A 120590-nucleotide genomic window follows, 5' to 3' on the forward strand; every position below is an offset into this window, starting at 1 on the left:
TCTGGGAATTCTGTGAGCCCCTTGGAGTTTTAAGTTTTAACATGTTTTTGTGAAAGGAAGTGTTAAACTTTTCTTCCCTGTCTTTCTAGTTGTATTTATACTATAAAACTTGGCCAACTCTCTCCACCTGATCGCCACGTCAGCACTCGAAAGAGTGCCACTTGTCTCAAAAAAATTTATACTATAAAACTTGGCCAACTCTCTCCACCTGATCGCCACGTCAGCACTCGAAAGAGTGCCACTTGTCCCAAAAAATAGCTCAGTTTCTGTTGAGATATCAATCCAAATTACACATCGAAAGATTAGATCAAGAGTGTCTAGTATATATGTAAGATGTCCAATAGATTAGTATGAGGCCATTTGAAAAAAAATCCAAAAACAAATCCGTGCGGGCTTTGCCACTTGGCCTAAAACGGACAATATCGTACTAATAGGGAGTTGTACATGGGCTTGAAAAAACCTAACAATTAGTATCAGAACAAGTACTGAAAAGGTGGACCTGGACAAGTGGGTATGGACTATGTGTTCGGTGTGGTGAAGAGCCCTCAAGGTGACCTTGTGATTGGGGTGCTGGTGCCTTGTGTCGAAAGTATTCCTAATGGTGAACGGAGGGTTAGGTTGGACAATACAAAATGAGTGCCAAGTTTCGCAGAAGGTTGGGGGAGACCACAGATTTGTTTGGTTTTTGGTTTGAGGGAGGAATTGTTGAGATATCAATCCAAATCCCATATTGGAATATTAGACCAAGAGTGTCTAGTATATAAGTAAGATGTCCAATAGATATGAGACCTTTTGAAAAAAAATCCAAAAAAAATCCGTGCGAGCTTTGCCACTTGAACTCAAAGTGGACAACATCATACTAATAGGGAGTTGGACATGGGCTTGAAAAACCCAACAGTTTCCTATTCATCTGAAATCCTTATGTCGTTCAATTCATCTTCTCCAAGTCTCATTTAGTGACTAGACGTAAAAAAACGTATGAAGCTTTACATTCAAGTATTCAACTCAAGCGACAACTATCTTTTGTTTGAATCCAATTTATTTTGTAAAATTTAAGGGTTTATATGCTTTCGAGTTATTGAAAAAATAATATGGATCTTCTCTGTGCCAATTTGGTGGACCACTGACATGTTAAAGGAGACGAGCCTTAGAATTGGTGTTCTTCGGCCTCGAACTGACTGGTGAGATGCATTAACAAATCACGATGTCCAACAGATGAATGATGAACTGACTGGAAAACATAACAGATTTTAGATAGACTCCTTCTGTGGTTGAGCTTGGCTTATAATCCAGTGTAGGAATACAAATATTATTCTCTCTACAATTGATTGTCTTTTCATTTTTCAGAATTAGAATAGATGGCAGGAGCTTTACTGGGATTACCCTGTTTCAGAACGCCCCAGATTCGAAACACATGCTTAATGGTGTTTTAGTTTCTCATGTTTCTTGTCCAATTCAATAGGATTAAATGTTGGTTGTGTGTTAGAATGGTTTAACTGGTTTTCAGCCCAAGCATGGGAATTAGTTAGGAGTTGCGGTGATTGATTACGGGATGTTTCTTTTGAGCTTTTAGTGCTCCTCTGGTTCTGGTCATTCTTATTAATTTCATTTTCTTTTCTGCTACGCTATTTGCAAGTTCTAAACGATCTTCGCCATGAACTTCAGGTAAAACCTCAAAACTTTGTAATTTGAAATCCAAAAATGATAGATATTTCTTGTGGGGAGATTAAATATGATAAGGTGTTTTTATAATTTTATTTCATGGGTGTGAATTAGTAATCATGGATTTGCTCTTAATACTACTCGACTACGTTTGCCTATATAAATTGCCCGTGGTCATACTAGGCTAAGATAATATCAGCAAGAGTGTTCTAGATGTGATAAGTATTTAAAATGGAGACGCACAATGAAGTTTTCAGTGTGCTCTGTTTTGCTATCACTTGTTTACATTTTCATGTGATCATATCAGAATTGATGCATGAAGCAACTTTCTTCCCAGCGAATCATATCTTATCGGTCCGTTAAGTTCACATATTTATGTCTCTATATGTCACGAGGAACTCAAATATAGATACATAGAGACGCACATCTGTGTCTTGATTCTTGTTTAATTTATAGTGAATCTTCTTTTGTGTTTTCTTTATATTTTTATTTAAAATTTCAGAACAGCTTCAAAAGTGTTTAAAGCTTAAGGGTAGATGTACAAAGTATATATATATATATACTGTTGTAAAAAAAATTATATATATACATCAAATTATTTGTACATCTAGATTCACATTTGTATTTTTTATACATGTGTCTTTGTTGGTCCATAAATTTTCTTGGGAAAGATGTAAGACGGAAAGATGTAAGACCTTTGAATTTAAAGGGGTTAGAACGGCTCTAGGGTCAACTAGATAGTTCTATGGAGCAAGTTGGCTAAGGTCATATTATAAGTGTAAATATATATATATATATACACACGTATGGAATTATTCAATGAGATTGATGAGTGAAAATATTTGTCACATAATTATATTGTGATTATTATGGTGACATAATTATTTAGTTGCTGAGAGATTACTATAAGAGATTACTAGAGTTATTAAAAAAAATTATAGAAAAAAATTGATAGTTTTACTAAAATTTTAAAATATATTCACTTACAAAACAAAATAAAACAAAACTCATGCGTAGCATGGTTTTCTCCTAGTATAATTAATACTGGTTGAGGTAAAAATCTGTGTATTTTTTAAAACATTTTTATGAAATAATTAGAGTTTTTAGCATTTTGTTTAATGTACATCCGTTTTTAACTAGGAACAATACGCGTTTTCATGTATTATATGTAGACCAATTAGATCTGAAAGTAAAATCGTCATTCTTTATGCTAGAGGACCAAAAATGAAATTGACAAAAACATAATAAACTTCAAAATTTGCTTTTCTCTGCCAAAATTTTGTTTTAAACTTGTAAATAACTTGGAATTTTGATGAAGTGAACTACTTAGATTCTTTTGTTGTTGTGGATTAAAGTTTTGTTCAGTACTTTTCATGTAGAGTATCTAATGTATAACTCTATATTGTCCTCCAACGTAGAAATCGATTATACCCAAGTCACAAAAAGATAAAGTCCATTGGATACTATTTAGTGAGAAATCAAAACATGTTCACTGATGCATCTTCACAAAAAAGAGTTTATCTAGTTTTTGGTGGAGCCTCAAGTAAAGATTAGAAAGCATCAAGCTTGCATCCTATCATTTCGCTTAAGTAACTAAAATTCCCGTTAATTTCAATACAACTTGTCGATGATTTTACGAATAATAGAAGACATTTTGGCAACATTATTGTTATAGAAAGTGACAGGCGACTTTTGTATCGGACCATGCTTTTTCCATTCATCTTCGCACTCGCGCACAAAGACCGAGCCACCCGTTGCTAGTGAGCCAGCCTTGTATGCGTACACTTTATTTTTTTTTGCTAATTCTAAAGCGTCTTGGACGTGATTGGACGCATACCCGTAGTTTCTCTCACAGATAAGAGATTCGTTCTTTCCCAATTGGACCACTAAACTTTGGGCGAACTCTGTTGAGTTCTTTGACTGCGTTGGTTATTTGGATTTTGCTTTGGTAAAGCTGATGATAAAAAGTCTCTATCAGAAATCAGAAAAAACATATATTTTTGTAAAGTGAAAGAATAATACCAATCAAAGTTTCTTAATCGCCGTCTTTGTTCTTTATATTAGTATTTAGATGCCCTTAATGAGGTTAGATTTTTCCATTAAACTACATCACTTAGATTTTAACTACATCACTTCAGTAGTTATTCTTTGTAAATATGTGGGACATTCAGAAACCTCTTGGAATTTTTAAGATTTGGTATTCGACATAAGAGGACCTGCTTTACAATTCTTTTTTTTTGGTAAAGACCTGCTTTACAAACTTATAAATTGATTAACGTTTATAGAAATATTAAGATGATATTAATTTGATGAATAATTTAAGATTAATATATGTCTATTTATCTATATTTTTATATGTATGTATATACAGTAGTATATACCAGCAACAGAGCAGATAATCCCTGTCTTAAAATTTAATATTTACGATTTGTTCCCTTCTTGACTGCTTTTAGTATTTTCTGTGTTCTCTCGATCTAGTTATTCAAATTTATTTTATCAAATGTAAACTAATGATGAATGTTACGATTACTTTTCCAATACTAGCTATATGTTTTATTAGAGAAGTAACTAATACACGATGATCAAAGTAATTACAATATAAATTAAGTAACGTTACCGCAATTAAAAGTACGTCGTAGAGGTCGCGTGCGGCTACTATACGTTTATCAGTTCCAATGTATTTCAAACAGAAATCTACATCAGCTGTTTCTTTGCAAAAAGTGTTTACATCGTTCATTTTCATTGCGTTTGCGGCTGGAAACACAAGAATCAAAAATAATAACAACGAAAAAAGAAAAGTTATGTGTTTTATGAACATTGTTGTGGCCATATTGAAAGGCAAAGGTGTTTTGTATTTGTTTTTTGGTGATACATGTTTCAAACATCTTATTTATAATGATATTGAAAGCTTTTTTTTTTTTTTGTGTGTGGACTAACGTCAGAAATTAGGGAAATTCATGGCTTTGAAATTGGAACATATTAAAGTAGTAATAATAGTAAATAAAAAAATTAATGGCAATAAATGTTTGGAATAACGACAGAATAGTAAATACGAAAGAAAAAAACAAAACAAAACTAACGCTACATTTCTCACCGCACAAAATGGTCCAATCTACAATGCTGAGTAATGAATGCTCCATTTCTCATCGCACAAAATAGTAAGGAGAAAAAAATTTCAATAAATAATACGAGTCGATGTAACTTATATTTTACTTGGTCATGACTCATGAGCAATCTAAATCGGGATCACCCCAGCACTCAATAAACAATATAAATTAGGAGGGAATCCGCACTAAGTGCAGGGCATGCGATATATACAAAATTAATTACTTATAAAATTTGAATATTGGTAAGTATAATTTTGAAAAAGAATTCTTTTTTCATATCATGTCATGTGAAAAAGTTCTGTTTGAGAGAATTATTCATTGGGCGACACATCGAAAAGAAAATCCTGATCATAATATAATTATCTTCATAACTAAAAAAAAATGTATATTTATCAATGGCACACATAATCCATTAGACGGCACATTAAGAAGAACATTCTGATCAGAAGTATCATTATCTTCAACTTTTGGTTTTTTCTCCGACTTCTTCTTCTGAATTTTATTAATTAGATTTTTCAGTAGCTATTATCCAAATAGATCAATATTTTTCAAAAATTATTTTTCTCATCAAATTTTATTTCGATTCTAAAGTTAGTTAATTCATTCGCTAAAAATCAAATATATTATACGATAACATAAAAAATATCAAGAATTTCAATTACTCATTTCTCTCATAATATACTTATTGTTTTGAAATGAAATGTTTTCTGCCAACATTATTAATAAGACACCAAAAATGCTTCATGTTCATCAGCAATAACAAGATTTATCGCTTCTATGAAATTTTTTTTACACAACGCAATCCTTATCTTCATCTACATATGATTGTATACAGTATTTCTCATATGTGGTTGTATCATCGACAAATGATATTCATATTTCTCGATAATTTAGTAAATTATGTTTTGTTGTTTCAAACATTGTAATTACAAACAACTCTCTCTCTCCATAGTCGGAACTCTCTTTCCATTTCACTAGAATTGTATCTCCTTCTTGTCGGTTCTTAGATTTCTCATAAACAAGCACGAAATCACTTATTGCAATTATAGATCTAAATTTGAAAACAATAATGCATTAAAAATATAATTATTATATAGACTACAATATAGTTTTATTATATATATATAAATTATTATTCAATATATGTTATCCCCGATTAAGAATATTTAAGAATAAAGAATAGTTAAACTATTTTCTTTCTCACTTTTTTTTCCTTTTCTCTATCGTCTTTCACTTCTTTTTCTTATGATATTTGCCTTCTCTGACTTCTTATTTCTCTTTCTATTTTTTTTCTTCATCTTTTTCCCGTCGTATTCTTCTGCTTTTTTTTTTCATCTATTTCATGAATTTAACTTCTTCATCATTTACGTCTTCTCCGGCATCTTCTTATTTTTTTTCTTTCTGCTTTATATTTGTTCTTCATAGTTCTCTGTCTTCATTATTGTTGTCTTCTTCATATTCTATTACTTCTTTATGGTTTTTCTTTGTCTCATTCTTCATCTTTATCTTCTTCAACTTTCTATTTTTCATCTTCTGGTCTTCTTTGTACTTTTTTTTCATCCGTGTTTATTTTCTCTATCTTATCCTTTTCCAATTCGTGTTTTATCCAATTTTCTTCTACTTCTACTTCACCTTTTTCTACTTCAACATCTTTGTCTCATCTGTCTTCTTATTACTTTTCTGGTTATTTTATTTTTTTTTCCTTCATCATATCGTATTTTCCAACTTCTTCTTCATCTATTTTGGATTCTTCTTCTTTTTTTATTCCTCTTCTATATCTTTCAAATTTACTTATTCCTCTTCTTTGTCTTCTCCAGCTTATTATTCTTCCGGGTTCTCTTCTTCCTTTTCCTTCATTGTCTTCTTCTTCTTATGTTGTGTAACTTTCTCCTTCACCTTCCGATCTTTCATTTACTTCATCATCTTCGACTTCTTCTTTATCTTCCTTCATCTTCTTCTTCTTCTTTTCTTACGATTGTTTTTTTGGTCTTAGAGTTTTTGTTTGTCTTCTTATACTGGTTTTTATTCTTCTAATTCTCTCCCTCTCATTTTTTTTTTCATGATCATCTTTGTCTTTCCCATCTTTTTATCCTTCCATGTTTTTATTCTTCCACTGGATAAATCAATTAGCTTTTATTCTTCCATTAGAAAAATCAATTAGCTTTTCCATCCGAACATCAACCATCTTTACAATTCTAAACAAACATAGAAGGTATTTCTGAATAATGGAGACATATAAGCTTCAGGAAACACACAATTACACTCCAGCCAAAAAAAAAAATTGCTCGATCGATTCTGACTATCCAAATATATATGTATAGCCAGAAAACGAAACCAGCATTTAAAGAAGATGGTACAGCAGAACATGAAAACCCTATAAAAATGAAAGCAAATTAGTCGCATCAAAGAAAAGGAACCACATGCCATTACACATGTAACATTAAAACTACTAAATGGACCTTCACTATGTTCTTCTTCTTCTTCAGCTTCATGAAAGGTAAATGTAGCCAGATAAGTGAAACAAAGCAAGGACCATTTCGTAGATACATGTGTTTCACATACTTACTAATACTTTCATAGTTCGCTAATTACCCCCTTATAATATGATATCCATTTTTGTTTGCTACTGAAAACATCAGATTCTTTCATAATTGTGAACAATTAAAAAAAATAAAGTTATAAATATTACATTTTTGTTTTCCACAATAAGCCCATAGCTTCATATGAACAAAATGGAACTAAATTGTTTCATTTGAAGTTGAGCACTTTTATATATTTGCATCAAGTTCTAGTTTTAGTTAGTATTTGTTAGCGTATAAAGTACTCAGTGATAATACAATGTCATAAGAGATTACAAGATCCAATCCAACACATATGATTTACTCTCTTGGAATCAATTTAACTTTCCAAAGATCCAAGTCTACTTTAAATTGGCTTTTATAAAAATGGTCCTTCTGAAATACCATACAGAGAGACATTTTCTAAAAGGAGAGCCCTTCCATGTCACAATTCTCCGCTATATTATCTCAAAATTACGATATAAATATAGGATCCACCAAAGTATCCAAAATAGTTTTATAAAAAATGATTGATTCACATTCTGTTGCTTGGCTACTTCTAGTTTTTTTAAAGTCTCTCTAATTACTTCCAATGTCTCCTACATCAAAGAAAACACCGTACTCCTCTCTCTTCTCTTTTAAAGCTGTCATGACCTTTGCTTCTGGTCTCGCTAATACCAGCGTCAAACACAACAGGTTCATAGTTCAATCTGTAATGATTGCATCAAGATTCATATCTCAAGCTGTAAATTGACCTTTGATAGCATTAATCAAACTGTGTAGATCGAAGTTCAGACATTGAAGAGATAAAAAGATTGTGTCTGTTTTATATTCTTATCCTACACTTAAAAGCTTCTGTTTTTGTCCAGTTGGATTCTATCAAATGGCTAAGATCACGGTGACACCAACATATGCCCTTGCAGAGTTTGTTCTCTTAAAAAAAAAATAATTTCTTGCTGGCTTTTTGTGAAATTTCACCTGATTAATTAAAAACTCTCATTACATGTTTTTTTGTATTAACCTTGTTTTAGAGTTTGTTCTTTCAAAAATTGTGGCATTAGCCGTAGTATCCCTAGGTGTGGCCATCAAGAGAGTAACCGATCTAGAATTAATTTTTTTTTTCTGCACTGGTTGCTCTTAATTGGATTATACAAGTCTCATCAAAAAAAAATCCTCTGATCTAATCTTCAGCAACAATATAATTGGACTGCCCTAGTGTAGGAATCTCTCTCTCTTTACTTTAATTGAGGCATAAGCAATATAAGTATCTTAAGATAATACACTTTTTACTGAATGAAGATTGATGTGGAAGACGATGCCGTTTACTGTCTTCTTCTTGTTGTCTCTCATGTCATGACTTAACCCACCTGGAGTTGTGCTCTTCAAATGGGACTTGGTTAATACCTCTGCAATCTTCGTCTCAACTTTGCTTGGCTTTCTTCTCCAGCCTGCTCGGGACATGGCTCTAGAACAATATCAGGACCTACCTCTCATACGGGGTTTCCATTGTTGGATTCTAGGATGCCAAACCTATTTGGATGGAAACTCAGTATAAAATAGCAATGGTGCCTATTCGAGACACTTGATTGCATTCCATCCTAATCAAAAACTTGTTATGATTTTCCTTTTTTTGTCAGACCAAATAATTTGTGACGAAGAGAGATGGTAAGGTAAAACATGATTCCCTATCAAAAAGATCAATATAATAAATTAGAGAGATCAAAATAATAAATTAGAGAATTTGCACACTTAGAGTAGTATAATAAGTTAACTTTTTTTTGCACACTTTAATTTTGTCAAAAACTAATTAACAACAATTATTATTTACAAATACCTGTTAGATCCATTGGAATATATGATTCCAAAAGTTCGAGCCAATCAACTATAGTTTGCGGGATAAACTCTAGGTTTAAAGAAAAACAATAAAGAAGATCAGGTCAATCTATATTTACAAACAATAACTGATTACTCCTAAACATAATTACATACGAGATATGATAGTACATTTTCTAAACATCTATTTACGAACACGAATGTATAAAAAGACGTTTATGAACAAGAAAGAAGAGGAACATGACTTAAGAAGACAGTGGTGGTTGTTGTATAGTTAAAAAATATGTAGACGATACGGGTATATATAGAGTAGGATAAATGCTTTAGGGTTTAGGGTTTCTATGTTGGTGGCCCATTTAACAGATTCGGTGGGTATGACCAAAAACAAAATTGTTGGGTTATGAACAAACTTGATGGCTCATAATCGATGAAAAAAAGTCATGTCACATATATTGACACATAGGATTAATGATCGTCCTATCAGAACTAATTAAAATGCCACAACATTTTTTTAAATAATGACACGTAAGCGAATCGCTGTGGAGACGACACAGTATTTCTAACTTCTCAAATAATAGTATAGAATATTTCGTAGATATATGTGTTTCACATACTTACTAATATTTACATAGTTCGCTAATTACCCCCTTATAATATGATATTCATTTTTGTTTGCTGCTGAAAACATCAGATTCTTTCATAATTGTGAACAATTAAAAGTAAAATAAAGTTAACTCCAAAATGTGATCTACGTCACAAATACTCCATTTTCGTTTTCCACAATAAGCGTATAGCTCCATATGAACAAAATGGAACTAAATTATTTCATTTGAAGTTGAGCATTTTTAATGGAAGAAAAGTTTTGGACATGTAGAGCTACGCGCGGCGCGTGATGTTTTCGAAATGCTCTCAGGCACATTTCTCGATAGATCTCAACACCGAACTCGATTTCCGTGCTCCGCCATGAACTTCCTCGTACGGACGACTCTTTCAACCGCATCTGCATTTCACGACCAGGAAGCTTCTTCAATGCTAGCAATCTTTATCTAATTCCAACCGTTTCAAAGAGCCCGCAACAAAAGAGGAAAGCTTTGTGGGAGGAACTTACAATGATGGCGAGCACAACAGATTCACCCTGGTTCCTTACCGGGGACTTTAACGACATCCTCGACAACTCGGAAAAGTCTGGTGGACCTCAAAGAGCCGATGGCTCCTTTGGAGATTTTCGTGCTTTCATGTCTGAGAACGACCTCTTTGATCTACATTTTACCGGCAACTGCCTCTCCTGGAGAGGCACCAGACACACACACCTCGTCCATTGCCGCCTAGACAGAGCGCTCTCTAAGAGTTCCTGGGCTGAAATGTTTCCTTCTGGCAGATCCCATTACCTCCGGTTTGAAGGCTCTGATCACAAGCCCATTATCACCCTCTTCGAACATCCATCTCCTGCAAAAAAGGGTTATTCCATTATGACAGACGCACGAAGAACAACACAGAGATAAAAAAAAAGCTTATCGAAGAAGCTTGGAACTCCTCCCCTGAGTCTTCTGTAGAACATCGAATCTCCTTCTGCTGTAAAGCAATCTCCCTATGGAACAGATCTATGGCAGTTAATAATCAGAGGCTAAATTTCACTGCTCTATGGCAGTTAAATCTGATATGAGCAAGGCATATGACCGTTTGGAGTGGAACTTTATTGAGAATGTTCTCCTACGCTTGGGTTTTCATCATACATGGATCAAGTGGACAATGCACTGCATCACCTCTGTCTTGTATTCTTACCTGATTAATGGAGCAGCTCATGGCTTAGTCCAACCTCAAAGGGGTATCCGCCAAGGAGACCCCCTCTCTCCTTTCATCTTTATCCTCTACGGAGAAGTCTTATCCGGTCTCTGCAAGAAAGTTCAAAACAGTGGTCTAATGCCTGGTATACGCGCATCAAAAGGAAGGCCCCTCATTAATCATTTGCTTTTCATAAACGATACAATGTTTTTTAGTAAAACAAATGAACGATGCTGCAAAGCTCTAAAAGACAGTCTGACCAACTATGAGCTAGTGTCTGGACAGATGATCAACAAAGCCAAATCCTCGATAACCTTTTCCAGCAAAAATCCTCACAAAATCCGAGAAAGAGTTAAAACTTACATGGGGATAGCCAACGAAGGAGGCCAAGGTAAATACTTGGGCCTCCCTGAACACTTCGGAAGACGCAAAAATATTTGTTCACTGTTATAGTGGACCGCATCCGACAGAATTCCATCAACTGGTCTTCAAAACTTTTTTCAAGTGCAGGCAAAATGATCATGTTGAAATCAGTTTTCTCCGCCATGCCAACTTATACCATGTCCTGCTTCCGCCTACCTGACAGTCGCTACAAACGTATTCAGTCAGCCTTGACCCACTTCTGATGGGATTCAAAACCTGATAAGAAGAAAATGGCCTGGATATCATGGGACAAGCTGAAAAGATCAAAAAGAGTTGGGGGATTAGGCTTTCGTGATATTAAAAGTTTCAATGAGGCTCTCCTAGCTAAACTGAGCTGGTGTATTCTGAAGCACCATACTTGCCTTCTCTCCAGAGTTCTCAAAGGCAAATACTGTGGCCATGAATCTTTTCTCACAGTCAAGAACAGCGCTTCAGCTTCACATGGATGGCAGGGCATTCTCATCGGCCGAGACCTCCACCTAAAACACCTCGGAAAAGCTATTGACAACAGAAAGCAAACTAGGCTCTGGTCTGACCCATGGCTCTCCCTCTGCGATCCAACCTTTCCTATGGGATCCCCAACAGCCGCAACAAAAGACTTCACAGTTTCAGACATTATTCATGAGGATTCGGGTACGTGGGACATAAGGAAAATTGATGAGCTCATACCTTTTTCACAAGTCGAAAATTCTCAGCATCAAACTGTGCTCGTCGGACCTTGACGACACTTACATCTGGCTGCTTAACCCATCAGGTGACTATTCTGTCAAGACCGGTTACCATGCTGCAATGAATGCCACCAGCCACAATGCACCTACACAAGTGAACCCCCAACCTATTAATTGGAACACTGAAATCTGGAATGGCCCATTCTCCCAAAAAATAAGGATGTTTATCTGGAAAGCCATCCAAGGGGCTTTACCTCTGGGTGAAAACTTCTTAAAGAGGGGAATGCAAGCATCTTCGTCTTGTCCTCGATGCGGAGAGACTGAAACGGCACAACATCTTTTTCTGCACTGCCCTTTCACAAGAAGCTTATGGGAGATAGCACCCTTCACGGAACACTTTGATCCAGCCTTCTTCAATGACTTCACCTCAGGATTCATCCTGGGGAAAAAATTTAATCTATCTCCCACCCTTTAGTTTTGGCCCAAACCCCCTCTTCCCATGGATCTGTTGGCAGCTCTGGTGCTATCGCAATCTGCTCCTCTTTGAAAATCGTATCGCATCGGCCTTAGAAACTTTGACTGAATCACTAGTCATGGCACGAGAATGGTGGATGGTGCAAAGTACTAACTGGGAGAGCCGATCCAGTGCTCCGCCCTTGATACCACCTTCGGATCTAGGAGACAGGGTTAGCATCTTTATGGATACGGCCTGGAGGAATGACACCCAGATGTCGGGATCGGGATGGGTTTTCAAGAATCAGAACTGCCGCATCGGTCAAGGCACCGGAATCGAACCTTTTGTTGCCTCTCCTCTGATTGGAGAGACGCTTGCACTCTTATCGGTGATGAGAGATGTTCTCCGATCAGGATTCCGGAAAATTACTATCCACTCCGACTCGCAAACTCTCATAAATGCAATCAGAAACGACATGCAAATTATGGAGCTCTACGGACTACTCCATGAAATCAAAACTCTCTCATCTCAATTTAGATCTGTTTGTTTCTTCTATATTCCTCGATCTAGTAACTCTTTGGCTGATAGTCTAGCAAAGAAATCACTCCGTGATTTCTCCTCTGTACTACCTTGACCTTTGAGATCTAATATCTATTTGATGAAAAACAAAAAAAAAAAGTTGAGCACTTTTTATATATTTGCATCAAGTTCTAGTTTGAGTTAATAGTTGTTAGCGTATAAAGTACTAAGTGATAATACAATGTCATAAGAGATTACAAGATCCAATCCAACACATATGATTTACTCTCTTGGAATCAATGTAACTTTCCAAATATCCAAGTCTACTTTAAATTGGCTTTTATAAAAATGGTCCTTCTGAAATACCTTATAGAGAGACATCTTCTAAAAGGAGAGCCCTTCCATGTCACAATTCTCAACTATATTATCTCAAAATTACGAAATAAATATGGGAACCACCAAAGTATCCAAAATACATTTATAAAAAAGATGATTGATTCACATTCTGTTGCTTGGATACTTCTAGTTTTTTTAAAGTCTCTCTAATTACTTCTAATGTCTCCTACATCAAAGACAACAGCGTATTCCTCTCTCTTCTCTTTTAAAGCTGTCATGACCTTTGCTTCTGATCTCGCTAATACCAGCCTCAGACACAACAGGTTCATAGTTCAATCTGTAATGATTGCATCAAGATTCATAGCTCAAGCTGTAAATTGACCTTTGATAGCAGTAATCAAACTGTGTAGATCGAAGTTCAGACATTGAAGAGATAAAAAAGATTGTGCTCTGTTTTATATTTTTATCCTACACTTAAAAGCTTCTGTTTTTTTTCCAGTTGGATTCTATCAAATGGCTAAGATCACGGTGACACCAACATATGCCCTTGCAGAGTTTGTTTTCTTTAAAAAAAAACATTTCTTGCTGGTTTTTTTGTGAAATTTCACCTGATTAATGATAGTAGGAATTTTTCAATCCTTGATCAATTCCTCAACTACTCATGTCATTGTAGCACTTGAGGTATCAATCCAAATGGAAAGATTCTAGACACTAAGACTATGAGGATCAATTCTTAATCCAAATCTAACTAAACAGATGAGTTGGTAACCAAGATTATCTAAAAGCATATAATAAAACAAGCAAGAACAAACATTAATTAAGAATTAAACAAGCAAGAGAAACTAGACAATCACTCAAATTCAAATAAAGAGAAAGCTAAACCTCTAGACGTGATCATTGATCAGGGTGCTTTAAATGTGAATTCATGATGCTAAGCAAACAATGCAACACTTGCAAATCTTTAGTCTAGACTTCCAATTCAGATTAATTCATTCTCATGACAGAAATCCCTTTGTTAATTACCAATTCAAGACTAATTCCCATTAGATGAATAAACAATCAACAAGCATAAGGGTCCAAGTCTAAAATGACCAGACAGCCTCTTTGTGCATCAAAATAAGAGCTAAGAAAGGCTGAATCTTATACAGAAAGATAAAGCAAGCATCACATGATCTCAAATTCCAATTAACTTAGAACTCTAATCTAGATTAATCCTCTCATGAAGGCACTAACCTCTACTCTAATCCATTTTCAAACCAAATCATAATTTGTGAAATATGAATCAATGAGCATTAAGAAACAGTTCTAATTTGTCATTCATGCATTTAACAATCATTCCCATGATGAAAAAGGCATAAACCCTTAAGTTAGCTCATTCAGGCATTTCATCAAACACCTTGTAGGTGGAGAAATGCCTAAGTTCTAGATCAAGCTTATAATGAGAGATCTAGCATTAGGATCAGCTAACTAAGGAAAGGAGAAGAGAATCTAAGCTTAAACAATCATTAATCTACATCTAAGCACCGTAATCTACACACCTAGAAGCTTAAAAGAAGACTACTCACTAATCATGATGAACACATCATTTCCTTTGCAAGAGGTGATGTTAATCATGATTAGAAGCAAAGATAAGAAGATGATATGATAAGAAACAGACTTAGATTGATTAACTCTTTGAGATATCTCTTAACAAACTCGTTTTTTAACAAAAGGGGAAAGAGAAACAAGAGAGAACAAAGCTTCCCTCTTGGAAAAAACCCTAAAAAACATATATAGTGTCTCTTGCGGACCGGGTCAGCCCAGGAGAAACTGGGTACTGACCTGGCTTCAAATGGGTCATGACTCAAGTGTGAGGGTTGGTCCAGTGTCTCCCAGGTCGCATGCCCAAGTCGCACAGGTGAAGAACTTGTCTTGTGAGACTTAAATCGCTTGGTTTTAGCCGCACGCCCAAGTAGGTGTGTTTTACGAGTCTTTGTGCGGCTTAATCTTCTTCTTCTTCAACTCGCTGGACCAAGGCGGTTGGTCATCCCTTAGTCCCAAGCCGTATGCCCAAGTCGGAGTAGATTGCGAGTGATCGTGCGACTTAGTTTCAAGCGCGACCAACTCGCATGCCTAAGTCGCATGATTGTGGACTTAGCATTTTTCTTGCTCGGGAGCCTCAGACCTTATCCAGTGATAGCTTTCCCGCACTTCTCAACTCGCAGCATCAACTTTCAGGCTTGCGAGTTAACCAAGTCGCAAGACTATCTCGCAGCATTCAGAGCAGCTTGGACCACTTCGCATTCCGGGAGCTGTAACTTCCAGGATATTTGTCCGAATTGTGTGCTTCCGGTTTCAGAAGACAGAAGACTCATATATCTTCAACTTTAGTGAAGGAAGCTTCGGTGGTTGGGAGGTGGAAGGTTTCCTGGAGGGCTCATCTTCACAGTGCATTTACACGATCAGAGAGAGGCGTCTAGACATGTGTCCATACCGAAAACGTTATCTTATTGCTCGTAGCTCCGAATTGAATGATCTCGGACTTTCTGGAAAGAGGACTCAAATATCTCTGATTCTCATGAATGCCCCGTAAACTGATTCGGTCTGGAAGTGCACCGTCCTTCGCATTCTTCGGAGCTCATCGGGTCGGTCCAAAACGGTAGCGAGACAGGAGTTCCTTCCGACGAGCTTAACTTTCTGCTCACGTGTCCGAATTCTACCATTCCACTTGATCTGGAATCGTGATCCAATCTTCTCCAACTTTGATGAAGCACCCGACAGCTGAATCGGACCGGAAGGTTACCCGGACAGGCGATCATTCAAGAGTATCGGATTGCTCCGTAATGGATGCGAGAGAGGTCTGTCTTCCGGTGACCGTATCTTTCCGCTCAGTGCTCCAAATGCCCTGATTCAACTTCTCCTGGGTTCGTGACTCAATTATCTCCAACGTTTCGGAAGACTCTATAAGCTGAATCGGCCAGAAAGATCTTCCGGTGATGCGATTTCGGAAATCTATCTGCACTCGAGAATTTTGGCCGAGAGACTTGACCGCGGTACGTGTTTTTGGCCGAGAAAGCTACCCGCGGGATGGATTTTGGCCGAGAATCTTCGGCCATCAGTACATCATTTTGCCGAGAAACCCAAAATTGCTCCTTTTCACCATTTTTGATCATTTCAACTCCATTTCTTCATCTGAGTCACATCCTCCACTCCAAATAGGCTCCAAAAACACCTGTTTAACACTCCAAGCCATGCAAAACTCTCTTGGACCTAATGCAATCTCCTAAGTCCTAAAACAATGCCTAAAGACCTAAAATGCATGAGATAAGACATGATTTGGACTAAAATATGTACACTAAAAGATGTAATTTATGAATATATCAATTCCCCCACACTTATCCTTTGCTTGTCCTCAAGCAAAAAGAACTAATGAGAGAGAGAGGTTGAATGCATTGGGAGTTCATATTTCCTCTTTGAGAGAAGTGATCACAATGAAAATTCAAGTTCATGCTCAATTATGCAATGCAAAGCCATACTCAGATATATATCAACTCAACAAGGAATCTCCACAAGTTCTTCTCTCTCTCAACTCTTTCACATTCATTAAGCTTTTATCAGGTGAATCTAATGATGCAGTGTTTAAACAAGCTGGGTTGGCTAGGGAGAGGCTATGAGATTAAAATGATCTCATCAGTGTTCAAGCGGGTTTGATGCAGCAAAGGGATATCTCTATGAATGATCAAACTTTGGCAGAATGCTAAAGGTAAAAAGCAACCTATGCATACAAGGGCAAAGACTCATCACACCCCACACTCTACTCAAAGCTTTCTCACTTGCTCACTCTCTCAAGAACCTCACTTTTCACACTTATTTTCCTCTCACTAGGGGACTTACTTTTCATTTTCACTCTCTTGGAGTTCAAACTTTACACAGCTCTTTTTCTTTTGCAACCTCTAGCCTCTTTTTCTTTCTTTTCAAAATATTTGAGCTCTTTGGCTTCTTTTCTTTTCCTTTTACTTAGAGGCTAGACTCTTTCTTTTCAAGACACCAGAGCTCACTTTCTTTAACTCAAAACTCCAAGACTGATTTATTTTTCTTTCATTCCCCTAGCTATTTCCACTTTCTCTTTTCCACTCATCTCACCTTTTTCCACTCACCAACAAGTCTTTTCCCCCACACTTATTCCTCGCCAACACACTCAGTTCCTTGATGTTGGAACACAGCACTCAATGAGACCTGCCCTTGTTGCTCTAAACCTAACACTTTCTGCTAAGTTTGATCCAAGGTGGCCTTTCAATCACACACAAACATTTGGCTTGAAAGAAGGATGGGTTCAGGGTGAGGAAAACTGATCCAGATGTGGACTCAGCTATTTGAGCTAAGGAAAAGGGTAGTAAAAACAGGATTCTAGCTCAAATATGTATATAGGTATTTACAAGCTTATTCAAACAATGCATCACAAGATAATTTCAAGTCAAGTTCAAGGTTTTCACTTATTAGAGTTGAGTTCAATTCAAACTTGCTTCTCAGATTCAAATCATTTCAAGCCTTCCAAGCACAGAAATCATTTCACAAGCATATTTAATCCAAATTCTCAAAGTGATGTACTCTCAAGGAAAGAACCTATCATTACTCCCATGCACAATGAAACCTATATGATGCAACTAGACTCAATCTTAAAAATGTGAAATGCAACTAGAATGAACATTTTTTTGTGAAAATTTTTCAGATTTTTCCATTTTTTTGGTTTTTTTATATGCACTTAGATGAATGCAAAATGAGACTCAAAGTGAAAAGGAAAATAAGAGCAGAATAAACATGATTAGTAAACACAAAACCCCTCCCCCACACTTAAATAACACAGTCCCTTGTTTTATAAAAGCATGAGAAAGAGAAAAAATCAAACATGAAATGCAAAAGATAAAGAAAAATGCTAAATGCTCATTTACAAGTGTTTGGAGTAATACCTGGTGTGGTTCTTATGCAAAAGGGGAGTGAGTATCTGCACCAGATGAGGCTAGACATCACCGGAGATGGGTTTGGCTTGGCCTGAACTCCCTTGTGCGGCATGGACTTGTCTTGGACCAACTCGCAGACTTTGGGACATAGATACCTCGGCCTTTCTTCTTTTTGGTGCGGCCTGGTCTCCTTGCTCCCAGCCAGCACGCCCAACTCGGAGTGTATTGCGGATCATCGTGCGGCTTAGTCCATTGCTTACTGAGCCGCACTCCCAGGTCACAGACTTTGGGACTTAAACTCCTCAGGCTTCTTCTTGATCTTATGCGGCCTGGTCCCTTTTGTTTCTTTCTCGCACGCCCAGGCCGGTGTGAATTACGAGTCTTGCTGCGGCCTGGGCTCTTGGACACCAGCTAGCACAACCAACTCGCAGGACTCAGCACTTAGTCACCTTGGCCTTTCCTCTCTTTTGTGCGGCTTGATCCTCTTGCACCAGGTAGCACGACCAACTCGGTGTGTATTGCGGGTCCTGCTGCGAGTTAGTCTTTTCTTTATCCAAGCCGCACACCCAGGTAGCACTCAGGCGTCCTCCAAGTTTTCCAGACCTTAAACACTTCTCTCAGCCCTCTCACATGCTCCATTTCATTTATCACTGGGCTATGTCCTCCAAAAATTACCTAGAACCTGAGACCAACTAACAAAACCCATCAAAAGATCCTAAAACATAAAAAGAAATGAGAGAAAAGATTAAAAAGATTATATACAAGGATAAGCTTGGGGTGTCTCCCAAGAGCACTTTGTTTAAAGTCACTAAGTTTGACTTCTTACACTCTTTTTAGTGAGGGAGAGGAGGAGCTTTGATGCTCCAGGTCTTGTCCATGAATTCAAGCATGAGGTCCTTGTTCATCAGCTCTTGGACACCATCAGATCCTTTGTCTATGAACTCGGGTGTGAGGATAGCTCTGACTTTGGCAAATGGTCTTGATCTTCCATTGCCTTTAACCTTGTATTCAACAGCTCCACCAACAAACTTCCAAGGAGTGAGAGTTAAGACCTGAGAAGATGAATGGTCTGGTTCTTGGTGGGTTCTTGTCTTGAGACCTTGAGCCATTGCCTTTGTTGCTGCTAATCTCCTTCTCACTTGGTGTAGGAGATAGAGATTCCAAGCAAGCTTCATCATCACTAAAGAAATCCCCTTCAAACTCAAGATCAGGTCTTATTAGGGATTCTTTCTTTTTCTCAACAGATGCAAGGGGTTGAGCTTCTTCTATAGTTCCAATACTCCCCACATACATCATCCCATAGTGTTTCAACTCATCAGAATCATCAGATATAACTCCACAAAACCCAGCAAGAGGAGGCTTAAGAGGATAAGATACTTCATCATCTACCTTAGCAAGCACCACTCTTTGAATAACAAAGTCCATCCTTGCTCCTGTGGTGTTCAGAAATGGAGTTCCAAGCAAAAGAGGTAGCTCTTTTATCTTCTTCATCTTCATAACTACAAAATCTGTTGGAACTGTGCATTCACCAATTTTCAATGGGTAGTCTTCAAGGATTCCATATGGTTTCTTTGAGGATGAATCTCCAAAGGTGATTGACATGGGGTGATGCTTAAGACTCTTGATCCCTAGTCTCTCCACCATGTCTAAAGACATTACACTGATGCTTGATCCAGAATCACACAAAGCATTGTCCACTTTCAAATTTCCAAGAGAGCATGAGATGGAGAACTTTCCTGGGTTGCCTAGCTTGGGAATAGATTTGGGTTTCATCCTTGTTGAGCCAGTGCTAGAGACTCCATCAGATTTCCTTCCTTGAACCATTCTCTGATCCTTTCCTTCAGCAATCTCAGAATCATTCTTTTTCATAACAAAACAAGCTGCCTCCCCACCTTCTTTCTCAATGTCCTCATTGAGATCACAGAACAGGAAGTCAAACTCCTCTATGATGGCGTCCTCATCATCTTGTGTTAGGAACTTTGCACTTGAGACATTGCCATGGAGAAGATCCTCAATTTCTTTGACAGCAGCATGATTCCCATCATTTGAGAGGATGGCATTGCAGTATTCTGTTGGATGTGCAACTGATGTCCCTGGTAGAGATCTTTGAGCTTGAGAACTGCAGTGGCCCTTGTTGTTCTCTAGAGTCTTGACTTTGGAAGCCAAGGTTGAAAGCTGAGATAGAAGATCAGAATAACTGCAATCCACCTTGTTGTTAATCTCTGCCATTTTCTTGTTAAAGTCCATGGCACCACTTGCTTGACCTTTGAGGATTTCCTGGAGCAGGTTCTGCACTTCTTGATCCTTATTCTCTGAGTTCTGTTGGAGACTTTGTTGTTGGGGAAGGACAAAACCTTGTTGTTGAGTGTTTTGAGGATAGAAGTTCTGGTTTGGGGGATTCTTGTAGTAGGTAAAGCCCTTTTGGTAACCTTGTTGGCCACCTACAAAGTTCACCTCAGTTGTGATGTCTTCCCTTTGAAATGTGTCTTGAAACACATGATTCACATCTCTAACAAAGTTGGCTGACTGATGAGAAGCTAAGAGAAGTGTGTCTAGCTTCTCATTGAGAGACTTGATGTCTTTCCTTGTCCTTTCCTCTTCAGCACTCACAGCTCCTCTTGAATTCCTTTCAAAGTCTGATCCATAAAGCTCATCACTCTGAACTACATTCTCCAGTAGGGTCATGGCATCATTGACTTCCTTGGTCATGAAATTACCATTTGAAGCTGTGTCCAAGAGAAGTCTGACCTTTGGTAAAGTACATCTGTAGAAGGTACTTAGCAGCTGACAATCTGAGAATCCATGGTGAGGGCATTGCATGGTATACCCTCTAAATATTTCCCAAGCCTCACAAAATGATTCATGGTTCTTCTGAATGAAACTTGAGATTTCATTTCTTAACCTTGCTGTTCTTGATGAAGAGAAGAACTTGGTTAGAAATGCTCTTTTGCATTGCTCCCATGTTGTGACTGATCCTTGAGGTAGAGACTTTTCCCATTGATGAGCTTTGTCTCCTAGAGAAAAAGGGAATAGCCTCAACTTGAAACAGTCCTCACTCACTCCATTCATCTTAGTTAGATCACAGACTCTATCAAAGTTGTCAATGTGATCTAATGGGTCTTCTAATGCCAAGGCATGGAACTTGTTTGATTGCACCATGTTGATCAAGCCAGATTTGATCTCAAAATCGTTTTCAGGTGTAGGAGCCTCAATCCCATGTCTTTGACCCTGAGCATTGGCCTCATCACCAGCTCCCACAACTTGTCTTGGACGTGGAGGTGGTGGCTCTTCCTGATTCTGGTGGTTTCCATTACCACCATGAGCCTGTTGCCCTTGATCCATACCCAACCTCTCAATGTGCTCAGCTCTTTCTCTTTGTCTCCTTGCTTGACTTCTGGTGTTCATACACCTGAAAACAAAGACAGCACTTGAAAGGTAATCAGTAAAACAAAAGAAAATGACTTGATCTCAAGAAGATACAAAGTCCTAATGCTAGAATGAACTCTCCAATTGGAAACGGCGCCAAATTGATAGTAGGAATTTTTCAATCCTTGATCAATTCCTCAACTACTCATGTCATTGTAGCACTTGAGGTATCAATCCAAATGGAGAGATTCTAGACACTAAGACTATGAGGATCAATTCTTAATCCAAGTCTAACTAAACAGATGAGTTGGTAACCAAGATTATCTAAAAGCATATAATAAAACAACCAAGAACAAACAGTAATTAAGAATTAAACAAGCAAGAGAAACTAAACAATCACTCAAATTCAAATAAAGAGAAAGCTAAACCTCTAGATGTGATCATTGATCAGGGTGCTTTAAATGTGAATTCATGATGCTAAGCAAACAATGCAACACTTGCAAATCTTTAGTCTAGACTTCCAATTCAGATTAATTCATTCTCATGACAGAATCCCTTTGTTAATTACCAATTCAAGACTAATTCCCATTAGATGAATAAACAATCAACAAGCATAAGGGTCCAAGTCTAAAATGACCAGACAGCCTCTTTGTGCATCAAAATAAGAGCTAAGAAAGGCTGAATCTTATACAGAAAGATAAAGCAAGCATCACATGATCTCAAATTCCAATTAACTTAGAACTCTAATCTAGATTAATCCTCTCATGAAGACACTAACCTCTACACTAATCCATTTTCAAACCAAATTATCATTTGTGAAATATGAATCAATGAGCATTAAGAAACAGTTCTAATTTGTCATTCATGCATTTAACAATCATTCCCATGATGAAAAAGGCATAAACCCTTAAGTTAGCTTTCAGGCATTTCATCAAACACCTTGTAGGTGGAGAAATGCCTAAGTTCTAGATCAAGCTTCTAATGAGAGATCTAGCATTAGGATCAGCTAACTAAGGAAAGGAGAAGAGAATCTAAGCTTAAACAATCATAAATCTACATCTAAGCACCCTAATCTACACACCTAGAAGCTTAAAAGAAGACTACTCACTAATCATGATGAACACACCATTTCCTTTGCAAGAGGTGATGTTAATCATGATTAGAAGCAAAGATAAGAAGATGAGATGATAAGAAACAGACTTAGATTGATTAAATCTTTGAGATATCTCTTAACAAACTCGTTTTTTAACAAAAGGGGAAAGAGAAACAAGAGAGAACAAAGCTTCCCTCTTGGAAAAAAACCCTAAAAAGCATATATAGTGTCTCTTGCGGACCGGGTCAGCCCAGGAAAAACTGGGTACTGACCCGGCTTCAAATGGGTCATGACTCAAGTGTGAGGGTTGGTCAAGTGTCTCCCAGGTCGCATGCCCAAGTCGCACAGGTGAAGAACTTGTCTTGTGAGACTTAAATCGCTTGGTTTTAGCCGCACGCCCAAGTAGGTGTGTTTTACGAGTCTTTGTGCGGCTTAATCTTCTTCTTCTTCAACTCGCTGGACCAAGGCGGTTTCTGGGGGAATGTATATGTGCGACTTGGTCATCCCTTAGTCCCAAGCCGCAAGCCCAAGTCGGAGTAGATTGCGAGTGATCGTGCGGTTTAGTTTCAAGCGCGGCCAACTCGCATGCCTAAGTCGCATGATTGTTGACTTAGCATTTTCCTTGCTCGGGAGCCTCAGACCTTATCCAGTGATAGCTTACCCGCACTTCTCAACTCGCAGCATCAACTTCCAGGCATTCATCTTCAGGCTTGCGAGTTAACCAAGTCGCAAGACTATCTCGCATCATTCAGAGCAGCTTGGACCACTTCGCATTCCGGGAGGTGTAACTTCCAGGATATTTGTCCGAATTGTGTGCTTTCGGTTTCAGAGGACTGAAGACTCATATATCTTTAACTTTGGTGAAGGAAGCTTCAGTGCTTGGGAGGTGGAAGGTTTCCTGGAGGGCTCATCTTCGCAGTGCATTTACACGATCAGAGAGAGGCGTCTAGACATGTGTCCGTTCCGGAAACGTTATCTTCTTGCTCGTAGCTCCGAATTGAATGATCTCACACGTTCTAGAAAAAGGACTCAAATATCTCTGATTCTCATTAAGGCCCCGTAAACTGATTCGGTCTGGAAGTGCACCGTCCTTCGCATTCGTCGGAGCTCATCGGGTCGGTCAAAAACGGCAGCGAGACAGGAGTTCCTTCCGACGCGCTTAACTCTCTGCTCACGTGTCCGAATTCTATCATTCCACTTGCTCTGGAACCGTGATCCAATCTTCTCCAACTTTGATGAAGCACCCAACAGCTGAATCGGACCGGAAGGTTACCCGGACAGGCGATCATTCAGAGTATCGGATTGTTCCGGAATGGATGCGAGAGAGGTCTATCTTCCGGTGACCGTATCTTTCCGCTCAGTGCTCCAAATGCCCTGATTCAACCTCTCCTGGGTTCGTGACTCAATTATCTCCAACTTTTCGGAAAATTCTATAAGCTGAATCGTCCAGAAAGATCTTCCGGTGACGCGATTTCGGAAATCTATCTGCACCCGGGAATTTTGGCCGAGAGACTTGACCGCGGTACGTGTTTTTGGCCGAGAAAGCTACCCGCGGGATGGATTTTGGCCGAGAATCTTCGGCCATCAGTACATCATTTTGCCGAGAAACCCAAAATTGCTCCTTTTCACCATTTTTGATCATTTCAACTCCATTTCTTCATCTGAGTCACATCCTCCACTCCAAATAGGCTCCAAAAGCACCTGTTTAACACTCCAAACCATGCAAAACTCTCTTGGACCTAATGCAATCTCCTAAGTCCTAAAACAATGCCTAAAGACCTAAAATACATGAGATAAGACATGATTTGGACTAAAATATGTACACTAAAAGATGTAATTTATGAATATATCAATTAATTAAAAACTCCCATTACATGTTTTTTTTTTTTAACCTTGTTTTAGAGTTTGTTCTTTCACAAATTGTGGCATTAGCCGTAGTATGCCTAGGTGTGGCCATCACGAGAATAACCGATCTAGAATTAAATTTGTTTTCTGCATTGGTTGCTCTTGCTTGGATTATACAAGTGCCATCAAAAAATCCTCTGATCAAATCTGTAACAATATAATTGGACTGCCCTAGTGTAGGAATCTCTCTCTCTCTTTTTTTTTTATTGAGGCTTAAGCAATATAAGTATCTTAAGATAATACACTTTTTACTGAATGAAGATTGATGTTGAAGACGATGCCGTTTACTGTCTTCTTCTTGTTGTCTCTCATGTCATGACTTAACCCACCTGGAGTTGTGCTCTTCAAATGGGACTTGGTTAATACCTCTGAAATCTTCGTCTCGACTTTGCTCGGCTTTCTTCTCCAGCCTGCTCGGGACATGGCTCTAGAAAACAATATCAGGAGCTACCTCTCATACGGGGTTTCCATTGTTGGATTCTAGGATGCCAAACCCATTTGGATGGAAACTCGGTATAAAATAGCAATTGTGCCTTTTCGAGACACTTGATTGTATTCCATCCAAATCAAAAGATACTTGTTATGCTTTTCTTTTTTTGTCAGACCACATAATTTGTGATGAAGAGAGATGGTAAGGTAAAACGTGATTCTCTACCAAAAATATCAATATAATAAATTAGAGATATCATAATAATAAATTAGAGAATTTGCACACTTAGAGTAGGATAGTATAAAAAGTTAACTATTTTTTGCACACTTTAATTTTGTCAAAAACTAATTAACAACAATTATTAGTTACAATTACCTGATAGATCCATTGGAAGATATTATTCCAAAAGTTCGAGCCAATCAACTATAGTTTGCGGGATGAACTCTAGGTTTAAAGAAAAACAATAAAGAAGCTTAGGTCAATCTCTATTTACGAACAATAACTGATTACTCCTAAACGTAATTACATACGAGATATGATAGTATATTTCCTAAACATCTTTTTTACGAATACGAATATATAAAAAGGCGTTTACGAACAAGAAAGAAGAGGAACATGACTTAAGAAGACAGTGGCGGTTGTTGTATAGTTAAAAAAATATGTAGACGATACGGGTATATATAGAGTATGATAAATGTTTTAGGGTTTAGGGTTTCTATGTTGGTGGCCCATTTAACAGATTTGGTGGGTATGACCGAAAACAAAATTGTTGGGTCATGAACAAACTTGATGGCCCATAATCGATGAAAAAGACATGTCACATATATTGACACGTAGGATTAATGATCGTCCTATCAGAACTAATTAAAATGCCACATAATTTTTTTTGATATTGACATGTAAGCGAATCGCTGTGGAGACGACGCATAGGATTTATAACTTCGCAAATAATAATATAGATTATATATGTGTTTCATGTGTAAAGGTTAATCTAATAAAATTATTATACTGGACCAAGACATTCAAGTCACAACTCACAACTAAACACATGGAAAAAGAAAAATCACTACTATAACAAGCAAAATTTTACTTTATTTTTATCTTATAAGGTTACATATTGGTCCGATTGGTGATCTATTCACTACAAGAAAGAAGGGCTTTTCCAACGAATTATTTACAACGATTTGTGGTCGTCGTAAATTTATGACGGAATTACGTCGTATTTACGACGTCCAAAGATTTCGTCGTAAATTCGACGTAAAAAAGTACCCTCGTAAAATCGTCGTAAATTTACGAAGATATTACGACGAATAAAGAACGAATTTTATTTCGTCGTAATGTTGTCGTAAAATTTACATCGATAATACGACGAATTGTCCTATATCTTGTATTTGACGTAATATCGATGTAAATATAATGTAAATTTTATTTCGACGTAAATTTGATGTAAATATATAATGGTAATATGTTGGTAACCAAACAAAAAATCTATGTATACCCTTTCTTCTCTCATTATTCCATCAACCCAAAAAAACATATAAAGACACAAATTTTTTGAGTCTTTGAATGTTTAAGTAAAATTTTTAGTAGTTAAAATTTATATCAAATTTCAAAAACAAAAAGTCACTTATTTGTTTTTGAAATGTCCATATACGATCTACGAAAGTGGATGTATACACCCAAAAATGGTGATGGGTCGTTGACTGAAGACTTCAAAAACGGATTGGAAATATTCATGTACCAGGCCGGCCTTATGCAAACTGTAATTGAAAGCGGCAAAATGTATTGTCCTTGTGTGAAATGCAAAAATAGGAAACATATTCCTATTGACACTGTTTGGCAGCATTTATTGAATAGAGGGTTCATGCCCCAATACTTTATTTGGTATCAGCATGGAGAGGGATATGGTCAAAGTAGTGGTCAGATGGCTGCACGGAGTAGTAGTAATCATCAAGAACATGGAGATTTTGAAGCGTCAAATGATTATCAAAGTAGTCAAGTTCAGGGTGAAGATCATGATAGGATGCATGAAATGGTTACTGATGCATTTCATGAAACACATGCTAATACTGTTGAGGAGCCCAATGCAGATGCGAAACGCTTTTATGATATGTTAAACGCAGCAAAACAGCCTCTTTACGAGGGATGTAGGGAAGGTTTATCAAAATTATCATTGGCAGCTCGGATGATGACAATAAAAACTGATCACAATCTATCTGAAGTTTGCATGAACGATTGGGCAGATCTTATTAAAGAGTATTTGCCAGATGATAATTTGGCTGCTGAAATGTATTATGAAATTCAGAAGCTGGTTTTTAGTCTCGGATTGCCTTCTGAGATGATTGATGTTTGTGTTGATAATTGTATGCTTTTTTGGAGAGATGATGAGAAGCTTGAAGAATGTCGTTTCTGTCAAAAGCCAAGATATAGACCGCAAATTGCTGGGCGTAAGAAGATTCCTTACCAATGAATGTGGTATCTTCCTATCACTGATAGGTTAAAAAGACTATATCAATCTGAACGGACAGCTGCGTCGATGAGATGACATGCAGAACATTCACAAACAGATGGCAACATGACTCACCCGTCTGACGGGAAATCTTGGAAACATTTTAACACCGTACATCCAGACTTTGCTAGGTCTAAGCGAAATGTTTATCTTGGTCTTTGCACTGACGGGTTTAGTCTATTTGGTATGTCTGGTAGGCAATATTCATTATGGCCTGTGATTCTTACGCCATATAACCTTCCTCCAGATATGTGCAATCAAAGGAAGTTTTTGTTTCTAAGTATATTAGTCCCTGGTCCAAATCACCCGAAGCGGGCCCTTGATGTGTTTTTGCAACCACTCATACATGAGTTAAACCAGTTGTGGCATGTTGGAGTATGGACATATGACTGTTCGAGTGGTAAAAATTATACGATGCGAGCGGTTCTTATGTGGACAATAAGCGATTTCCCGGCATACGGAATGCTATCAGGTTGGACAACGCATGGGAGGTTATCATGTCCTTATTGTCTTCATAGGACTGATGCATTTCAGCTTAACACATGGTCGGAAAACCTGTTGGTTTGATTGCCACCGTCGGTTTTTACCACCAAACCATCAATATAGAAGAAACAGGCGTTTGTTTATAAAGAACAAATTGGTTCGTCTCCCTCCACCAGTGTACCTAACTGGGGTAGAGCTTAAAGCACAAATAGATCATTGGGGTGGACTTGAAACGGTCCCCCGAGAAGGAAATTGGCACACTCTAGTGAATATGCCTGAAGGATATGGGGTTCACCATAATTGGCACAAGAAAAGTATATTTTGGGATCTGCCATACTGGAAAGATCATTTGCTTAGACATAATCTTGATGTTATGCACATTGAGAAGAATTTTTTCGATAACATCATGCATACTGTTTTGAACGTCCAAGGAAGAACCAAAGACAGCGTTAAATCACGAATGGACTTGCCCGATATATGTAACATAATTGAGTTGCATATGGTGAGTAATGGGAAAGCACCAGTTCCTGTATTTCGGTTGGGTGCTGAACAAAAACAGCATTGTTTAATTGGGTATCATCAGACGTGAAATTTCCTGATGGGTATGTATCTAATCTGGCTAAATCTGTGGATAAAGGACAAAAGTTTTCAGGGATGAAAAGTCATGATTGTCATGTGTTTATGCAACGGTTACTTCCTTTTGCATTTGCTGAACTCCTACCGGGACATGTCCATGAGGCACTAGGAGGTATTGGAGCTTTCTTTCGTGCTAAGTACAAGGACATTATCAGCAGATGTAGTTGCATAACTGTCTACAAATATTCCAATATTGTTGTGAAATTTAGAGAAAATATTCCCACCTGCTTTCTTCGATGTTATGGAACATTTACCTATACACCTCCCTCATGAAGCAGAGTTGGGAGGACCTGTTCAGTTTAGGTGGATGTATCCGTTTGAACGCTTTATGAAGCATTTAAAGGGTAAGGCTAAAAACTTAGCAAAATTTGAAGGGTCTATCGTGGCGGGAAGTTTGAGAGAAGAAACTTCTCATTTCACGTCTTATTATTTTGCTCCGAAGGTTCGTACACGCAAACGGGCTCCAAGACGTTACGACGATGGGGGTGTAGGACAAAGTTACGCAGTAGAAGGTGTGCCTGATATATTCTCACCAATTGGACGTCTAAGTGGGAAACTAAAAGAAACTTGTTAGTCAAACGAACAGGACTACCACAGCGCACATACATATATACTTCTGAATTGCGAGGAATTGGCACCTTACGAGAGGTACATACAAATAAGCATGCATGATTATATTTTGATTGAATAGACGAAATGTCCTTAACAATGTTTTCAAATTTCAGCACTTTTGTCAGTCAAGTCCGAGAATGCATTGACGGTGTTTCAGAAGATGAAATTAACAAGCGGAAATACCAACATTATGCATTGTGGTTAAAAGGTCAGGTCGAGCATGATGACATGACATACGCAGTATGGTTTCATGAGTTGTTCCATGGTCCTATTTCGAAGATAACTACTGCAGCTATGTATTTCACACGTGGCTATGTTTTTCATACTTACAGTCATGGCACTCAACGGGCAACTACAAACTATGGAGTTTGTGTACGAGGTGAAGTAGACTTTTATGGGATCATAAAAGAGATAATTGAAGTAGAATACCCCGGATTAGTAAGAATGAAAACTGTTCTATTCAAATGTGATTGGTTTGATCCAACGGTGGGTCGTGGAGTGCGTATTAACAAATTCGGAGTGGTAGATATAAACGCATCTCGGCGATACAATAAGTTCGAGCCTTTTATACTTGCATCTCAAGCAGAACAAGTCACCTTTGTTCCATATCCTCGAGTTCGAAGTACGGGAATTTCATGGCTGGTGATTGTCAAAGTTGCTCCAAGGGGTATAATTGATGGTGTAGATCTCCCGCCAATGCAACAAGATGATTGTGTCGACATTACGGAACCTGAGGTTGAAGAACATGTTCTTTTAATTGATCCACGTAATCGACAAGTTGAAGATCTCCATGGGGACGAAACTGAAGAAGGTGCTGACGAATTTCAAACAAGTAGTGATGAAGATGATGAGGACAACGAGGAAAATGTTGAAGATTAAACACGATGACATTTGTTTGCATGCTTTGAACGTTTAAATGTAACATTTGTTAAATTTGATAATTTTTTAAAATTTAAATGTCTTAAAAAGGAAAGACAATCATTCAAAAGAAAATTTGTTTAAGTGTTGACTTGGACATATGTTGACTATTACGACAAATTTACGACGATTTCCAAATAATCATCGTAAATTCATCGTAAACTGCAAACCCTAAACCCTATAGGGTTTCGCTTTCCCAACTTATAGAATGGTTTTTTGGTGCATTTTCCTGAGTAAGCTGATGTATTATATAAGGTTTTGTAGTATAAGATTAAAGAACTTGTAGATATGTGGTTTATATTACGACGACTTTACGACGAATGGGTGTGATTCGTCGTAAATTCGTCATAAAATACCATCGAATTTACGACGAAATGTAATCCCTAAATCTTATAATCAATATTTTCTGAGGTTCATGGGGGATTTAGATGAAAAGAATGACATGGCTTACCATCTCATAAGGTCAAACACCTTTCTAAAAAAAAAAAAAAAAATTCAAATTTTGACATATATGTGTTTATCAAGTAATCTTAAGAAGTTATATACATTTAGGGAAAGATGTAAGGATTTATCTTAGATCTTACCAAATTCATCATTAAGTTATTTAAACATGCTAGAAGTTATACAGAACACATACATGATGTTTAGGGATGCTTGTAGGTGCTTATAGATGTATCAATTTTTGAATTTCATTAGTTTTAGTCTAATCTATCGTAAAATCGTCGTAATATTACGACGATTTTACGACGATATGTAGATACACAGCCGTTATAATTTTTATGATTTATATGGTTTCGTCGTAAAATCGTCGTAAAATTACATCGACTTTACGACGAATATAAATTCTATATATATGGACGCACCCCTTCCTCATTTCGTCGCTCATTCACCTCCTTCCTCTCTCTGCTTCCTCCTCACTTCGACCACCCCTCTAAACCCAAAAATCAGGTATTTTTTTTAATTATTTAATATTAAATTAATTTTAATTAGTTTAGAAATTCAAACGGTTTAGGTCGGAAATTAGTTTAGGCTCGGAATTTGTTAGATTTAGGATCGGAATTTGTTAGATTTAGGATCGGAATTAAATAATATGTTAATAAATTTTTACTCGTTTTGCAGACGATGACTCGACGGAGGACGCACTACATCAACTTCATGGCGGATGGGCACTCTTCTCGGGCGTCTGCCTCGTGAAATACCCCGACCGATATCCCATCATCTTCCGGAGCCTCCCAGGTTCCGAATACCATTGCGGTGCAGTCTCCACCACCGCCTCCACCACCACCTCCACCACCGGCTGCTGAACCCCACCCTCCTCAACCGTATGCCCAATTTACGGTTGAGGATTTACTAGCCCTACCGGGACGGAGGGCTTTACGACGTCTGGTTTCCGGAAAAGCGGAACCAGGCTCTTATTGGTAAGTAAATTTTTGTTTATTTTATATTTTTTTAATTAATGCTTTAATCTACTTAATTATTAATGTAATATGTTTTTTTTCTTTCATAGGTTTGACTTGGATAATTGTGTCGGTCGGAGCGTTTCCGACACAATTAAGAGTCATTTTGTGGAGCCGCACTACAACTGGAGCAAGGTGTCGCAAGAGACGTTCGACACCTGGTACAAATGCTTCGCGGTAATGTTTTTTATATCTTTTTTTAATCCTTTTGAAATTATTTTAAATTTAATTTTAGTTTATATTGTTTAATTTTTTGTTTTATTTTGCAGCAACGGTGGAACTGGGAAATCGGGATCAACGAGACGGTCCGGGAAGCATTCTGGCTGAAGGCGCAGAAACGCCTAGTCAACACCGTTTCCGATTGGAAGCGGAAGTGGGAGACCGACGGCGACGACGCAAAGTCGAGCCCGATGTCCACTTCCTGTTGGAAAGGGTTGAAGGCGTATTGGCTGGACCCGCATGCCCAAACCGTTGCTTCTAAGTGTTCGGCCGTCCGCAACCGGGTCGGTCCTGACGGTCAGAAGTTAGTGACCCCGCACACTTCTGTCCAAATATCATTTGCGGGCTGACGTCTAATGATGGTAAGTAAAAAGAAATTATTTAATTATTTCTATTTTCAATTATTTATATTTATTAAATATTTTTTTAAATATTTTTTACTAATGTTTATTATTTGGTAGGCCGAGGAGAACGGAGGAGAACTTCCTCCAATGACGAAGCTCTTCGAGACCACTCACCGGAAGAGGGACGGGACCTTCGTCGATGCTCGGTCAGAGGAGATTTACAATGCCGCTATTCATGATATGTCTATATTTTACATCATTTAGATTGCATTATAGAGTCCTCATCATGTGTTTTCTCATGTAAATTGAGTCTTTAGGCGTCAAAATAGGACTTAGGGCTTGCATTAGGTCCCAAAGAGTTTTGCATGTTTTGAAGTTTTTATCAGGAGCTTTGGAGACCAATTGGAGCCTAAGAAGAGGAACAGAAAAGAAAACGGTGAAGAAAAGGGTCAAAAATGGTGAAAACCGCTTGTAGGAATTTCTCGGCCAAATTTCGTACCGGCTGGTCGGAAACCTCGGCCAAAATGTTTACCGGATGCTCATTACCGGCCAAAAACCTTACCGATCGGCCAGAATCGAGTATCGAGTGCAAAAATACCACGGGACAAGTTTTTGACCGAGGCAAGGATTTTTACGACCAAAAAGCTTACCGCGGTACACAGCCCTCGCCCATTTTCCTTACCGCGGGAAGGTTTTTACGACCAAAAGTTGTCCCGTGGTATCGCAATTCAGAGATCAGCAATCCGGGGAACCTTCCGGTCCGAATCAGTTGGCGAGGTCTTTACCAAAGTTGGAGATAATCAAGCAAAGATTCCAAAACAGTTGGAATCATCCAATTCGGACCAGTGGAGAGAAAGATATGGCTTCCGGAGCATACACCAGCATTGCGCGTACCCGAGAACTGAACGGCGAACTTCAAAGATCATGGCGGACGGAGCTCCTCCTGTCCGAACCAGCTTACCCGGCCTTCACCAAAGTTCGAGCTTATTGAGTCATCTTGACTGTGGAACTGGTCCCAGAGCAATTGGAGTCGTGTGCGAAAAGTTACTGCTTCCGGAAGGTGACATGGTCGATACAAGCCTAAATGAGTTGCGATACGCGCTAAGTGTTTTCACAAGCCTCGGTATCTTTACCTTGGCATCACTCAAGTCGAGGCTCATATCTTGGAATTATTCTGGACTAGACCTCGTGCCAAAGCCTTGGCATGATTAGATCGAGGCTTGCATACATAAGAACTGAAGCTGGAAACGACTAAGTGTTGAAAGTACACCTCGATGTAATGACCTCGGCGTGCATGCCGGACTGTGTTATCCCAAGCACCTCGACATCATGACCCCTCGACATTTTATCCCGAGGTCCCTTGTCACGAACCCAGAATCAAGAACAGAATGGCTCAAGAACACACACGTGAGGATGGATCAAAGACTAGGGTTCATGCATGTTCTTGACGTGTTCTTCACGAGATCTTCATCTGGATCCTGACTCACGTGCACACCTCGGCATGAAGACCTCGGCTTCACTTTCCGACACACCGTGGCACTCACCCATCAACCCAAGGAAGCGGTTCAGTACCCGGTTTGTTCTGGGCTGACCCGCGACACTTTCCCTTTGCTATAAATACATTTTAGGACCAAAAACCTAATCATCTTATCTCTTATCTGTTTTAGCTCTAAGAACTTGCCTCTTTTATGAAAGTTGATTAATCTAATCCAATATCTCGTTTTTGCATCAGAAATCTTGTTCTTTCTTTATCTCTTTTATCATTCAGTATTAAACTCCTTATCATGACAAGCTACACGTCTTGCAAAGGACTTAGTGAGCTCGTTATGATCAGTGAGTAGTCGTTTAAGAGGCTTTAGATAGGTAGATTAGTGTGCTTTCAAGATAGATTAATGGGTTTAGGTGTCTAGTCTTGCATGTTTCATTCCTTAACCGACGAGATCTCTAGGCTGGACCCAAGCACATCACTTGAGGTTCAGATCTTAGACATATCTCGCATCAAAAGTGTTCGTAGAAATGTCTGAACCACTCGGTTAAGGGTTTAAGAGTCTTTCATCGCGAGAGTGATAGTTTGTTCTCTTAAATGGCATTTTTGAACTAAATCTTATTGCTGACTGATTCATGCTTCTCAAAAGGGATTTTGGTATGAAAGAGGATCAGGTTAGATGCTTAATACTTTCATGAGAAGATTAACATGCCTTGAGTTCAAAGTCAAATGAAATCGCTTGATAAAATGATTCATTAGCCCATTAGTTTAGCTTGGAAGCACCCGAGTCAAATATCCTGTCTAAAGCTTCTGCCTTTATCATTCATTGTCATCATCCGAATCGTTTATTTGTCATTGCATCTTAGCTTTGTTTAAATCTCATCATTTGCTTTACTTTTATGCTCATTTGCTTGTTACTTAGGTTAGTAAAAACCTTCATCGATCTGTCTTGACTTAAGTCAACAAATGACATAGATAGTGTCTCCACTACAAGCTTGGATTGATAACCCCTTGTACTACAAGGACAGGGGTATTGATAACCTCTATAAAGAGTGAAAACTCTAAGTTATCAATTGGCGTCGTTGCCAACTTGTAGGAGCATTATTCTCTTGTTTGTTCTTAAGATCAAGACTTTACTTTCTTTTATTTTACTAACTCTTTTGCAAGTTCTTGTTTTGTTTTCAGGTGCATGAATACCAGGTCTCGGAGCACAGGATCGCTTTTCCCATACGACGATAACATCGACAGATTAGAAAGGCGAGCTCGCGAGAGAGAACGGCACTTTGACAGACTTGGAATGGCAGAACAACAGCAAATGGAGCAACAGGCTCAGGCGGCCGAGCACCAGGCTCAGGCTAATCAGGCGCAGGCAGGAAGAAATGAACAACAAGCCTATGTTAATCAGCAACAGGCTCAAAGAAACGAACGGCTTGCTCAGCAAAACCAACACCAAGCGAACAGAAATGAGCAACAAGCCCATCATGTTCATCCGCCACCGCCACAAGTTCAGAGACAACATCCTCCAATCTGTGTTGGAGAGAATGACTGAGCTAATGCGCACCAATACCGAGCTGGGATTCAAGCTCCACCAGTTCAAAACAACAACTTTGAAGTTAAAGCTTCCCTGTTCAATATGGTGCAAAACTCCAAGTTCCACGGTCTGGCTGGAGAAGACCCTCTCGAGCATCTAGATCAATTTGATCGGGTTTGCGACTTAACCAAGATAAATGGCGTCTCCGAAGATAGCTTCAAGCTACGCTAGATCCCTTTCAGCCTCGGTGATAAAGCACACCAGTGGGAAAAGAATATACCGAGGGGCTCTATACAAATCTGGGAGCAGTGTAAACTGGCGTTCTTATCAAAGTTCTTTTCCACATCACGCACGGCTAAGCTCAGGAATCAGATCTCAAGTTTCACGCAGCACAACAACGAGAGCTTTAGTGAGGCTTGGGAACGGTTTAGGAGCTATACTAACCAATGCCCACACCACGGCTTCTCAGAGGCATCCCTCTTGAGTACTTTATACCGAGGTGCACTCCCCAAGATCAGAAACCAACTCGACACAGCTTCAAATGGAAATTTTCTTGGAAAAGAGATCAATGCGGCAATGGAACTAGTCGAGAACCTAGCCATGTCCAATGACACGTATGGAGAGGACTTTGATAGAGCAAACCGTACAGAGGGATCTTATGATGAACAGCGTATGAAAAAGGATATAAGAGAGCTTCAGAGCAAGCTTGACAAGGTTTTGATGGCGACTCAAAAGCCAATACACTTTGTAGGCGAGTTTGATGAGCAAGGGCCAAGTTTTGACAATGTTAATGAAGATGGTCTAACTCAGGAGGAGCTGAACTACATAGGGAATCAGCAGAGGTATCAGCGGTTTAACAACCATGGCAATAACCCCAACCTCTCTTATCGAAACCCGAATGTAGCTAACCCTCAAGACCAAGTGTACCCTGCTCAACAACACCAAAGCTATGCTCCAAAAACCCCTTTTCCGAATAACTTCCAGCCCAAGCAACAGTTCAGTGGGCAGCAGCACAGCTACACTCAGCAGAATCAAGCAGCTCAGGGTAACAACTTCAACAACCAACCGCAGCAACACAAGTTTCCACCAGGGTTCAATCCGCAGCCGATGGGTAATCAACAATGATGAGACATGATTCAAATGATTAAGAACTCTAATCTAAGTTAATCCTCTCATGAAGGTATTAACCCCTATACTAATCCATTTATAAACCAAATTCCCATTTGTGAAATATGAATCAATATGCATTAATAGACAGTTCTCAGTGATCATTCAAGCAAATAACAATACATCATCATGCAGAAAAATGCTTAAACCTCTAATACAACTCTTTCAGGAATTTCATCAAACACTTTTGGTGCATGAAATTCCCAGAATCTAGATCTCAAGTGATTATCAAGGATCTAGCATAGAGAACAGTTGTTTAGAGAAATGAATCAATGAATCTAGCCCTAAGCACTCCTAATCTAACACTTTAGCACCCTAACCTACACATCTAGAACCTCATTAAGGTGACTACTCAGTAATCATGATCAACACACTAAATCCTTTGCAAGATGTGTTGTTCATCATGATTAGAAGTTTGATTTGATGATAAGAAATGATGAATAAGATGGAAAGAAACTTCAAAATCGATCTTAAGCTCTCTAAAACAAAGTGTATTAAGTAGGTTTTCACCAAAGGGGAAAGAAAACTAAAAGTGGATAAAAAGTTCTCTACAAATTAGGTCTAAAAACCTTATAAAGGAGGCTTAGGCGAACTGGGTCAACCCGGAACAAACCGGGTACTGACCCGGCCTTGATGGGCAAGTATGGGGTTGCCACGGTCTGGTGTGTTCTTGGTGTGACCGTGGCAATCCTGACCATGTCAAAGCCTTCACTTGTGTTCTTGGTTCCTTTTGATGCCACGGTCTGATCAAGCTTCGTCTGAAACCCGTGGCAAGTCACCGTGTCAAACGCCGAAGATGTGTAAAAGTTGCCACGGTCAAGCCCCCAGACCGTGGCATTCAGACCGTGCCAATCGCCGAAGGTTGCAAGAAGTTGCCACGGTCAAGCCTCAGACCGTGGCATTTGGGCCGTGTCAATCGCCGAATGGTGTGCAAAAGTTCCTCTCAGCCAAGTGTGTGTTTGCCACGGTCAAGTGTAGACCGTGGCATGAAGATCGCGTCATTAACCGAGGGTGTGCAAAAGCTGCCCCGGCCAAGTGTGGACCGTGGCATTCCATCGCGGCATGTTTAACTTAGTCATTCTGGGCTATCTGGACCATCTCGCATTACGGAGAGTGTAACTTCCTGGAGACTTGTCCGAATTGAGTGATTCCGGTTGAAGATGACAGAGGACTCATTTGACTCCAACTTTTATGAAGGAAGCTTCGGTGCTTGTGAAGTTTAAAGCTTCCTGGAGGGGTCATCTTTGCAGTGCATTTACACTATCAGAGAAGGCCGTCTATACATATGTCCAGTCCGGAGACCGTATCTTTCTGCCCAAAGCTCCGAATTGACTGGTCTCGGATGTTCTGGAAAGAGGACTCAAGTGTATCTGATTCTCGTGAAGGCCCCGGAAACTGAATCGGCCTGGAAGTACTCCGTCCTTCGCATTTTTCAGAACTCGTCGGCTCGGTCCAAAACAACAGCGATACAGGGGTTCCTTCCGTCGAGCTTAACTTCCTGCTCAGGCGTCCGAATTCCGTGATTTCACTTGATATGAAACCGTGATCAAGTCCTCTCCAACTTCTATGAAGCACCCGCCATCCAAATCGGACCGGAAGGTTCCCCGGACAGGCGATTTCTGAGACATGTTTGCACCCGGAGATTTTGGCCGATACACTTTACTCGCGGTACATGAAAATGGCCGGTAAACTCTTCCCGCGGTACATAAAAATGGCCGAGAAAACCATCCTGGTCAGCGAGAATGGCCGATAACCTCCAAAGATCCAATTTTTGCCACTTTTCAAGCTTTGCTCACCATACCACCTCCTGGATTCATCTTTTCAGCTCCAAATTCACCTGATAAACACTCAAAACATGCAAAGACTCATTGGGACCTAATGCATCTCCTAAGTTCTAAAACAAACCCTAAGGACCTAAAATGCATGAAATAAAACATGATTTAGAATGATTTATGCAACCTAAATGATGCAAATTATGAACATATCAACTCCCCCACACTTGTCTTTTGCTTGTCCTCAAGCAAAAAGAGCAAATGAGAGAAAGAGGTTGTATGCAATGGGAGTTCACATTTTCTTTTTGAGAGAAGTGATCACAATGAGAATTCAAGTTCATCCTCAATTATGTAATGCAAAGTCATACTCAGATATATATCAACTCAGCAAGGAATCTCCACAAGTTCTTCTCTCTCTCAACTCTTTCACATTCATTAAGTTTTTATCAGGTGAACCTCATGATGCAATGTTTAAACAAGCTGGCTTGGCTAGGGAGAGGCTATGAGATTAAAATGATCTCATCAGTGTTCAAGTGGGTCAAATGCAGCAAAGGGATCTTTCTATGAATGATCAAACTTTGGCAGAATGCTAAAGGTAAAAAGCAACCTATGCATACAAGGGCAAAGACTCATCACTCCCCACCCTCTACTCAAAGCTTCCTCACTTGCTCAAAAACCCTCACTTTTCACTCTCATTTTCCTCACACTAGGGGATTTAATTTTCACTTTCACTCTCAAGTCTTGGAACACAAACTTTACATAGCTCTTTTCCTTTTGCAACCTCTAGCCTCTTCTTTCTTTCTTTTCAAAACATTTGAGCCTTTTGGTTTCTTTCCTTTTTACTTAGAGGCTAGACTCTTTCTTTTCAACAAACCAGAGCTCACTTTCTCAAAACACCAAGACTGATTTCTTTTTCTTTCATTCCCCTAGCTATTTCCACTCTCTCTTTCCCACTCATCTCACCTTTTTCCACTCACCAACAAGTCTTTTCCCCCACACTTATTTCTCGCCAAAACTCTCAGTTCCATGATGTTGGAACACAGCACTCAATGAGACCTGCCCTTGTCGCTCTAAACCTAACACTTTCTGCTAAGTTTGATCCAAGGTGGCCTTTCAATTCACACACAAACATTGGCTTGAAAGAAGGATGGGTTCAAGGTGAGGGAACTGATTCATGATGTGGATTCAGCTACTTGAGCTAAGGAAAAAGAGTGGTAAAAACAATGGTTCTAGCTCAAGTATGTATATCGGTATCCACAAGCTTTTTCAAACAATGCATCACAAGATATTTTCAAGTCAAGTTCAAGGTTCCCACTTAATCAGAGTTGAGTTCAATTCAAACTTGCTTCTCAGATTCAGATCATTTCAGACTTTGCAAGCACAGAAAAAGATTCACAAGCATATTCAATTCAAGTTCTCAAAGTGATGTACTCTCTAGAAAACCTATCATTACTCCCTGCAAGATGCAACCTACATGCATATGCAATCTAGACTCAATCCTAAAAATGTGAACGCAACTACATGATCATTTTTTTTTGTGTAAATTTTTCAGATTTATCCATTTTTTTGGTTTTTATATGCACTTAGATGAGACTACATGAATATGCAACTAGAATGCGACTCAAGACTCAAAGTGTAAGATAAGAAAAGAGAAAACATGATTAGTAAAGGATGAAACTCCTCCCCCACACTTAAATAACACAGTCCCTTGTGTTATAGAAGCATGAGAAAGGAGGTAAAACAAAGGAAACAAGTAAAATGCAAAAGAAAAAAAAAAGATCTACATGCTATTTACAAGGTTTTGAGTGTTTACCTCAATCGCTGAGGTCTGATCCCAAGTAGTGGGATGGGTTGGAGGTGGAACATGATGGAGTTGAGTATCTGGGTGGGCTGCTCTCAGGTGAGTCTGGTTGGAACGCTGTTGCCGGGTTCACCCAATCTTCTTTTCCTGGTGGTAGCACAAGGTCATGAACAGCTGAGCTTTCTCCCACCTCTTCTCTTGTATCTCGTTTGGGTGAGGTGGCTGGAGCTGTGAGCTTTTTAACCTTCTTCTTAAGCTGCCTAACACAGTCAACTAGCTTGGTGATGGTTTTGTCTTGCCATTTGCACCATTTCTGAAGGGTGTTAACTCTGGAATACAGCTTCCTTGTGTGATAATCAGGCTCACCCCAAAAGTAAGGGTCAAAGTGATACCTCCCTGCTCCCATCCTCCTCTCAAAATCTCTTGTCTATTCATACTCACAACCGGCGGTTGTGCTCTGCTCTTCAACTGGCCCTTTTCCCTTAGAATTAACGGGCTTCTTGCATTTGGGAATTGGAGGATGAATGGCTGAGTTGTAGAGCTGATCTTTTGGGACAATAAAAGAGACATTGTGCCTTGCTGTGAGAGTGGTGATGGCTGGGTTTGGCAACAGAATATGAACTTTTTCATCTTGCAAGAGCTTGAAGGTGTACAAGAAGTGTTCACCATTGCTTTCTTTCAGAAACCCAACCTTGGTGAGGGTAACTTCATCAATCAACTCAGGCCTGGCCTCAACATCATCAAAGACAAAACCTCTTGTTTTCAGAATCTTTGTCACTATCCATCCATTGTGCAACTTAGTGAGCTTCTTTCTTTTACCCTCACTCCAAGCAATGTCCTTGTAAATCAGCATTTGGCGTGCCAAGAATGCACCACTAGATGGGATGTAATGTGGGAGGCGAAATTCTCTCTTGCTCTTTAAGTGACTGATGAGAGGATGAAGACCCATACCCAATAGCTCCATGTCAGCTAGATGCACCACTCCATCATTGTGCTTGGTAAAGAACATTTGGCAAAGCACCTTGTGAGCATATCGGATTGCTGGGTTTCTTATCCATGAGCTCTTGCATCTTCCTCCTCTGAAGCTTCCAAAAGCAATTGTGTCCCACAAGTCAGTGATCATGTGATCAGGGTATGTGAACTTCACTGTCTCTTCTTGTGCAGGTCTTGGAAAAACAAAGATCTCATCAAGTTCTTTGAAGCTGACATGGTGTTGTGCACCATCTATTGTGAACTCTATGTGCCCAAGACCATTGCCCTCATTGATTCTTTCATCTCTTGGGCCATATCCACAAACTTGAAGGGATGCAAGAAACTCTTGTGTAACACCATCATGAGCCACATCTTTCATCTCAAAGAATGCACCAAATCCCATGTTGTTGAAAATGAGCTGAACCTCTTCAAGAATACCCATCTTCCTCAGCAGCTCCATATCAGGGAACTTGGTTTGCTGCAATTTTTCACCCCTGAACATAGCAAAATAGTCATCAAAAGTTGGTTCACTGTCCTCAGAACTTGTCTTTGCTTTCTTAACCCGTTTCAATGCTGTTTCAGGATCACTCTCTGTTCCTTCTTCATCCTCAACTACAGCCACCTCTTTTCCTGCCCTGTGAACGACCTCAACCAATGCCAACTCGTTACCAGAAGTTTTTGATGTAGAGGCCTTTGTCTTCTTTGGTGCAGCAACCTTCTTTGTTTTCTTTTCAGCTGGATCCTTTGGCTTTCTTTGCCTTTTCTGTTTCTTGAAAACCTTATACCCAAAAGGCAAAATCTGATCCTCTGAAGCTCCAGCTTTCTCCTTTCTGGCTTTGTCCACGGCTGCTTGTCTTTTTGTTCCTGCCATCCTGCATTTGCTCAAACCATTGTAAGCACCAAAGCAAGAGAACAGCAAAAGTTTTTCAAAAATTCACCAAGTTCATGAGCAGCACCAATCGATTTCCCTTTAAAAGAAGGTATTTCAAGCTGATTAAAAACTCATTAAACTCAAAGCAATGGCAAGAAGCAATGCACACAAAGAGTTCAGCTTGAAACACAATTTCTAAAAAAAATTGATTCACATGATGATTTTCAAGAAAATTTCTCAAAAATTCCAAGAACATGTTATTCTCAAGCAAGATTCATGAAATCCCTATCCATTCTACTTGCACAATACTCACAAAATGATTCCAAGGTATCAAGAAGCCCATTAAAATCGATTCCATTTGTTTTTTTTTTCTCTGTTCATGAACAGTACTCTAAAGCATGGAAAAGGTGAGTTTTAACAGACTAAATACCTTGGAATCTTCAAGTTTCGAGTGAAAATCGAATGTGCAGCAAGAAACTAGACAGGATTACGAGTTCAATGCAGTTGGAATCACCCAATTTGATGCAGTAACGAGAGAGATATGAAAGTTTAGAGTTCAAGAATGGAGAAGAGGGGAGCAAACTCTCGATGAAGAAAAAGGAGTGGTGGGGAACAGCTGGCTTGGCGCGTGTGTTGACCGGTCAACGTCCGTACGGTCAACCAAAATTCAAATTTTGGTCGCGCCTGGTTGACTGTGTCACGTGGTCGTGGCAAGAAGGCATTTGAATCTCTTCTTTGCCGCGGTCTTGGTGTGGCCGTGACAACTAGACCGTGGCAAACACCGAATGTGTGCTCGTTCCCCTTCTTTTGCCACGGTCTGGTTGTTTCCCCGTGGCATTCTTACCCGTGGCAGTGTCAAACCTCGGTCAAACCTTCTCGTTTCTTGCCACGGCCAATCCTTACGCCCGTGTCTTGTAGACCGTGTCATTCCATGAACATTGGCCGCTTCACCTTTGCTTTGCCACGGCCAGGTCTTTATCCCGTGGCAACCCCTAGTGTCAAACCCCGAGCCTTGGACATTTCATTTTCGTTTTGCCACAGCCACAGCTTCTTCCCGTGGCAACTCACTCGTGGCAATCCCCGAATCAAAGTTGTGCACCATTTCCTTTGCCACGGCCAAGACTTTTACTCGTGTCCGCCAGCCCGTGTCAATCACCGAACGTTGGCCATTCCACTTTACTTTGCCACGGTCTGGTTCCTTCCCGTGGCAATCCCAACCGTGGCAAACCCCGAGCCTTGGTCATTCCTCGTGTTCTCTTGCCACGGTCTCTTATGTTCCATGTCACAAGGCCGTGGCAATCACCGATCATGTGCTTCTTTTGCCACGGCCAGGCCTTGAGACCGTGATCATCTCCCCGTGGCAACACAAAGAGGCTTGCCACGCCTTGTTCTTGACCGTGGCCGGTGCCCATGTCAAAGGCCGAGCACAAGCTTGTCTCCATTCCTTCCTCTCTTTTCATTCTGCATTCACTTTCCAAAGGTTCGGACTCACACCTAACACCTGTAGACACTCAACAAACCCATCAAAACATCCTAAAACATAAAAAGAAAGGAATCAAAAGATCAAAAGCATATTTACAAAGGATAAGCTTGGGGTGTCTCCCAAGAGCACTTTGTTTAAAGTCTCTAAGTTTGACTTTGGAAACCTGATTAACAGGCTGGTGGATCAAGAAGGGGAACTGATGTAGCTTCCTCCTTCCCTTGTGAAACTAAGTAATGCTTGATTCTCTGTCCATTCACCACAAATTCCTGACCATTCTTCCCTTCTAAGACAATGGCACCATAAGGTCTCACTTCAAGAACTTTGAAAGGTCCAGACCACCTAGACTTAAGCTTTCCTGGAAACAACTTAAGTCTAGAGTTGAACAGCAACACCAAATCACCATCCTTGAACTCTCTCTTCAGAATCTTTTGATCATGCAGAACCTTGGTCTTCTCCTTATAGATCTTTGAGTTTTCAAAAGCCTCAAGCCTAATCTCCTCAAGTTCATGAAGTTGCATGATCCTTTTCTCTTGAGCTGACTTGATATCAAAGTTCAGCAACTTCACAGCCCACATGGCCTTGTATTCCAGCTCAACAGGAAGGTGGCAGCTCTTCCCATATAGCAGACTGAATGGTGATGTCCCAATTGGAGTTTTAAAGGCAGTCCTATAAGCCCACAATGCATCATCTAGCCTTTTGCTCCAATCTTTTCTGCTTGAGCTAACAGTCCTCTCAAGAATGGCTTTGATTTGTCTATTGGATACTTCAACCTGGACACTAGTTTGAGGATGATAAGGAGTAGCTATCTTGTGTTTCACCCCATGCTTTCTCAATAAACCTTCCAGAGTCTTGTTCACAAAATGAGATCCTCCATCAGAGATAACAACCCTTGGGACTCCAAACCTTGGGAAGATAATGCTCTTGAACAGCTTCACAACAACCTTGGAATCATTGGTAGGGGAAGCAATGGCTTCAACCCATTTGGACACATAGTCCACAGCAACAAGAATGTACTGATTCCCATAGGATGAAATGAAAGGTCCCATAAAGTCAATCCCCCAGCAATCAAAGATCTCAACTTCTAGAATGGGGTTTTGAGGCATTTCACTCCTCTTTGATATGTTCCCATGCCTCTGACAGGCATCACATGCTGAAACCACCAACTGAGCATCTTTGAACATTGTAGGCCACCAAAACCCACTCTGAAGAACCTTGGCCACAGTTTTGAACGCCCCCATGTGACCTCTAAAAGCAGAACCATGACATTCTTGCAACACAGGTTGCATCTCCTCTTCAGCAAGACACCTTCTATACAGCTGATCCTTGTTCAGAACATAGAGGTAGGGCTCATCCCAATGGTATCTCTGGACATCTCTGAAGAACTTCTTCCTCTTGTAAGCATCTAATTCAGGAGGCTCCACCTGATTGTTTCCTTTGATTGTTTACAACATATAGATGAAATCACTAACTCTCATTGTTCACTAGATCTTTTTATTCAACACCCAATGTTTCCTCTTACATTATACAGTAAAACTTCTATAAATTAATAATGTTGGGACCATGAAATTTTATTAATTTATCGTGATATTAATTTATCTATAAATTAATAATTAATTTATAGAGATAATCTGTTTTTTGCATATAATCTTCTAAAAATTTATTTTGAATAATGTTGTATTTAATAATTTAAGCGAATATCTTATTAAAAATTATGATTAATAAACATATTTATTATAATAAAATAGTTTTTAATAACATATTAATTTATCTATTAAAAATATACATGTTTACAAGTTCAAATTTTATAACAAACCGTGGCTATTATCAAAAAATGAAACTGAAGACAATACTATAATACATTTGTAAACATTTATGTGTAAGAAAATCAATTATCACATCAAAAAATCTTCACAAATTTGAATGTATATCGAAAAACAACAACAAAAGATAGATATGCAATAAGTAAAAAGATGAACACCAATGAAATTTCAACTTTAAGTAAAAACAAATACTATTAGTCATATTTTAGTATAGTATATTACATATATTTGCATAAATTTATACAATTATTAATTTATGTTTTTGTTGGGACCATATATTTACATAAGGGTTTCAAAAAAAATTATTATCTTATTATCATATTGACCCGACTTGAGACTGACAAAATTTATTATTTTATAGTGATTATTAATTTATAGAGGTTTTACTGTATAAGTTGAAAACATTTCTTCACATACAAGGATGATAGAAAAACGAATCATTTCAGGTTAAACGAGTTCTCACATACATTTTCTCCTAAAATCTCAATTCTCGAAAATCCCCAATTCTCTAAATCCTTAATTTTGAAAATCCCCAACTCAGTTTCTTATCTTTACCCAAATCGATTTCTTATGTGTAGTTCTCTCTCTCCAAGTTCCTCTTTATCCTACACCTTAAACTCTTGATCTTCTTAATTAATTCTCTAAAATTTGTTTCCCTTATTAAGCAAACTATAGTCGAGACATAACAACTCATCAATCCTTTTCAAAGATGATGCTTCAGCGAAGATTTCATATGCCAGATAATGATGAGATAATTCAATGTCTTGATTTGATGATCCATTGTCTTGATCTGATTATCTTTTGTTTTGATGTGATGTTTTTTAACCCGTCACCTATTTTTTTGTTAATTGTTTTCTATAGTTTGTATGTATTCTCAAACTCAAGTTGGTTATCAGTGACATTAACTTCACGAAATCTCATATCTTGATGAGAAATGACCTCTTCTGCTTTTTATGAGTCAATGAATTCATTGTCACAATTATTCTTGGTTAGTACCTCTGTTCACCAAATTTAAAATTGACTCAAGATCATTATCTTTCTCATCGAGCAGGGAAACTGAGTCTTCCACATTATTATCTTTTTTTTTTGAAAGAATGTTAAATTTATTCAAACAAAAAAAAAACGTTTTTACATCAATGATGTTTGCATGATTGGAAGGAAATTAAAATCGCACAAAGTATTACTAGCTATTCTTCAATTTGGTGATCTTGAGGCTATCCAAAACTGGCAGCCGTCTTCATATTTGTTGTCCCCCAGCAGTCGAATGGAGTTGAATCTGTTCTTCATGCCTTTGTCTATCCTCTTTATCAGCTCCTGTGGCGTTGACGGGTGCTCACCATGACGTCTACCATTCCGCTCACCCCAAACGTGGTAAAGAGTGATGTGGAACAAGTATTTGACTGTGAATCTCGAATAAGATTCTGGTTTTGGTGAGTTAAGTAAGCTAGAATGTCTTCCCAGCTACTTGTAAAGTCGTCTCCAAGAAGATCCTTCCCTAGGGTATTCCATACGTGTGATGTGTATGGACAATCAAAGAACAAGTGCTCTTTGCTTTCCAATGGATGAAGACAGAAGACACAAGAGGTGTGTAGCTGTGTGCTCCAATGTAACATGCGGTCTCCAGTTGGTAATCGATTGAGGATTGTGATCCACACATGAAACGCAAGTTGAGATTTGCTATATTATTAAATATCGAAACTTCTAAAGATGCATATAACTATGAGATTTGCTGATGATTAAATATGGTGAATCTTATTAAAGGAGGGTGCATCTCTTTAAGAATATCTCATGTATATGAACTCATTGGAAGGGCTATCAAACCACCCAAATGGCATAGATGCCAAAACCCACAATTGCAAAGCCATTAAAAATCCATTTACTTCATACTTACCATTCACCAAAATAGAAGTATAAAGCTTTCTACAGATGTGACTAGAAGCTCAAACGCATATCTTTCCCAAGCATAAGGTATCATACCTTGTGTGCGCTCCCAAATTTTTGGGACTTAGGAGTGTTTATGAAGCTCAGCCAACTCCATGATCCACTTAGTGGGTATCTGGTGGAAGATAGTGTGGTCATTGAAGCTCGCATCAACTACTCAGAGGAAACATGTACAACTGATGAAGAAAATTCTACATCTAGTTAAATTTATAATTCTTGGAAAACAAAAACTAATCTCTCTTGTGGAACATAACATGACCAGCTCAAGATTGATGGAGAATTCAAGCAACGAGTATTTTTGAAGATAAAACTCAAGATATATATATATATATATATATATATATATATATATATATCTCTTATGGTCTTCCCTTGTACCCAGCAAACTCAAAGTTTTAAGACTCGTCTAAGAAAATTTAGGAATCAAACACAATTCATTGCTCCAGCTAATTCCTTCGTAGTCATACTCCTCAAATATAGATCTTGAGAGTAACCAAAAACAAAAAGAAAGATAGTTAATATTACATACTTTTTATTATTATTCGTTGTTCCTCGGCCTTATGAGGTTTAAAAGAAAAAAAAAAAGGAGGTATAACTAATTCTTGACTATAATGGAATTAATTGAACTGACTCGTTGATGGACTAATCAGTCTTCCAAACTAATCGACTTTTCCTAATTCTTGTAGTTTCTGCATTAAGTTAATGGCATCCAGTCGAATTTATACAGTCAATTATGAGACAATTTTGTTTGAATTGAGTAACACATATTAAATGTATCTTGATGATAAAAATGAGTAAAAGAAACCACAAAAGAAAAAAACAACGAACACAATAAGATTATAGTTGTGAAGTGATGAAATATATCGTAAAACTTACAAAGACATCTTTTGTAGACCATCAACCTTGTGTAATGAGAATCTCCCTCGGTTTGATGAGCTTGAAGGTATATATCTTACCAATTAATAATGGGTATTCCATTAGCAATGCTACCCATTGCCAATAATGGGCTATCCATGTCCATTTTAACCTGTCCAATACTGACCATTTGGATTATGAACAAACAGTGACCATGCCCATTAACAACCATGATCATTAAGGATCATGTCTAAATGGGCTGTCTATTGGTGTCCACTGGTCACAGAGTATAACAGATTTTTTGTTTTTGTTTTTTCTTAGTTCTATAGACAATATTTTGTTTGATAATAATATGAAATATGATTCATAATCAAAGCAGTGTAATTTCACATTATTCAAGTCTAGATCATTGTAAGATGAGAACAGATGAAATAATCATAATAAACATAAATACTTAAGTCCAAAAGTCTAGAGAACAACGTTTTCAAAGTTTCATAATACCAAAATCCAAAAGTCTAGATAACAAAGTCTGATTAGAACAAACATAAATACAAAATCCAAAAGTTTAGAGAATTAATTAGTAGAGAATAAACATAAACACAAAAGTCTAGAGAATAAAGTTTTCAATTAAAGTTTCATAATACCAAATCCAAAGACACAAATGTCTTAAACTTCTTCATCTCCTTTCTTGTCTTCTTCTCCTTCCTTTTCTTCCTCCATGAACTCAAACTGATCACCTAAGCACAACAAAACAACAAAAAACTGTCTATTCTCTTGAAATTTGATTCCAATTGAATTCAAAGATGACAAAAGAACATAAGCAAAAAAACTTACCAATCTCTTCAAATCCGTGTAACCAATTCCTTGCGCAAATTAAGGCTTGCACATTTGAAGGCAGAAGGGAACTCTTATATTTGTTTAACATACGACTTCCTATGCTGAATGACGATTCTGAAACAACGGTTGTAATAGGGATACTCAAGACATCACAAGCAATAGTAGACAACTCCTTAAAGCAATTTGCATTATCTCTCCAAAATCCCAAAACATCGAAGCTCCTAAATGCAACCATATCTAAAACAGGCTCATCCAAATACTTGTCTAACGCTGATGTACCATTCGTACCAGCAGTTTGGGAAAAGAAAGCATAAAACCCCTGAAAAATGTAAATTTGATAGAATAATAAATAAAATAAAGCTTCCTAGACAGAACAGCAAGATTCAAAATTGAATACAAAAATGACAACATAAGAATGAACATAAAACTTACATCGTAGCGTGGAAGAATGTTTTGTTCCAAGGTGTTTGTTTCTGAAGTTCTTGATGCAATTTTCTTTGGGTTTTTCTTTTAAACATCAAAAAGCTTCTTTATACTCTTACGTACATGGTTTATTCTCACTTTACTAGTAGATGCATCTAATGTAGTGAATCAATACTCTAGAACACTAAACTTCATCCTAGAATCAAAAACTGCAGCAATCGCAAGGATGTCACTGTATTCCTCCCAGTACTTGTAAAACTTCTCCTTCATATTTTCCACCATCACACAAATAACATCATCATCAGATTCCTCATGAGTTCTAAACCACATTTCAAGATTCCAAACTTGAAAATTAGCAGTTGGATAAGATGAACCAGAAATCAAATGAGTCATTTCTGCAAATGGTGTTAATAACTTGCAAATCAACTCTGCTCTTATCCACTCTAAATCAGATGGATAGCATTGATAACTTGTGTATACCTCTGCAAGATGTCAAAATGTTTCTTTATACATGACGGCTCTAGAGAGCATCAGATGAGTGGAATTCCATCTTGTTGTTACATCTAAAACCAGCCTTTCCTTAGCTTCAATTCCTACGGTCTCCACACAGGTTTAAAACGATTGTTCTCTAGACTCACTCACATCCGCATATTGGATGTGCATGCATTGTGCGATGATTTAGCATAATGTATTTTTGCATCATCTTCAAATGATTAGGGTTAATGAATTGTTATAGGCTGATAAAATTTAAGATGATTAGTGCTAACGAGTTGTTATGTGATGAGAATATGTAAGATGACGTGCTCAGATTTTGAATCCAATAATGAATCAAGGATTGGATCCAGCCGATGGTCTTTTGGAAAATATTAGAGACAAGGAAAAACTCATTTGAAGCATGCAGTGAGGTGTAGGAACTAAGGGTGGAGCTGGATTTTTCCTAGATATGTCTACATAATTGAATTCAACTTATGATATGTTTGGTAGAGCTCTAAAATTCTATAAGGCATTTGTTAGTCTGAAAAAAATATGATAAAAGTTATAAATCATTGCCTTGAGAGGATGAGTGGAATTTTTGAGAAAATATTTGTTCCATAACTACAAATAAAATGCCTTAAATATCCCAAAACCACAATGTGTATTTTCTACAAATGTGGAAAACTAAGTGTCTGTTGAAGACATATGGCAATTGTGGTGATAGTATAGTGGAAGAACTTGTTAAGACTACGCAATCCTTCCAAAAAGTGTCTATGGTTTGCACTCGTCATTGGTTGCATGGTTTTGCAACATTTGAAGGTAACTTATTTAGAATAATTCTTATGTCTTGTATTTAATTTGTTTTGTTTGACTAATTTATAACTCCGTTTCTTATGTGATATTGAAGATTATTTTGAAGATGAAAATGAAGATGTTTTAAGAATGTAAGTAGTTCAGGAGTTTGAAGCTAAATGCTTAATCATATTTTGTAGTTTCTAACTATATTATCTAGGTGAAATTGACTATCTCAGGTTTGTCTTTTCTCTGTTGTGAAATATGTTTTAGTCTAGGAGTGGAATCAATGCTCATTTTGGAATTATGCTAATTTGTTTGAATAATTAACAATTTAAATGCACATGCCTTCACAATTATTTAACGAGCCAAAGATAATTCATTCTAAAAGAAAAATAGTACATTTGAATTAACTTAGAATTGGAAGAAAATTTAATTAATAAATGTATTAGTTATGTTACAAAATATAGTAACAGTAGTGGATGTTTTGGTAAAAAAAATTGAAAATAATTAAGAATAAAATTTATCACAAACATAACAAAAGCAATATGTTACATATATATTTAAAATAAATTAATCAAAAAGATATTTAAAGTAATTATGTATAAACAAAAAAATATATATATATAAACAGTTAAGTATCCGCAGATAATCCTAAAACCTTTAGGGTTTTTAAAGACTACCCTAATAATATTGGGTATCTTCAGGATTTTTCAAAAAAATAATTTTTAGTATACGGTCTTTTAGAGTGATGATAGAGTATGAATTTTTACCACCACAATATTTTTAATTTTGTTAAGTGTTTGTAAGTTCTTTCGATGATTAATATACTTTTTTTTTGTTACTTCAATTTTTTTTTAACTATATTATTTCACTATTTGAGTTCTTTTTTTAGGGGGAATTGCTAAAAATAGGCCACAATTTGAATCCAAATACAAAAGTATACCCCAAATTTAACCTATTGCAAAAATAGGTCAGAGGGGTAGATAAATTATTATTATCTCTTACATGAGTAAACAATAAAACGGATGGCTCAATTACGATTATAACCCTGCGAAGTCTGCAAATATTAATGAAGTCTACAGAGAAGACTTATAAAGAAGTCTGCTATATTATTAAATCTTATATTTAAATTTTAAAATTATATTAAAAAAAATTAAACTGAAATATGTTTCTATAAATCAAATGTCAACAGGTATGATCTGTATAAATTAGAATTTATTAAAAATAAATCATTTTTAACCATCTAGGATAAACATAAAAAGTGAATAATTATAAACTAGGGTTGCAGACTACTTTATCAGTCTGCTGAGCAGACTGTAAAGAAGTCTACTATAAATATAAACTGTATATTTTAATTTTAAAATTATATAAAAAATTGTGAGCGGAAATTTGTTTTCAAAAATCATATATAAGCAATTATGAGGTTTATAAATAACGATATAACATAACCGAATCAATTTAGAACAACAAATATAAAATTATTCAAAATGGGGTTTAAATTTGGGTTTGCAGATTACGAATCGAAGTCTTGTCAAACCGGAACCAAAATCAAAATTAAATATTGATATAAATCGGGAATAATTAACCTAACCGGAATTTTTTTAACTTAGTATATAAAGAAACTTACCAGTTGTTACCATAAATAAAAAACCCTAGATCACTGTAAAACGGCGCTGCACTCTGGTCTCTCTCGCCGCGACTCTTTCTCGCAGTACTTCGGGCAATGTGGTTATGGCGTTGCAAAACCTCTTAAGGTTATCTTCAACTCTTCCTGGAAGAACTCCACTTTGCCTCTTCATAGAGTCGGCTGTTTGGGCAACTTGCACGTCTTAGCTTTTTGACGTGCGAAGATAAAGCTTCAAACTTTCCGTTCAGGTCATTGTACATGCAATCAACCTTCACGTTCAAGTCTTTAGATGCTTTTTCGTTCTTCATAACAAGTTGTTGGATGGACTGTTCAAGTCTACCGATTTGTGAAGCTAGCTGGTTCGTCGTGACTCCTTGCTGTTGTACAAATTGATTGTTAAAACCCGTACCTTGGTAGTTATATGGCTGTCGCAGTTGATAAGCTCCTGTCCCTCCGAAGTTTCCACCTTGGAACTTGTTTTGGAAGGATTTTTGCTGTGGTGGGTAGTACTGATCTTGAGGATTCTCCACATTTGGATTGCGGTAAGAGAGATTGTTGTAATTTGCATTCCAGAAGTTTTTTTTGAAACCATTGTTGAAGCGGTTTGATTATGGTGCTTGTGCTCCTACATTGTTCACCTCTTCTTCTTGAAAGGTTTGATTAATGTGATCGATATCACTTGGTCCTTCATCTTCTGCGCCATTGTTGGTCTCACAAGCATGGTTTGGGCGATTGTTGCTCTTCAAAAGCTGGCTCATCATGTTCTTCAACTTGGTTATCTCCTTGTTGTTTGTTCCGGTTTGCTTCGTCGAGCGATCGTATTCAGGACAATCATTGCTATTGGCTTGAGCCACATTCTCGATGAGGGCTCTTCCTTGTGCTATTGTCTTTTTTCCAAAATCTCCATTGCTAGCTGTATCAAGTGAAAGTTTGTATTTTGGTTGCAAACCTCGGTAAAATGTGCTCAGCAGGCTTGATCCAGGAAATCCATGGTGAGGGCAATCACGTTCATACTCCTTAAAACGTTCCCAGGCTTCATAGAAAGATTCAGTCGGTCCTTGCTGAAAGCTTGTGATCTTTGTTCTCAACAAGTTCGACCTTGACTTAGTATAGAAGTGATTCAGGAAAGCAGTTTTACATTCTTCCCAATTAGTAATCGATCCTGCAGGCAAAGATTTCAACCAACGGTGAGCTTTATCTGCTAATGAAAAAGGGAACAACTTACACTTTAAATAGTCTGCTGGAACTTGGTTTGTTCTTATCATGCTGAGATTTCTTCAAAGAGCTCGATATGGGCCATTGGGTGTTCAGAAGGAACTCCATGGAATTGGTTTTGCTTCACCAATGAGATGATTTGAGGCTTGACTTCAAACTCATTCCGGTTCGGAAATGGAACTTGGATTGCAGATCGGTTCTGAAAATTTTGAGTAGGTTCATCAAAATCAGCTATACGGTGGTTTCTGGCTTGTCTTCGGTGTTGATTTGCTGGCTGGACAGGGCGGTTAGCGCGCCCATTCGGCTGCATTCCTTGGTGGTCACCATCGGCTGCATTGATGGGTGCATCAACGTCTTCACGTTCTTCTCTTTTGCGGTTCTGGTGGTTTCTTAGAGGAACCTCATCCTCCTCTCCATCTTGTCGAGCATGATCACCTCCTCTGTGATCATTCTCTTCATTTTCTCCATGTTCGGACCCGTCTTGGTCCATATTTAAAGCTCGGTTAATAGGATCTCCAGGCTGGTCGTCGTTGGCCATTCCTTGCGTTCGTCTAAGTCTTCGAAGTTCTGTTTCGTGTCTATCTATCTCGTCTAGAATTGGAATGTTTTCTACAGGTCTGCGCCTGGTATTCATGCAATTCAGAGAAAAACAAAAGAAGGGAAAGATAATTCAGCAAACCTTTAAGAAAGAACTAGAGATCAGGTGTCTAGAGCAGAAGTTAAAACAAGAAAAATAGCAAAAGGCAGCGAAACAAATCCCCGGTAACGGCGCCAAAAACTTGATGCGTGTCAACTGCATCAGGGAACAAGTTTTACCCTTAACAAAAACAAATGAAAGCCGCAAGTGCACAACTAATCAGTTGTAGTATTTAGGGATCGAATCCACAGAGATTTGTGTGCCTGGTATTCTTCTACGGTTTTTAACTTTATGTCTAGACTAGATTGGTTTAAAAGGTTGGTTGTTTTTCACGGATTAAACTAAAACAAAAGAAAGCAAATAAATCTATCCTAAGGAACAAGTAGAATAATCGAATGAAAAGGAAGTAAAGCAAGCAAAATATCGAACTAAAGTAATTGAAATGCAGATCTAAATTAGCAAGTGAAAATCGATTGGTTTGTAAATTATGGCTAAAAACGCTGAGCTTTTGGGAACTCTACAGGGATCATAATCAGTTTTAACACTAGGGTAGATAGATTGGGATTGAGGGATATCAATTTATAGGGTTCTAGAGCTAGAGTACGGCGGTATGATTACGTCACTGTCGTGATCATAACCAACTGTTTCTCGCAACCCTGACCAGTAGGTTTCCACTCTGGCCCTGGAAGGGAGAGAACGCAAGAGCTGCACAAGACTCGTCAATACTCACGATCTTGCCGCAGGTGGGTTTCCACTCCTACGGAAAAATCACTTGTTTCATTCTAGGGCTGATACTTAATGAAAACTTTCGCAACACTAACTATCTAGATCAGATACTAGGTGATCAATCAAGCATACATGTAATAAGAACAAGAATAAACATAGAACAAAGTTGAAATCCCAGATCTATAAACCTAGATGTCTTAATCGATTATGAGAGCCCCTTTCGGGAACCCTAAGCCCAACTCGGGATCTACTCAGACATGGCTGAGGTCGACATCATCATTGGTTTTAATAAAAGTAATCAAAAACAGTAAAGAAAAGAGATGAAGAAAGCTTCTCTATTGAAGAACTCGGACTTGAACAATCTTCTACAAAAATCGCATAAAAACGGCTAAAGGAAAATGATTTCTGTAAAGTATGAAGGGTGGTGTCTAAAAACGACCTAAATGACAAGTATTTATAGTCTTCAATACTCCATGGTCTCTAGGTTCCGAAATTGAGGCTGAGAATGACTTTGGGCTTCAGAAATATGGGCTTTAGTTCGGAGTTAGCCGGCCGTGGTCAGGAATGACGTGACCGCGGGAAATAGGTGGCTGGCCACGGTCGGGAGGCTTGTGACCGCGGGGAATGAGCTGTTGGCTGCGGTCGCGTGACTTGATGACCGTCTTTGAGTGGCTCCGGGGCTAATAGAATATTTTGAGATCCAACCGTTGGAATGTCTCCAAACCAAGTGCATTTGAAAGTTGGTTGATTCTTCTATAAGTTGTCCAATTTTGAGGGTGATCGGATGGTGAGAAGGTCTTTGTCTCTCCATGAGAGTTCTGACGGTCTGCATTTATCCAAAAGAGTATTTTTGTTCCAGTTTGTGCCTCTTTATCCCAAATTACCTGAAAAGTCTTTTAAAATCCGAAAATATAGAAATCCTTTGAAAACCTTTGAAAATGGAGTAAAAACACATGTAAAAGACATTAAAGTGATCCATAAAAATGGTCAAAATCCGGTGTTATCAGTTTTTACTGTACATCTGTTTACCGTTTAAGGTAAGTCGAAAATAATGCCGACTTCTCTTTTGGATCGAAGTCTGTGTTATGCACAAACCTTAATCCCCTTCGCTTCCTATTCCAGATCTGGTGTCACCGCCGTCCGTAACTGTTCATTTCCGCCGTTGGTCGTAAAAAGGTATTTGGCTGCACTAATTTCTTATAATTTGTTCATAAATATCTTTACGGGTTCCAAGTTCCTAGTCGTTTGGGTTTCTACACCGGTTTTTCTAAAAATCGGACAACAATGAGTAGATATATGTTCCAAAGTCAGACAAAAATCGAACACCCGTTTTCCAAGTTTATAGTTGCTATGTTATAGATATTTGTACTTCTTTTTATTTATTAACCGGATTTGTATAGTGTTAGGCAAACTATTTTGGAAGTATTATCTGGTAAAACGGAGTTAAAAACGGGTTGTGTTTTTTTAGAGAACTTTGTCGGCGGCTAGTTTTTTGGAAACTGTCTTAATTACGCTATTAGGGCTACAGACTTCAATTGCAGACTTAGTTGGTTGACTTCATGTGTAGACTTCTTCGTGAGACTTCATAAGTAGACTTCTTTTAAGGCTGTTATTTTGAATATTTGAATTCGTTTTGCAGACGTCAGAATAGCCAATGGAAAACCCAGAATTCCCCCCACGTCTCTTCACAAAAGGCGATGAGCGTATCCGCTGAAAAGCATAGGATACTATAGCGGTGAGACAAAGCTGATGACTGCACTCGAGGAAGCACTCACACAAGATGAGTGGGAAGAGATAATGAACTCTAAACTGGGAGTGTTCTTGAAGTTCAGTCAGCTGGATTTCGGTTGGGCATCTAGACTGGTGCATTACATTCTCGGCATGCAGCTAGTTTGCAAGAAAAAATTTGAGATTTGGAGCCTCGTAGGTCTAATCCCGATCCGCTTTTCTTTGAATGAGTTCGAACATATTACTGGCTTGAATTATGAGGACAACCTCGATGATCCGGTGGTTGAGATAACTGAGGAGCGATTGGGAGTCAATCAGGATTTAGGCCCGAACACTGAAAATTTGATAGAAGCTTGTAAGGAATGCAGGTCGTGGTCTTCCGAGGATCGGTTGAGGCTGGGATACCTTAGCATTTATGCTAGTTACATTGATGCACGAAAGCCATCTTCGCCTATTCGGGTTAGGTTGGCAAGGCTTGTGATGGATTTATATGCATTTGAAAACTACCTTTGGGGAAGAGTGGCCTTTAAACACCTGATGCGGTCGGTGAAGGAGAAAGAAATTTGGAAGTCGTCTTACACCATTGAAGGGTTTGTTCAAGTACTACAAGTCTAGGTTTACTTTGCTCTTCCCGACTTTGCTGCTAAATTTGGTGAACCACTTCCAAACGACACCAAGGTACCGCTGATAGCTTACAAGGGATCCAGGGGGAGGAAATTTATGAAAGAGAATATGCTCCGACAGGTAAGTAGTCTGAATTCATACTTGGTTGACTATTATATCGGCAGACTTCTTTAGTAAACTTCTAGTGCAGACGTCTGTAATATACTTCTACCGCAGACTTCCTTACTAGACTTCTAATGCAGAGTTCGTTGGTAGACTTCTACATTAGACGTTATATAACACAGTTTTTATTTTCATGTAGACACGCATTAACAACTACGTTGTTAAGGACTCCTTCGACATGTTTCCGCGCTGGGAAGTTGAAGACAATGATGAAGAAGACGCGAGGACTGACAACATCATCAAAGCGATGTATGGTCATTTTGGCCCTAAACAATGGAAATGTGATAGGAGTCATTGGCCTCCAACAGGTGTGACGAAGTATGTCAAGTCCGAAGTGTCTGTCGATCTGAAGAGGCGATCAGAATCAGTTGGTGATCTAGGAAGTCCGAAGGGTTCTGCCCAGTCTCTGGTGATGAAGAGGAGTCAATGGTCACGATTCTGAAGGACCACATAGACGACTGCTTCAATAAGATGATGGATGGGTTGAGTGATTGTGAATCTCAGATCGAACTACTCAACACAAAGCTGGGAATGGTGGAGCAGAAATTAGAGGCAGTGATCCTCCAAGCTGGGACCGGAGGTACAAAGGAGGATATGGCTCAGACTGGTGAAGCAGACGCCGATGGCGCAAAACCCGGTGGTGACGATCCAACGGACGCGGACGCCGATCCCAATATCGGAGTTAGTTCAAAACCTGCTCCAAAGAAAAGAGGAAGGAAATCGCGGAAAAAATAAAATTCCATATTTGTTTTCAAACTTCTCATCGAACTTTACCAATCTGTTTTAAAACCTTAGTAATCTGTTATCCGTGGAGTTGTCACCACTAAATATTTAATGCTTTTATATGTACTCTTTAATGTTGTTTGATGTTTGGTTTCGTATCATTGTTGTGTGTTTAAATCTTTATATTTGCATAGTAATTTTATGTCTAAGCAAAATGAACAAACTGATGTCCCGAGTGAGAGCGTGAACGATGGTAAGCAGGGAACTCCAGAGCCAAGCGTCGTTATGGTTGATCCAGCAAAATGCGACATCGACTTCGATCAGGTCCAGAGAGAGAAGTGCAAGAAAGGCAGGAAGGCGGCACAACTGGTTGCCCGTGCGAAGAGTGAACGACTGCGAAAGTTGGCTCTTACACAACAAAGCCCTTTCAAACCAAACAGCACAGCAAAGGAAATCATCCCAAAAAAAAATGTCCAAGGGTGCCGATATGATCCGTTTGATATGACAGACGTGAAGCAAAAGATCGGTGTACTCACTGATTGTCTGAAAAAAGATCTGTAAGTCTTTGTTTTGGAGTTATTATAGCAGACTTCCTTCTATTGTATATATAGTGGATGATATCAGACAAGTTAATGTTGGTGTTTTCAGGAACTATCCAAAGCGGATAAAATGGTCATCCACAGACTGGTACTACATTCTAAGAGTCCCTAAAAAATGGCTAGCAGACACTGTAAGTTACGCAAGTATATATATGATATGACCACAACATATTTTTCTCCTCTTGAATAATTGTTTTCATTGAATATGCAGTACATGGAAGCTGGGATTAACCTACTCAGGATGCGATTTACAAAGCATCCTGAGTGGTTTAGGTTGGACAAGATAACCTTCCTTGACTCTTACTTTGCTACAATGTGGAGGCACAAGTACCAGGATTTCGTGGACTCTCACGCCAACCCTGATGGTTCAGGCAAGCTCCTTCCCGCTGGCTCGTTCGAGTACTACACTGGCGCAGCGCCAACTTACTGCGTTAGTAACAAGACGTGGGGGTATGATGTGGATGACATGTACTCGATGTTACACATCACTGGTGATCACTGGGTGGCAATGTGGATTTCTATTCCGATGAAGCATATTGTCATTTGGGACAGCCATGCGAATACTCATGCATCGGATCTTCAGATTGAGGTTGCTGTGACTCCGATTACCGTCTTGGTTCTTACATACTCCATGAATGTGCCCCTACTGAAGACCGGATCAATCTGACTTATGATCCATTCACGTGGGAGCGAATCAAGGGCAATTTGATCCACAAAACAGACAAAGCGGTGACTGTGGCGTTTACTGCCTGAAGTACCTCGAATGCCATGCTCTTGGGATGCCATTTCCTAAGACCTTGTGTGATGCAAACATTAAAAACATCCGAGACACGATGGCAGCTGAGATATTTGATGAAACAAGAGTAAACGGCGAAGAGAAGTATGATTATCCATGGTTGGACGTATACGAAGGTAAGTGATATGTCCAACTATGTATATTTTGTACTGTAAGAGAAAGGACTCTCGCTGGGTGTGGTATGGTTGGAAGTTTTTGGTTAACCTGCCAGAATTGTTGTTCTCTTATTTAACTGTAATTTCTTAACTAATTTCGGTTTGTTTAGTAATATTTTAAACAATGATGTGGTTGTATCTTTTGTTAGCCTAAACGCTTGTAATAAACTAGTGTGGCTATTGTGATAATTCACGTACTCTAAGGTTAGCCTAATCATATCTTCTTATATCGCATAGTTTATAACAATAATTAAGAATGATCGTACATAGACATGAAACAGACATATTTCAATATGATTTACCTTACCTGGTCTACAGACTTCTTGGGCTGACTACGTTAGTAGACTTTTATGTGTAGTCTTCAGTGTAAGTCTGCTATTATAGGTAGCCCTCTGTTATCCTAACTTCCACGTCTGCAAAAAATAGAGGAAATTAACTTCAACCAATGTAACCCTTAAACGTATGAGGTAACATAACACTTACACAATCCGGTCTGGTATGTCCTGGTTGGTGACATTTCGAACAACTGTACTGCTTGTAGATCTTACAGGGTTTCTTTTGCTTATGCCTTGAAATTTCCAGCCAAGTTTGCCATCTTGACTTCTTATGCCTGCCTTTTTTACGTCGGACTTCCGGAGGTAGACATTGTGTTGTTTCATCGGTTTTCATTGCAATGCTTGGAGGATATATATTATGCGAGTACGCTGCATACAAGTAATCTTTGGAGTATGTCGGGCATACAAGAGTGGCCAGATGCATATGCATTGCATCTGAAACGGCTATAACATGAGAGCAAGGTATTTTCTCAATATCATACACGCCACACCTACACTTTCAAAGTTCCAAATCAACGACACAGTTATGTGATCCTCCTTTCACATTGAATCGCCAACCATCTATGCCTTCAACCGTCAAATTATCAGCATAATGTGAACGAATTGCCAACAAATATTCAACTCCCCGAGTATGGATGATTTGAAGACTCAAAGCATCTTCCCGCCTTTTAAAAAACCACTTTGTTAGCTTCTCCCGTAAGTACTCTAACAGGAATACTATGGGAAATCCCTGTGCCCATTTGAGAGTGGAGTTGATAGACTCTGCGATGTTGCTCGTCTTTATATTGTATCTATCACCCGGAAAGTGAACTCTTGACCACAACTGAATGCCTGCCTCCTCCAGGTACGTTGCAAGGTCAGGTTTTAAATGCCTTATCTTGTCCATATACCGGTTAAAATCATGTACCGTATATGCATACGCAACACGTTTGACCAAGTACATAAGATGCTTCCCCTTAAACTTAGTGACAATATTGTGTTACAGATGATAATAGCATATCCCGCGTGTTACCCATGGTAAAACAGTCTTACATGCCTTCTTAATGGAATGATGCCAGTCTGAAACTATCACCAACGGATACTCGTTTGTAAAACACTCCCGCAATTTTCTAAAAAACCATTCCCATGCGTAATTATTCTCAGAGTCCACTATTCCAAAATCTAGTGGAAATATCTGGAAGTTACCATCTTGTGCTGTCGCCACTAGCAGAGTCCCTTCATACTTTCCAGTCAGATGACACCCATCGACAACAATGACCCGTCTGAGATATTGAAAACCAGCTATGGAGGCTCTGAAGGCTAAGAATATGTATTTGAACCTATTCTGACTGTCGCGTTCAAGGGCAGTTATAGTACCCGGATTTCCTTCAGCAATCAGATGCAAATAAGAAGGCAGTCGACTATATCCATCCTCAGGGGTTTCCCTCACACATTCTTGTGCATACATCAAAGCTCTATACGAAGTTGTGTAGTCTATTTTCAGATCAAACATCACCTGCATTGAATCTTTGATGTGTTGCGCAGTAATCCCATCAATTATTCCCACACGCTCTATAAATAACTTCCCAATGTATCTTGGAGTCGTATGCTTTCGGTGAGCCAACTGATCTGAAACAGAACATGTATGAGTTTTGACATATTTTGTGATCCAAAACGTCTTTGCTTCGTTCTTTACAGCTGCTCTAACTCTCCATAGGCATCTTTTAACAGCACATTTAGCAACAAACAGACGTTGCTAAATGATCTCTGAAATCAGCTAATCTTTTGTAGCAAAACTTCCATTTACTTTTATTTTGTCAACCCAATTTCTTTCATATCCTCTTTGAGGAGCCTTAACCGGTTCTTCAATCCACTCACCCTCCGAATCAGAATTTGAATTCTCATCCTTCACTTTCCCATATTGGCTGTAGTCCTGATCCTCAGAGTCCTGATCCTCAGAGTCAGTACCGTCTTCCTCCTTTACTGGATCGTTTTTGATGTCCTCGTTTATCTCATCATCATCATACTCATCAACATTTTCATCTTCACCTTCCTCTGTAATTTGATTCCCACCTTCAACAGAATACCCATCAGCAGCATCAACACCACCAGTACATCCATCATGGTCCTTGCGACTAGATACACAAAGACGTATAACATGCATCTTACTCAACCGAATCAAGCTCTGTACTTGTCTATCATTTGTAATATGCATAGGAGGGGTATCTGGAGCCATGTTTGCTAACATTGAATCTGGCAATGCATAAGTGATAAATACGTTGTCCGTATTTCCATCCAGCATGTAATCATCTAGAGCCATAGCTACGAGTTCTCCATGTGTACAACCATCATTCAAGAAGAACAACCTCCCTCCTTTGCGATTATCCACCACAAAATGCCACGACTGAGCACCCATAACCCATTCTCCAAATACAACATGCAACTGAGCCGGCATCTGCAAAAAAGGTAAACCACATAAGTAACCGTGTTTTCCAAGTAACATAGAGCAGACTTCTTTATAATCGGCTAAAAGTCTAAACATTCAAGAAAATTCTTCACTTTCTAATTATAACACATATCAACGTGAAACTCACGTATATGTAACAAAAAAGGCAAATCAACATGTCCAAACAAGAAATTTATATACCATTAATTCGAAAACAATTTTTTTGTTAAAATAATTAGGCAGACTTCAAGTGTAGTCTACTGTGTTATTCTCCTTTGCCAAGCAGACTTCACTAGCATAATGCTGCTGATATGTGCTAATTACCTTTCAAATCTATAAAAATCATAACTATTAATGTATAACACATCAGCATACCAAAATAATACAGGTGAAGGAAAATATACCTAGACAACAAGAATAAAAATTAAAAAAAAAAATTCATCACACAAAAGTTTTTAAAAAATGCTTTTTAAAAATGAAAAAAATGCAGACTTCCAGCAAAACTCCACCAGGTATATTTCATGAAGAAGTCTGCCAAAAAGACAGGGTTAATTTTGCAATTGACCAAATGTTTGACTTTCGTAGCAGAATTCTATATAAAGTCTGCATATGAAAAATGTTATTTCTGCAGTTGACCAAACGTTTGACTTTTACAGCAGACTTCTTTTGAAGTCTGCTGTAAGAGGCAAGAAGTCTTTGCTGTTGTTGTGAAGTCAGCTGAAGAAGTCTACACTATAATCGAAGTCTGCTGCAGGTTTTTTCTGCAATTGACCAAATGTTTGACTTTCGTAGCAGACTTCTGAATTAAATTAATAGCAGACTTCGTTTGATTTTTGCATTTAGAAGTCCGCTATAAATTTAATTCGTAGCTGGAACAGTCAAAGGTGGTCAACATCTTGGTCAAATGCAAAAATAACCTTTCAGGTCAAACTTCTCTTTTTCAGACGTCTCAACGAAGTCTGCAGAAAAAGTCAAAGTATAATATTTTCCGGTCAAATGCAAAACTATCCTCGTTTTTCCGCAGACTGAAATAGAAGTCTACACGTTATTTTTTGTATTCAAATGAAAATTCGCAGACTTAGAAAGAAGTCTACTTTCAAAAAAAATACCAAAAGGTCAATTGCAAATCTAACCTTTTGCGTTGACTAGCAGACTGTAAAAAAAGTCTACTTTCGCGAAACATAGCCCAATGTTAAAGAAAAGAATTAGATGTTTACCTCCTTCCAATTTGAACTCGATTAACTTTGACAGAAGTTCAGAATTTTTGAAATGCACGGAAAACAAACCAGCCCAGAACTCGGTTATCCAAGAATCTCACAAAATATATGATTTGCGTACTCAAACATATCAATGTCGACCAAGAAAGAGATTTTTAGATGAAACTGGAGAAAAATTTGAAGATAGAATGAAGTTTTGAGCGGCCAAATAAGCATTTAGAGCTTCAATTTTGGTTGGTAATGGTAGTTGGCGAAATTGAAGATGATGGCATTTTCGTGAATACTTGATATATCTTAGGATGGTTATGTCTTTTTAAAATTTCCTTAAAAAATCGATAATTATAAACATAATGACATTTATGTTATTATATGTGGTTTTAGGGAGATAGTGGGGAGAAACTGGCTAATATTGAAGAGGGAGAAAAAAAAGATTAGATTTGCATTTGACTTCAATTTATGGATCATATCTGAAAGAACCCATTTTTCTTATGGTTGAGTCAATTGACATATAAATGTAATTTTTATGTACACCAAGTAATTCTCCATTCATATTCTCTAATACTGAACCACTCAAATTTCTCAGATTAGTTGCACAGTCGATTTGAAATAATGTTCTAATTTTGCCTTTACTCACCATTTTGAAATTATTGACTGACAATATCTATTGTTATTGTATCCCGAAGAAAACCATGAGAACCCACATCTATAACCTCTAGTCCCACCAAATTTAGCTGTTGGTAGTGAATGTTTTTAGTTGATTCTTAATAATGCTATATCGAATGTGTAATCTAATAAGATATCTCAAAAATAGAGGGAAAATAATTTAGCTACCTTCTGTATTCAGTACGTCCATGATTTCATCAATAACCTAGTCCCACCAAGTTTCGCTGTTGGTAGTGAATTTTTTTATTTGAAAGTTAAGAGTGCTATATCGAATGTGTAATCAACATCGACCAGCTCAGCCTTGAATATATTTCTATCTTTGCATAGTAACTTTAACAAGTTTTTCCTCAAGAATCAAGATCAAGTTGGTAAGAATTAATTATGGTACTAGAATCCATAGTCTTCTTAAAACCTTGTTACCATTCCTTAGTTGGACAGGTGATGGTCCTATAACTACAGTAGCATTGCTGCAATGGCAACAATATGTCTCTTCAGAAATAGACTGACTTTGACCATGCTGCGGCCGAAGCAACCATCGCCGACCTCTCTTATATTCATGTTACGATTAGTATTTTAAGTTGTATGTTCCTTTTTTAATAAATCTATTTTGATTATGAATTTAATTAATTTGCATTATGATTCTATTTTGAAATTTAATTTACTTATTTTTTAATTAATTATATTTTGTTTGATAGAACTTTCTAAATCATATATCATCATCATCATATATAGTATAAGTAAAGTGAATTTTAGCTTTCTAGGTCTCTCATTCAATCTCAGCCTGACTAATTACTCTTTGCCTCTTAATGAAAAAAAATCAATGACTTTGTTTTTTACTATTAACTAATTACCATTAAAAATCTAATTAGTTTGCTAATTAGATTTATAAATAGGAAAACATGTTTTAAAAGATTTGGGGCCGCAAGGCTCTTTCAGTTTAACCCTAATCGCCGATCAATCAAAACTTTTTCTTCAACATTGTGTTCATGGAATCATGGTTAATGAGGAAGATTAATTGCCAGCAAAGATTTCTATGACTTAAAGAGAAGCGTTCAACAATATATATGAAAAATGCTTGAAGAAAAGCTTTCAAGGACATACGATTAATCGATATTCCACCATCGTTACTTTGTCTCTTCCATATTTCTAATTTTACTTTTTACTTTGTCTTGACTTTAATCATAATAACTTTATTTGTCATTAAATGATGGAATTTATGATATATTTATACCCGCGTAAGGTGATGGATCTTTTCTTCAAATTAAAAGTTTGATATTTTGATGCGACACTGTATTAATATTTGTTTTTTTCTTTTTTCTTTTTTTTCTCTCAAATGTTGCAACTAGTTACCGATAACTAGATTCTCTGATAAGTATAAAAAATAAGCATAACCTAGCTTGTTCACAATGTTAGACGCAAATACAGAAAACTCAAAAACTTTTATTTTCTGATATCTCTTGGATTGTTCATCTCACAAGGATAATGAAGAGGGTAAATGATGTGGTCGTGTGGTGAGGGTGTCAAGTTTTACCCTAAATAAAATCAATAGCTGCAAGTGCACAGCTGATCGATCGACTGTAGTACTTAGGGATCGAATCCAAAGGGAAGGAGGATCTTTCCTGCAAAAGTCTTCGAAAGAAATATAAAGTAAGGAAGTCTAGAACCAGGCGAGTTTTGTGAGGGTTTTGGTGGTTTGTTTAAAACGTAAAAACGAATCTTAAAGAGAAAATACGGTAATTAAAATGACCTAATAACTAAACTTAGCGAAAATGAGAAAAACGAGAAAAACAGCTAGACCTAATTGCTTTAATAAAAATTGATTGAAAGAGGAAAGAAACTAGACTAAAGCTTGAATGAAAATCGGTGTAAATCTATAGAAAAGAAAGCGCTGGGGTTCAGGGAAGTTTTCTCAGGGGTATAAACGATTCAAAACATTGATAGAGAATAAATTTGATAAGATCTTAGCTTAAACTTTTCGAACTGGAGTCACGGACGTATTCATAAGCCACTGTCGTGATCATAGACAACTATCTCTCTTTACCCTGACTAGTAGGTTTCAACTCTAGCCCTGGAAAAGAAGAGGTGCATTATGTTTAAGACTCGTCAGCATTCACAAATCGCCCATAGGTAGGTTTCCACTCCTATCTTTGTTTTGCTCTCCCAAACTAGATCTGACACCGGATGAACACTTTCGTGTCACCAAGCATTTGGATCAGATTGTAGTTCATGACGCTACTCTCATGCAGTAAAAACGAATTCAGAAGAAAAAGTTCTAAGATTCGGCTCAATAGCTCATGGAATCTTCACCGAAGATATATATCTCCATCGAAAATCCCTTAGACCCAACAATAAAACTACTCAGACATGATAAACAAAATCAAAAACATAGTATTAAGAAGTAGTACAGAAACCAAAATTGAAAAAGAAAGAACAAGGGTTCAAGAGATAGATCTCTCTCTCCCTAAAACCTAAAAACAAAGCTTAAAGTAAAATTTCTGTAAAGTATTTCGTCTCTCTTCTTCTCTCCTTAAAAACGACCTAAATGATATGTATTTATAGTCTCCAATACTCTCTGGTGTCTAGGGTTCCGGAATTGAGGCTGGGAAAATGATTCAGGCTTCAGAAATGGGCCTTCAAACTTGGAGTTAGCTGGCCGCGGTCGGGAAGTACGTGACTGCGGGGAATGTGTGGCTGGCCGCGGTTGGGATGGTTGTGCCCGCGGGGAATGGCCTGTTGGCTGCGGGTGGAAACGCTTGCCGGCTGGTTTACGAGACATCTTGCTCTTCGCGTATCTTTTGATTGAACCGTTGGATTGCCAAGCTGTAAAGTGTGCTGGAAAGCTGATACTTACATCTTTAAGATCTCCAAATTTGAGTTGGATCAGACGGTGAGAAGGCCTTCAATCGGGGGTGAACTGCTGACGGTTTGACTCTAAGCTAAAATCTTGTTTTCTATCCATTTTGTTAAGTTTTTCCCTAAGTTACCTGAGAAGAGTCTTGGAACTACAAATACTAGAAAAACGTAATAAAATTACTTAAAAGCAATTAAAAACATAGAAAAAGTATTTCAAAACGATCCATAAAAGTGGTCAAAATATGGTATTATCAACTCCCCCAGACTTAAACATTTGTTTGTCCTCAAACAAAGCAAAAGTCTAAACTGGTTAAGTGAAAACAAAAAAATAGGGAATGCACAAATCTCAGAGACATGAACTCCTAAACTAGGACCAAAGATCGTGCATCAATCCACAACTAAGTCTAGAAAATTCTCACCAATACACAAAAGATACTAGTCCACTTTTTCCGTCATGCAAAACTTAAACAATCTAAATCTTGATTCCAGTCAACTAACTCTCTACATTCATTAAGTTCAATAGTGAGTTCTCATTAAAGACATCATCCAGGGTAGACGGCGTTTGACATTAAAGGCAGTGGCGGAGAGAGTATGTTGGGAGGGGGTGCAATTGACCCAGGTGAAATTCAATTTTTTTTATAAATATTTGTATTTTTATGTAAAAGCTAGATATAATATTAATAATTTAGCTAAATGACCCCTGTAAAATTTGTTTAAAATACATTATAAATTAAAATTAACCCCCGTAAATTTTTTTTCTAGCTCCGCCACTGATTAAAGGGCTGTTTAAGTGGTGGAGTTAAAGTGTTTTGGGTTACCTGATGAATCTGGAGGATGCAAGATAATATGCAAAACCGCAAGAGAGATAAGGACCTGTTGAGGACCGCAATTTTCAGTCACTTCTTCTTGCCAAATGTTGTTGCATAATCCTTCCTCATTTGTTGTAAACAGCTATTCCCCCAGACTTAGATTCTTTCCGGGAATCAGAAAATGGTCTCCAAAACTCCATAAAATCGAACTTCAGTTGCCTTGGGACTTAAAATTTGACTTCTCTAGACTCTCTAAGGCTTTTATTTTCTTTCTTTTCTTATTTTCGGATTTTTTTTTTTAAAGGAAATGTCTTTTAAAGAAGAGAGACTAGAGGACGAGATTGTACCAAAAATTGAGATTTTTCTAAGGCAGACTGAGCTTCCTATTGTGTTGAATCCTTCCGGGAACTGTTCTGGCAAATCGCAGGTCTCTGTCTTTGGTGACTGAAAACTGCGTCGTTCTTCTTTCTCTCCAACGTTTTTACACATATCTGCATATAAGACAATAGAAAACAAGAGTGCATATGGTTTGAAAGAAGATTGGTTAAGGTGGGAACTAGCTAAAGATGAACTAGCCATTCAGGATCAACAGAGAGTGGTAAATAGGGTAAAGGAGTCCTGAATGTATGATTCGTTTCCCTGGTCTAATGCTTCAATGAGAAAATTAAGTCCAAATTAAGTCCAAATAAAACAGAGCTAGTGTATTCCTTCATCTAAAACGAAATTATTCAAAATCCTCTGGGGTATTTTGTTTCAAATGTGCTTAGCTACCGCCTAGTCTAGTCCTAAATCATGAATGAGCATGTCACTAGGAACAGTCTAAAAGCACACAGTCAACTATCATTGATTCACGTTCACTATTCCCTTTAAAATGTATTTTGTTTTGAAAACCAATTTTGAAAAACTTTAAGAAAAATGCAAAAAGTGTAGATAATGCAAGACTCATGAAAGAAAAGTGGTTAGAAAGGGATGAAATCCTCCCCCATACTTAAATCACACTGTCCTCAGTGTGAAACAAGTCGAGATTGGATGAGAAAAATGCATAAATAATCGAATTGGTAAGGCCAAAGAGAACTTACCTGGATCCGGGATGCTGGTGGTGATGGACCGGATACATTCGAAGAGGTTTGGGAAGGTGATAGGTGGTGATAAAAGTGGTGGGAAGTGATGAATGAGGTGGAATGGGGATTGGTGAGGTGGAATGAGGTGAAGTGGGTGGTTTGGGGTCGGGTTTCGTCTCAACAACCATCTGCCGCGGTCAGGAGCCACACGACCGCGGTGAAGTGGTGCTCGGCCGCGGTCAGAAAGACGCGGCCGCGGTTGAACATGTGTTTCCTGGGGTCAGAACACCTACGACCGCGGGGGCTTATATCGCGGCCTGTTTCCTGCTTCTTCTTGGTTCTTGCTGGCCGAGCAGTCAGGGACCATTATCCTTTTTGGTCTTTTCGAGTTTTTTGATTTTTTTTTTTTTTGCTTTTTTGTTTTATAAGAAACACAAGAAAAAAGATCGGAAAAAGAAAGAAAATCTTAAAGAAAATAATACCTAAATGGGTTGCCTCCCATTAAGCGCTTCTGTTTTAAGTCGTTTAACTCGACTTTTGGTGTTGGACGTGGCTTAGTCCAATGAAGAAGATCTTGTCCTGAGACAAGTCTTTTTTGACATCTCCTTGCTTTGCCTAGCAGGTTCTTCGTCACTCCAAAGTTCTTCTTCAAACTCTTCTATTGCATAACGTTTTCCTGCTTTGCTGTTGTATGGGACAGCTTCTGTGAAGACATCTTTGTCGATATTAGCAAACGAAATCCTCCGGTTTGGCCAGTCCATTATAGCTCCGGAAGTTGCTAGAAAAGACCATCTGAGAATCACTGGATGTGTCGCGTCTCTTGTTTCGACAATGTAGAAGTCAACAGGCACGATGCAATCTCCTATTCTCAAAGGAATGTCATGAGCTATTCCTTGAGGTGTTGCATTGGAATCATCAGCTAGACTAATTCTTGCTCTAGTCCTGCGCAGGTGTTTAATACCAAGTCTCAAAGCAATTGCCTTGGACATCATGTTAAGACAAACTCCAGAATCACAAAGCATGTTTTTTAAGCATTTCACCTCTAATAGAACAAGAGATGAGGAACTAACCTGCACCTTCGATTTTGTGAAGTGTTCGAACAGGTTTACCTCTTCTAGCATGATTGAACAAGTCTTCTATTTCAGGGATTAATTTCTTGCTCTCACAGAATTAATGGCCTATCATGAAGTCCTTGCAAGCTCTGGCAAAGGTGATTCCTTCAGGCAAATTTCGGACTACATCATTGAATTCGTTGAGCTTTTCCTTGCTGATTTTGTTGGTGTAATGGCTGCAGTCTTCGGGTTTTTTAAGGTGAATCACATAGACAGCTGCTTCTGGTGTTGTCATGTATCGAGCTCGCATAAAGTATCTATGGATATCCTCCTTAGACTCCTTGCAGTACCTGAAAAAGACTTGCAAACGACCAAGCTTACAGATTTCATCAAAGCTTAGGTGAGTAGGGAATGACCTGACCACATTGTTGAACTCTATGAGCTTCTCCCTACTGATGTTGTTGGTGATCCATTGAATTTCTCCTGAACTGTCTTCTGAGGAATATCCTGCGTTTGGATCTTCTACAAACAACCCATACTCTTCATCTTCAGAGTATTGTTCTTCATACTCATCTTCACAAGACAAGGCCATGTTGCAGGGCAATGACTTGTCTTCGTCTTCAGATCTTTGGGTGCTGATGGAGCAAACTAGTTGCTGATGGAGTGGTTTAGTCATCCCAGGAGGTGTATCAGACGCACAGCTGCTTGTATGAGCTGAACGGGGCTGTTTTGTAACGTTTTTCCGGTTGGTCTTGACTGCAGGAGACGCAACCGCTGGAAAACACCCATGGGCCGCGGGTAGACCGAGCACGACCGCGGGAGAAGGCTTCTAGGCCGCGGTCGGAAGCGACGCGACCGCGAGAAAGTGTCTCCGAGTTGATTTGCTGCTGTTGCTTGCTCCTTTGCTTCTTGGATGATCTCCTTGTTCTTCTGGCTTGATGTACTTCCTCTCTGGACTTGAGTCTTTAGTTTTGGTTGCTGGAGTCTGCTCTCCAAGTCCTTGTATGATCTCCTCAACCTTTTATTCAACTTCATCAAGAGCATAGACTACTTTGTCCATGGTTGAGTCAAGCTCTTCGGTTTTGTCAATGACTTTGTAAACCTTCTCTGAAACTTAGACTGTGAAGTCATAAGACTCGTTCTTAGCTTCGTTGAGGGCTTTTTCCACATCATCAAGTTTGAAATCTAGGTCCATGACCTTGTTTTTAGTGTTGCGAAGCTCGTAGGTGTGCTTAGCTTGCTCTTCCTCCATGTTGTCAAATCTGCGTCCTTGGTTGCTTGTTCTTCTATTGATTTGACTTGTGAAGCTAAGTTATCGATCTTCTTATTGAAAAGTTTTGATATCCCGCCAATCCTTTCGTTTAGAGCGGCTGTAGCGGTTGCTTGAGCTTCTATGAACTGCTTGATTACGCCTTCGTGCTGACTCAATCGGTTACTGAGCTGGACGTTCTCATCTTGCTGGAGAACCTGGTGAGGTAGGCGATACATAGGTGGTCTAGGGTTTACCATTGGCGGCACGTAGGGCTCGTTCAGGAACGGTCTACAGTCTTTGGTTCAAACTTCTTCGTAGAGATCGCGTAGGTACTGCTTCTCTCTGCGTCTGGTGGCTTGAGGAGTGTTGAAAAAACCTCTCTCATAGTAGGGATTTCGATTTATAGGATCCATTTCTTCTGAAATGGAAACAAAATAACCGAAAAATGGAAATATGCAGAAAAGGGGTGCTAAAGTCGATTTACCAACCTTTTTTAGAGTTTTGCGGAAAAGAAAACGCGTGCCTTCCCCGGCAACGGCGCCAAAAACTTGATGTGGTCGTGTGGTGAGGGTGTCAAGTTTTACCCTAAATGAAATCAATAGCCGCAAGTGCACAGCTGATCGATTGTAGTACTTATGGATCGAATTCACAGGGAAGGAGGACCTTTCCTGCAAAAGCCTTCGAAAGAAATATAAAGTAAGGAGGTCTAGAACCAGGCGAGTTTTGTGAGGGTTTTGGTGGTTTGTTTAAAACGTAAAAACGAATCTTAAAGAGAAAATACGGTAATTAAAATGACCTAATAACTAAACTTAGCGAAAATGAGAAAAACGAGAAAAACAGCTAGACCTAATTGCTTTAATAAAAATTGATTGAAAGAGGAAAGAAACTAGACTAAAGCTTGAATGAAAATCGGTGTAAATCTATAGAAAAGAAAGCGCTGGGGTTCAGGGAAGTTTTCTCAGGGGTATAAACGATTCAAAACATTGATAGAGAATAAATTTGATAAGATCTTAGCTTAAACTTTTCGAACTGGAGTCACGGACGTATTCATAAGCCACTGTCGTGATCATAGACAACTATCTCTCTTTACCCTGACTAGTAGGTTTCAACTCTAGCCCTGGAAAAGAAGAGGTGCATTATGTTTAAGACTCGTCAGCATTCACAAATCGCCCATAGGTAGGTTTCCACTCCTATCTTTGTTTTGCTCTCCCAAACTAGATCTGACACCGGATGAACACTTTCGTGTCACCAAGCATTTGGATCAGATTGTAGTTCATGACGCTACTCTCATGCAGTAAAAACGAATTCAGAAGAAAAAGTTCTAAGATTCGGCTCAATAGCTCATGGAATCTTCACCGAAGATATATATCTCCATCGAAAATCCCTTAGACCCAACAATAAAACTACTCAGACATGATAAACAAAATCAAAAACATAGTATTAAGAAGTAGTACAGAAACCAAAATTGAAAAAGAAAGAACAAGGGTTCAAGAGATAGATCTCTCTCTCCCTAAAACCTAAAAACAAAGCTTAAAGTAAAATTTCTGTAAAGTATTTCGTCTCTCTTCTTCTCTCCTTAAAAACGACCTAAATGATATGTATTTATAGTCTCCAATACTCTCTGGTGTCTAGGGTTCCGGAATTGAGGCTGGGAAAATGATTCAGGCTTCAGAAATGGGCCTTCAAACTTGGAGTTAGCTGGCCGCGGTCGGGAAGTACGTGACTGCGGGGAATGTGTGGCTGGCCGCGGTTGGGATGGTTGTGCCCGCGGGGAATGGCCTGTTGGCTGCGGGTGGAAACGCTTGCCGGCTGGTTTACGAGACATCTTGCTCTTCGTGTATCTTTTGATTGAACCGTTGGATTGCCAAGCTGTAAAGTGTGCTGGAAAGCTGATACTTACATCTTTAAGATCTCCAAATTTGAGTTGGATCAGACGGTGAGAAGGCCTTCAATCGGGGGTGAACTGCTGACGGTTTGACTCTAAGCTAAAATCTTGTCTTCTATCCATTTTGTTAAGTTTTTCCCTAAATTACCTGAAAAGAGTCTTGGAACTACAAATACTACAAAAACGTAATAAAAATACTTAAAGCAATTAAAAACATAAAAAAAGTATTTTAAAACGATCCATAAAAGTGGTCAAAATACGGTATTATCAGTAAATACAATTAACATATATAATATTTAAAAACCGTGAGACTCTTTTTTTGGACAATAAGTAAAGAAATAATCTCAAGTGATAACGTAAGATGACTCTAAAGGTTTAACTACGAGTGCTGAACGGAGCACATTAGACACTGAAACACGTGTAAAGTTAATAACACAAAGATTTGAGTAGAACACACAGAATTTCTGAAACCAAATTTCATTAAGAATTAATTGTACAATCTTAACAAATCTATTTAATCAGAATTACACAACTTTAATTGCTATACACAATTAGACACTAAACAATTCTTAATATATCCAACCTAACACAACAACACTTGTGTTTACAGTTGCGTTTCTAAGTTTCGTTCACTCATCAAGAACTCTAATCTCACACTTAGTTTCTGGTGACTAACAACTCTCTCAAAACGGCTAACCACTCACAAGTATCGTCTTCATGAATATATACCACATCTCGATAGGAGCATCAAGCATGTGTATATTTTCTTTCCTTCTTGTTAGGATCTTCCAATCTTCTTTTACTTGATTCCAAAGATCTTCCCGCCAGCTGCTCATCCTTAATGCCACGTCAGTCTGCTCTTTAACATCCTACGTGTCACTCACGCCTTTCCTTGTTGAAAACTCTCGCGCACCAGTCCTTGCATGTGCTCCATACTCCTCCAGTGTTGAATCTCTACACTTTGGATCTTACAACACGAACTGAATTTGAAGTAAACATGGCTTAACCCGCAAATCCTCCTAGATCTTGAGCTTGATAATTATGTTGCTGCAGTTTTGACTGAGCTTCTTTTTCTTCTTCTTCTTAATTATTTTGTTGATTGATGTCACCTGCCGTATTCATCATGAACTTATCGATGTGGAACATCAAATTTTCCAAGCCATCAAAACCAAAAACTTCTCACGGATATTGTTCTTGGTACGACAGCATCATGTCGTTGTTGTTGCTATGCGTAGTCATTGTCTGATTGTCATTGTCTCGAGTCCTAAATCTTGGCTTTGAAGAAGAGGAGGAGGAATCAGTGTATATTGATGTTGTTGATGAGTGGCGTCGTCATGTTCTCTCTCTAGCATCATCATCCAAGTCTCATTAGCAAAACGGTCAAACCAACTTCTTCTTCTTGCCCTTAGTTAAGCATCATCAGGACGTTATTGTGGTTACTATGAGGAGGAGTCAGAGAAAGAATCGGTGTATCATGCCCTTCTTGCTGAGCGAGGTCACCATGTTCTCTCTCTAGGTGCAGCATCGTCTCAATCTCATTAGTAAAACCAGCTTCTTCATCGTGCATTTGGTTCAGTAATTAAGATGTTGCTCTCCACCTGAGGAACCTGGTCAACGAATCCAAGTTTGTCTCTTTTCTTGGTCTTGTCTCTGATCCAATACAAGACCAAGTCGTCGTGAACATCCTTGTGAAGAAAGTATTCCGTCATGAGCCAATCCGTCGTTATGTGGATGTTACAAGGAGTGGTTTTGTTTTTGTTTTTATTTGTATATACGCTTGTATATATTATACATATCATTTAACAGAAGCCAAGAAAAAACAAATCATACAGATATTCAAAAGCCTCCTAAGACTACAAAATCATACCCAACTCCTCAAAAGGTTTAGAATCTAATCCAAAGCCAGAGTATTCTTATTAATATAAAAACAATTTTCTAAACATGAATTCGTATAATTTTGCAAAATGATTCTTATTACATGAGTTGATACTATATAGAGTATATAAATCTACTACTACATCATTTGCCTCGGTGTTCATCTCCGCAGTCACCAATCACTTGGAGAAGATGTTTACCTTTCTTGGTAACCTCTTGTATGCTATTAACATCTTCATCATTCAATACCAATGAGAATATAGCGTTTGCGTCTTGTATATGTTCCGCTAACCAGAGTCTCACCCCAATCATTGATCCAGCAACTCCTGGCTGCGTTGAGATTCCCATTTTTCAGAACAAACCAAAAACCAGACTCTTTTTAAGCGCCAGAGTACTCCATGTCAGGAAAGACAAATACCTGATCTATTACATATCTCACAGCTACTGTCAGAATAAAGACTCCATGCTTTGTGGCTATGTTCTTCATCGTTCGGAGTAAAACTTGGGATAGATTCCACCCTCCCCATGCATCAACCACCTGTATTGAATATTATTACAAGAATGCCATTATGATTAATAAAAAAAATAATTATTTTTTATTATTAATAAAATCAAAAAAATCATTCTAATGTTTATGTTATTACAAAATTGCCATTTTGATTTTGTTTTAGTCAAATTTTTTTTTTCGGAAAAACTTTTTTTTTTGAAAAATTTTCAAATATGTTTTTTGTAAAAAGAAACTATTTTTAAACGAAATTTTTTAAAAAAAATTAAAAAATACACAAAATCAAAAAAAGAAAAAAGAGAAAACCCTAAATTTATCTTCTTCTTTTCTCTCTCTAACGGCGCTGCTATTCTTCTTCCCCTTCTTTCTCTTCTTCTTAATCTTCCATTCCTCTCTTGCTCTCCTCTTTCTCTTTTATTTTTGTTAAATTTTGTTGCATGAATAGTTATCCTCAATGAATTTCAAAGCATCGATGTTTCAGATAGAAAAAAAGAGGCATAGCCCTACCGATTTTTTGTACCAAGGCGCCTCCATTGTTTCCAAGCTCGAAGATCTAGATCTTCTCATGGCTTCTACAATTCGTTCTATTATTAGGTGAGTTTTCTTTCTTATATTTCGAATTCTTTTATTTATTTTTTTAGATCTGGGTTTTTAGATCTAGTATCGATGATAAACTAAGGAGTTGCGGTGGTTGGCGGTGACAAAAAAAAATTAATTTTTTGTTGTTGTTGCAGATAACTTGTTTAATATGTGGTTATCTTCGACGGAACAAGATTCCGGTGAAAGAAAAAGATTTTTCGGTGGATGGTAGATTTTTGTTGTTGTAAAGTTTGTAACGTGTAATGGTAGACTTATTTTAAAAATAATAAGTAGTTTGATAGATTTATTAGTTATTTGACGGTAGATTTATTTGATAAAACGATATGTGGTTTGGTAGATTTATTAGTTGTTTGATGGTAAATTATCCCTTATTTTCAAAACGATATCTGGTTTGGTAGATTTATTAGTTATCTGATGGTATATTATTTTAAAAACGATATGTGGTTTGGTAGATTTATTAGTTATTTGATGGTAAATTTATTTTAAAATGTTATATGGTTTGGTAGTTTTTATTGGTTACTTGATGGTATATTTATTTGTTAATGACTGTACAATTATCGTTTTTTATGATGGTAGAATTGTTAGTTATTTGATGGTGCATTTATTTGATGTACAATTATCGTTTTTATGTGAGGTTTTGGTAGAATTATTAGTCATCTAATGATAGACTTATTTGTAAAACGATGTGATTTGGTAGATTTATTAGTTATTTATGGTAGATTTATTAGTTATTTATGGTAGATTTATCAGTCGTATATATTTGAATTTTATATACGAATGACAGTATTTTTTTATTTTTTTTTTACAGATTATGGGCTTTGCCAAGATATCCAGCATCGATCCGACATGTTTTACTATGAATTGTAGATTTGCATTTGGTAGATTTGTTTTGAAATAATGGTAGATTTATTATTAAATTGATAGTATATCTATATTTGAATTTGTAAAAATGATAATTAGATTTTAAATGATAGTATTTTCGTTTTCAAATTATATTTGTCGTAAAACATTCACCTAGACATTTCACATTTTTACCACATTTGCTAGTAATGTTATTATTCAATTCAATTTATTTCTTTACTTTCACTATGATGTATATCATAACTGAATAAAATTTTAATCAAAACACATGACTAAAATCATTTGACATTGTGATGTTGTAAGAGTTTATGTAAATAGAGTTAAATCTAACAAATATTCAAAATAAAAATCAAAAGATCATAAGTTAAGAGATGGTTATTACATATATGACATATATGTTCAAAGTTAATATGAAAAGCAAAGTTATCTTAGAGAAAAGATATGTCATAGAAAAAATATTCATGTTAAAAAATTTTGACAATTGATAATGGCATCTATATCGTGAAGACCAATAATCATCTGTGATCGAATCACAGTTAACCAACATAATCTTAGCAAACTCATGCAAAGAAAACGTCAATAGTAACAAAACCAAGTCAAATATAACCATTGAACAAGTCTACCATATGTACGAAACCTGTTTAACATACGACACTCCAAAACAAGTCTACCACACCTCTGGTTTTTTCGTAGATTGCAGAATACGTTTAGGACAAAAAAGTAATTTCAATCCAAAAAGTCAAATGTCTGCCAAACATTAACAACTAAGTCTACCTCAAGCATGGAAAATAACTCTACCATAGAAACAAGTCTACCATAAGCACCTCATTTGTCTACTAGATCGAGGTTATCTTTGTAAATATCAAACTTAATTAATCTACCACATGATTATTATAAGAAGTCTACTATACGTACAATAACTCTACCAGATTACATAAACTCTACCAAACTAACAAACAAATCTACCAACATTATGTAAGTCTACTTCATGTAACAAATAATCTACCACTTACCGGAAAGAATTTTATTTGAATTTAAATCTACCACAAAAACAAACATATCTACCACAAAACAAATAAATCTACCAACATTCTGTAAGTCTACTTCATGTAACAAATAATCTACCACTCACCGGAAGGAATTTTACTTGAATTCAAATCTACCACAAAACAAACATATCTACCACAAAAGCGAAAAATCTACCAACTAGATATATGATGGAGCGGAAGCTTCTAGGGATAGAACTAGATCCGTTGATTCTAAGAATACCCGGAAACTAGGGTTTGTGAATACTCTTCACAGTGGTTTATCAAAACATCTTTAGGAAAACTTCTTTTATTAATCAAATCAAAAACTGAATACAATAGAAAGCCTAAACGACCTATTTATAATAAATCTCGAAATCCTAGAATATCTTAGAAAATCCTAAAAGATAATTATTAAAATATTAAAATACAAATAAATAGTAATTATCTAAATATACAAATAAATAATAAAGATATTTAGAAATATTCCAAATATCTCGCTGCATCAGGTCTCGCCGGCCAAGAAAGATTCGTCCTCGAATCTTCAACCGGTTCTTCCACATCGATTTTGTGTCTTCTTGCTGAGGATGTTTTGTTTTTGCACAAACCAGATTTTGCACGGATTTTGCACAAACCGGATCCGCACCGACTTGTAATTTGTCGCAGATTTGTAACCGCCCGGATTTTGCACGATCCGACTTTTGCACGACTTCTGCACCTGTCAGATTCTTGAAATCACCTTCTCGGAAGACGAAGTCTACAACCATGACATCTTCATCATATATGTCGAAGATGGGATCACCATAGATCTCTTTATAGATCTCATGGTTTTCTTCTCTTTCAACAGAAGGACTTTCGTCCTGAATAGGATAGATGCTTTGACTCACCATGACAACCAGAATCGGTCTCTGATTAAGAAATCAAAGAACACGCGGCTCTGATACCAAATGACGGAGCGGAAGTATCGGTAATGCGAGGTTAACGTTGAATTCTAAGAAAACCCGTTAGCCAAGCCTTCTCAATTCCGTTGAATTCTCAGAGAATGCCCGGAAGTAAGGATCAAAGAGTTTTCTTGCAAAAGCTCGATGAGAATTCTATTAATCAAAAATCAAAGGTAGCTCAATTACAAAGGACTAGTATCCTATTTATAAGCTCGTGAAGGAGACTCATAATCCTAAGAGAAATAGAAAACTAGAGTAAAAAGGAAATCCAAAGTAAATAAGGAAAACTGTAATAAAAGGAAAAAGCTAACGTAAGACCTAAGTCTAGAAGGAGAAGATGTACGCTACATCAGATCCCCTCCGGTACAAGAGATTCGTCCACGAATCCGGTGAGATCAGCATCATCTGGTTCATACTTGAAAAGATGTTTTACGTTGAAGACATCAGCTGTATGAATGTGAGGTGGAAGACAAGACGATAAGCATTGGCATTAATCTTTTCTAGAATTTCCACAGGTACAATTTTGCGAGGCTTCAATTTGTTATATTGCCCAGATGGAAATCGCTCTTTGGTGAGAACGGCCCAGACAAAATCTCCGACCTGAAAATGTACTTCATGACGGTGCTTATCTACAGATTCCTTGTACTTCATCGAAGAGACCACCAAATTGTCATGAGCACAAACATGAATTTGTGTAAGTTCATCAACAAGTTCCACAGCTCGACCATGGAATTCAGCTGGATTAGGGACAGTGGTCAATGCCAAAGGGGCTCGAGGAATAAACCCATACACGACTTTAAAAGGACTAAAGCCGAGACTGCGATTATAGGCATGATTATGTGCGAATTCGGCCTGGCACAAACGAGAATCCCAAGAACGAATGTTATCACCCACCAAGCACCGTAACATATTTCCCAAAGCGCGATTAGTCACCTCTGTCTGACCATCTGTTTGAGGGTGATATGCAGAACTCATGTTTAAATTCGTCTTGAGAAGCTTCCAAAGTGATCGCCAGAAATGACTAATGAATCGAGAGTCACGGTCAGACACAATTGAAAGAGGGAGGCCGTGAAGTCGGTAAACTTCCCGAAAGAAAAGTTGAGCAACTTGAACGGCATCAGTTGTCTTCTTGCAAGGGATGAAATGAGCCATTTTGGAAAAACGATCTACCACCACAAATATAGAATCATTACCCCGTTGAGTTCGAGGAAGTCCAAGAACAAAATCCATGCTCAAATCTGTCCAAGATTGCGTTGGGATTGGTAACGGCAAATAAAGACCTGCATTAGATGCTTGACCCTTTGCTTTCTGACAAACAGTGCACCGAGCCACATAACGTTCAATATCGCGTCGTAACGTCGGCAAAAAATTATGTCTCAGCAACTAACTTGAGAGTTCTATCACGACCAACATGTCCCTCCCCATGGAGTTCTTTAATGATTTGTAATCGAAGACTACAAGCAGGGACACACAAACGATAATCTCGAAAGATAAACTTGTCAACAAGTGTGTATTCACCGCCAACTCCATGAGAAAGGTCCGTCCATATGGATGAGAAAAACGGATCAGTGGGATATAATTCAGCAAAGCACTCAAATCCTGGAACTGAAACATGAAGCGTGGCTACTAAAGAATGGCGACGACTTAAAGCATCTGCGACTTTGTTAAGTTTTCCTGAGTGGTGTTTAATTACAAACGTGAATTGTTGAAGATATGCTATCCACGAAGCATGACGAGCAGAGATTTTGTCTTGACTATCCAAGTATTTCAAAGCCACGTGATCGGTGAATATCACAAACTCTTTATGCGCTAAATAGTGATGCCAATGTTTGATAGACTGAACAATTGCATAGAACTCAACATCATAGGTGATATAACGAGCACGAGCCCCTGCTAATTTCTCACTGTAGAAGGCAATAGGCCGCCCTTGTTGACTCAGCACAGCATCAATACCCAACTTAGAAGCATCACAATGTAACTCAAAAGGAATGTTAAAATCAGGGAGGCCCAAAATAGGAGCAGAAGTGAGTTTTTCTTTGATTAGATCGAAAGCTCTAGCTGTTGTAAGAGTCCATGAGAATGACGTTTGCTTCATACAATCTGTTAGAGGCGCTGTAATTTCACTAAAGTTATGCACAAATTGCCTGTAAAAAGATGCTAATCCGTGAAAACTCCGAATTTCAGATATTGTAGTTGGCGTTGGCCAAGAGGAGATAGCAGCGACTTTCTGAGGATCTACGCGCAAACCAGCTGCAGAGACAACATAACCCAGAAACAAAACCTCTGAGACGCCAAACTCACATTTCTTCAATGCTATGAACAACTTATCTCGGCGTAAAACTAACAGAACTTCTCGAAGATGGGAGATGTGCTCTTCGAAGGAGGTACTGAAGATAAGAATATCGTCAAAATAGACCACAACAAATTTTCCAATAAATGGACGCAAGGCTTGATTCATGACACGCATAAATATGCTTGGAGCATTGGAGAGACCAAAAGGCATTACCAACCATTCAAACAGTCCCTCATGAGTTTTGAATGCGGTCTTCCACTCATCACCTGGTCTTATTCGAATTTGATGATACCCACTTTTGAGATCTAATTTGGTAAAAATCGTCGCTTTACCAATTTGATCCAGTAAATCATCAAGACGTGGTATGGGGAACCGATATCGGGTAGTGATTTTATTAATTTCTCGACTATCAACACACATACGCCAAGAACCATCTTTCTTTGGGATAAGCAAAGCCGGAACAGCGCATGGACTAAGACTCTCTCGAATATACCCTTTCACCAACAAATCTTCTACTTGTCGTCGCAGTTCCTCATGTTCTTGTGGACTCATACGATAATGAGCACGATTAGGCAACACAGCGTTTGGAACAAGGTCGATGTGGTGTTGAATATCACGAAGAGGCGGTAAACCTGCAGGTAGCTCGTCTGGAAAAAAGATCAGAAAATTCTTGTAAAAGAGTGTCAAATTCCGGTGGAATCAAGGGACATCCTGTTTGTGGAGTACTAGAAGCTACCAAGGCGTATATGGGACCTGCTTCACGAATTTCCTCCTCAGATTGAGCTTTGGAGATGATTAACAAGCTCTGTTTTGCTGAACCTTGCTGTTTATCTTGAGAAATCACATGATCGGAATCAACGGAAGGAAGCAATGTGATTTTGCGTCCTTGAAACTGGAATGAGTATGTGTTTGCTTTGCCATGATGAATAACATCTCTATCGTATTGCCAAGGACGACCCAAAATAATATGGGAAACGTCCATAGGGGCAATGTCACAATATGTTGTATCTTTGTAAAATGAGCCGATAGAGAATTGCAACAATGTTCGCTGGGAAACATGAACCTCAGCCCCAGTTTGCATCCACAATAGTCGATATGGGTGAGGGTGAGCCTCAACCTGTAAAGCAAGTTTGCGAACAGCTACTTCAGAAATCACATTAGAACAGCAACCTGAATCAATGACAAAGCGACACACTTTGTCTTTAACGGTGCAGGTAGAACTAAATAATGAAGTACGCTGCCAAGCTTCCTCAGTCTTAGGCGCCAAACAGTTTCTTCGAATCATGAGGAAGGTACCAGTATCACCAGTTAGTTGTTCTTCCTCCACATCATCAAATTGATTATCTTCTTCATCAAATATAGGATCTCCGACAATCTCTTTGTCGCTTGCAAGCAAACCGCGACGTCCGTACTTGGGACATGCCGTTTGGCGATGTCCGTTTTCTCCACAAGAAAAACAACGAAGTGCATTCGGTCGAGACGGACGAGGAACCATGGAATTGTTGACAGGTTTGTGAATACTCTTCACAGTGGTTTATCAAAACCTCTTTTGGAAAACTCCTTTTATTAATCAAATCAAAAACTGAATACAATAGAAAGCCTAAACGACCTATTTATAATAAATCTCGAAATCCTAGAATATCTTAGAAAATCCTAAAAGATAATTATTAAAATATTAAAATACAAATAAATAGTAATTATCTAAATATACAAATAAATAATAATGATATATGGAAATATTCCAAATATCTCGCTGCATCAATATAACTCTACCATAAAACAGATATCTACCGTCACGTATTGACAACTTGTTTCACATAAATCTAGTGCCAAAGGACATAAGTGTACCAACTCAGAAATTAAATCTACTTCATTGTCAATAAATCTACTGACAAAGTCAACTATGCGAGAAAGTCAATGCTTTCTTTAACAAGTCTACCAACACGTTTGACAAGTCTGCCATTCATAACAACAAATCTACCGAAACATAATAAATCTACCTCTCATCGTCAAAACTCTACCAAGATAAGTCTACCAACATTTGTAAACTCTACCAACTCTCGAATAAATCTACCATCGACCTAATAACTCTACCGACAAAATTTTTGCGTTGACCAAAATTTGATAAGTTTACCGTCAAAGCTTGGTAGACTTATCAAATTTTCAGCGTTATATTCTGCTTACGTGGCATTAAAAAAGTAATGGCATTTTCGTAATTAGATTTTTTTCAACAAAGGCGAAAAGGGTGTTTTGGGTATGCTAGGTTAGTTTTGTAAAAAAAATAAAAGTACACCAAACAAGTTATATAGATACTTTCTAAGGTTAGTACAGTAATCCTCCCTTTCCCTTTCCTTTATAGTGTCTTTCCTAGTTTTGGGTTTGCTTTAGGTTTTAGTTTATATTGGGATGAAGTCTTAGGTTTTAGTTTATATTGGGATGAAGTCTTAGTTATGACGCTCACATAAAACTAGAAGAGCTTTAGAGGTTTTGAGACTTATTTTCTTTGAAAGTTTTGATTTTCAGTTCAGTGTTACTTTTATGTAAATTTAATAACAAATAGCTTTACTCTATACTTTCCCTTCTTATCATTTCAACAATTTGGATTTAATCTGTGAATGATTGAACACTTATCGTTTTGTACAATTGGAGAGAAAGAGTCTTCAAGGGAGTAGTTAAATTGGTATCAAGGTACTTCTCTGATAGTAGACAGCCATTACTGTCCCATATCTACATACAAATTAAGGAGAAAGGACCAATGATGTGTGGTTAAGTTCAAACTAGATTTTTAAGAGACTTCTATAATAAGAGTTTTTTACGTCATAAATTTGACGCCTGAAATCTCGCAAAGCTGAACCATTTTCTGTTGAGGACGCATGTCTACAATGGAGTGTTGCACCTTGAAAAAAAAATTGCAACAAGGATTTTCCACCGAAAAAGAGGAAGTATGAAAAGTACAAAATGTTCGGTCATCGCTCTAGTATTCACCTGATTGCTAACAACAGGGATTCCATTATCCAGGATTTTCTCAAGTCTCTCTGTGTCAAAATTTGTCAAACCAAGAGTCTTGATTTTACCTGCAATCATTGTCAAGTAAGCCAATAGAAAAATAAATCGACACTCACAAGAATGGAAAAAGATATATCCCTACTTTGTTTACCTTCTTCTTTTAGGTCAGTGAGGTGTTTAAGTGCATCAAGATAACCATCATTCCCATAATCCCACCTATTCCAAACTACAGATTAGCAAAATAGGGAACAATGCATTTGGCTGTGTGAAAATGTTCACTACAGAAAGCTACAAATCTTCTAAGCATTTCATTATTTAAATAAGAAGATAGAAGTATAGAACACATCAATCAACGACATGCCATTAAGCAAAAGAGAGAAACACCAGTGAAACTGAAGCATATCAAGAGAAGCCATATTCATTCTCTTCCGAGATTTGTCGATCCTCTCACAACATAGCTGCTTGTCATCTTCCCTGGACTAGGAACCCATTTTGTCAAACTGCATCACAAAACATGTAGTCTAATCAATTAGCTACTCTGGTCCATTGCTGTTGATCTCTATATTATTGAAAAAAAATAGACTTAGCTACTCTGGTCCATTGCTTTTGATCTCTATATTATTGAAAAAAAAAAAATAGACTTAAAACTTTCTTACCCTTTAATCTTTTCCAAATACTCTGGAGGTCACTCTCGACGAACCTTATTAATAAAAATGCCATAAAGATCTTCTGCAGAACCATCTAAACATAGAAAGACACAAACTAATCAGAATTATATCATTTAATCTTCACACAAAACCTTTGACTTCAGGTCTTCTTGTAGCAAAAGCATAACATCAAAATCCTGTAATCTCTTTTTCACTTGGCTAGTATGTTAGATGGATAGCAAAATAACATAATAGTTGAAATCAATAGGACAAGAAAGCTCAAACCTAAATTAACTTAAAACGTTCACAATATTAGATGAATAACGTTTTGTATAAACTTTTATAAATTTAAAACGTGCCTAATAGATTGATAAAATAGCTTTTCAATTTTCACTTTTTCTTCATGACAGAAAACTTGAAAACCTAAAATAGTTACGTACGTACCATTCAAGTCTTGTATTTTTTTTTCTTTAAATCAGAGCAATAGCTGAAAAACTAGAACGACTATAGATACTTACAAATATCGGCCAAGTCGAAGGTGGAGAGTCCAGCATCCGCGTATCAGATCATTGCCTCAACGCCGTGGTTATGGTCGATCTTCCCCCATCCTCCACTCGTCTACCACATACCGTTAAGAACTCTGCATATCTTCAGAGAGTCTTTCCTGTTCTTCAGCTTCACCCACCGATCAGCCTTTGTCGTCCCCACCGAGCAATTCATAGAACTGGCGCCAAACCTACGGCACGAAACGTTCCGTAAAGACCGAGTCGTGGTTTTGGATATGCATGGTACTCTAGTCGCCAGATTGGTGGTGATGACGTACATCAAGATGGCCTCTCGCTCTCCTTTTGCTCTTTTTCTCTTTCTCTTTCTCTCTATCTCTAGAGGAAGAAGAGAAGTGCATGTAGAAAAGGAAAAGAGTTCGTGAAAATAAATATTGACTGAGGTGGAAAAATCGTATGTTAATTAGTTGATTAGTCTTAATGAGAATTATAAAGTGAATAATACTCTTTTTCAACCGTCCTATTCAAAAGTTGTCTAGATACTACAAATGATGACACTGAATTTTCAATAACATTGACTCTTCTTCATCAATGTGTGATTTTCTTATAATCTAACCGTAAAATATCCAAATCTTATATATAAAAAATAAAGAAAATCTGTGATATAACCTCGTTCCTGTTCATAATTAGCTAGATGGAAAAAACACTATTCCACTCCTTTTTTTTAATAACCCAATATAACTTCTGATATTTTTCTCTTACATCTTCTTCTTACCTTATTTATTACGTTTATATTTTTTTCTCCTGACAAACCTTCAATTTCCAGAATTTCTCACTCAATCTTTTACATACTCACCAAAAATCGAAAACCAATATTGTATATTTCATAGAAATGAACACCAGAATATAGATGTGGATATGATGCAAAAATAGGTGAAAGGGAAAATCTTGGTGTGGATAAAAGTTAGTAGTAAACTTACATATTTACATATGCTATAATAACTTTTAATATGCTATAATAACATATAATTTGTTACCACAATATATACGCACAACATTTTGTGTTTTATATCTTAACTGAATTTTGTCGGATTTTTACCCAAATTTTACCCAATTTTTTTTGTCTCGTTTTGTACTGATTTATTGAGAATCGTCCTAATAATTCTCAAAGATGCTTTGGGTTACTAAATTTTCGTTGGTGAATAAAGAAGAGAGGAAAATGAGAGGAGAAGAAAGAAGAAATAAAAGAAAAATGCTAAGATATAAGAGCGAGAAATGTTTATTTGCAAAGAGAGAAAAAAAGACGAGGAAGAAACACTGTATATGAGTAAATGAAAAGAATGGTAAATGGTAATGTCACCCACTCATACAAATAGAATAGTGATAGAGGAGTTATGTCACATCAGATTAACTCTTTAATTTTGACTTCTACCATAAATATTGAGCTTATTGACTTAAAAAAAGTATTTTCAAATATACTATTGACTTGTTGAGCAAAAATATTAATCTTTAAGGCATCAGCAAAAATACTTAATTAGTGAAACCACGTGTCCCACTTCCATATACGTAGATAGTTTGTTAATAAAGATTGATTGGCGAAATATTAATTAGGACATGTTAGATCAGTGAATAAGGACAATTTTTCCAAATACACCACTGGTATGATGTTATTTGGAGAGAAGATGCGTGGTCAAGTAGGAGAACAGGCAATCGGGCAGAACCACTTTTCTGACTTTGTGGTTGACATCAATGCAGAACCAAAAACGGTCACAACTCCGATAAAACATCATTTTTGGGACCTGGTTCCATATGAGCGGCGTGAATGTTTAAACACTTCAGGGCCTCTTTGTTCACTCATTGATCCAGCAGTAAAATAATGTCGTTTAATTGCATCAATCAACTCATTTTGATGGATCATCTAGATATAGTATTTAAATAATTTATAAAATTATGAAGAAATTTTACATTCTTCTCGCTGATTCTATTTGAAGCATTTTGAAGAAGATGATTCAATCCAAAAAAAATAAATGTTAAATTATATATATATATATATATATATTTATATATAAAAAATTACCCAGCAAAAATATAAACTCATATTTTTCGCCAAAAATATAAAATTATTATTCCGCCAAAAATATAAATATTCATTTTCTGCCAAAAACGTAAATATCAATTTTCCGCCAAAAACATAAATTCTTATTTTCTTGCTAAAAACGTAAAATTTTATTTTCCTTCCAAAAAATTTTAAACTCGATTTTCTGCCAAAAATGTAGAATATTATTTTCTGCAAGAACATAAAATATCATTTTCCGCCAGATGTCCACTAAAAACGAAAAATCTTATTTTCCTATCAAAAACATAAAATTTATATTTCCGTCTAAAACGTAAAATCGTATTTTTTTTTTATAAAAACGTAAAATCTCATTTTCCGTAAGAACATAAAATATTATTTTCCCGTGAAAATGCAAAATTACGTAAAGTCTTATTTTCGGCTAGAAAGTTAAATCTAATTTTCCACCCAAAAATTCAAATCTCGGTTTCCGCCAAAAAAATGTAAAATTCTTCTTATTTTATTTCTGTTTTTTCCACAAAAACGTAAAATTTCATTTCTCGCCAAAAATTTATATCTCGGTTTTTCGGAAAAAAAAATTAAAATCTCTTTTTCTTGTAACAATCATCAAAATCCATTTTTCCTCCAAAAACAAAAATCTTGTTTTCTCGAAATAAACATAAATGTTTTCACACCAAATCGTAATATTTCAATTTCTTGTCAAAAACGTAAAATCTGATTTCTGGCCAAGAATGAATATTTTGTTTTCTTGACAAAAACAAAATTTTTATTTTCCACCAAAAATTTAAAAATGTATATTTAATATATAATTAGATTAAATATTTTAGTAACTTCCGTATTAAAACATCTAGATGAATGATGTAATTTCAGATTAAAATGACCAAACAAACAAAGGTTCATTGAGATGTATCATCTAAATGAATAACCCATAACAAAAACGAATATCATTCTGATGAATTATCGATATGAATATTTTAAATAAATCATCTGATAAATTATTCAGATGAATTTTTTAAATAAATCATCGGAATGTAAATAAAAAAATGAGCAAATAAACAGACTTCAATACGAAGAAAAAAAGTGTTTCCCATCTTAATATGATTAATATATCTCTCTTCTTAGGGTTTCGTTCTTGTTGTCTACAGAGGAGTAGAGAGCTATTTGCTCGTATTTTTATCTTTATTTGTCGGTAGATTACTTGTTAACTGACAAACTAAAAGAATACTTGTTAATAGAAACTTTTAATATTGACAACAAATCTTGAATGGAGATCTAAATATACACATTACTCATTTGTTAACTACCGTTTATCAGTTGTGTTGATTTTAATTTATTATCTCTACCAAAATGTTTTTGTTTTCATTAGGACCTTTGATGCTCTGTTTTGTCTAATTGTTTGCTATTCTGTTTTCTTACGCTTTGACACTTTTTTGGTAAAAACCTTTTTCTTTTGGCAAGAACGTTAAATCTAATTTTCCACCCACAAATTCAAATCCCGGTTTCCGCCAAAAAAATGTAAAATCTTTTTTACCTCTAAAAACATCAAATTTTATATCTGTTTTTTCCACAAAAACATAAAATATCATTTCTCGCCAAAAATATATATTTCGGTTTTTTGGAAAAAAAAATTAAAATCTCTTTTTCTTGTAACAATCATCAAAATCCATTTTTCCTCCAAAAACCAAAATCTTGTTTTCTCGAAAAAAACATAAAATGTTTTCACACCAAATCGTAATATTTAATTTCTCGTCAAAAACGTAAAATCTGATTTCTGACCAAAAATGAATATTTTTTTTTCTTGACAAAAACACAATTTTTATTTTCCACCAAAAAAATTAAATTTAATATATAATTAGATTAAATATTTTAGTAACTTCCGTATTAAAACATCTAGATGAATGATGTAATTTCAGATTAAAATGACCAAACAAACAAAGGTTCATTGAGATGTATCATCTAAATGAATAACCCATAACAAAAAGAGAAAATTTGAGAAAATACCTTATCATGAGTTTATCTTTTGAAAAATACACTAATTTTAAAAAAATTTGAAATCTACACTTATTGGGAAGTAAAATGATAAAATTAACCATAATTTAAAATTGAAGTAATTTATTATTTAAATCGTAATATATTTTTAAAATATATATACTTAGATTTTCTGCACAAAGAATATCTAGATAGTTTTATTTTAATAACTAAAAAATATTTTAATAAAAAATTCTTTTTAATTGAATTTGCCTAACAAGTGTAGACTTCAGATTCTCTGAAACAGAGATCGAACTCATTTGCCAAACTCACGCCGTCAAAATCACGATTCTCAATTGGTAGATTTTTTTGTTTCGTTCTTAATTGATATTGTTGTGGTATTATGATTCTCCTCTTTTTATTCTCAAAATGGTTTGTTATTTTTTATGAAGGAAAATGGTGCATATAGCTGGAGTTTTTGGTGAATTGCAAGTGAAAAAGGGAATCATGGAAATTCATCGTGAATACTAAAAAAGGAGGTAAATTATTCACGATTAGGGATGATTTGAAGTTTGCTGATATGGTTCAGATGGTTCATGAAGATTTTGGTTTAAATAAGTTGGTTGATGAGGTAGAACTTAGCTATGCCTTGCCTGAGACAATGATGAAAGACATGCCCAAGGGTACTCCACCTATCTTCGTAACGAATGATAGGCAACTAGAGACTTTTTTAAAATGTGCAGATCGATGCATGTTCGTCTTTGCATCTCAGTTAAAAAAAATGTTCATCCAGAGTACCAAAATGAAGACGTCTATTCTCGCGAATTATCTATGGTGTATGGAAAAAGCAGCGCAAATACGAATGAAAATTCATATGAGAGGCAGAATAGTAATGATGAGACAGAAGTAGAAGCTTCGAATTTTCACGATGGAAAAGTCATTAAAAAGGGCCAATGGTTCAAGAATAAGGCAGAGTTGTCTTGGAGTATATGGATGCTTTCGATTGAACGTAAATTCAGAATTTAAGAAGTCAGACACTAAATTGTTAGTTGTCAAGTGTGTTGAGGCAAACTGCAACTGGATGGTTCGAGCTACAAAGAGTAATCCGTTATGTGAGTATTTTTGGGTAACAAAGTACATCGAGAAGCATACATCTGGTTTTGTCATCATCCTTTTCTCATTCTCCTTTTCTGGAGTTACACTCAAGATTTTGATTGATGAATCGAAAGAGGCTTTCGAATCTGTTGTTACCTGAAAAATAATTGATGAAAAATATATGCGATACATAAACCAAATTGCAAAATACAAAATCATCAAATTAAAAATTGTTTACTTTTCTTGCTGTTTTAAAACTTTTTTTCACCTTGGTCGATTTTTTTTAAAGTCTTCAAGTTTTCATCAAGTATGTTTAGCTTATATTTGACATCCAAAAGCTCTGAACTAAGCTTCGCAAAGCCACTATTCAAACTTTCTTCAAATTCTGTCAGACACGCTTGAAAATAGACTTTCGATAAAACTTCCACACATGGGATAACACTTTTCTTCATTGATTTTTGTTTGGATATGTGTGCTCTGATTCTGTCTTTCTTTTTCCATCACTTTCTTTCTGAAACTTGTACTCCATCTCTCTAACAAAACATATAAAAGAGAAGAAAAGAATTCATATATGTAGTAACTTTCAATAAACAAATCCATTGCAAGAAAACAACCAAAATTAATACATAGAGAACATCACAAATTGAGGTACTGTTTGCTGTGTTGTTCTTCTGATATGCTCCCTTCTCTGTTTTTTTGTTCTCAGAAAAAGTCGACGTGAAAGGTTTGTCTATATAGCACAATAATTTTTTTTAATCGAGATAAAGTTAAAGAAATTTAAAAGATTTATTAATTATTGTGATTTATCAAGTAATGAGATATCTTTATGTCAAATAAAAAATAATTATAATATTAATTATTTCGAATTTTTATTTTCATTTAATAGATAATGTTATATTTAATTAAATTTTGGTCAAAAAAACTTTTAATATAAATCAAAAGTGTAGTTTTCAAAAAAAAAACGGTGTATTTTACTAATTCTGAAACCTAATTAATGTATTTTGCCAATTATCCCTAACAAAAACAAATATCATTCTGATGAATTATCGAGATGAATATTTTAAATAAATCATCTGATAAATTATTCAGATGAATTTTTTAAATAAATCATCGGAATGCAAAAGAAAAAATGAGCAAATAAACAGACTTCAATACCAAGAAAAAAGTATTTCCCATCATAATATGATTAATATATCTCTCTTCTTAGGGTTTCGTTCTTGTCGTCTACAGAGGAATAGAGAGCTATTTGCTCGTGTTTTTATCTTCATTTGTCGGTAGATTACTTGTTAACTGACAAACTAAAAGAATACTTGTTAATAGAAACTTTTAGTATTGACAACAAATCTTGAATGGAGATCTAAATATACACGTTACTCATTTGTTAACTACCATTTATCAGTTGTGTTGATTTTAATTTATTATCTCTACAAAAATGTTTTCGTTTTCATTAGGACCTTTGATGCTCTGTTTTGTCTAATTGTTTGCTATTCTGTTTTGTTACTCTTTGACACTTTTTTGGTAAAAACCTTTTTCTTTCTGTTTTAAGCTTTTGATAATACAACTTTTTCAGATGATAACAAATACAAATGTTTTCAGGTTGAACATGCTGCAAGCTATAGAATATTCTTTTAGCCACTGATAAAAGAGCTAGAGATATTAATGTTCAATTTTTATTTTTCTTTTCTCTTAAAAACTATTGTTATTTTTGCTTTTATATATTGTTCGTGCTAATTGTTTTATTTTATTGATAAACTTTGTTTTATTTTAAAACTTCACAATAAAAAAGGAAAAAAAATCCGGTCTTGATTTATTTGAAAATAAATCAAAATAAACTTTGAAACAGTCAAACAGATATGGTTTATTACACACTTTTCCTTTTTGACTGCCTATCTACTATCTAGAATATATCTTTTTATCTTTAAAAAACCTGAATTTCCATGCAGTTGAATTTAAATTGAAATTCCTAAGGATAATATTATTATTGGACAGCCAAAAAAAATCAGTAATATTTTTGACAATAGAAAACCGGAAATCGTAAACAAAAATATTTTTAAGTGTTTTCTTTTTCGTCTACTTTTCCTTTTCGAACTTAGTTTTGTATTTATAGCTTTCGAGAATCATCAATAATAACCTTAAGGGAAAACTAACTCCGAGCTTTATAACTTCTTCCACTCCGTCAGAATTTGCTTTGGATTTGATATAGGAAACCATGGCGAAGAGTAAGCTTCTTTTGAATCTTACAATTGATTGAATTTAGGTCAATTTAACCTAGATCTCTTTGTTTTAGGTTCAGTTGCGTTCGAATTTTTATTAATTCACTTCTAAATCTCTGATTTGCTTTCGTTAGAATTTGTTGACGTTTTATTACTAGTTTGGTTTCTTGGTGTGGTTGGGAAGTTTATTTCGGTTGATACATAGGAAACTAAGATTCGCTTTGTTGAAAAAATTGCAGAATCTCAGCGTAAGAAGGCCTCGATGGATTATAGTGACGATGATACAAGTACTGTCTGCATGGATGAAGTTCAGGTTCACAAAGATGTTATGTTGGATCAATCCCTTGATGCTCTCTATGAGAAAAGGAGTTCAACGAGAGAGCAAGCTTTGGCCTCAATTATTGACGCATTTAACAGCGACCTGCAGCATGACTTTGTAGAAAAGAACTTTGCCACTTTATTGCATCTGTGTTTACACTGTACCAAGAAAGGGTCCAGTAAGGAGAGTTCATTAGCATCACATGTTATTGGGTTGCTAGCATTGACTGTTGGACTCGGAGATCAAGCACAAGAGATTCTGGAAGAATCCGTCACTCCACTTTCTCAGGCCCTTAAATCTGGTCGTGAAGCCTTGAAGATAACTTCGATTCTTGAGTGTTTAGCAATCATAACCTTTGTTGGTGGGACCAATGCAGAGCAAACCGAGAGATCTATGCAAATAATATGGCAAATGATTCACCCCAAGCTAGGTTCTAATGTTGTTGCAACAAAACCTTTATCTGCTGTAATAACTAGTGTTGTCGCTTCCTGGGCGTTTCTGCTCACAACAGTTGATGGATGGACTCTAGGTCCTAAAATTTGGCTAGAGACTGTAACTTGTCTCTCCTCACTGTTGGAAAAGGATGACCGGTCTGTACGTATAGCTGCTGGTGAAGCGCTTGCTCTTATATTTGAGTTGGGAACTCTAGAGAAGTTTGCTGCCCAAGCCAAAGGGTGTGCTTATGGATCAGTGAAAGAAGGAAGTGTGTCTCAGGAGGCATTGATAAACATGCATGGCTTGAAAGCTAAAGTCACTAATCAAGCTAGAGACCTCTCTGTTGAGGCAGGTGGTAAAGGTTCAGCTAAGAAAGATCTCAACGCCCAACGAAATTTGTTCAGAGATCTTGTTGTATTTCTTGAGGGTGGATACGCACCTGAAACATCTACAAAGGTCGGAGGGAACACTTTACAGACAAGAACGTGGTATCAGATGATACAGTTCAATTTTTTGAAGCATTTCCTTGGGGGTGGTTTAATCAAGCATATGCAGGAGAATAAATTCCTTCATGATGTATTTAGTTTCACTCCAAAGAAGATTGGTGCCACTATTATGTCTAGTGACGAAAAGAGGTTTTTTAAATCACCTAACTCAGCTCTAAACAAAGCAAGGACGCGATTCATGAACGAACTGAGGATGTTAACTATGATTGCGGAATCTGAACGTTGGGCATTATGCAGCGATGGTGGAGAATGAATGATGGATTTAGACGTGATTTTGAAGCTCTGCATTAAAACTTGTTGATCATAGTGTCACTTTTGCTGTTTCATCTTTTGATTAGATTTTTGTCTTAAGTCTCTTGCCACAATTTTGTCGATTGTATCTATCTATTACTATTATTTGCGAAGTCAAAAATCTTAGGTGTCGTCTCCAGAGCAATTTGTTTATGTGTCATTATTTAAAAAATCTATACTATTATTTGTGAAGTCAAAAATCTTAGGTGTCGTCTCCAGAGCGATTTTCTTATGTGTTATTATTTAAAAAATTATGTAGCGTTTTTATTAATTATGATAGGTAGATCATTAATCCTACATGTAAATATCCGTGACATGGCAAGTCGTCTCCACAGCGATTATCTTACGTGTTATTATAAAAAAAAATATGTGGCGTTTTAATTAGTTTTGATAGGTTGATCATTAATATTACATGTAAATATATGTGGTCTGCCTAAAAATCTGATGTGTCGTCTCCACAGTGATTAGCCTAGGTGTCATTATTAAAAAAAAAGTATGTGGTGTTTTAATTAGTTCTGATAGGTTGATCATTTATCTACATGTAAATACATGTGACATCCTTTTTTCGATTAAGGGCCTATGATTTTCTTTATGGGCCACTGATCTCGAAGTTAGCCTTAGCCACTGATTTTGGTTATTGACCACCGATATCAAAGTCGGTACTAACCTAAACCCTAACGTATCCATCCTATATATACTCCTCTCGGTCTTCATGTTTTCTTACATACAACGTCTGTCTTCTAAGGTCTAACATCTTTTTAAAAAATTTATCCACGTCTTTTAAAAATTAATATATACTATTATTTATGTATTTCCGTAATGACAATCTACTATTTTTTTATAGTTCATAATTTGCTGATTGAATATTTCATCTCTCGCCTTACAATAGAATCGTCAGGTAAATATTTTTTATAGTGCTTTAAATGTTTTTTCTGCCTTTAGACGTTCTTCTTATGTAAATCTATTGCCTAATAGTTCTTTCCTTTATAAAATTTATGATTTTTTTAGTAGAGATTAGCAATTGTCTTATTCGTGATCCTTAGATTTTGTCATATCATCTGTCTCCATCTCAAATTGCTTTTACAGAAGAAAAACATTTTTCTGCTGATGTTTACAACGATAAATTTACAGGTTGGCTGAAGTTTAGTTAGGACTATCCTGAAGCCATATCATATATGTATTCTAAATTTCTGACCCATTGGATTTGGGATCGTAAAAACGTCAATGGCATCCTCGTCTTTGCGGCAACTCCAGACCGAGTTATAGTCAACTGTAACCCTAACACTGGCGAAGCCTACTTCTTGAGAGTTTCATTGCATGTCATACGCGCTCCATGTTTTTATATAAATACAAGAACAATTAATGGTGTTGTCCACCCTACTTTCAAAGTCATGTTATGCTTTGGGTTTAATTCACGATGATACCGTCTATGTCGAAACTTTCTATGAGGCAAGTCAATGGGTACCCGCTCCTCTCTTCAAATGATGTACACTGATTTGTTACATGCAGGTTCTATGATGAATCTCTTTTGTGTTTGGCGATCCATTTAATATTTTTTAGTATAAGTTTTATCAATTTTTGCAATATTTTGATTTTTTTTCCTTAATTATCTTATTTTAACATTTTTTTAGATTTTTTGTTGTGTTTGGATTTAATATACTTTCTAAATTTAATAATCATCAATAAAAATAAATGATTATACAAAATTTTAATTAGATTTTGCTAATTAATAATGTATATATTGTTATTATTTTTACCCATTCATAATTGTTATAAAAGTTGTACTAATAGTTTTCGTAATAAATCATATATATTGCTCCTACTTTTATTCACCTATAATTCTTATAACTTAGAAGTAGAAGTATAAAGAATAAGACATAGTTGATGATATAAGAACTCAAAAAGACGAATTTGAGTAAAACCATGGAGAAGAATAAGAAGCAAATGAGAACAAAAATAGTGAAGAAGATTAAGGATAAGAAAAAAATATTTTGGAGTTAAAGAAGAAAATAGGAAGAAGAAAATGAAAGATGATTAAAACAAAGTAAAAGAAGAGGAAATGGGAAAATAAAGTAGGTAAAACTGAGAAAAAGATGAAGAAAAACAAGAAGAAGAAGAGTTTGATGAAGACCAAAGAGGAGTAAGAAGTAGAGAATAAAGAAGAAGAAGAAGAAGAAGAAGAAGAAGAAGAAGAAGTAATCTTGAAGAAGAAGTAATCTTGATAATTGTTTTTCATATGTCACAAGTTCTGATAATGTTGAAAAGAATGTGTGGCATTCTAGACTTGGTCACATTGGAGTTGATCGACTGAATAGATTGGCTAGAGAAGACCTTCTAGGCTCACTAGCCTGAGTTGATCTTGAGACATGTGAACCATGTTTGGCTGGAAAAACAATAAGAAAACCATTTGGATAAGTAACTAGAGCTGAATTTCCATTGCAATTAGTTCATTCAGACATATGTGGTCCGATGAATGTAAGGGCGAAGCATGGAGCTTCATATTTCATCACTTTACACCACAATAAAATGGTGTAGCGGAAAGAAGAAATCAAACTCTTCTTAAAATGGTTAGGCCTATGATGGCGCAAGCTAACCTTCCAATTTTCATATTGGGGGGATGCATTACTGACTGCAGCCTATATACTTAACCTTGTGCCCTCCAAATCTGTTATTACTACTCCTTATGAATAATGGACGGGAAGAAAACCTGACCTAATGCATCTGAGACCTTGGGGGTCTGCAGCATTGGTTTGCGATTTTTTAATCCTTATGGAAATTTAGGTCCTAGAGGAAAGAAGTGTATCTTCATAAGATAATCTGAGCATTCTAAAGGTTATGTCCTTATCGGCGAACAATCATATGGAAGTATAACAGAAATCCAATCATGAGATGTGACATTCTTGGAAAATGATTTTCCTAGAAGGGGAGAGACTAATAAGAGACTCCATCTCGAAGAGATAGTTGAGACAACTAGTGTTTCTTCCACTAACCAATTTATGGAAGTTGATGAAAGTTCACATGAATTATCACAACTTAGTGGGAGAGAGACATTAGTTGGTGATTCCTCTAGTGAGGAACCTCAAGAGTCTGAGTTACGTAGAAGTAACCGTGGAAAAGTTCCTCGACGTTGTTTTGAAATTGAAGGGGAAGCTTTTATGGTTGTTTTACATGACAATCTAGAGCCTAGATCAGTTCAAGAGGTTCTCTCTTGCCCAAACTCTGCTGAATGGGATGGTGCAATAGGAGAAGAATTAGAATCTATGAAAGTTAACTATGTCTGGGAATTGGTTGATCTTCCGCCAGAACCTCAAGCGATCGGAAACAAATGGGTGTTCAAGATCAAACGTAAAGCGGATGGATCCATAGATAGGTACAAAGCTCGCTTGGTAGTGAAAGGATATACCTAACAAGAGGGGTATAGAGTATGAGGAAACATTTTCACCTGTGATGAGGTTTGCCTCAATTCGCCTTATTCTAGCCATAGTTGCCGGACTAGACTTAGAATTACATCAAATAGACGTTAAGACTGCGCTCCTTAATGGGGAACTAGAAGAAGATATTTACATGCAACAACCTGCTGGGTTTGTTTTAAAAGGCCAGGACCCCAAAGTTTTTAAGCTCCGACGTTCAATATATGGCCTAAAACAATCTTCTAGGCAATGGTACCTTTGTTTTCATCAAGTAATAACATCTTATGATTTTAAGATGATTAGTGAAGACCATTGTGTCTATGTCAAGAACACTGGACAATCTTTTGTATTTCTATCTCTATATATTGACGACATCCTATTGGCTGGAAATGATATGGAGTTTCTACTAACCGTTAAGCAATGGTTATCATCTCATTTCAAGATGAAGGACATGGGAGAAGCTGATTATATACTTGGTGCTAAGATACACTGAGACCGATCAAGGAAATTACTAGCTCTTTCACAAGAGTCTTACATTCAAACAATCCGTGAAAGGTTTAAAATGCTTGATTGTAAACACATTGAAATCCCAATCGCAAAAGGTGAAGGCCTTAGCCGTAATATATGCCCTAAGACCGATGATGAGAGAAAAGAGATGGAAAGAGTCTCATACTCTAGTGCTATAGGCATTTTGATATATGCCATGATGTGCACCGGACCGGATATTTGTTATGCGGTTGGTTAGGTAAGTTGTTACCATTCAAATCCCGGGAAGAAACATTGGATGGCAGTGAAGAGGATCCTCAGATTCTTGAAGGGGACAATGGAATATTCCTTGTGTTATCAAGGAAGTGATTTATGCTTGACCGGTTATACAGATGCCGATTGGGCTGGCGATCTGGATGAGCGTAAGTCAACTTCAGGATATGCTTTCTTACTCAGTGATGGTGCTATTACTTGGAGTAGCAAAAAGCAGTCTTGTACAGCTTTATCCACGATGAAAGCTGAGTTCATTGCATGTTCAGCATCAGTTCAAGAGGCTGTATGGCTAAGGAGGTTCTTAGAGAGCTTACAAGTCACAAGAGAGGCTTCGTGCCCTCTGACTATCCATTGTGATAGTCAAGCTTGTATCATTTACAAGAAGGACCCCAAGTATCATAGAAGGACAAAACACATTGAAATTAAGAATAATTTCGTTAGAGACATTGTGGCAAAGAAAGAAGTGGTCCTTAAGTACATATCTACGCATAGGATGGTCGCTGATTCATTTACTAAGCCCATTCCTAGAGATGTTTTCCTTGCACATGTTCGAGCGTTAGGTTTGCGTAGAGTTTGATGTATGTATTAATGGAACTTTGCTATTTGACATTGTATTTATGTTTCATATTAAATGCATATCTAAGGATATTTCAAACATTTTACGATGGTCTCTTTTAGTTTGCATACTTACATATAAATTGTGAGAAATGTCTCCAAGTTAGAGATTGGTTCACTCACATGAACAATCGCCTTAGATTTCTTTGTGAAAGGCTAAGATGAGACGTGATAAGCTTGGCGCTAGTGGGAGCTTGCCTCGTAATGCTTATCAATGTCGCCTTAATAGGAAGTTAAGATGAGATATGCTATTAAAATATCGATAATGATTGTCCCAGAATCATAAATACTTGGCATAGCTGGATAAGTATATAATCAAGCGCTAGAAAGCGAGTAGGTGGTAGCTTGATCCATATAGCGGTTTTTGGTTTATCCAATGGACTATACTCTTAAAAGAAGAGTTAATCGCTATAACATGTGAGTCATACCACATGTGCTAATACGACCATATAGGAAGCAAATGATTTTTTTTTAATTATTATAATCCATATCTCTTGCAATGTGAGTTCCTATAAACCTATTTATGGTTCCAAGGTTACCCTTGAATCTTCGGCTATGTTTTGAAGGGATGAGCTAATGTTTGCTACTTTAGTATGTTTTTTCGACGGTGATGAAATAATTAATCTTATGAAACATGCTAGGAAAGTAGTTAGTTCAGATACGATAGACATGAGAAAGGAACGGAAAACTATTTACTTTTATATTGACATATGTATTTGCTGGCCAGCCACTATATCAATCAATGGGAGTTTGTATATAGTGAACACATGATGTAAGAAAAGGTCCAACATATGCTTTAGGGATAAGATATGTTATGGCTGATATAAAAGTCAAATGAGTTTGGGGAACAGCAAGACATGCTGAAATTCAAATACTTTTCTTAGGGTTGTAGCTTGTATGTATCCCTAACAGATGCATAGTTTAGCTCCCAAGTGCAGGTGTATTTGCAAGGGTCGCACGGTTTATTTGCCATATGATTTCCGATTTACGATTCTCAAGCTTAGTTTCTAATACTTCTTCAATGCTTGTTATGCTCTCTATCATGTGCGAGTGGGAGATATTGGTTTATGGTCGGTTTGGGCTCATGATTTGGCAGCATATCGAACTGGTTTGATTAAACCAGCAGTTATGAGAAATTGGTTCTTATAACTAAATGAAGAGTTGTGACTCTTCAGATTGTGTCTCTTCATTGTATATATATATATGAGACATTGCAGAGAAGAAAAAAAAGTTATGTTTACAACAGTTTGTGACTGTTGGTAAACAAAAAAGTTACAGAGGAGAGAGAAAACGTTTTAGAGAGAAAAAGCTTGGAGAGATAAATTGGAAGGGCATTTGAATGGTGATAAGTGGTTAATTTCCATCTGTGATCTCTTCCCTGATCTCTGCGTCCGTTTTCAGATCATACCGAATCATATTCATCGCTGAACCGGGCAAAGGTATGTGTTCGGTTTAAACGCTTCCGCATAAAACTCTTACAGGGGAAGTATTGATAAGTATCATCAGAGTTATTTCTGTAAAAGGACGAAGAAGCTGATAGCAGAAACAGAGCAAGAGAAAGTCACTGATGAGGTGGCTGTTCAAGAGGATAAATGAAAAAAAAGTAAAGCAAAGACTGAGAGAGAGAAGGAAGTCGTATAAATAGATTCTTCCCTTGTTTACTTTCTTAATATGCGATATATGATGAATGTGTAAACAAGCGACACGAGCTTGTGATGATCGCCATGAGATCATCGATCAGATCGACATGAGATCTTGATCAGCTTCTTGTAATTCACATTTCTATTATCAATAAAGAGTTACCAATTCTCAATCTCTATCAGAAACTGCCTGCAGGCCTTGTTCTTTCAACGGTGCCACACATGAGATGAGATGCAGTTTGTGCAGTCTCAAGATTAACCCATTGACCTGCCTGTTGAATACTACAAGCCTCTGTACGAATAATTTTGATAGAAGCTGTTGTCAGTATTGGCTGATCTAACAACAATGTCGAGGTTGCGGGTTTTGTGTGTTGCACAAACTGAAACACCTCAGCAGCCTCTGTGGTCTCTCTTGCAGGCTTGTAGATCACATCAAGCGCATATCTCGTTAACCGAACTAACTCTCGTGTAAATAAGAAAATGATTGAGACTACAAGAAAGTATGTTTGTTTTTTTTTTGGTACAATACTCCTTTGTTTTTCTTTGTTTGGAATTTGATTCATTTGTTCTAATGCAGCTTTCTAGATCATGGCAATTAGAACACATGCCACTTTCCAGATAAATGGTATTGTTTATTCTCCAGCCAATGATGGCGATATTTGGATAAAAATAATATGGAGACTAAGAATGAGAAGCGCCATTCCAAGGTGATGAGAACAATAAAACTCTTTTCATTGACATGATGTTGATGAAATTTTGGACAATGCATGCATGGAGTAAGAGAAGAGAAATGTAACAATTTCCAGAACATTATTTTAAGACTTTACATCCAAAAAAGAAAAATTGATTTATTTGAAAGATAAACTAGAATAAAATTTGAAATAACTAAACAGATATGGTATATTACACAATTTTCCTTTTTTGACTGCCTAGAATATATCTATTTATCTTTTAAAACACCTGAATTCCTATGCAGCTGAATTTAAAATTAAATTGCAAAAATATAATATTATTATTGGACAGCCAAAAATGAGCATAATCTCCTAATACCATAAGGATTAGGATTAAGTAAAATCCTAAATCGGCAAGGATTAGGTTCCGCAAGTAAAATCTTATATAAAGAAAGTTAGGTTAGTTTCTTTTACCTCATAACATACTCATCACCGCTCTCTGATTCTTCCTATAGTTTTCTTCTCCGGTTATCTTTTGTGATCTTTCTTGTTTGTCTTCGATCTACAATGGCGACAACAACAAGAACAACTCTCTGCTTCGTGTTCGTGATGATGAGCTTCACGATTCTAATGGGACGTCATTGCTCGGCGAAAATCTACAAAGTCGGAGACTCCGAGGGATGGACCGCCAAGGCCGACACATATTATGATTGGGCTCAGCGTAACGAATTCGACGTGGGAGATTCTCTGCTTTTCGAATACGATCGCAACGTCAACGACGTCACTCAAGTCTCTAGTGCTTTGGCATACGATTCATGCGACTCTTCTTCTCCTAAAGCCGTTTACAACACAGGAAACGATACCGTGACTCTCAAGGAACCAGGTTATCAATACTTCATCAGCTCGAATCATGCTCAATGCGTAGCCGGACAGAAACTCGAAGTTCTTGTGGTCCGTTATGACCCGTCACGTCCGCGCAAGATCTTTCCTTTTGGAAAGACATACAAAGTCGGTGACTCCGAGGAAATTTAACATGATATTAGAGCCTCGTTTGTTGATAAAAAAAGGGTGGCCCAAGAAGGGTTTATTACCGGTCCTAAAGTGGGATTCGGTTCAAGATAGGCTGATAAGAGCCATCATCTCGAGGAGGCATGTTAAAATCCCACATTGGAAGTTTAAAGGGGCTAACACTAGTATATAAGAGACTTGGGCCTCTCCACTTATTTCCACTTATTTTGGATAAAAAAAGAGTTAATTTGCTAAAAATTCTATAATCTGATCAAAATTAAGTAAATGGGAAAAACCGTAAATTGATATGATATTTGTCTGATACTTTGAAAGTGTTATTACTCTTTAACCTCTCCTTCTTTTGTTACGGGTCTTTCTTCCCCGTATGAAGTTTTTCTTTCATCATCTTTCTTTCGTTAACATATAAGTTATACAACTACATAACTTATTATTATACTACATACTTTATTAGCATGATAAATGTTATGTTATCTTGCTAATACTAGCTTACAGCAGTAAAAGATATGTTATCTAGCTAACACTAAATTTAAATTCGCTAATAATTTATTTATCATTTCTAATATACTATTTTTATCCGCTAACAATTTATTTATCATCTCTAACATAATATTTGTATTCGCTAACATATTATATATTTTCAAAACATTGAAACTTAGTTAGATCAAAGACATTGGCAGCTATCTACATTTTAGAGCAAAGACATTGACAGTTATCTAGATTATTCTAAAAGTATGATATTAATTTGTTTAACGTGATACAAATAAATTTGACATGTTAACAACTTATATATTACAAGAAAACATCTGCCTAGAATCAGTATCCATGGCGACGAAAGGGAAATCGTCGACGACTTCTCGAATCAGTGCCATCGCTGATTCAAGATTCTTGTTCTACATCTCGCGGATTTGTATTGAGTTATCCTCTGAAACATTGTCATGATTTGTGATGAATCTAGATGGATCTAGAGCAAGATCCTTTTGGAGAGATTCAGATTCAACATCAACCGAAATGTTAACACGTAATTGATGAAATTAGATGTGAAAACTGTATAATAGAAGTAAAAAGTTATGAAATTTAGATACTTACTGATCTATAAAGGATGAGAGATGCAGGGGAGGAGATCGTATATAGGGGTCTAGGCGGAAAGATAATATAGGGGTATTAATGTATTTAAAAAAAAAGTAACAGTGCACATTCCCATTTAGCAAAATGTGAATAGTAACAAGGTTATCTAGCACAAATTCTTTAAAAATAATATGGAGACTAAGAAGGAGAAGCGCCATTCCAAGGTGATGAGAACAATAAAACTCTTTTCATTGACATGACGTTGATGAAATTTTGGAGAATGCATGGAGTAAGAGAAGATAGATGAAACAAATTCCAGAACATTATTTTAAGACTTTACATCTAAAAAGAAAAAAAAATCAGTTTTGATTTATTTTAAGGATAAACCAAAATAAAATTTGAAATAGTCAAACAGATATAGTTTATTACACACTTTTCTTTTTTTGACTGCATTAGATTATATCTATATTTATTTTTTTAAACACCTGAATTTCTATGCAGTTGAATTTAAATTAAAATTACTAAAATATAATATTATTATTGGACAGCCAAAAAGAGCAAATCACCTAATACAGAAAGGATTATGATTAAGTAAAATCCTAAATCGGCAAGGATTAGGTTCTGCAAGTAAAACCTTATTATATAACGAAAGTTAGGTTAGTTTCTTTTACCTCATAACATACTCATCAACGCTCTCTGATTCATCGAGCTCTTCCTATAGTTTTCGTCTCCGGTTATCTTTTGTGATCTTTCTTGTTTGTCTTCGATCGATAATGGCGACAACAACAACATTAAGAACATTACGCTTCGTGTTCGTCATGATGATGAGCTTCACGGTTCTAATGGGACATCATTGCTCGGCGAAAATCTACAAAGTCGGAGACTCCGAGGGATGGACCGCGAAGGCTGACACATATTATGATTGGGCTCAGCGTAACGAATTCAACGTGGGAGATTCTCTGCTCTTCGAATACGATCGCAATGTCAACGACGTCACTCAAGTCTCTAGTGCTTTGGCATACGATTCATGTGACTCTTCTTCTCCTAAAGCCGTTTACAACACAGGAAACGATACCGTAACTCTTAAGGAACCAGGTTATCACTACTTCATCAGCTCGAATCATGCTCAATGCGTAGCCGGGCAGAAACTCGAAGTTCTTGTCGTCCGTTATGACCCGTCACGTCCGCGCAAGATCTTTCCTTTTGGAAACACATACAAAGTCGGTGACTCTAACGAATGGAGTGTTCCTAAAGAGAATGACTTGTATTACAAGTGGAGTGAGGAGAAACAGTTTCATGTGGGAGACAGTCTTCTTTTCTATTACGACGACGAAGTCAACGACATCTTGGAAGTAAACAGTGATCTTGAGTTCAAATCTTGCGACCCGAGTTCTCCTCTTGCCGTGCACAGTTCGGGACAAGATCTGATTAGGCTCACAAAACCAGGAATCCACTATTTCATTACCTCAAAGACTGGTCATTGTGAGGATGGGCTTAAGCTTCGAGTGGTGGTGCGACCACTACACAGAGCTATTCGGGAAAAGAGGAAGTTGTCACCTTTGGATCGCCTCATCAAGTGGTTACAGAGCTTTAGGCCCCATCCCCATCACTAAGCATTCGTTTTTGTTTGGTTTTCTAGATTAGTTAATTGGACCTTTCCCTTTCTTGTTTAGGTTAAGTTTTTTTTTTCAATTTTATATTATTTTTAATTTCCGTAGTTTTGGTGTTGATTTGATTCAAGCATATTATTCAATCAAGTTTCTTGTTTTTCATTCAACCAAGTTTCATAACATAACTGAAGAACAAAACTAGAAGACATGTGTATCACAAACATGTATCTAATTTGATTTCTTTGAAACGAGCTCCTAACATTTACACGAGTTACTCACCAGTGTTGACGGATCTTGTACTCGATCAAGTCCTAGTGATGCATATCCTCAACATTCTCTAAGGTAAGTGGGCTATTAGTTTTTCGCTTTGTTGAGGATTTGCCAAGTTGGTCCAGAAAATGAATCTGAAAAGACTACATTGTGACACAAGTAACTGAAATAGAAACACTTTTTTTTTTGGCAAATAGAAACACAATTGTTAAAAAAACAAGTGCCAATGACGATTCGAGTCAAAATCTCTTCATAAAATCAGCAAAAATCTAAAAAGATGATCAAATAAAAAACTAAACAACAACAACATACAGATTCCCAACAATATGAAAAAAGGACGACCTGACAAAAGCCAAGTATACCTCCTTACTCAAATAGACTAAAACCCATGTCCTGCAGATTCAAACAAATGACAAGTCAGCAATATCATTACAAGAACTTCTCAAGTCAAAACTTATCTTTCTTTTCTTTCTTCTTAGCCTCAGCTGCAGTAGCGTCTCCTTACCTCCAGCGGATGGAGCAGAAGCCATCGCAACGGCACCCCCACCAGATGGCACTGAAGCTAACTTCTCCCTTCCGGCCAAATCTGAGCATCCTCTGTTTCAGCACCAACTGAAAAAAATAACAGAACACAACACCACATTTCATCAATTATTTCATTCCTGATTAAAATCATCTCAAAACTGATTGTTTCCTTTGATTGTTTACAACATATAGATGAAATCACTAAGTCTCTCATTGTTCACTAGATCTTTCTATTCAACACCCAATGTTTCCTCTTACATTATATAAGTTGAAAACCTTTCTTCACATACAAGGAAGATAGAAAAACGAATCATTTCAGGTTAAACGAGTTCTCACATACATTTTCTCCTAAAATCTCAATTCTCGAAAATCCCCAATTCTCTAAATCCCCAATTTTGAAAATACCCAACTCAGTTTCTTATCTTTACCCAATAGTTCTCTCTCTCCAAGTTCCTCTTTATCCTACACCTTAAATTCTTGATTTTTTTTAATTAATTCTTAGATTTGTTTCCCTTATTAAGCAAACTATACTCGAGACATAACAACTCATCAATCCTTTTCAAAGATGATGCTTCGGCGAAGATTTCATATGCCAGATAATGATGAGATAATTCAATGTCTTGATTTGATGATCCATTGTCTTGATCTGATTATCCTTTCTTTTGATGTGATGTTGTTTAACCCGTCACCTATTTTTTTTGTTCATTGTTTTCTATAGTTTGTATGTATTCTCAAACTCAAGTTGGTTATCAGTGACATTAACTACACGAAATCTCATATCTTGATGAGAAATAACCTCTTCTGCTTTTTATGAGTCAATGAATCCATTGTCACAATTATTCTTGGTTAGTACCTCTGTTCACCAAATTTAAAATTGACTCAAGATCATCATCTTTCTCATCGAGCAGGGAAACTGAGTCTTCCACATTATTATCGAAACTTCTAAAGACGCATATAACTTTGAGATTTGCTGATGATTAAATATGGTGAATCTTATCAAAGGAGGATGCATCTCTATAAGAATACCTCATGTATATGAACTCATTGGAAGGGCTATCAAACCACTCAAATGGCATAGATGCAAAAATTCACAATTGCAAAGCCATTAAAAATCCATTTACTTCATACTTACCATTCACCAAAATAGAAGTATAAAGCTTTCTACAGATGTGACTAGAAGCTTAAACGCATATCTTTCCCAAGCATAAGGTATCATACCTTGTGTGCACTCCCAAATTTTTGGGACTTAGGAGTGTTTATGAAGCTCAGCCAATTCCATGATCCACTTAGTGGGTATCTGGTGGAAGATAGTGTGGTAATTGAAGCTCACATCAACTACTCAAAGGAAACATGTACAACTGATGAAGAAAATTCTACATCTAGTTAAATTTATAATTCTTGGAAAACAAAAACTAATCTCTCGTGGAACATAACATGGCCAGCTCAAGATTGATGGAGAATTCAAGCAACGAGTATTTTTGAAGATAAAACTCAAGATCTCTCTCTCTCTCTCTCTCTCTCTCTCTCTCTCTCTCTCTCTCTCTCTCTCTCTCTCTCTCTCTCTCTCTCTCTCTCTCTCTCTCTCTCTCTCTCTCTCTCGGTCTTCCCTTATACCCAGCAAACTCAAAGTTTCAAGACTTCTAAAAAAATTTAGGAATCAAACACAAAAGTTCATTGCTCCAGCTAATTCCTTCGTAGTCATACTCCTCAATATATAGATCTTGAGAGTAACCAAAACAAAAAGAAAGATAGTTAATATTACATACTTTTTATTATTATTTGTTGTTCCTAGGCCTTATGAAGTTTAAAAGAAAAAAAGGAGGTATAATCTAATTCTTGACTATAATGCAATTAATTGAACTGACTTGTTGATGGACTAATCAGTTTTCCAAACTCATCGACTTTTCATAATTCTTGTAGTTTCTGCATTAAGTTAACGGCATCCAGTCGAATTTATATAGTCAATTATGAGACAATTTTGTTGGAATTGAATAACACATATTAAATGTATCTTGATGATTAAAATGAGTAAAAGAAACCATAAAAGAAAAAAGAAAAACAAACACAATAAGATGATAGTTGTGAAGTGATGAAATATATCGTAAAACTTACAAAGACATCATTTGTACACCATCAACCTTGTGTAATGAGAATTTCCCTTGGTTTGATGAGTTTGAAGGTATATATCTTACCAGTCAATAATGGGTATTTCATTAGTAATGCTACCCATTACCAATAATGGGCTAACCATTTACATACTTTTTATTATTATTCGTTGTTCCTCGGTCTTATGAGGTTTAAAAGAAAAAAATGAGGTATAATCTAATTCTTGACTATAATGCAATTAATTGAACTGACTTGTTGATGGACTAATCAGTTTTCCAAACTCATCGACTTTTCCTAATTCTTGTAGTTTCTGCATTAAGTTAACGGCATCCAGTCGAATTTATACAGTCAATTATGAGACGATTTTGTTGGAATTGAGTAACACATATTAAATGTATCTTGATAATTAAAATAAGTAAAAAAACCACAAAAGAAAAAAAAAACAAACACAATAAAATGATAGTTGTGAAGTGATGATATATATCGTAAAACTTACAAAGACATCATTTGTAGACCATCAACCTTGTGTAATGAGAATCTCCCTCGGTTTGATGAGTTTGAAGGTATATATCTTACCAGTCAATAATGGGTATTCCATTAACAATGCTACCCATTACCAATAATGGGCTGTCCATGTCCATTTTGACCCGTCCAATACTGACCATTTAAATTATGGACAAACAATGACCATGCCCATTAAGGATCATGTTTAAATGGGCTGTCCATGGATATCCACTGGTCACAGAGTATAACAGATTTTTTGTTTTTGTTTTTTTCTTAGTTCTATAGACAATCTTTTGTTTTATATTAATATGAAATATGATTCATAATCAAAGCTCTAGATCATTGTAAGATGAGAACAGATGAAATAATCATAATAAACATAAATAATTAAGTCCAAAAGTTTAGAGAACAAAGCTTTCAAAGTTTCATAATACCAAATCCAAAAGTCTAGAGAACAAAGTCTGATTAGAACAAACATAAATACAAAATCCAAAAGTCTAGAGAACTAATTGTAGAGAATAAACATAAACAAAAAGTTTTCAATTAAAGTTTAATAATATCAAATCCAAAGACACAATTGTCTTAAACTTCTTCATCTCCTTCCTTGTCTTCTTCTCCTTCTTTGTCTTCCTCCATGAACTCAAACTGATCACCTAAGCACAACAAAATAACAAAAAACTTACTATTCTTCTGAAATTTGATATAAATTGAATTCAAAAATGACAAAAAGAACATAAGCAAAAAAACTTACCAATCTCTTCAAATCCGTGTAACCAATTCCTAGCTTGCGCAAATTAAAGCTTGCACATTTGAAGGAAGAAGGGAACTCCTATATTTGTTTAACATACGACTTCCTATGCTGAATGACGATTCTGAAGCAATGGTTATAATAGAGATACTCAAGACATCACAAGCCATAGTAGACAACTCCTTAAAGCGATTTGCATTATCTCTCTGATAACACTGTATTTTGACCACTTTTGTGGATCGTTTCCCATTTTTTCTATGTTTTTTTATTGTTTTCAAGTACTTTTCTTATGTTTTTCTAGTATTTGTAGTTCCAAGACTATTTTCAGGAAACTTAGGAAAAAACTTAACAAAATGGATAGAAGACCAGATTTTCAGCTCAGAGTTAAACCGTCAGAAGTTCACCCCCTATTGAAGGCCTTCTCACCGTCTGATCCAGCTCAAATTTAGAGATCTCAAAGATGGAACTACCAGCTTTCCAGCACACTTTACAGCTTGGCAATCCAACAGTTCAATCAAAAGTTACGCGAAGAGCAAGATGTCCTGTAAACCAATCGACAAGCATTTCCACCCGCAGCTAACAGCCATTTCACCACGGTCAGAGGCTACCCGACCGCAGACAAGCATCCATTCCTCGCGGCCACATCCCTTCCGACCGCAGCCAGCCATCTCCGAGTTAGAAGGCCCATTTCTGAAGCCCAAAATGATTCCCTCATTTGGAGAAACCCTAAGTGACATCCATAAATGTCTTGAGTACTATTAATACATGTTTTAGGAACCCTAATTCATATGCCATCTTATGCTCTTATTGTTTTGGAATTTTTTTTATGTTTTTCAATATTTTAGCTTTTAGGGAGATAGAGATCTATCTCTTGAACCCTTTTTCTTTCTTCTTCAATTTCGATTATTGCTCAGCTTTTTAATATTATGTTTTTAATTTCTTTCATCATGTCTGAGTAGTTTTATTGTTGGATCAAAGGGATTTTCGATGGGGATATATATGTTCGATGAGGATTCCATGAGCTATTGAAGCCGAATCCTAGAATTTTTTCTTCTGAATTTACTTTTAATGCATGGGAGTAGCATCATGAACTACAATCTGATTCAGATGCTTGGTGATACGAAAGTATTCATCCGGTGCCAAATCTAGTTTGGGAGAGCGAAATAAACATAGGAGTGAAAACCTACCTATGGGTGATTTGTGAATGCAGACGAGTCTTAAACATATTGCATCTTTTCTTTCCAGGGCCAGCGTGGAAACCTACTGGTCAGGGTTGATAGAGATATTTGTCTATGACCACGACATTGGCGTATTCATATGTCCGTGACTCGTGTTCAAAAATTTTTAGCTAGGATCTTATTAAATTTACTCTTTAGCAATGTTTTGATACGTTCATGCCCTGGAGAGAATTTCCCTGAAACCCATCGCCTCTTTTCTATTGATTTTCACAGATTTTATTTCAAGCTTTAGTTCATCATTTTCATTCTCTTAATCGATTTTTATTTAAGCAATTAGGTTTAGCCGTTTTTCTTGTTTTTAGTCGATTTCATTAAGTTTAGTTATTAGGTCATTTTAATTCTCGTATTTTCTCATTAAGATTAGTTTTTACGTTTTAAAGACACCACCAAAACCCTTACAAAAATCACCTGGTTCTAGACTTCTTTACTTTATATTTCTTTCGAAGGCTTTTGCAGGAAAGATCCTCATTCCCTGTGGATTCGATCCCTAAGTACTACAATCGATCAGCTGTGCACTTGCAGCTATTGATTTCATTTAGGGTAAAACTTGACACCCTCACCACACGACACATCAAGTTTTTGGTGCCGTTGCCGGGAAAGGCACACATTTTCTTTTCCGCAAAACCCTAAGAAAGGTTGGTAAATTGACTCTAGAACCCTTTTTATGCATATTTCCATTTTTCGGTTCTTTTTGTTTCAGTTCCCGAAGCAATGAACTCTATAAATCAAATTCCCTACTATGAGGGAGGTTTTTAGAACACTCCTCAATCCACCAGACGCAGAGAAGAGAAATACATATGCGATCTCTACGACGAAGTTCAAAGCTCAAATCCAAACTACCGAGCATTCCGGGACGAGCCCTACACGCCTCCAATGGTAAACCCTAGATCACCTATGCATCACCTACTTCACCAGATTCTCCAGCAAGATGAGAACGTCCAGCTCAGTAATCTATTGGGTCAGCTTGAAGCCATAATCAAGCAGTTCATCGAAGCTCAAGTTGTTACTACAGCCGCTCTAAATGAAAGAATTGATGGAATATCAGAGCTTTTCAACGAGAAGATCGATAACCTTGCTTCCCAGGTCAAATAAATAGAGGAACGAGCAACCAAAGACGCAGCTATGATCGCTAATAGGTTTGACAGTATGGAGGAAGAACAAGCGAAGCATAACTATGAGCTTAGCAACACTAAGAACAAGGTCATGGACCTAGATTTCAAACTAGATAATGTGGAAAAGGCCCTCAATGAAGCTAAGAACGAGTCTTACGACTTCACGGTCGAAGTTTTGGAGAAGATATACAAAGTCATAGACAAAACAGAGGAGCTTGATTAAACCATGGACAAAGTAGTCTATGCTCTTGATGAAGTTGAAGAAAAGGTTGAGGAGATCATGCAATGACTTGGAGAGCAGATTCCAGCAGCCCAAACTAAAGACTTAAGCCCAGAAAGGAAGTACACCAAGCCAGAAGACCCAGGAGATTAGTCACGAAGCATAGGAATAAGCAACTGCAGGCACTCAACTCGGAGACACTCTCCTGCGGTCGCGTGACCTATGACCGCAGCCAAGAAGCATTTTCCCGTGGTCTTGCTCGGCCTACCGGCGGCCCATAGCCGGTTCCCCGTGGCCGCGTCTCCTGCAGTTAAGGCCAGCCAAAAAAAATGTCCGAAAACAGCCTCGTTCGGTCCATACAAGCAGTTGTTCGTCTGATGCACCTTGTGAAGTAGCTAGACCTCTCTTCCAACAACTAATTTACTCCATCAGCACTCAAAAATCTGAAGACAAAGACAAGGCATTACTCTGCAACATGGCCTTGTCTTGTGAAGATGAGTATGAAGAACAATACTCTGAAGATGAAGAGTATGGATTGTTCGTAAAGGATCCAGACGCAGGGTATTCCTCAGAAGACAGTACGGGGGAAATTCAATGGATCACTAACAACATCAGTAGAGAGAAGCTGAAAGATTTTAACAGTCTGGTCAAGACATTCCCTGCTCACCTAAGCTTCGATGATATCTGGAAATTTGGTTGCCTACAGGTCTTTTTCAGGTACTGCAAGGAGTCCAAAGAGGACATCCATAAGTACTTTATGCGAGCTCGATACCTAACATCACCAGAAGCAGCTGTCTATGCAATTCACCTTCAAAAACCTGAAGAATACAGCCACTACACCAACAAAATCAGCAAAGAAAAGCTTGATGAGTTCAATGATGTAGTTCAAAATTTTCCTGAAAGAATCACTTTTGCTAGAGCTTGCAAAGACTTCATGATAGGCCATTAATTCTGTGAGAGCAAGGAATCAATCCCTGAAATAGAAGACTTGTTCAATCATACCAGAAGAGGTAAACCTTTTCGAACACTTCACAAAATCGAAGGTATACGTCAGTTTCTTATCTCTTGCTCCATTAGAGGTGAAATGTTTAACAATATACTTTGTGATTCTGGAGCTTGTCTTAACATGATGTCCAATGCAATTGCTTTGAGACTTGGTATTAATCACTTGTGCAGGACTAGAGCAAAGATTAGTCTAGCTGATGATTCCAATGCAACACCTAAAGGAATATCCCATGACATTCCTTTGAGGATATGAGATTGCATTGTGCCTGTCGACTTCTACATTGTCGAAACAAGAGACGCATCACATCCAGTAATTCTCGGATGGTCTTTTCTAGGGACTTCCAAAGCCATAAGGGACTGGCAAAACCGGAGGATCTCATTTGCTAATATCGACAAAAATGTCTTCACAGAAGCTGTCTTATACAACAGCAAAGCAGGAAAACGTTCTGCAGCAGAAGAGTTTGAAGAAGAACTTTGGAGTGACGAAGAACCTGCTAGGCAAAGCAAGGAGATTTCAAAAAAGACTTGTCTTAGGACAAGGTCTTCTTCATTGGACTAAGCAACGTCCTACACCAAGTCGAGCTAAACGACTTAAAACAGAAGCTTAATGGAAGACAACCCATTTAGGTATTGTTTTCTTTAAAATTTTTCTTTCTTTTTCTATTGATCTTTTTCTTTTTCTTAGTTTCAGGTGTTTCTTATAAAACAAAAAAGCCAACAAAAAAATCAAAAAACCAAAAAAACCAAAAAGAAGGATGATCCCTAACTGCTCGGCCCAGCAGGAACCAAGGAGAAGCAGGAAACAGGCCGCATTTAAGCCCCCGCGGTTGCAAGATTTTGGACCGCGAGAAACACCACTTCGACCATGGCCGCATCTTTGTGACCGCGGCCGGGCAACAGTTTACCGCGGTCGCATGACCTCTGACCGCGGCAAATGGTCGTTCAGATGATACCCGACCCCAAACCACCCACTTCACCTCATTCCACCTCACCAAGCCCCATTCCACCTCATTCATCACTTCCTACCACCTTCCATCACCACTTATCACCTTCTCAAACCCTTCTGAATGGATCCGGTCCATCTCCACCGATCCCGGATACAGGTAAGTTCTCTTTGGCTTACCAAATTCAATTATCTATGCATTTTTCTCATCCAATCTCGACTTGTTTCACACTGAGAACAGTGTGATTTAAGTCGAGGGGAGGATTTCATCCCTTTCTAACCACTTTTCTTTCATGGGTCTTGCATTATCTACACCTTTTGTGTTTTCCTTAAAGTTTTTCAAAAACAGTTTTCAAACAAAATACGCTTTAAAGGGAATGGTGAACATGAATCAATGATAGTTGACTGTGTGCTTTTAGACTGTTCTTAGTGACATGCTCATTCATGATTTAGGACTAGACTAGGCGGTAACTAAGCACATTTGAAACGAAGTAACCCAGAGAAATTTGAATGATTTCGATTTAGATGAAGGAATACACTAGCTCTGTTTTATTTGGACTTAACTTAGACTTAATTCTCTCATTAAAGCATCAGACCAGGGAAACGAATCATACATTCAGGACTCCTTTACCCTTTTACCACTATCTTTTGATCATGAATGGTTGGTTCATCTTTAGCTAGTTCCCCACCTTAACCAAGCCTCTTTCAAACCACATGCACTCTTGTTTTCTATTGTCTTATATGCAGATATGTTCAAAAACGTCGGAGAGAAAGAGGAACGACGCAGTTTTCAGTCACCAAAGACAGAGACCTGCGATTTTGCCGGAAAACTTCCCGGAAAGATTCAACACATGGAGGAAGCTCAGTTTGCCTTGGAAAAACCTCAAATTTTGGTACAATTTCGTCCTCTAGTCTCTCTCTCTCTCTTTAAAAGGCATTTCCCCTTTCAAAGAAAAAAAAACCCTTAGAGAGTCTAGAGAGGTCGAATTTTAAGTCCCAAGGCAACTAGGGTTCGATTTTATGGAGTTTTAGAGATTACTTTTCTGATTCCCGGAAAGAATCTAAGTCTGCGGGAATAGCTGTTCACAACAAAGGAGGAAGAATTATGCAACAACATTGGACAAGAAGAAGAGACTGAATATTGCGGTCATCAATAGGTCCTTCTCTCTCTTGCAGTTTTGCACAATATCTTGCATCCTCCAGATTCATCAGGTAACCCGAAACACTTTAACTCCACCACTTAAACAGCCCTTTATTGCCAAACGCCATCTATCCTGGATGATGTCTCTGATGAGAATTCAATTTTGCACTTAATGAATGTAGAGAGCTACTTGACTGGAATCAAGATTTAGATTGTTTGAGTTTTGCATGACGGAAAAAGTGGATTAGTATCTTTTGTGTCGTGGTGAGCATTTTATGGACTAAGTTGTGGATTGATGCACAATCTATGGTCCTAGTTTAGGAGTTCATGCTCTGAGATTTGTGCATTTCCTATTTTTGTTTTCACTTAACCAGGTTAGACTTTTGCTTTGTTTGGGGACAAACAAAGGTTTAAGTCTGGGGGAGTTGATAACACCGTATTGTTTTCAAGTACTTTTATTATGTTTTTCTAGTATTTGTAGTTCCAAGACACTTTCAGGAAACTTTGGGAAAAACTTAACAAAATGGATAGACAACTAGATTTTCAGCTCAGAGTTAAACAGTCAGAAAATCACCCCAGATTAAAGGCCTTCTCACCGTCAAAAAATCACCCCCGATTTAGAGACCTCAAAGATGGAACTACCAGCTTTCCAGCACACTTTACATCTTGGCAATCCAATGGTTCAATCAAAAGTTACGCGAAGAGCAAGATGACCTGTAAACCAGCCGGCAAGCATTTCCACCTGCGGCGAACAGCCATTTCACCACGGTCAGAGGCTACCCGACCGCAGACAAGCATCCATTCCCCACGGCCACGTCCCTTCCGACCGCAGCCAGCCATCTCCGAGTTAGAAGGCCCAATTCTGAAGCCCAAAATAATTCCCTTATTTGGAGAAACATTAAGTGACACCCAGAAATGTCTTGAGCACTATAAATACATGTTTTACGAACCCTAATTCATATGCCAGCTTATGCTCTTATTGTTTTAGAGTTATTTTTAGGTTTTTCAATACTTTAGCTTTTAGGGATATAAAGATCTATCTCTTGAACCCTTTTTCTTTCTTCATCAATTTCAATTATTGCTCAACTTTTTAATACTATGTTTTTGATTTCGTTCATCATGTCTGAGTAGTTTTAGGGTCAAAGGGATTTTCGATGGGGATATATATGTTCGATGAGGATTCCATGAGCTATTGAAGCCGAATCCTAGAACTTTTTCTTTTGAATTTACTTTTAATGCATGGGAGTAGCATCATGAACTACAATCTGATTCAGATGCTTGGTGATACGAAAGTATTAATCCGGTGTCAGATCTAGTTTGGGAGAGCAAAACAAACATAGGAGTGGAAACTTACCTATTGGTGATTTTTGGATGCTGACGAGTCTTAAACATATTGCATCTTTTCTCTTCCAGGGCCAGAGTGGAAACCTACTGGTCAGGGTTGAGAGAGATATTTGTCTATGATCACGACAGTGGCGTATTCATACGTCCATGACTCGAGTTCAAAAATTTTGAGCTAGGATCTTATTGAATTTACTCTTTAGCAATGTTTTGAATCGTTTATACCCCGGAGAGAATTTCCCTGAAACCCAGCGCCTCTTATCTATTGATTTTCACAGATTTTATTTCAAGTTTTAGTTCATCATTTTCATTCTCTTAATCGATTTTTATTTAGGCAATTAGGTTTAGCCGTTTTTCTCGTTTTTAGTCGATTTCATTAAGTTTAGTTATTAGGTCATTTTAATTCTCATATTTTCTCGTTAAGATTAGTTTTAACGTTTTAAAGACACCACCAAAACCCTTACAAAAATTGCCATGTTCTAGACTTCTTTACTTTATATTTCTTCCGAAGGCTTTTGCACGAAAGATCCTCCTTCCATGTGGATTCGATCCCTAAGTACTACAATCGATCAGTTGTGCACTTGCGGCTATTGATTTCATTTAGGGTAAAACTTGACACCTTCACCACACGACACATCACTCTCCAATATCCCAAAACATATAAGCTCCTAAATGCAACCATATCTAAAACAGACTCATCCAAATACTTGTCTAACGCTGATGTAGCATTCGTACCAGCAGTTTGGGAAAAAAAATTGAAGCATAAAACCCCAGAAAAATGTAAATTTGATAGAATAATAAATAAAATAAAGCTTCCTAGACAGAACAGCAAGATTCAAAATTGAATACAAAAATGACAACATAAGAATGAACATAAAACTTACATCGTAGCCTGGAAGAATGTTTTGTTCCAAGGTGTTTGTTTCTGAAGTTCTTGATGCAATTTTCTTTGGGTTTTTCTTTTAAACATCAAAAAGCTTCTTTATTCTCTTACGTACATGGTTTATTCTCACTTTACTAGTAGATGCATCTAATGTAGTGAATCAATACTCTAGAACACTAAACTTCATCCTAGAATCAAAAACTGCAGCAATCGCAAGGATGTCACTGTATTCCTCCCAGTACTTCCAAAACTTCTCCTTCATATTTTCCACCATCACACAAATAACATCATCATCAGATTCCTCATGAGTTCTCAACCACATTTCAATATTCCAAACTTGAAAATTAGCAGTTGGATAAGATGATCCAGAAATCAAATTAGTCATTTCTGCAAATGGTGTTAATAACTTGCAAATCAACTCTGCTCTTACCCACTCTAAATTAGATGGATAGCATTGATAACTTGTGTATACCTCTGCAAGATGTCAAAATGTTTCTTTATACATGATGACTCTAGGGAGCATCAGATGAGTGGAATTCCATCTTGTTGTTACATCTAAAACCAGCCTTTCCTTTCTCTAGACTCACTCACATCCGGATGTGCATGCATTGTGCGATGATTTAGCATAATGTATTTTTGCATCATCTTCAAATGATTAGGGTTAATGGATTGTTATAGGCTGATAAAATTTAAGATGATTAGTGCTAACGGGTTGTTATGTGATGAGAATGTGTAAGATGACGTGCTCACATTTTGAATCCAATAATGAAACAAGGATTGGATCCAGCCGATGGTCTTTTGGAAAATATTAGAGACAAGGAAAAAACTCATTTGAAGCATGCAGTGAGGTGTAGGGACTAAGAGTGGAGCTGGATTATTCCTAGATATATCTACACGATTGAATTCAACTTATGATATGTTTGGTAGAGCTCTAAAATGTAAGCCATTTGTTAATCTGAAAAAATATGATAAAATTATATAAATCATTGCCTTGAGAGGATGAGTAGAAATTTTGAGAAAATATTTGTTCCTAGGTAAATTATTTAGAATAATTATTATGTCTTGTATTTAATTTATTTTGTTTGACTAATTTATAACTCCGTATCTTAGGTGATATTGAAGATTATTTTGAAGATGAAAATGAAGATGTTTCAAGGATGTAAGTAGTTCAGGAGTTTGAAGCTAAATGCTTAACCATATTTTGTAATTTCTAACTATATTATCTAGGTGAAATTGACTATCTCAGGTTTGTCTTTTCTCTGTTGTGAAGTATGTTTTAGTGTGGGAGTGGAATCAATGCTCATTTTGGAATTATGCTAATTTGTTTGAATAATTAATCATTTAAATGCACATGCCTTCACGATTATTTAACGAGCCAAAGATGATTCATTCTAAAAGAAAATAGTACATTTGAATTAACTTAGATTTGCAAGAAAATTTAATTAATAAATGTATTAGTTATGTTACACAAAATAGTAATAGTAGTGGACGTTCTAATAAAAAAATGAAAATAATTAAAAATAAAATTTATCACAAACATAACAAAAGTAATTATGTTACATATATATATTTAAAATAAATTAATCAAAAAAATATTTGAAGTAATTACATATAAACAGAAAAAATATAAAAACAGTTAAGTATCCACAGATAATCCTAAAACCTTTAGGGTTTTTAAAGACTACCCTAATAATATTGGGTATCTTCAGGATTTTCAAAAAAAATGATTTTTAGTATATGGTCTTTTAGGGTCATGATAGAGTATGAATTTTTAGCACCACAATATTTTTAATTTTTAAGTGTTTGTAAGTTCTTTCGATAATTAATATACTTTTTCTTTGTTACTTCAATTTTTTTTTAACTTATTATTTCACTATTTGAGTTAAAACTATTGTTTTTTTTTATGGTTGAGTCAATTGGCATATAAAATGTAATTTCTATGTACACCAATTAATTCTCCATTCATATTCTCTAGTACTGAACCACTCAAATTTCTCGGATTAGTTGCACAGTCGATTTGAAATAACGTTCTATTTTGCCTTTACTCACCATTTTGCGATCATTGTGACTGACAATATCTATTGTTATTGTATCCCGAAGAAAACCATGAGAACCCACATCAATAACCTCTAGTCCCACGAAATTTAGCTGTTGGTAGTGAATATTTTTAGTTGATTCTTAATAATTCTATATTGAATGTGTAATCTTATAAAATATAACAAAAATAGAGGAAAAATAATTTAGCTACCTTCTGTATTCAGTACGTCCATGGTTTTCATCAATAACCTAGTCCCACCAAGTTTTGCTGTTGGTAGTGAATTTCTTAAGTTGATAGTTAAGAGTGTTATATCGAATGTGTAATCAACATCGACCAGCTCAGCCTTGAATATATTTCTATCTTTGCATAGTAACGTTAACAAGTTTTTCCTCAAGAATCAAGATCAAATTGGTAAGAATTAATTATGGTACTATAATCCATACTCTTCTTAAAACCTTGTTACCATTCCTTAGTTGGACAGGTTATGGTCCTATAACTACAATAGAATTGCTGCTATGGCAACAATATGTCTCTTCAGAATTAGACTGACTTTGACCATGCTGCGGCCGAAGCAACCATCGCCGACCTCTCTTATATTCGTGTTATGATTAGTATTTTAAATTGTATGTTCCTTTTGTGATAAATCTGTTTTAATTATGAATTTAATTAATTTGTATTATGATTCTATTTTGAGTTTATTTTACTTATTTTTTAATTAATTATATTTTGTTTGATAGAACTTTCTAAATCATATATCATCATCATCATCATATATAGTATAAGTAAGGTAAATTTTAGCTTTCTAGGTCTCTCATTCAATCTCAACCTGACTAATTATTCTTTGCCCCTTAATGTAAAAAATCAATGATTTTGTTTTTTGCTAGTTATAACTAATCTATATACTTATTTGTGTAGTGATTTGCTGATGTGTTATGCTCACAGCGACTTTCATAGTGTTTAGCTTACATGTCATCGCCATAATGAATTTCGGCTGCAAAAAGACATTTTTACCCTAATTAGCTATTACGTCTCATTTTTTATTGGTTCTTATATGATGATGGGTGTTAAAAATAAGTTAAAACAAACCGGTCTAAAATTCTTATGGTTTAATGCTTAATTTCGCTATCAAATTAAACCGTATCTAAAATTTAAAATCAAAATTAAAAAAAAGTCTAACAAAAATAAAAATATTTATATATATAACTAATGGAATGCGGTTAAAAAAATAAAATCATCTCTAACTAATGGAATGTCGCTTACTTACGTGTCGGCTCCACAGCGAGTTTCAGAATGTTTTGCTTACGTGTTATCTCCAGAATAAGTTTCAGCTGCAAAAAAACTTTTTAACCATATTTTTAATTACTTGTCATTTTTTATTGGTTATTATATGATGATGTGTTAAAATAACTTAATTAAAACAAACCACTCTAAATTATTGTGGCTTAATGATTCATTTCATTGTCAATCAAACCGTTTCTAAAATTTTATAAAACCGAAATATAGTAATAATCTAACAAAAAAAAAAATTTAATAAATA

The 120590-nt window shown here is 36.9% G+C and overlaps 5 protein-coding genes, 3 non-coding genes and 2 pseudogenes across 8 annotated transcripts; 7 read left to right on the forward strand and 3 right to left on the reverse strand.

Moving 5' to 3' along the window:
• Positions 1-3273: 3273 nt before the first annotated feature.
• Positions 3274-4492, reverse strand: LOC18027360 (pectinesterase inhibitor 5). The gene is given in 3 exon segments (XM_024161109.1): positions 3274-3516; positions 3518-3616; positions 4280-4492. Coding segments are annotated over 3 exon segments (555 nt in total).
• A 3361-nt stretch (positions 4493-7853) lies between these two features.
• Positions 7854-10403, forward strand: LOC112090251 (annotated as a pseudogene).
• A 10673-nt stretch (positions 10404-21076) lies between these two features.
• On the forward strand, positions 21077-21183 carry LOC112081714. Its single transcript, XR_002896636.1, has one exon. It is a non-coding gene; the product is annotated as a small nucleolar RNA R71 (small nucleolar RNA).
• Positions 21184-35625: 14442 nt separating this feature from the next.
• LOC112081671 lies at positions 35626-35732 on the reverse strand. The gene has a single exon (XR_002896593.1). It is a non-coding gene; the product is annotated as a small nucleolar RNA R71 (small nucleolar RNA).
• A 17358-nt stretch (positions 35733-53090) lies between these two features.
• On the forward strand, positions 53091-53195 carry LOC112081740. Its single transcript, XR_002896662.1, has one exon. It is a non-coding gene; the product is annotated as a small nucleolar RNA R71 (small nucleolar RNA).
• A 3238-nt stretch (positions 53196-56433) lies between these two features.
• Positions 56434-59187, forward strand: LOC112090252. The gene is made up of 6 exons (XM_024147867.1): positions 56434-57012; positions 57338-57607; positions 57703-57879; positions 58132-58478; positions 58570-58651; positions 58732-59187. The coding sequence occupies exons 1-6, from the start codon at positions 56434-56436 to the stop codon at positions 59185-59187; spliced, it is 1911 nt and encodes a 636-aa protein (XP_024003635.1).
• A 15855-nt stretch (positions 59188-75042) lies between these two features.
• Positions 75043-85601, reverse strand: LOC112081430 (annotated as a pseudogene).
• Positions 85602-92626: 7025 nt separating this feature from the next.
• On the forward strand, positions 92627-94142 carry LOC18027361 (interferon-related developmental regulator 1). Its single transcript, XM_006409674.2, has 2 exons — positions 92627-92635; positions 92869-94142. The coding sequence occupies exon 2, from the start codon at positions 92892-92894 to the stop codon at positions 94140-94142; it is 1251 nt and encodes a 416-aa protein (XP_006409737.1). The 5' UTR covers positions 92627-92635; positions 92869-92891.
• A 7700-nt stretch (positions 94143-101842) lies between these two features.
• LOC18027362 (mavicyanin) lies at positions 101843-102307 on the forward strand. The gene has a single exon (XM_006409675.2). The coding sequence runs from the start codon at positions 101843-101845 to the stop codon at positions 102305-102307; it is 465 nt and encodes a 154-aa protein (XP_006409738.2).
• A 1835-nt stretch (positions 102308-104142) lies between these two features.
• LOC18027363 lies at positions 104143-104982 on the forward strand. The gene has a single exon (XM_006409676.1). It carries the CDS (start codon positions 104143-104145, stop codon positions 104980-104982), a length of 840 nt encoding a protein of 279 aa, XP_006409739.1.
• Positions 104983-120590: the final 15608 nt, after the last annotated feature.

This window comes from Eutrema salsugineum, unplaced genomic scaffold (genome assembly GCF_000478725.1).
Source record: "Eutrema salsugineum unplaced genomic scaffold, Eutsalg1_0 scaffold_10, whole genome shotgun sequence".
NCBI classification, from domain to species: domain Eukaryota; kingdom Viridiplantae; phylum Streptophyta; class Magnoliopsida; order Brassicales; family Brassicaceae; genus Eutrema; species Eutrema salsugineum.

What these genes read in the sequence shown, in the direction of transcription:
- LOC112090252 (XM_024147867.1), top strand. Translation starts at nt 56,434, where the DNA reads ATGACTGCACTCGAGGAAGCACTCACACAAGATGAGTGGGAAGAGATA. An exon ending in AGGGTTCTGCCCAGTCTCTG is followed by an intron (nt 57,608 to 57,702) that starts GTGATGAAGAGG and finishes TGTGAATCTCAG; the next exon opens with ATCGAACTACTCAACACAAA. An exon ending in AAAAATGGCTAGCAGACACT is followed by an intron (nt 58,652 to 58,731) that starts GTAAGTTACGCA and finishes TTGAATATGCAG; the next exon opens with TACATGGAAGCTGGGATTAA.
- LOC18027361 (XM_006409674.2), top strand. Translation starts at nt 92,892, where the DNA reads ATGGATTATAGTGACGATGATACAAGTACTGTCTGCATGGATGAAGTT.
- LOC18027362 (XM_006409675.2), top strand. Translation starts at nt 101,843, where the DNA reads ATGGCGACAACAACAAGAACAACTCTCTGCTTCGTGTTCGTGATGATG.
- LOC18027363 (XM_006409676.1), top strand. Translation starts at nt 104,143, where the DNA reads ATGGCGACAACAACAACATTAAGAACATTACGCTTCGTGTTCGTCATG.